This window comes from Amphiura filiformis, chromosome 12 (assembly GCF_039555335.1).
Source record: "Amphiura filiformis chromosome 12, Afil_fr2py, whole genome shotgun sequence".
NCBI classification, from domain to species: domain Eukaryota; kingdom Metazoa; phylum Echinodermata; class Ophiuroidea; order Amphilepidida; family Amphiuridae; genus Amphiura; species Amphiura filiformis.
Genome location: NC_092639.1, coordinates 54,341,885 through 54,486,063, shown reverse-complemented (window position 1 = coordinate 54,486,063; position 144,179 = coordinate 54,341,885). Strand labels below are relative to the sequence as shown.

The 144,179-nt window shown below is 37.4% G+C and overlaps 3 protein-coding genes and 1 long non-coding RNA gene across 4 annotated transcripts; 1 reads left to right on the top strand and 3 right to left on the bottom strand.

Moving 5' to 3' along the window:
- Window positions 1-1,978: 1,978 nt before the first annotated feature.
- Window positions 1,979-2,947, bottom strand: LOC140166920 (ATP-dependent DNA helicase PIF1-like). Its single transcript, XM_072190405.1, has one exon. The coding sequence runs from the start codon at window positions 2,945-2,947 to the stop codon at window positions 1,979-1,981; it is 969 nt and encodes a 322-aa protein (XP_072046506.1).
- Window positions 2,948-19,190: 16,243 nt separating this feature from the next.
- Window positions 19,191-29,390, bottom strand: LOC140165429 (uncharacterized). Its single transcript, XR_011860715.1, has 3 exons — window positions 29,296-29,390; window positions 21,657-21,954; window positions 19,191-20,325 (listed from the first exon to the last, which is right to left on the bottom strand). It is a non-coding gene; the product is annotated as an uncharacterized lncRNA (long non-coding RNA).
- A 9,973-nt stretch (window positions 29,391-39,363) lies between these two features.
- Window positions 39,364-100,696, top strand: LOC140166919 (uncharacterized). Its single transcript, XM_072190404.1, is given in 14 exon segments — window positions 39,364-39,563; window positions 61,138-61,271; window positions 61,789-61,874; window positions 63,623-63,701; window positions 65,144-65,161; window positions 69,604-69,692; window positions 76,706-76,780; window positions 76,862-76,935; window positions 77,685-77,812; window positions 77,814-77,910; window positions 78,154-78,452; window positions 79,847-80,206; window positions 93,286-93,396; window positions 97,458-100,696. Coding segments are annotated over 14 exon segments (1,899 nt in total). The 5' UTR covers window positions 39,364-39,445; the 3' UTR covers window positions 97,689-100,696.
- A 10,186-nt stretch (window positions 100,697-110,882) lies between these two features.
- LOC140166422 (replication termination factor 2-like) lies at window positions 110,883-143,153 on the bottom strand. The gene is made up of 7 exons (XM_072189880.1): window positions 142,934-143,153; window positions 129,222-129,316; window positions 128,057-128,138; window positions 126,930-127,066; window positions 114,051-114,129; window positions 113,368-113,478; window positions 110,883-112,574 (listed from the first exon to the last, which is right to left on the bottom strand). The coding sequence occupies exons 1-7, from the start codon at window positions 143,000-143,002 to the stop codon at window positions 112,209-112,211; spliced, it is 939 nt and encodes a 312-aa protein (XP_072045981.1). The 5' UTR covers window positions 143,003-143,153; the 3' UTR covers window positions 110,883-112,208.
- Between the last annotated feature and the right edge of the window lie 1,026 nt (window positions 143,154-144,179).

Genomic DNA, 144,179 nt, shown 5'->3' with positions numbered 1-144,179 from the left:
TCCAGAACAGTGTACTTTGTCTGCAGAGAAGACAAAGGTGCCCCATTTCTAACTTACGCACAAATTGCCCTAACCTGGGCATACGAGTCTTAACTAAGACTCAATTATAATTATTGGTTAGCATATAGTATATACAATAATTGCAAATAATTTATTATGATTCATGACAAATTATTTTAAGTAGGCTATACAGAGTGACATTAATACATTATTAAAAAATACACAGAATATTTTATTGATATTGCACAAAGTTAAGGTATATATATAATTGACAAAAAAGTGAATAAAAAGCGACTATTCAATATTATTTGATATAATGATGTCATGTATAATAGGCTGGACAATGTGAAAGCATAAATAGAATTACAACATAATTATCGAGGTTTATATGTCACAGAAATACGCAGGCTTATAATCTTTATTGTACGTTGCATTTTCTAAAAAGTAATACTAAGATAGAGGCATCTACGTGTACCAATTCTCTGAACTATGAAAATGCATTTTTTACACTTTGAATATGAACATGTTGAAAAATAGTTCAATGGAATGACGATGTTCGTTATATTATATAAGTTATAGTATGATGAAAATCGGTAATTGATTGACATGATTAATGTATGTTATTTTGATAAATGAGGTATTGAAACTGTTGAAGACGAGTATAAAATATGCAGGAAAAACACAATATTTAAATAATCCGATTCATGAAACATTCACAGATCATTGTACAATTAAACAATGTTATATAGATATTAATTAACATCTGCTATGTCACAATTATTGCGTATAACAAAATACTTGGATTAACACAAAGATGTTTCACTGAGCTCAATTATTTTAAAAAAGATATAAATTTAGATTCTCATGCAAGACATTACTAAGTGCATGGTTTATATTAATTTTGACATAAGTTAACAGTTATCCTGCTCTTAAACTTGCTTTTGCCTATAATCAAACATTATTTTTACCTTTATTGTTTTGTTTCAGTACAAGGGAATCGTCTTTGTTTGTAAATCTAAATGGTTTAACTGAAAAGAATTGCTAATACGTTATGGCAATAAATGTTGGCTGATGGTAGCTGTATGTTGTCATTACAGATGCTTGGTATTGCGTGGGCTTGGGCTTGACATAAATGTGATCTAGCAGAGTTCCTTTAGCGGTGGTAGAATTGGAGATGACCTGATGGTATTGTCTGAAAGCGGGTAAAATGGTTTCTTTGAACAAGTTGCGATTGAAATCTCCGACGAGTACTTTGTAATCTGTATCTAGTACTTCCATTTGGGCTGTGATATTGTTCATTTCTGTGCTAAACGTGCTTGTACTTGTTGCCATAGGCTTGTATATTGTCGCAACCAGCAAGTTTGTTTTTCCACTTGTTCTTATGGCAAGTATATCACATTCATTACTGAAAAGTGGTACTACTGTACTGTATAACGGATGCCGTTCTGAATATACATAGCGACACCTCTACCATTTCCAGAGTTAACTACTTCCAATGTGTATCCTTCAATTGAAACAGAGTCGAGGTTACTGTCGTCGGTAAGCCATGTTTCAGACAAACAGATCACATGGGCCTTTCTTATTTCTGGGTTCTTTTTGAGATCATCTATGTGTCGATGTAAACTCTGTATGTTGTGATGAGCGATTACAAAATTTGTGTTGTGGTCGATTTCTGTCAAAGGGTTTGCTTTGGAAAGATCACATGTAGGCATTTTGGCGACGTTTGCTTCGATATCTTCATTACAAAAGATGCGGGATTCATCATAATCCATCAAATACATTCCTTCAAGATGAGTGACTCGACTGAGTGCCACGTAAGCCATCGATTTTCTTAGACCTTTCATAGAAATCACTGCCTGATCTGTCGTTTGGCCCTGCACTTTATGAACAGTAACAGCCCATGCAAGTTTCAATGGCATCTGTTCTCTTGTCGTAGTGAATGTTCTACCTTTGACCTGGAACGATTCTTTACGTGGCTTTATTGGTATACATCCTGCATAGTGTGGTGGAATAAACTGGGTAGTTCGTGTTTTGCTCCAACTCGATCACTGTCAAATTTGACATATACAACAATTGGCATATTTTGAGAATTGCAGAACTCGATTCCTTTCACTATGCCAGGAACTCCGTTACATAGTCCATCTGAAACATCTACATTTGCTATGAGCATAACTCGAGCATCTACTGCTAATTTCAGGTAAGATGCTAAAGAAGTATCATCTGCACGTGTTGTTCTATGTGGCGTTTCATGCACTTGGATAATTCGTCCACCTCTTTGGTCAACGTCATTAGCTTTAATGGTGAACATTTCACTGTTCAGTGACGCAAGTTTTCTTTCATTGTGGCTATCGACATCTTTGTTAAGGTAAAACAAATGCAATGCATCAGGAGGCGTTGTTAGATTATTTTCCTCAACTCTTCGTGATTCGAGCAATTCTTTGTCTGTCTTTTGCAGTGGTTGTTTCTTTTTCCGTTCACGTAGCCGATTAAGCATTTGAGCAAAGATAGCATCATCTTTTTGGCGCATGATTTCTTTGAGCTCAACTATTTGAAAGAGTGGGTTCCATATATCTTTCAAAATTTCGTCGTGCGGAAAGCATAATGGTGTAGGTGGGCTAATTGGTGGCAATTGATAGAAATCTCCCACTGCTAGGATTGACACATTGCCAAAGTCAGTATATGTTCCTTTAATCTGCTGCAACCGTCCGAATATATATGTCAGCTGAGTTGTACTAACCATTGAAATTTCGTCTATAATTACTAATTGCAAATGCCGATATTTGACTCGTAAAGTGTTTAGTGATTCTTCACCAAGTGGTTTGTATTCTTTTTGAGATTTAGGATTAATTTTTAATCCGGAGCAGATTGTTTGACCACAAATATTGAATGCAGCTGTTCCAAGGTGAGCAAGTGACAAGACTGTCATATCTTCGGCGGATTCTGTCATGCGTGCAAATACTTTTTTGCATAGTACTGAATGCATTTGATAACATGCGACTTTCCGGTTCCTGCACCTCCAGTAACAAACATTTGAAATGGGTCGACACTCTGATCTCTTACTTTATCGTCACACCATTTTGAAACATGATTAAATACCTGACGTTGCTTTTCGTTCAGTTGGCGCATCATGTGTTGTGCTTGTTCTTCGGTTATTTCAGGATCGCATGTTTCAATCGCACATCTAGGTTGATCTGCCTGATGTATATTTTGTCGTGACTGCAGTTCAGGAACTTCAATTTCGGCAAATTCATCATCTGAATCTTGAACTAAATTGCGGTCTAATTGGTCATCCAGACGTTGTTGTTCACCTTGTGGATTGATTGCTGCCCATGCATCTTGAAGGTCTGCAACATGTTGAATCGCATCCCATGCTTCATCTAGTTGGTCAGTTGCTGGTTCAAACTCTTGCATATTTTCTTTAACTATATCTTTGACTTGTGCTCTTTTGCCATTGATATTCACATTACCCTTCATATGATAATCTTCATATTTGGTAAAGGCATTTGGCTTGATTTGTTCATTTCTGTGTGGCAAATATAAGCGTAGCATGTTCATATGATAACGCTCACTATCTTTCTTAACTGATACTCTTGGGTAACGAATAACAGCTGGCTTTCCTCTTGTACGTTCTTTCATCTTGATGGAGCAATTTTGCAGTTCGATTGGTTTATTTCGTTGGCAAGATTTTGCTTGTTTCTCATTACTTGCTTCATCACCTACATCTTGTTCATTCTCTGATTCAGTTTGCTCAACATCTGTTTCGTTATCTGCTTCATTGTTTGTTTCGTCATTACGTACATCTTGTTTATTCTCGGGTTCAGTTTGCTCAATATCTCCAGCATCTGTTTCGTTATCTTCTTCATTGTCTGTTTCGTCATCAATTAATTCATCTGGACTGGCATTGATATTATCTGATTTGCCTGATACTTGATAATGACTGGAGAAAAATTTAGCCATGCACATGTTATTATACTTTGAGGTTCTTGGTCTACCTATATACTTCTCAATTTGGGATGTTTTCCAAACTTGTTCAGATTTCCCTGCGTTTGCTTGTACCTCTTTCAATGGCAATGATATTTTGTGTCCGTCCAAATCAGTTTGAACAAAGATGACCTTTCTGGTACTATTTCGTAGAGGCATGCTACAGATTAGGTAGATGGCGCCCATGACACTGATTTCTCTATGTTGCAAATAAACACTTCCAAGTTTTCTCAATTGCGAAACAGCATCATCATTTCCCAATTCCCTTGCTTCTCTCTGTGCATTTCTTAACAAATCACCCATTTCTCTTTCAGATTTGGTAATGTAGGAAAGCATGTACATGGCGGCACCAAATGGATCTAACACGAACTGTATGTCCATATTTCCATTCCAGCATCGAATCAAGTGTGGGTTGTAATTGTTGATCCATTGATCTTGGATACGTCGTTTCAGGTTTATTGTGTTTTTTCTTGTAACCAATGCTAAGTACTCTTCAAATTCAGATTGTGTAACTTGTGCGGTACGGAGTATTTGTTCAAAATCTGCGTCAGTGTTACCTTCGACAAGTTCCCAAATCTTCTTTAAAGTTTCCTTTGCCTTTGTCTCATCTTCTTTTCTATGTTCAAGAGCTTCTTGATATTCGAGATCTTCTTCATTTCCTTCTATCCCTTCAACTGGTCTGGAGATAAATGTTCTGTTGGATGGTGGTTTTGGAAAATTAAACCGACATACTTTTCCAGTTTTCCGACATGATTTCGAATGACTTTTACTGTGTAGTTGCACATTGGTCACTAGTTCATGTAATTCTTCATCAGTCTCTCACAAGATATATACTTGTCAACAAACTCTGTAATATCTTCATCAGAATCTTCATCAAACTTCGGTGCATCTTTAACCCATACCATCATGTGAATGTGTGGCCAACCTCTTTGTTGGAACTCTGTCCTGTAGTAATAGTCCTCAACTTTACCAATTGGGTTAGCTGATGAGCACATTACATCTTTAATTAAAGTGTGCACTCTTCTTTCAAACATTCTGGCTGCTGCTGCAGGATTAGACATGATGATAGTACAGTGATCTTCCCATGTCATGTTCTTATGTTGCTCTTCAGTCATTGGTGGTTTGCCTTGTGATATTAGGATACCATTGGTTATTTCGATCCAGCGTCTGTCTGCAGCACTAAATGACATGAAAAATGTTGGGATTCCTAATTGACGTATCATTGCAAACAGATCTCGCTTTGATCTTTCCCAATAAGCAGGTGTTCCTCTTATTTGTGTCAGGAATCTATATCCTTCGTCCCTTTTGATTAGGTTTTTTACTTGTTCCTTGTCTCGCAACATAGATGCAGTTATCTTTCTACCTCCTGCTGTCTTAGTATTACCTACTCTAATTGCGATAGAAATACCGGAGTGAATTTGGTGAACCTCTGTTGCATACAAAGCAAAAATATATATTCCGGATTCCTGACAAATCTGTTGTCCATTGAAAATAAGCGAGCATTAAAGTATCGTGAAGGTGATATCTTTTTCTCTCTTTTCCATGTAGGTATTTTTGCCATCAGGAAATTCAGTTGGAAAACTCTTGATTCCATTTCCAAAACCTTTTCAGGTATATTTCCTTCGCCAGGAGCAAGACACATTATTGATTCATCATGTTTGTCTGCAACATATTGAGCAAAATCTACTGGATGTAGAAACGAAAAAAGTGGTGCTGAGGTATTTGTAACATAGTCAGTTTCCGCATTATTTTCTGATGCATCTGGAGGGTTATATTCGGAAGGCTCATCTATCATAGGATCTATATCAGAATTGTCTTTAGTAGCTTGGCTATCTTTATTTGCAATATCATCTTTGTGTTGATCTTCAACATTACTCATATTGTCACTGGCCAGATGACTGGAACATTCTGATTCATTTTGGTTGACATCGGTAGACCTAATGTTTGTTTCACTCACAGATATATATGTATCGACTTCTATGGCTAGTGGTTGAATGACAAACGTTTTGTATCTTAGATGCAATTCCTCAGATAAGAGAAGCAGATAGTCGTGAAGGTTTTCAAAGTTTTCAAAATACAATGCAACTGCAGTTCCTTCTGAAGTTGGAAAACCGAATTCATCTCGTGAATGAGAATCAAAAAATACATATTGTCCTGATGTAATGTCCTTATAAATCGCCATCATGTAAGGTTCAAATATCAAAATGTTAAAATTTGATACATGGAATGCGTCCTGTAATTCAACATCAAGTGGTCTTAACGCACTATCTGGAGTAGCGTCTAATCTTCCACATCTTTGAATCAGATATCGAATCGGGAAAGATGAATTGCCAAAGGTACAAGTCGTCGGCAATTGTTCACTATCTAGATACTTGCTACGATCGAGTTGGCCATTTGCATTTAGTTCCTGAGATGTTGTCTTGTACAATTCATCGCCATATATCAAAATTTGGTCTAAATCATCGGATGTCAATTTGTGGGAAATACTCGGTATATAGCATAACATTACCAATGCATTACACGAACATTGTACAGCTCTTGATTCTTCGCTGAATTGGACATCTCCTTGATGAAAATTTGCCAAAATTCTGTTTGCATAGGTTAATCTAATGGCCAGATCATCATCATCATGGAAGTCATGATCACTGTTCTCATTAATAACGTGGTCATCGTAACATTCACTAGAACTTCCGTCATTGTCGGTACTTTGTATGAATGACACATCATCGTTCTTCGAGGTTTCATGGAAAAGTTCATCAGAAGCATTAGTGTGGAGACTTGATTCCGACATTGTTTCTTCCAACGCATCGTTTTGTGCCTGATGTTTTTCATTACGAAGTAACTGATCGTCTAACATAGTGTCAAACTCGTCGAAATTTATATCAATACTTTCATACTCTGGATTGTTTTGTTTTAACCAGACAAGAGCTTGCCTTACTTTGGTTGGATTTACGTCCTGACACATGTGATGTCCTTTATATTCTAATTTCTTTTTCAGTTTCACTCTGATTAGACTTTGTTCTGTTGGCAGTCTTGGTAAACATCGAGCAGTGTTATCGACATTAGCTTTGACGCATACAACTTGTCCATTGATTCCTTTTTGAGCACCCTTTATAAGTGAAATCATCTTCATGAATAGTATGGCAGGCGAAATGAGATGTCTTTCCAGCATATTTAACTGAGACAGTTCAGGTGGCTGCTCATGTAAGCTAAGCTTATTTACTGTTGCTAATCTAGGAACAGAATTTGATAACATATTTCTATGACAGGCTTCACAAATCCATTTGTTTTGCTTATCATTATCTGTTGTAAGAGGTAATTCTGCAAATGCAACACTTGCTGGTATACTCTTGAGTAGGATGCGTTCATTATATTTGTCTCGATATAATGTTCTAACCTGTTGCTTGAAAAGGACTCGCTGGCATATTTGACATATGTATATCAGTTGTTGGTCTTCTTTGCACGATCTTTTGAAATTTGCAATAACAGTATCGATATCTGATGACTTCTTTAATCTATTAGACTGAACACGTTGTCGCTTTATGTTGGCCTTTTCAGGGTCTTCATACTGAAGTCGTGCTTGTTGTCGCTTTATATTGGCCTTTTCAGGGTCTTCATACTGAAGTCGAGAGTGAAGTCGTGCTTGTTGTCGTTTTATGTCAGCCTTTTCAGGGTCTTCATACTGAAGTCGAGACTGAAGTCGTGCTTGTTGTCGTTTTATGTCAGCCTTTTCAGGGTCTTCATACTGAAGTCGTGCTTGTTGTCGTTTTATGTTGGCCTTTTCAGGGTCTTCATACTGAAGTCGAGACTGAAGTCGTGCTTGTTGTCGTTTTATGTCAGCCTTTTCAGGGTCTTCATACTGAAGTCGTGCTTGTTGTCGTTTTATGTTGGCCTTTTCAGGGTCTTCATACTGAAGTCGAGACTGAAGTCGTGCTTGTTGTCGTTTTATGTCAGCCTTTTCAGGGTCTTCATACTGAAGTCGAGATTGGAGTCGTGCTTTTTGTCGTTTTCTTTCGGCGTATTCAGGTGAAGAGTACTGCTCCTTTGATCTTTTCCTTTTTTTTGCACGAATTTCATTTTGCACTTCTATTGGTTGATTTTGTAACCATTTTTGATGTTTCGTTAGTTTTTTTCTTGGTTTTGGCAAACTGGAACTATCGTGGCTACTTGTACATGGTTTCATATTTTGTTCAGTCCATGTCGAACATCCTGGTTCATTTTCAACGCCACCTTTAACAGTCTTGGTAGTCCTAATGTCGGTTTCAGTCACAGAAATATCGATTTCTATGGATAGTGGTTGAATGACAAACGTTTTGTATCTTAGATTCAATTTCTCAGCCAATAAATCCAGGAATTGGTGAAGGTTTTCAAAGTTTTCAAAATACAATGCCACAGCAGTTCCTTCTGATGTTGGAAAACCGAATTCATCTCGAGAATGAGAATCAAAAAATACATATTGTCCTGATGTAATGTCCTTATAAATCGCCATCATGTAAGGTTCAAATATCAAAATGTTAAAATTTGATACACGGAATGCGTCTTGTAATTCAACATCAAGTGGTCCTAACGCACTGTCTGGAGTAGCGTCTAATCTTCCACATCTTTGAATCAGATATCGAATCGGAAAAGATGAATTGCCAAAGTTACAAATCGTCGGCAATTGTTCACTATCTAGATACTTGTTACGATCGAGGTGGCCATTTGCATTTAGTTCCCGAGATGTTATCTTGTACAATTCATCACCATATATCAAAATTTGGTCTAAATCATCGGATGTCAATTTGTGGGAAATAATCGGCATGTAGCATAACATTACTAATGCATTACATGAACATTGTACAGCTCTTGACTCTTCACTGAATTGGACATCTCCTTGATGAAAATTTGCCAAAACTCTGTTTGTATAGGTTAATCTAATGCCACCAGTAGGCTTCGTTACATCCGGCTTTTTGTCAATTGAGCTCACAGATTTGCTGCATTTGATTTTACTTTCTGGATTATCATGATTATTATCATCCTGTAATTTCTTGTGAAATGCCAATTTGGCACGTGTTAATCTAATGTCACTAGTAGGCTTCGTTACATCCGGCTTTTTGTCAATTGAGCTCACAGATTTGATGCATTTGATTTTACTTTCTGGATTATCATGATTATTATCATCCTGTAATTTCTTGTGAAATGCCAATTTGGCACGTGTTAATCTAATGTCACCAGTAGGCTTCATTACATCCGGCTTTTTGTCAATTGAGCTCACAGATTTGATGCATTTGATTGTACTTTTTGGATTATCATGATTATTATCATCCTGTAATTTCTTGTGAAATGCCAATTTGGCACGTGCTTTATTAGAGCGCTTAGGCATTTTCAAAGAAGTAATGTAATTGAATAAAAAGTGATAAATGGCGTTTAGGCTAATTGGTATAAGTTTAATAAACACAAACAATGAAACTTTTAATAGTATATAACGGCAAAAATATTGACGATATCTATAATACGTGAAAAGTAGAAAATTATAACTACAAGAATACAACAATTGTAACAATAAATGTAACTTTTAAACAAATTTACGTATATAATAAATAGAACACTATAAAAACTAGGAATTGTTTATAACGCTTAACTGTTTAATATAATAACTGATGTACAGTAGGAAATTCCGAAATATCGGACTACTTTATGATGAAGCAATTTAAATTGTCCAACATATACTTTGAGCTACTGGTTTTTGAAGTAATTTGGCTCTACAAAAGAGATTCGTATTTGTGTCGTTAACTATACGTTTACGATTCTGTAAAATTCTTACTTTAACGGGACTGCACGAAGAGTCAAGACTCAAGAAAAGGTCTAACCGTTAATTGTCACTTTTATCTTTCAACAGAACACTAGTTTTAGACAGAACGCTAGTTAACGTTTTGTATTAGATATTCAATTTTGTTGTCAAGTACGAATGTAGATTTTAGCATTACCCAGGGTCGGTTGTACGCTTATTAAACATTGTTTTATATCATACGGAACCAATCTACAGACCCCATAGACAATAAATAGAACCGTGTTGTTCACATTATTGTTGTACTTGCATTTGTTTTAAAATAATTTCATAATTAGGCCTGAGTTTTGATTTATTCTCAAAGTCACATTTCAAATTCGGTTTTAACTCCCAATACAGAACGTAAATTCTATAATAATTATGTTCATTGATCTTTTTTTTTTTGAAGAAAAAGTTTTAACATTGTTATTCCAGTCGAAGATACTGTGTGTCTGAACACCAGTGCTTGAGGCTGATGTTGGCAAATGTAAAATTTACTGTACTTCCATGAATCGTCATTAAGGTGTTCAAAAATTCATTTTTTTGGCCGAAAATACCTTGATATCTCTTTCAAATCATATTTTATCTTCTGAAATCCACGTTAACATGTTCAAAACAGAGAATGTCTTTTTGTTTTCTACATATGCTGCAACTTTAAAGGCTTGTTTCTCTGTATTTTGTATTCAAGTTCCATGACCTTTGACTGATAATAACTTTGTAACTACATATCCCAAAGGTATCATTTTAATCCACACTTACTGCTTTATAATTATGAAACTGTAAATATCTCAATTAACTAATTTATGCAATGTGCCTTATTTACATGCGTTCGGTAAATTAGTAAGCAATTCTTGAAATATGAACGGCGATAATGTCTTTTACCTTTCTGCAGATGTGAAATATTGTTGCATAAGCTCTGAATCAATGATAATTGAGTAAAATCGAATTTGGTGCACTGTAAAAGAACTCGGCCGATATTTTCAATCTAGGGTCAACTTTGTCAAGCGAAACACATGTATAATACACAGTAGCAGATAGTACGTTACGAATCCTAATGTTATTCGTGTTGCTAATCAAATCTACTTCCAGGGTGCTTGAATTCCCGGCTTGAATTCTTCAATAACGCCATTTGTATTTATCAAAGTCCCGATTGACTTGTTACAAAAAGCTACAAAACGAGGTCGAGCATGTGCATGGATTGTTTTCTATCATGCCGTATACATTGATTTGAAACAACGGATTCTTCCCCCGTAACTTTAATAAACTTAGTGCCGTTGTTTTCCCTGTATCACGATGTACTCACACTTAAGATAATCTCACAAGAGGCAAAAGAGACGTTCTGGATGAGAATTTATTTTTTTAATTGCTGGTACAACAAATTAGATCAAATACATGAGATACAATTAATATTTGAAAACACATCATGATGTACATCTGATAATAAACAATAAATTTGTACAGAAAATATAACTACGCATTTTAGTTAATTAAATCTGGTATTACATATCCATTGGTGTAAAGCATGAAAGAATCACAAGATGCATTAGAATTATAATAATGTATATTAACGGGGTTATTGTGTATTGCTTGGTACGCCTATACTTAATCATCTTCGACTATGATTTACTATCCTAAAAAACTAGTTTACGTTTAATTATCTATATTCATGAATAGGTTTTTGGTAACTATCCCATGTAAGAATTACGAGAGGCAAATGACCAATGTTACTCATAACGGGGCTTCACTTGCGTATTTTTAGCTATGTATGGATAGTCCTATGAGTGACTGTGCTTTGCTATATAGGCCTATTTTCCTTTCCTTGAATTTGTTTAGGCCAACCTGATTCTTTGGCGACGCTTTGGTATATCATTGTTATTAATATTTACATGTACTTATATTGTTTCATTGTCCATGTTGATTATTAGGTTTTTGGTTAATGTTTCATGAATGTAAGAATTACGAGATTGCTTGGGTAGGCCTATGCTTAATCATCTTTAGCTATTTTACTATCCTTGACTTGGCTATATCGTGATACTGTAATTAAAATCTACTTAAATATTATTGTTATGCAATCAAAAAGCTAGTTTACGTTTAATTTTTCATATTCATTATGTGTTTGGTAACTGTCCCATGTAAAAATTACGAAATTCAAATTATCAATATGTTAATAATAAATATTTACGAGGCCTTACTTGGGTATTTTTGGCTATACATGGTAGACCTATGATTGACTGTGCTTTGCTAATTATTTGTCTATTTGTTTGCCTACCTGAGATGATGCTTTGGTACATCATTGTAATTTAAAATTACATGTACTTACATTGTAATAGAATAAATTGGGTAGTTCCATTCGCCATGTTCATTATCAATTCAGTTCAACTCATGTTTCATTTCAATTCAATGCGCTTCGATTTCGTTTCACTTCACTTCAATTCGTGTCAATTAGTTTAAATTCGTCTCATTTAGTCTCAATTCGTCTCATTTAGTCTCAATTCGTGTATATCTATGTTGGGTGCAAGGTCCAGTTCCAGCTCTAGTCCGACGGACCCCAGAACTCCCTTGTCGAAGAGATTACCTACAATTCAAGAACAATAGGTAACTCTGTGGTTCGTCTGCAATCGTGACATATAACGAGGACAAAAACAACACAATGGCCTGCAGATAACCATGTCACATATAACAATAACAAACACAAACATAACATGAATGAAATTGTAGCTGATCTAGGACAGCGTTCAAGCTTTTGACTTACGTTTGGTGGTCAGAATGGTGGGAACTTGAAGTGAAAGATATCCTTCTTAAAGGAACATTTTAAAGGGTGAAATTTTGTGTAGAAACTGAATCTGACATTAAAAAAATGCATAATTATCAACTTGAAAATTTTCCCCATAGCACTGTACAGGCATATTTCTGCCCGAAGTCCTCAAATTTGAGCGAAAAAAGACAAAAAAATAATAAGTCCTTCAAAACTGGGACTCTCAGGGCTAAACAAATATAAACTTGCTCTAGAGGAGGTCTTGGCTATAGCAAGTTTATATTTGTTTAGCTTTAAACCTCACAGTTTTGAAGGGCTTATTTTTTTTTTTAATTCCTTTATTTTGTTACACCTGCCGAAATGTTAGGGGTAGTAACTTATTATGAATTTATTTTTGTCAGTACATTTAACCGAGTCAAGTTTTATACCACTATTTAACTATTGAAATACTGAACAAAAAGACACAAAAAGCATTTCAATAGCTCATACCATTGAGTTATGGCTTTTTCAAGCTCAAAATTAGGTGAAAATTGCATTTTTCTCAAATCAATGGTCACCCTGACCCCCAACTTTCTAACCCTGTTACAAAAATAAAGAAATTGATTTATTCCATTTAATGATTTGAATATCACAAATGTGCCCTTGTCACATAATTAGCATAAACAATTAGGCACTCAGTAGTTTTCATGTTCATACACTCACAGGAAATTAGCATGTGAACATTTTTCTCACCCTAAATCGGCCATTTTCGCCAAAATTGGACCAAAAAATGATTTTTTTTCTCAAAATCAGTGAAAATAAGGGGATCTAAGTGCCAAAATCTGAAAATATGTGACATTTTACCCCTAGAAACATTTAAGTACCAGGTAATCAATAATTTTGACTGTTTTCACCCCGAAATATTTTTTTCACACAAGTAAGTCAAAGTTTGAATGCTGTCCCAGCAACTATTTCAAATTTTGATGAATTTTTGAAAATTTTGTATATAATTTTATATACATGAATCATGTCCCAAAGTTTATCCTAGTCTCACTGATTAACCTCCTGTTTTGGTCATATTTATCACAAATTTCCAGTCTCATGGAAAGACTCCCATTTTTGGGACCTTCCCAATGAAAGACCCCACCCACTTTTTCGGTGTCTAGGCTCTCACCGAAAGACCCTTTTTTTTCTAAAACCTATCCGGACATCACCGTCACTTCTAAAGTTGAGTGCCCCCCCCCCTCCGACGGAACTCCCTTGTCAAAGAGATTATCTACAATTCAGGAACAATAGGCAACTCCCAAGATAGCAAGACAACGTTAACAATGTTCAGCATGGTCACGGTCGGTAAGCTGACAGCAAGACAATGTTAGACCATTGTTAAATTATGGTTGCAATGGGAACGTCAGCCTAACATTGGGTCAACGTTGTTATTCCAACCTTACATTATGGTCGGTATGTTAACGTCAAGCAGCTATCCTTAAAATGACGGTCAGCAGTGATGTAGCGTCATAGGGGCAAGTGCCCCCCCCCGCATCGATTGCAAAATTTAGAAAATCCCATAGGAAAATTGCCAAGACACAGCTTGTGCCCGTACACTACGCCACTGACGGTCAGCATCAATTCAAGTTTGATATCAAGACAACATTGGCCCAACGTTGACAATGGTCGGTATGGTCACAGTCGGTAAGCCGATGCCAAGCCTATGTTAAACCAACGTTGACATGCCAACCTTAAATAATGACTAGATTGGGAACATCTGGCGAACGTTGGGTCAATGTTGTTATGCTAACCTTATAATATGGTCGGTATGCCAACATAGTCAGCCAATCTTAACATGACAGTTGGCATGCCAACGTTGTTATGCCAACCAATAGATGATGGTCAGTATGCCTATTACATCGAGCCAATGTAGCCAGCCAATCTTAAAATGACAGTCGGCATACTAACGTTGTTGTGCCAACCTTAAAATGAGAATTCTATTTTATATTACTTTTTAAGAAAACAAATCAACATTTATAGTAAATGTTACCAATATTTACAGAAACTTTGATCAATATCCCTAAAAAGATGGACTTGGGTGGTTAATAGTCATTAAAATATATCTTAAAAACACTTCTTCAACTATAAACACCCCATTAGCTCAATGACTTGTGTAAAATTAAGGTACGGTAATCAATTTGTCTTATGAGACTAAGGGCATGTTCACATATGAATTATTTACCCGGGACCCGAGTTAATCCGGGTTGTACCCGGTCCCGGGTCAAAAAATCTCTGTTCACACTATAGCCACTCTCGTGAAGAAAATTGACCCGGTTGATTATTTTACCTAAGCCTACTGATGATGCAGGCGTATAGTATAGGCCTACATATTCTGTCATTGACTATTACCGGTATATATAACAGGCTCCCGGCCTAACTATGCTAATTTTTTAAATTTTATTTTCTAATTCCACCTTATGTAATTTATGCTTCTGTTTTGGGTTAAAAACTCACAAAAATAATTGTTACTTCTTGATTCGATAATGCTAGTAATTTGTTTGCATGAAAATAACTTTCTTATCTCAGGAATAGATGTTTATTGATTTTATTGCCAAAGAACTGAATCATTCTTTTCCCAGTGCAGACAGACACAATAGAAATGGGGTGATAATGGTTGCAAGCTATTTCTAGTATGCGGGTCAAACAGTGAATTTCTGTTCACACTACAATTGACCGGGTCATACCCGGTTTGACCCGGTTTTAACCTACTCTTTCCTAGGTTGAAAAAAATTGACCCGGGTCGATTTTTTTGAGGTTTTTTCCTGTTCACACTTATAACCAACCCGGGTCTAACCCGGGTTGTACCCGGGACCCAGGGCAAAACAGGCATAGTGTGAACACGACCTAAATGTAAGCATAGTATACACTAATAACTCATTTAAAAAAAAGATTTTTGTCTCATTGAGCTGCTTTGCTAATGGTTGGGTCAACGTTGGCTAACGGTTGGATCAACTCGGGTCAATGGATGGATTAATAATGTTGGCCCACACATTACATCTGTATTAGGCCAAAAAAAGTTTGTCTTGACCTTTTGGCTAAAAGGCTATCCTTTGTAATTTTTTTTTTTTTTTTGCAATCCTGTTTTAGGGCTTTTTGTTTAGCAAGAAGCAGAACACATGCCTTTCTACAAAAATGTAGTTTGCCTATTCTAAGGGTGCGTTCTCACTATGCCTGTTTGATACCACGACGTGGACTCGATCCTACATCGAGTCCACTTCCAAGCATAGTGAGAATAAAATAAGTGGTTTCGATCCTACATCCAGGATGTAGCATCGAGGCCACCTCATTGAGGTAGTCTCGTACCTAGGACGTGGTATCAAACAGCATAGTGAGAACGCGTTTACAAGTGGACTCGATCCACTTATACCGGAAATGGTGTATGCACAACCTTGATGGCCGTCGTTGTACTATAGGCCTATACAATATACCCGGCAATACATGTCTACATTATATAATTTTCCATGATAAAATTTAAACATGCATTTTCAACTTAAAAATTCGTAGTTGGTAACTGTCACTCCTAAACCCCAAACCTATGCTCACTAAACCCTAACCCTGACCTAAAACTACACATCTGCTAAATAATTCAAACATTTAATAATTCAAACCCTTAAGAACTTGCAAAGTTCACACAATGTGACAATGTAATGTCAATGGTGCAAAATTAAGCACCCCAAATGTTGATGTGCGACACTAATTTACTGTTATTTTATTCTATATTAAAACATTACCGAAGTAGGAGTACAAAAAGTTGACTTTTATGTGTTGAGGAAACCCTAATATTTACTCGGCAGTCGGCATGACATAAAAATGAGTGAAAAGGTGATCTTTCCTCTACCAATATCAATCGAGCAGTAAAAAATTGATGGTGTTATACAAGGCGGAGATCTATTATAAGTAGAGTTGATTCTCCCGCTATTTCGATCACAGAGCCAAGACTTGTATGCTCTTTCAATAGATCGATATTCAGAGCGATATTCTGATACAGTTTTTGGAGTATTTATTTTTGACATTTTGTCTGAAATGATTGGAAATTGTTTTGTGCCCAAAATGTTATTTTTCTTGGAAACTTCAATGATTTTATCATTTAAAAAAATGCACTGGCGCATTGTGCTAAATCTCATTTTAAAAGCTATGCGTGTGTGGTCCGGAGACAAAATTTTTTTTTTTGGACTAAGAGTTCGGTCAATGTTGGATTGACATTGATTTTAGTGATTTCCAGTGAATCTACATCAATGGGAAAATTTCCAAATGTAATTTTCTCAAAATGCTGTTTTTTGTGATATGCAGGTATAAATTTACATGTACATGCAGAAATTGTTACAGATATTCTCCATTCATTTGACATAGTAAGGATATGACCAATTATAATTTTAATATAAAACACCCCAAGACAAATTTGATGTCAAAAACTTACATGAATTTGACATCTAATAATATGAAATTGCAAATGATGAATGCAGTTGTCTTATGGCCTTGTTCATATTAATAATAAATAAGCATTACAAAGTCATTCAAACCAGATCAATTATACACAAAACATACAATCATATCAATGATCATAACAGAGTGGTGATCATTGATCCAAACAAAGGGCTGGGACACGACAGTATACAACCGCGCATACGTACCCCCAAACACCATACCATGAGTTCTACAGTGTAGATGCACAGATATGGCTCCTGTGAGCTACAGCCATGCATCCCACACAACATGTGTACAAATAATAACAATCAATAGATAAGTGCAACAACAATTACAAAATGTGAGAAACAAATAAAAACATAACTTCAGCACAGAGCAGAAACAATTCTGAGTTCACACAACCATTTCCCAACATAGCTGCTAGGAAGTAATTGTGTGAGTCCAACAATCATGAAATGAGAGGCCCACTATCACCGGGCACTATCACAACTCCAAGAAAGCAGGAACAGTGCACCTCGCATAGCCCCCATTCATCAAACAATAATTTCAAAATTAATAAATGGTCATGTGTCATAAGTTGGGACCCCTTTCGGTAACACATGGGAAATTTTGAACATTACAATGACTTAACATCTTACTTGATGAGGCTTGTTTTCCTAAGCATTTATTTATTGCGATGGAAAGAGTATAGATTACTCTTTAAAATGACACAAACTTTATTATTGTATAACTAGTATTATGGAAAATATGACATAATCATCACTGGAAAAGTGTTATTCCAACGTCAAATTAGGTATCCCAACTCATGGCGCAGGACCAAATCGAGTAAATTAATACACAATATAGCAATTAAGACATTTATAAGGAAATATTTCTTATAAATGGCAGTAAAAAATATGATCATGTATGAAAAGCCCACCGACTGAGCACTGATGATGGGACAGTCGGTGTATCTCACATACAAAGTAACACATAATACATTCTTTAAATATTAAAACATTGCACAAAGTGAGACCTCTCTCAAGCACACACAATCAGTAGCATCAGGGGAAGCTTAGGACCCACTAACATGATTCCAGGGAGCCAGTCAGTGGGCCTCGCATAACATTCCGGTACATGAGTAATAAAAAGCATAACATGAAAAGGTCCCAATTAGTGATACAACAACTCAGCAAGTAAAACAATCATATAAAACAGCACAGTTCAATAGGCAATACATACATGTAGCAGGTAAAAACACTGAAACACATTTATAATTAAAATGAAAACAAGTATGTTTTTAATTTAAAGATGCTTTAAAACTAGTCACTGACATAGAACATTTGATTTGTAAAGGCAGTTCATTCCATAGCATTAGTGCTGTTGCAGCGAAATACCAGCTTCCATACAATTTAAATGTCTTCACTGGAGTAAGTATTTGGCACCGGACCTGAGCGTGCGAGTGGGCTTGTATTCCACAATCAACTAAGAGATATAGTCCGTGCAAACCCATAGTGATTTGTAAGTTATTAGCAAGATCTTATGTATAATAATACGCTTCCGTACTGGTAACCAAAGAAGCTGTTGCAGAACCAGTGTTATATGTTCATACTTTCTCACACGAGGTACCATCCTAGCTGCAGTGTTCAGCACTTCCTGTCGTTACCGATTTCATAATGCGGTAGTCCATAAAGAATTATGCTATTGCAGCAGCTGTCTAAGAGTGAACTCACGAAGGCATGTAAGAGTTTCTCAGTGCATGCATGATCGAGGTACTTTCGAACTTGACCAATTTAGCGTAGAGCGAAGTTAGATGCTTTGCAGATATTATGCACATGAGCGGATATATACTAAGGTGTTTATCAATGGTCACACTAATCACTAAGGTTCTGTGCTGAAGAAACTGCATGAACAGATTCCGAGGGAATATGAAGACGTGGAATGGTATTACTTTTACGTAAGAACTTGGAAATAATATGCAGGAATTCGGTCTTGCTTCTATTCAGTTTCATCTAATTGTCTGCACACATCCAGTTTTTCACATCATGGATGCAGTGTTCCAGATTGGAGATGGCAGTTGAAGTCTCTGACTGATTGAAGATCATGTAACAGTTGTGTATCATCAGCGTAGAACATCAGCTCTATACCATCATGGGCGTTATTAAACTTATTATGTGCAAGTTCTAACAGAGCGGTGTACATGGTAAATTGTGCTGATAATCTATATTGAAAGTACTATTGGAGTAAGCAGCAGCAACTGCTTTGTTTGAAATGTAGTACTAGTTACTACTGGTTTTGAATGCATCACATGATGAATAGGCTAGCAGATACTTAAGGGGGTACTATATCCGTGCCAAATTTTGTGCCTATTTTTACATTTTTCTCAAAAATTATAGCGCATTGGTGACAAGTAAGATATGTATATTATAGGGGCAAGGACTACAACTACTGCACTGAAAAATCAGCAACTCAAGTCAAGTAGTTATTGATTTATTGATCAAATATTGGTTTCCCTCATTTTTGACTGTAACTCCACAACTGTTTTCTGTGCTGACTGCTGAAATAAAATATCCAGTGCAGTAGTTGTAATTGGCCACAGGGCCTCAGATTCGACGAGAATCACCGAATCGATTCTCGTAATGATTCTCCTAACATTTGTTGCGAGAATCAATTTCTTTCATTGAATCATGCAGTAAGTGAAGCGACTCTGATGGCTTTTGATTCTCGCAAACAGGAGCGAAATCTAGGCCCTGGGCCAGGGGTGTAGTACCCCCTTAATGAACTAAGTTCTTAATTTGTTTTGTTGATGTAATTCATTCATGTTAGCAAGCCTTCATAGGCATAGTTTGAGGGTGCAGGCATGTGCTGCAACGGCCTGCTATACTATAGCATCTCTATCTAGATATTCTGTGCTATTTTACATGATCCATTGCCTGGCAAAGGTGGTGCAATCTCTGCACATGCTATTGAGTGAATAAATCTAAAATCCAAACAGTTCAGTTTCACAAAGAGATGACATCCTTGAGAATCCTGTTGCTTCTTTAATAATGCGATCACAAATATCAATCTCTATTCTCTATAGATGCTGCTTACTGAGAGAATAAATCTAAAATCCGAACAGTTCAGTTTCACTAAAAGGTGAACACAACACAGCAGCTGTGATCCTTTGTTATCCTGCTGCCTCTTTGATCAACAATATTGGCAAATGCTATTACCAAATCCATGCACAGAACATAATCTGCTTCATATGGAATGTTGGATGCTAGAAAGTATTTTTCTGAACGTCAGAATGGTTCCTGAGTAACATAATATAATAGAGACTAGTGTCCTGGTTTGTCTGGTCAACTTGGGCAGTCTGTGTAAAAACAAAAGATAATAATAATACATTATGAACAAAACACAAACATATTCAGAAGTGGGAAGTCGGGGTCAGAATTTTTGGCGAGAATCAATTCTTGGATATTGCATGGATCAAATAAGTAAATTCTCACAAACTTTTGTAGTTGACACAGAAGTTGATTTGCAAGAATCAAATGATTCCTGCAAATTTATTTTGCAAGAATCAAGATTGATTCTCCCACTGTGAAACAAAATTCTGACCCTGGATGTGAAAGATTACAAAGGTTCAAAGTGACTTGTGCAATATGAAAGTTGTTGTTTTCCTTTTTAGTAATGTGTTGGTCCACCTTCATTCTCAACAAATTCATTGCAACGACTCTGCATTCTGTTGACCAGGTTTCGAATGCATTGCTGGTCCAGGTGATTCCATGCACGTTGCAGTATTCTCAGCAACCCTTGCAGTGTTGTGTTGTCATTGACTTTATTGTTTCCAGCTTGCTTCAGATGGTCTTAGAGATGTCCAATGGGGTTACAATCTGGGGATTGGCAGTGCACTCCAATTAATTGTTCAATTCTTTCATGGAATCACCTGGACCAGCAGTGCATTTGAAACCTGGTCAATCACATTCAATTGACAATAATCACTCAGCCATGATCAAAAATTTTGTTGGATAATTTTAAACCATTATGATAGCAATTTCATCAAATTTGTTTGTTTTCAACATTTTTTTTTCACAATTGTTTAAGAGAAATGCATAGATGTGAGTGGGCCTACTTGAAATCCCTACATGATGTATGTTAAAAAATGCAGCTTCTTTTTGGACTCAAATTTCATAAATGGCTGTATTTTCTGATGAAGGACAAAATGTTGGACAAAACAGTAACTAATGTAACTAATCAGGCTACATTTCACACTTTAAATCAACTTAAGGGACCTAACAGTTTTTTAGTTATGCCCAAATATGTCAGGGGGACTTTTTTGGAACCATTTACTACATCATACATGCTTGTGCATATTGCTAAACCAGATATCCATTATGGGCGCCCAGTTTTAGATTTTTTCTTTCGTCCACCAGTTGCGCCTGCAGTATGACATTTACATGGCAGACACTCACCTTACTTGAGATCTCCAGCTTCTAAATTGCACACAATAATTCAGACTAAAGTCCAAAGCTAAGTTTTTTTTGGTAGATCAGCGTTGAGATTTTTTGTAACACATTACATATGTTATAAATATCCTGTTCATGTTTCAATTTGGATTTGAATGATTTTGTTATCTTGGGCCTTAGCCTCGAATGTGAAGCTGTCTGTAAGCAAATTTGAAGCTAGGCTTATCAAGCAACTCACCATTAGCCTGATGATGTGCGACTTGATATCCACGTCTCTCTACATGCTTCGTTCTTTTCACAGGTTCTCATAAATCGATGGCAGTTATGACAAAACCGTGCTGGGTGAATGTTGTTATGTGTAATGTCAACATTGCAGTTGCAACACTTTTGTATTCCAAGTGATGTTTGGTAACTTATCCACACCCTTACTGTCAAAACTTATTCCAACTGATCCAGGCCTACGAAAATCTCTGCCACACATCCTACACACCTTTTACAATTTTGCTGATGCTGAAGGAGCCCAGACATATTTTAGCCTGTGAATGAAGGGAAAATAAAATAAAACTACAAATTAAACCCGATTGTTCCAACCACTCACATAAATAATCCACTTATGCGTCCCGTTTCTTAACACGCAAACAAGCACACGTAATCACCACGTAAGTTCACATACAATGTACTAAGTTTTTAAATAGCCAATCTTCCTTATTATGTACGGATCTGTGATACAAAAAAAAATAGAATTTTCTCTAAAAAATTATTTTGGTAAATATTAACACCAACTCACATACATTATACCGTATGAGCGTGCACAGCGCCCTCGTTCAGCTTACTTACAAATTAAAGGATAAACTTTGGAAGTGCATAACGCATAACATTGTGAGTCACCCCAACCTGCATTTTGCATTTTTTATAAGTACCAACTGATTACATCACAAAAACCAAGGGAAAAAATTGGATCTTTGATTAGCGCAAAAAACCCAGCAAATCCAATGTTTTGATAAAAAGCGCCCTCAAGCAAACTTCAAAGCAGAGGTCTTTAATTTCAAACTTGTTCAGACATGGGATAAGTTTAATTTTCCAGCAAAAAGTTTTTGGGATTTTGATGGCACACATAGATACTGTTAACCGAGGTCAAATTGTCATATTTTCGCAACTTTTTACATGTCTAAAGGAAGTTCGTGAACCACGAGTATCGCCTGTTTTCGCGAGTGCCTGCTTTCACAATTACTTTTAGTAGAAATGAACCTGCAACAACCCATGAAGACCCTGAAATGACCTTCCAAAAATCTGGCTCTAAATGTTGACTGAATCCACAAACTTTCATGTCCATACAATAGTTTTTAGTAATTTGACCTCATCTGACCCCTGGATGACCTTGGATGACCCCAAAATGACCTTCCAAACATTTGGCTCTAAATGTTGAATGCAAGGAGTTTATATAGGAAGAAGAAGAAATAGATTATGTAACGCTTATTGTTCCTTTGTGCCAATTGGAGTTCCCGACACGCTATTCATCGAGAGGTACCTTTTGTTCGAGATAAAGGGCTTCCGCCATTAAATCGGTAACTGACCTGACCAGCGTATGAACGCTATAATAGGCAGGCTACTGTCAATAAGTGATGAAACGAAGTCACATAAAAGCGCCTATACGTACTAGAGGTACCTTTTGTACTAGTCCATCCCAAGGGTGTGCGTGAGTTGTCGCATGCACACAAAACAGAGGTTCACCTACAATAAAACCTATTGCAGCGCCCAAATTGGTTTGGGCGCTCATTTGATTATACTCAGTGAACACGCTTTGCTCTACCATTTCGCTACGGACAGTTCAGCAGCATAGGCAAAGTGTGCGCTCTGTATGGCGGATATATAAGAATCTACACAAGTAAGTTGTCTACATTGCTTGCCAATAGGTCTACATATGAGGATTTGAAGTAATTATGATATCACTCCTACTGTAGTATTTTTAAAGACATTGGCCGCGGTCCACATCGTGTTTTATTATGTATACATGTAGGCCTACTACAATGTATAGTATTTTACATGAGCATCGCGTATATAGGAGTCTACCCTGGACCTCAAATGTGATATATTTGCTGAAGCATATAGCCATACTATTTCTCAATCAATCAATAAAGCAAAGCAAATCATACTTGTACGCCTATAATACATGATACTATATTAAATATAATTGCGGATCAACCGATGCAGCTCGATACGCCCAATGTATGAATAAAAGCACCTGACAATAAAGTCGCCCAATTGAACAGCTGTAGGTGTTGATCACACGACTTCATGAATATTGATTGGCAACATTTTTCAATATGTCAGCGCTCAAATCGGAAACAATAGAACAATAGACCCTTCAGTGCGTTGGTTGAATGTATTTCCACTTAGTTTCATGCCCATGACAGTTTTTAGTAATTTGACCCCAAATTACCCCTGGGTGACCTTGCATGACCCAAAAATGACCTTCCAAAAATTTGACTCTAAATGTTGACTGTACCCACCAAGTTTCATGCCCATACAACAGTTATTAGTAATTTGACCTCAGATGACCCCTGGGTGACCCAGGATGACCCCAAAATGACCTGAAAATCTAAGGTAGAAGGCATGCTTGTTAAGTATTCATTCAATTATATGTACTCTCAAGCTTCAAATCAACAAAATGTGTGCACACTTTACAATTTTGGTGTAACACTGTATGACTCCAATGAGTAATAACTTCAAACGGTAATTTTTAGCTAATGAGTTAAGGTGGGACAGGTGTAATTAGATAGGCCAAAATCATCATTTCATCAAAAATGAGTTTTTGTCATTTTTAGACACATTACTGTATGTAGTTTTCATAACATAAAAAAAAAAAATCCGGAAAAATTATGCAAATTGTATAAAAAGCGTGCTAATTACAACAAGAATCTTATTATTTTCTTTGTTTACGAACCCGTTGCATGATGTTTTTCACACATTTCATTTTTTCACCCAAAGTCGACATTTGAAAAAATGCAGCTCCTAAAGTATACCCCCTATAGACCTGAAAGTTGGCAGTTATGTTCTTTACACCATTATCTAGTGCAAGAACCTACTTTGAAATGTTTCTTGGATATTGATCAAATCAGATGACCAAATATGCCAAAATTGGTACACCCAAGATATCATTTTGCCCCAAAATCATAGGTGTTACACCTCCTACCCTGCCTGATGTTACTGGAAATAGGCTCATGCACTAGATCTTTTTAAGAGCTTTATTTTGACACCTCAAGTGTCTCAATAGGACATTGTATAGTGGAGCTACATTTTTTTGAAAAACGGCTAATATTCGCTAATTAAATATGCAAATTAGCTAATTAATATGCATAAAATTTGAATTGAACCTGTTTTTCTACATTTAATTCTATACCTGTTACAATGAATCATGTGAAGAGTTTCTATGATCTTTCCACACAAAAAAGTGTCAATTACACCTGTCCCACCTTAATGACCATAGGCATAGTTCCTGGGGGTGAGGGTTTATTTTCCATCCAATATTTTGAAAGAGGGGGGGGGTGGTCCATACCATCATCCCCCCAATGTTGACGCCTGTTAGGCCTATATGGGTTTCTGATCAAAATAACCCCATATTTGGGCAATTTGGCCATTTTAACCTAAAAAGTGCCAATTTTTTTGTACTTCGCACAAATTCATTCCAGTTTTGTACCATACATGTATCGCCAATCTAGCTTCAGTATGGCAACATTTTTCACGCGCTTCGCGCATTTGTACCATGAACTTATTTTGGAAATTGCAACCAAAAGGTGCAATAGACTTCAAGAAATTTTCTCCAACTCCATACCCCCATGTCAAAAAGAAATCTATGCCACTCTTAATGACGTATATTTTTGGTTCCTTTTTTGGGACATGTAGGGGGATCAAAAAATTTTTAGACCATACATTATGTAAAAAGGGGATAAAAAAAGGGGGATAAAAATCCACCATTTTAGGGGGATCAAAAATTTGGATGTCCGAGGTTCCAACTTTTCCAACCACCCCAAGTCCCCCACCAAAGTATTTATGAACACTCCCTTAGGTTACTGAAAACAATTATATCTGAAAATAGCTGAAATAAGAACAAAATCCATAATTTTAATGTCATTATTTTAGGAAAAAATAAAACTAATGCTTGGAATAATGTTATGCATAAAACGTAATCACGCACACCTCACGGAGCTTCACCTAATTTTGTGCAACAAAAACCGGTGGACCATCATATCACCTACATTAGTACATGCATAGATAGACCCTATCCAGTTTAACTGGAATGGTATAACAATTGAAATGGCAGGACAGATTGGTGGACAGAATTTGTTTGCTGAATTCGATAGGGTCTATGCCCTAAGTTGAGAATGGACCGTCCCACATGATTTGGGAAAAGGACGCGAACCCTTTTGGTGGACCCAAGTAACTGCATAAAATGAGGCAAAATTGAAAAGAAATGGGGTTTTAAATAATTGAACTTTGGAATTTGAAAAGTGTAAATCACGTACTAATATTAGTGTAACATGTCTAAGGCTGTGCTAACACTTTTCTTTGAGTTTGACCACAATTTTTTATTTTTTCAAATATCTTTTAAATACAAGAATAGAAGATACATGGTTGTAATTGTCTAAATTGAATAGACAGTACTAGCAAATGTGTTAACTAAGGTACGTATGCAGGCATGGAACTTAACTTTTTTTGCCACTCCCCAATCGGGCGAGTAGGTCAAAAAAATTACCTGTCCGAACAAAAATTTGTACGGCCGCCAAATTGCGATCAGTGCTGTTTTTCGTGGGTCCATTTCCTCAGCATGAAAGAGGCGTGACAGCCGCCGTGTGTTTTAAAATCCACGACTATATGATGACTTAGTGTGCATGAAGCCAAAAATTTTTCATTACCGGTAATTGATGATAAAAATAAGAAATTTCCATTCTTTTATATTTTTAAAATAATAAAAGCCCACAATTTTGACCAACCTGCTATGAATTGAAGTAATTTGTAAATGCAAGTATGCAACGTCAGGAAATCTTGCACTTTGTGTATGCTTTCCGTATACGACATGAACGATGCATGGTTTGATGAGGGAAATTCAGACTGATGAGTGACGATGTGCGGTTAAATGTTTATTTAATTATTTATAATCACAACCTGAAAATATTCAGTTTTTATATTAAGTTAATTTTTTCCTAAATAATCTATGTTTCCTTTATTATTGTGACGATAAATAAAAGCAAATTCTTTTTTGTTTGTATTATTGTGGCACCATGTGCTTAGTGTTTTAGCATGACAACAAAACGTTAATTTAAGAAGTGCGGAAGTACCAAAATTATGTGAAAATTGGTCGAGTTTGCGCATGTTTTTGCAATTGTTTCTGACCAAAACTGACATATGTAAATGAAAAGAAGAAAATATCATAGCGACTAGGAATGGAATATGATAAAATATCACGGAGAAAATGCAGTTTATTTTATTCGAACAATCGACATTTGATGAGGTCAAATAATTGTACTCTTAGCCTGGGTAAGGGTTAGGCCGGCTGTGAAATGTTAATACTTTTGTTTATTTTGGGTGTCTGAGTATAGGCATTTTACATTGAAAATACATGTCAGTGTCACCCATGTACCACGCAATTGAATAGCAGAGTGATACTGCACAGGCAGGTTCGCTGCACTGCTGGCTACCAGCTGAGTTGCTCTCGTCTATGTAATCGGCAATCGCAGAGCATAAAAAATGTGGCGCATATATCATGACATCGAGAATTGACGTAAATTTTACGGTAAAAGCAGTCAAACCTAGAAAGGATTTAATATTCAAATTGAGAAAATATTCTAGGTATGACTTGTTGTACTTTATCATGTCCAGCTATCAAAATTACTTCACTTCAATATATAAAAAGGTTCCATGCATTGCATGCATGAATAACACTAAAGCCATTTTATAACATTTTCATACAAAATATAGATTAGCAGTATTAGGGCGTAGTTCAGTGAACTCACCAGATTGCTATTCCAAGTACTTTGATAATACAGATAATATGTATTAATGGGTCGAGGCGATTGCATTGAAAAACCTAATAAATTATTCATAACAGGGGTTACGTAATCGATCGATAGTGTGGACACTTCATTTGCAAACCACCAAAATTCGTGATCTTTTAGCGTTGGAAAAGAAACCACGTGAATAGAGTGCCCTCTCAAGAATAGGTTCTCTGTGGTATTATGAAAGCTTGATGTTTTGTTGAATTTATAACATCTTTAAAATAATATGTGAACTATATTGACGATGTTTCAAGGTAAATAAATAATCTAGCAATGAAAATTAAGCTCCGTAGTCACAAAAATAATTTTGAGGTGATTTTGCAAATGAAGTTGCATGATTTGGGTTGCCAAATTCGGAACCAGGTGCACAAAGTCGGGAATAAAAAAAAATAAATAACAAATCGCATTTCGCATTTGTTTTTAAATTTCTCGTCAGCTTTGAGACAAACCTTTTTTTTTTGGCCTAATAAAACGCCGGTTCCGTCGTTTTATTCAAAATCTCGGAAAATGACAAAACTACAGCTAGAGTCTTTATTTTTGCAGGGTATATTGGTTTTAAAATATACCCTTTTAAAGTACAATATAACAGGGCTGTGAACTCTCACGCATTGGCCGTGAGTCTCACGCGATTGGGTCACTTTCTCACGCCAAGGTAGTATAATCTCACGCCTAGGTAGTAAATCTCACGGAAAAAGCTGGAAAATGAGTAAAATCTCACGCATCATCATGAATAATTTGTTACTCCTCCCCCCACACTTTTCATATTCTCGAAAGTGCCATGGCTCAAATAATCATGGAACAAAATGAACATTGCCATTGGAGTCGGGAAATCCCGGTACGCCTCTGTCTCAAACCAAGCAATTCCAAAAACTTGACAGCCCTGAATATAATACACATGTCACTTGTATGACCCACCCTAGGACCCCCGGGGGATGTGCGTCATGGTTGGGTCATTTACCAACCAATTAGTGACGCAGGGTACGGTCATTTACTCAATATGTGCGCCACAACATACCCCGAGGGGTGCGCCAGTGTCAGTCACTTTACCTAGGTGCGCCCATGGTTAGGCGCATCAGTGTCAGTCAAAATACCTAATGGCGAGCCAAATTTGCGTCATGAGGACAGTCATAATCCTTAACATGTGCGTCACAATTTTGACCAGGGGCTCAGTCATTGTCGGCAAATGTCAGTCATTGTTTAGACGCACATGTGGGTCATGGTATAGTTAAATCCGACGCACCTATGTAAAGTGACTCACCACTCCCCGGGGTCATAGGGTGGGTCATACAAGTGACATGTGTATAATCGTGTAAAAAAATGAATTTTAAAAAAATCACTGAGGGTGTCCTCCTCAGCAAATGTTATAATATGGCTTTAATCGCAATTTGGTCCAAACATGCAAATAACACAATCGCTATCTGGACAGATAGTATCAGTTTGTGAATTGATGACATCGTTTAACATGTTTAAGTTCCTTGACATGTATTAAATCTGGTCCAAAAACAAACAATCGCAATCTGGACAGATAGTATCAGTTTGTGAATTGATGACATCGTTTAACATGTTTAAGTTCCTTGACATGTATTAAATCTGGTCCAAAAACAAACCTTGGCCATGGCCATACCGGGTATGCACAATAATTGCACATACGTACATGTATCAGTGATGTACCGTATGTTTATTGTTGCGTGATCATGATGGTGATTCGATTCACATGCTAACCTTTTTACGCGTCTATAAACCTCTACAATTAGCAATCGGTTCTCAATATTATACATGTATGTGACCTTAGAATATTACTAATGTGATTTAGTCAACACTCACCACCTGCTTGGGTCCTTTTCAATGTTTAATACCTTCCAAAAGTGCCCATTTCTGTGGACACGTCGATCGCGATACCGATGAGTGTAGGCTGCCATTGTACAGTATCATGTGCTTGATGGAAAGCCCGTTTTCAAGAGGAGCACCCCTGTGGCAGGTGAAATGGCGTTACATGTCACTCATCGAGATCTATGATCATTTTATACCGGAAGTGACTCCTAAATTACCTTTGACCCTAAATAAAAATATACCAAATAATACATTGGGAATACCAATTCATGTTTGAACATACCATCACTCTCCTATGTTTTTCTTAAAATTTTTGAAGGAATTTTGATTTATACCGGAAATGACCCCTTAATGACCTTTGACCCCAAATCTGTGTACACCACATTGACACTATGTAATAACAATGTATATGTGCAAGTGGTGTCATTGTCCTACGTAATTTGTGGGAGAAGATGCATTTTAAATGTATTTCGTTTTATACCGGAAGTGACCCCTTAATGACCTTTGACCCCAAATGAAAAAATACCACATATACACTGGGTAATTGCAACTCATATATGAACATACCGTTACTGTCCTATGTTTTCCTTAGCTAATAAAAAAAATTGAAGGTATTTCGTTTTATACCAAAAGTGACCCCTTAATGACCTTTGACCCCAAATCTGTGTACACCCTATAGACACTGAATAATTACAATTCACGTGTGCAAGTGGCATCACTGTCCTACGTAATTTGTAGGAGAATATGCATTTTGAGTTAAATTCACGTTTTTGACCCCTATGACCCCTGTGTGACCTTTGACCCCACAAGTTTCATGTGACATGTAGGGGCACGATCAATGATCATTGTGACCAAGTTAGGTCAAAATCGATGTAAGCATGTGAGTGCTAGAGCAAATGTAATGGTTGACAGAAAGAAAGAAGAAAGAAGAAAGAAAGAAGAACCTGTAAGAAAAAAGACACAGCCGTGACGTTACGTTAGTCACGGCTGTGTAATTGGCTGTGGTCTAAGACCACGAACACAGCCGTGTTGTGACCCCTTAATGACCTTTGACCTCAAAATATATGAAAGCCCCATAGACATTGGCTAATGTCAATGCATGGGTGCATGTGGCATCACTTTGCTACGTTATTTGTGCAGAAGAGGCATTTTGAAGGTTTTTCGGAAGTGACCCCTTAACGACCTATGACTAGAAATTAAAAAATACCACATATACATTGGAAAAACACAATTCATGTGTGACCATAACATCACTCTCCTATGTTTTTCTTTTTTTTTTAAATTTTTTGAAGATATTTCGATTTATACCGGAAGTGACCCCTTAATGACCTTTGACCCCAAATCTGTGTACACCACATTGACACTGGGTAATAACAATGCATGTGTGCAAGTGGCGTCAATGTCCTACGTAATTTGTGGGAGAAGATGCATTTTAAAGGTACTTCGTTTTATACCGGAAGTGACCCCTAAATGACCTTTGACCCCAAATAAAAAAATACCACATATACACTGGGTAACTGCAACTCATATGTGAACATACCGTTACTGTCCTATGTTTTCCTTAGCTTGTAAAATTTTTTGAAGATATTTCGATTTATACTGGAAGTGACCCCTTAATGACCTTTGACCCCAAATCTGTGTACACCCCATATACACTGGGTAATAACAATGCATGTGTGCAAGTGGCATCACTGTCCTACGTAATTTGTGGGAGAAGATGCATTTTTAGTTGAAATCACGTTTTTGACCCCTATGACCCCTGCGTGACCTTTGACCCCACAAGTTTCATGTGACATGTAGGGGCATGGTCAGTGATCATTGTGACCAAGTTAGGTCAAAATCAATGTAAGTTTGTGAGTGCTAGAGCAAATGTAATGGTTGACAGAAAGAAGAAGAACTAGACTTAGCTGTGGTCTAAGACCACGAACACAGCCGTGGTGTGACCCCTTAATGACCTTTGACTCCAAAATCTCAGAACACTCCATAGACATCGGCTAATCTCAATGCACGTTTGCACGTGGCATCACTCTGCTATGTTATTTGTGCCAGAAGAGGCATTTAGAAGGAATTTCGTTTTAGACCGGAAGTGACCCCTAAATGACCTTTGATCCCAAATAAAAAATACCAGAGATACACTGGATAACCACAATTCATGTGTGAACATACCGTTACTGTCCTGTTTTGTTTAGCTAATAAATTTTTTGAAATTATTTCGTTTTATACCGGAAGTGACCCTTTAATGACCTTTGACCCCAAATCTGTGTACACCCGTAGACACTGGGTAATGACAATGGATGTGTGCAAGTGGCGTCACTGTCCTACATAATCTGTGGAAGAAGATGCATTTTAAAGGTATTTCTTTTAATACCGGAAGTGACCCCTTATTGAGCTTTGACCCCAAATAAAAAAAAATACCACATATACATTGGATGACTACATATCATATGTGAACATACCGTTACTGTGCTATGTTTTACTTAGCTAATAAAAATTTTTGAAGGTTTTTGTTTTTACCGGAAGTGACCCTTAATGACCTTTGACCCCAAATCTGTGTACACCAAATAGACACTGGGTAATCACAATGCACGTGTGCAAGTGTCATCACTGTCCTACGTTATATGTGGGAGAAGATGCATTTTAAGCTGAAATTACGTTTTTGACCTTCAGACCCCTGCGTGACCTTTGACCCCACAAGTTTCATGTGACATGTAGGGGCACGGTCAATGATCATTGTGACCAAGTTAGGTCAAAATCGATGTAAGCATGCTACTGCTAGAGCAAACGTAATGGTTGACAGAAAGAAAGAAAGAAGAAAGAACTTGTAAGAAAAAAGACACAGCCGTGACTAACGTCACGGCTGTGTAACTAGACTTAGCTGTGGTCTAAGACCACGAACACAGCCGTGTTGTGACCCCTTAATTACCTTTGACCCCAAAATATATGAAAACCCGATAGACATTGGCTAATCGTCAATGCACGTGTCCACGTGGCATGCCTTTGATATGCTTTTTGTGCCAAAAGTGATATTTTGAATGTATATCGTTTTATACCGGAAGTAACCCCTTACTGACCTTTGACCAGAAATGTGTGTACACCATATAGACACTGTGTTATAACAATGCATGCGTGCAAGTGGCGTCACTGTCCTACGTAATTTGTGGAAGAAGAAGCATTTTAAAGGTATTTCGTTTTATTCCGGAAGTGACCCCTTAATGACCTGTGACCCCAAATAAAATAATACCACATATAAACTGGGTAACCACAATTCATGTGTGAATATACCGTTACTGTCCTATGTTTTTCTTAGCAAATACAAATTTTTGAAGGTTTTTCGTTTTATACCGGAAGTGACCCCTTAATGACCTTTGACCCCAAATCTGTGTACACCCCATAGACACTGGGTAATAACAATGCATGTGTGCAAGTGGCGTCTCTGTCCCACATAATCTGTAGAAGATGCATTTTAAAGGTATTTCGTTTTATAGCGGAAGTGACCCCTTAATGAGATTTGACCCCAAATACAACAAATACCACATGTGCAGTGGGTGACTGCAGATCATGTGTGAGCATACCGTTACTGTCCCATGTTTTACTTAGCTAATAAAAATTTTTGAAGGTATTTCGTTTTATACCGGAAGTGACCCCTTAATGACCTTTGACCCCGAATCTGTGTACACCCCATAGACACTGGGTAATAACAATGCATGTGTGCAAGTGGCGTCTCTGTCCCACATAATTTGTGGAAGAAGATGCATTTTAAATGTATTTATTTTCATACCGGAAGTGACCCCTTAATGAGCTTTGACCCCAAATAAAAAAAACAAAACACATATACATTGGGGGACTGCGGATCATATATGAACATACCGTTACTGTGCTATGTTTTACTTAGCTAATAAAATTTTTTGAAGGTTTTTCATTTTATACCGGAAGTGACCCCTTAATGACCTTTGACCCCAAATCTGCGTACACCACATAGACACTGGGTAATGACAATGCATGTGTGCAAGTGGGGTCGCTGTCCTACGTTAATTGTGGGAGAAGATGCATTTTTAGTTGAAATCACGTTTTTGACCCCTATGACCCCTGCGTGACCTTTGACCCCACAAGTTTCATGTGACATGTAGGGGCACGGTCAATGATCTTTGTGACCAAGTTAGGTCAAAATCAATGTAAGCATGTGAGTGCTAGAGCAAATGTAATGGTTGACAGAAAGAAGAAAGAAGAACTAGACTTAGCTGTGGTCTAAGACCACGAACACAGCCGTGTTGTGACCCCTTACTGACCTTTGACCCCAAAATATATGAAAACCCCATAGACATTGGCTAATGTCAATGTATGTGTGCACGTGGCATCACTTTGCCATGTTATTTGTGGCAGAAGGGCATTTTGAAGGTTTTTCGTTTTATACCGGAAGTGACCCTTAATGACCTTTGACCCCAAATATGTGTACACCCCATAGACACTGGGTAATAACAATGCATGTGTGCAAGTGGCGTCTCTGTCCTACAGAATCTGTGGAAGAAGATGCATTTTAAAGGTATTTCGTTTTATACCGGAAGTGACCCCTTAATGAGATTTGACCCCAAATAAAAAATACCACATATACATTGGGTGACTGCAGATCATGTGTGAACATACCGTTACTGTCCCATGTTTTACTTAGCTAATAAAATTTTTTGAAGGTATTTCGTTTTATACCGGAAGTGACCCCTTAATGACATTTGACCCCAAATCTGTGTACACCCCATAGACACTGGGTTATAAAATGCATGTGTGCAAGTGGCGTCTCTGTCCCACATAATTTGTGGAAGAAGATGCATTTTAAAGGTATTTCTTTTTATACCGGAAGTGACCCCTTAATGAGCTTTGACCCCAAATAAAAAAATACCACATATACATTGGGTGACTGCAGATCATATGTGAACATACCGTTACTGTGCTATGTTTTATTTAGCTAATAAAAATTTTTGAATGTTTTTCGTTTTATACCGGAAGTGACCCCTTAATGACCTTTGACCCCAAATCTGTGTACACCACATAGACACTGGGTAATAGCAATACATGTGTGCAAGTGGGGTTGCTGTCCGACGTAAGTTGTAGGAGAAGATGCATTTTTAGTTGAAATCACGTTTTTGACCCCTGTGACCCCTGCGTGACCTTTGACCCCGCAAGTTTCATATGACATGTAGGGGCACGGTCAATGATTATTGTGACCAAGTTAGGTCAAAATCGATGTAAGCGTGTGAGTGCTAGAGCAAATGTAATGGTTGACAGAAAGAAAGAAAGAACACTAGACTTAGCTGTGGTCCAAGACCACGAACACAGCCGTGTTGTTACCCCCTTAATGACCTTTGACCCCAAAATATATGAAAACCCCATAGACATTGGCTAATGTCAATGTATGTGTGCACGTGGCATCACTTTGCCATGTTATTTGTGGCAGAAGGGGCATTTTGAAGGTTTTCGTCTCAGACCGGAAGTGACCCCTTAATGACATTTGACCCCAAATAAAAAAAATACCACATATGAATTGGGTAACCACAATTCATGTGTGAACATACCGTTACTGTCCTATGTTTTTCTTAGCAAATAACAATTTTTGAAGGTTTTTCGTTTTATACCGGAAGTAAACCCTAAATGAACTTTGACCCCAAATATGTGTACACCCCATAGACACTGGGTAATAGCAATGCATGTGTGCAAGTGGCGTCACTGTCCTACATAATCTGTGGAAGAAGATGCATTTTAAAGGTATTTCATTTTATACCGGAAGTGACCCCTTAATGAGATTTGACCCAAAACAAAAAAATACCACACATACATTGGGTGACTGCAGATCATGTGTCAACATACCGTTACTGTCCCATGTTTTACTTAGCTAATAAAATTTTTTGAAGGTATTTCGTTTTATACCGGAAGTGACCCCTTAATGACCTTTGACCCCAAATCTGTGTACACCCCATATACTCTGGGTGACAACAATGCATGTGTGCAAGTGGTGTCTCTGTCCCACATAATTTGTGGAAGAAGATGCATTTTAAAGGTATTTCTTTTTATACCGGAAGTGACCCTTAATGAGCTTTGACCCCAAATAAAAAAAAATACCACATATACATTGGGTGACTGCAGATCATATGTGAACATACCGTTACTGTGCTATGTTTTACTTAGCTAATAAAAATGTGTGAAGGTTTTTCGTTTTATACCGGAAGTGACCCCTTAATGACCTTTGACCCCAAATCTGTGTACACCACATAGACACTGGGTAATAACAATGCATGTGTGCAAGTGGGGTCACTGTCCAACGTAAGTTGTGGGAGAAGATGCATTTTTATTTGAAATCACGTTTTTGACCCCTGTGACCCCTGCATGACCTTTGACCCCACAAGTTTCATGTGACATGTAGGGGCACGGTCAATGATCATTGTGACCAAGTTAGGTCAAAATCGATGTAAGCGTTTGAGTGCTAGAGCAAATGTAATGGTTGACAGAAAGAAAGAAGAAAGAAGAAGAAGAACCTGTAAGAAAAAAGACACAGCCGTGACTAACGTCACGGCTGTGTAAAGAAAGAAGAAAGAAAGAAAGAAGAACCTGTAAGAAAAAAGACACAGCCGTGACTAACGTCACGGCTGTGTAAAGAAGAAAGACTAGACTTAGCTGTGGTCTAAGACCACGAACACAGCCGTGTTGTTACCCCTTAATGACCTTTGACCACAAAATATATGAAAACCCTATAGACATTGGCTAATGTCAATGTATGTGTGTACGTGGCATCACTTTGCCATGTTATTTGTGGCAGAAGGGGCATTTTGAAAGTTTTTTGTGTCAAACCGGAAATGACCCCTTAATGACCTATGACCCCAAATAAAAAAATACCATATATACATTGGGAAAGCACAATTCATGTGTGAACATACCATCACTCTCCTATGTTTTTCTTAGCTAATAAAATTTTTTGAAAATATTTCGATTTATACCGGAAGTGACCCCTTAATGACCTTTGACCCCAAATCTGTGTACACCATATTGACACTGGGTAATAACAATGCATGTGTGCAAGTGGTGTCACTGTCCTACGTAATTTGTGGGAGAAGATGCATTTTAAAGGTATTTCGTTTTATACCAGAAGTGACCCCTTAATGACCTTTGACCCCAAATAAAAAAATACCACATATACATTGGATAACTGTAACTCATATGTGAACATACCGTTATTGTCCTATGTTTTCCTTAGATAATAAAAAAAATTGAAGGTATTCCGTTTTATACCGGAAGTGACCCCTTAATGACCTTTGACCCCAAATCTGTGTACACCTTATAGACACTGGGTAATTACAATGCATGTGTGCAAGTGGCGTCACTGTTCTACGTAATTTGTAGGAGAAGATGCATTTTGAGTCGAAATCACGTTTTGACCCCTATGACCCCTGCGTGACCTTTGACCCCACAAGTTTCATGTGACATGTAGGGGCACGGTCAATGATCATTGTGACCAAGTTAGGTCAAAATCGATGTAAGCATGTGAGTGCTAGAGCAAATGTAATGGTTGACAGAAAGAAGAAAGAAGAAAGAAAGAAGAACCTGTAAGAAAAAAGACACAGCCGTGACTAACGTCACGGCTGTGTAAAGAAAGAAGAACCTAACGTCACGGCTGTGTAAGAACCTGTAAGAAAAAAGACACAGCCGTGACTAACGTCACGGCTGTGTAAGAACCTGTAAGAAAAAGACACAGCCGTGACTAACGTCACGGCTGTGTAAGAAAAAAGACACAGCCGTGACTAACGTCACGGCTGTGTAATGAGTGTGGCAAGAAAATCAAAATAATCATGAAACCTGGGGAAAATGAGGCAAACCCCTTCTGTCAACGTGTTTATGAAGCAAATCCCTATTCAGGTGGGAAGAGGTACGTTTTTAGGTGCTTCTTAAACACGTTGACACGAAGTAAGGGCTAAAATTGTACAATTGTGTTTGGGTGCATGGCCTTCTCTTCTTTCTCCTTTTCCTTGCTATTTTCTCAAGTTCCATTTCTTGCTTTGTTTATCAAAGTTATCTAAGCCAGCATGCATTTCATTAGCCTACACTGGCTATCCAGGCTTTCGGCTTTTAGCTAGGCCTATAGGCCTAGGCCTATATATAGCCTAATGAGCTTGGAACGGTCCATTTCCCATAGGCCTATGTGTCCCACGGACCAACTTGTAAACAAATAAACAAGAAAACGCATGGAGCGCATTACAATTTTGATCGCAAGTGTAAAAGAAGGGCGCAATCTCCCCCATCATTTTTGGTCTAAAAATTCTGTGACCCCCTCCCCAGTAGGCCTAGGCCTAAAAAATTTGTTTGCTTGGCGTAACATTAAAAATATAGGGTAGGGTAACTTGGGGCAAATTGGGACACAGGGTAATTTGGGACAGTGATTTCGGAAATACTTTTATACTTTAAAATAGTCACATTTTGCCCATTTTTGCAACAACATAACTTTGATATAATGTCTATTTATATTTCAAACCGTTTAAAAGTACCATTCTTCATTAAACAGGAACTTCTGAGGGCCGTAAGCTTAACACATCAAAATAAGTATTCCATTTTTGTGTCATGTCTAAGCAGAGGTCACGACTTGTGGCTCAATATCTGAATCAATGGTCCGGATTAGTGTTTCTCAAATTAAAAAATAACTTCTAAGCTACCCTTTCAATTAAATAAGACAACAATTGTAACTTTTTTCTTCGAAAATTATAAGAAAAGCTTTCTTTTAGAAATATGCCAAATTGGGGTAAAATGGGACGCCATTGATTTACTGTGTGCTAACTCAAACTGTCCCATTTTGCCCCAACAAAAAAAGTCCCATAGTAAATCAATAGCGTCCCATTTTACCCCAGCTGTCTCATTTTACCCCAGCCTCTGTTACAGAAAAATCTTGCAGTGGGGTAAAATGGGACGCCTTAAAGACACCTTAATAAAATAATGAAGCCGGAGGCCGACCGGCACCAATTTTTGTGAAACGTAAGTCTACTAGACACTTGGTGGTGTACCTTTTGTTTTGTAGTGGTCACTTGTCGCAAGTTGTCGGGTATTAGTATTATAGCCGAGTAAAATCTGGTGGGGCAAAATGGGACATTAGGTGGACCAATTTGCCCCACTTCCCCCTAGGCCTAGGTCATAGGTCGGGATTCTTATTTTAGATTTATTTATTTATTTATTTATTTTTTTTTTGTGTGTGAAAAAAATAGACTAAAAAAGTTAGGCTCGGCCCTAATTTTAGGGTAAGTCCGGTTACGGCAATCAAACAATTTTATTTTAGGCCAAAACTTTTTATTCTGGCAACTTTAATAATTTGGGCCCGATATTTCGGGGCCCGATTTTGGGGAATAGCTTTCTTGTTTTTAATCCTTCACTATTTTCTGATGACATTGGCAAACAAATTTCTACTTCTTTTTTTATTTTTAAACTTCAGATTTTAATGTGAGTTTCTGTCTGTCCCTTTTCTTTTCAATTTTCAGCTGATGAAGGATGAAATTAGCCAGATGGTTCACCTTTTTGACGCATTCAATGACGTCAGTAAAAGTTATTGTTTCCTTCGCCGAGCCTGAGTGATCAGGCATTTGTGACCTGAGTTGAAAGGTCATTATTGTCAAAATTAACACAATAATTTCGTCTAATTAATACCTCTCAGCCTAAAATTAAATGATTAACTTCTCAAAAAGGGCAATCTCATTCAACATTTTGTTTTCAGGTTTAGAGAACGGTCAAAAGCAAACCAAGTTTGGTTCTTCAAAAGGAGTACTTGAAAATATTTTGGTAGTGAGACGTCCAACATCCGGTGACCTAAGTAAGCCGGTGTGTTTCTAAAATTAAATCAGTTTTTAATTGTGTCACTGTAGATTGTAAAGTCGATATAAAGCAATTGTTTGGAACCTAAATAAGGATTTAATTAATATATGTTTTCTAAAACTATTTACTTGATGTAAAAATAATTTTAAATGGTCAGAATAAGCATAATTTTGAATTGATTATTCTAGTTTAGAGAATTATATTGTTTCTAGAAATTAGTCACTGATTGATTGTATTGAAAGTGGGTGGACTGTTTCCGTGAATCGTGGACAATTTTTTTATGTCATTTTCAGCATTTTGTTCCTGACCAAAAATGTCATCCATAAAGCAGAAGGAGAAAGATAAGAAGATGCAAGAAAAGTACCAATCGGTTCTTGCGAGATTACTTCGAGAAGAAGATAATAAATACTGCATCGATTGCGACGCGAAAGGTACGGTCTGTCATCTCAGCACACAACAGTGCAGTATTAATAACACATCAGTCGGTGTCTGACTTGCTGTGTGTAATGTGTAGACCATACATTTCTCTGACTGCATTATTAGATGATTAGTCATTGATTTAGAATAGTATAAAATATGGTATAGGTACAAAAAATGGGCAGGCGTAAATTTACACAGAATTATTATAGAATAAAGTAACAATCAATTCATCAATGTCAATTCAAAATTTCAATTGATAGGAAGTTTTGTTTTTATGCTGATTGCAGATTGCTGTACCTGTATAATTAAAGACAAAGATAAAGACAATTTATCGCGTCTGACGTCACCTGTCAATCAAACTCGAGCACGGTTTGTTTACAAAGTGTCGTGATGATGACTTGCTGAACGCGGATTTATAACCGGCCCGCCTTATTGTTAATTTTGCACCTTTCGACATGCAAACCATCTCAAAAGTTAGGTCTTTATAGTAGGAAACTTTCTTTGGTGAATGCACCATGTCCACAATGCCTAGAAAAGCTGCTTTTTGCCTTGTAAAAGTACGAAATTTTTCGCCATTTGCTGCTATTCCTTTTCTCCGATCAGCACCAGATAGATCGGCCTTCCTTTTACGCGCTGATTAACCTGTGTAAACCAATCAAGGATCGTAATTGACAGTGACATCAGACGCGATAAATTGCATTTATCTCTGTCTTTAATTATAGTACATTTGATCGAGAAATCTAGATAGATCCACACAGTAACTATCGCGTCGTCGTGGATAGTTCTAAAGTAGATATTTTAGTATACCTGGTCTCATGTACCCATACCTAGTGTATGGGTACATGGTATAACCAGGCATTCAAACAGGCACGGAGAGAGCTGTCAAAGAGTGTATATTTCAAAACATGATAACTGCACCAGTTATAAAAATTCCCACACACATACCACTTATAAAATGCACTCAAAGTCCTTATTCCATATCTGAAAATATGATCCCCAATTTGTACTTACTTTATTGATAAAAGTTTAAATATCCACATGACAAATTCAGCTGTACATGTCCATTGTATATGTTCACAACATGACCCAAAATCAGACCTTAGACACATGCACAAGGCCTTGATACCACTGCCATGTAGTCAATAGCCCAATTCATGCTGAACAAGAGACTGGTTGAGAGTCCACATGTTCATTCACCCATGCACCTGCACATGTTATAGCACATGCTTCAACTGCTGATGTGTCATCAACCTCATAGTCACAGTCTCTGTTCTGTGGGGTATTGGTAGAATAACACATGTCTTTATGAAAGGTCAAAAGTTAGGGATTGTTTTGTCAGACATTTTGAGAGCTAGATTTGATCAACACCATTTGAAGCATGGTGTAGCTTACAAGCAGGACACATAATTTCAGGATATTGACTACAAATTTGGACCAATAAATTTCCAGAGACATAATACAACCAAGGAAGCTTATTTCAATGATGTTTAGGGCAACAGTGACATGGTAAGTGAAATAGTTAGGGAAGAATACCTTGGTGTACATTTGAAATGTAATTCTGGTCTTTGTACATGGACTTCATGTCTCCCTATTCCACACATATAATATTTTAGGTATGCTAGGTGAATTCAAATTTGCCATCAAATTGCATCGTTTTATATCAAATTAAAGCCCTTGAGTAAACTAAGCCAAAACTGAAAACCTTTTTTTCATAGCACTTTCCGTAGCAAAGTTACATCTTGTCAAAGATTGACTTTCATCAAAAAGATTCAGCTAGCAAAATTCCCCAAAACGGCATTTCGGGGTGTTTCTAGATCTTAGTCTCATGGCGATGGCAGCTTTTTTTAATGGAACTGCTATCAAAATCCTCTAAAATTCCATGTGCGACTTGATTATCACCATAAAAAATCATATATTTGGGTCAAGTGAAGTATAGAAAACATATTTATGTAGGTTTCCTTCACCCACCTATTCTCGAAAAAAATTCAAATTTCTATGTAAATATGCATTGTGTTGGGGCCCCGGTCTCGGCGAATTCGCTGACTAGTAAATGTGTTAACTAAGGTTTGCCTAGGTTACCTAGATATTTACTCATACATAAATTCTAGACAGTTCATTGCCATTGGTTGATTACCATTTGACTCAGTACACCGGTCGATCTTACCGTTTCCGATGTTGATTAAGATACTTCTTGCATCGATCCCGAGATGCGGAAAAAACCAATAGTCATTTTGTCCCACATAAATGAATAAATAACAAAAACCCCGATCCCCAGTGGACTCACCCATTCGGTGACGTCACACACGATAATCACCCCTTATCCTCCTTGGTTTCTAGATGAGATAGACGTGTGGATTTTTCTTTACCAACGCTAAGTATCATTACGAACCAAAGGGCGAGATATACAGTTTGTTTGTTACACTGAGGTAAAAACCAACCAGTATAGTCGCTAGGGAGATAGTTTTGACGACATTTTTCGGCTAGAAAAGTGACAAAAACGATCCAAAAACTTAGCTTGTATGTGGCCCATTTCACGGTTAGGCGCCACTTTTAGTGAAAAAAACTCGAAATTTTCAAAATGGATTAAATTTAATTTAATAGGGTTTTCTTTTCCAAATAAGACCAGATTTTCATAAAAATATCATTTCCCAGCTTAAATCTCGCTACTTCTTGAAGAAAATTATGATTTATTATCTCATGTTATGTAATTTTTAACAAATTTGATCAATATTGAGTAGTGTATATTTATACTTTGACTGTCCAATACATATATCATAGATATTTAAAATAAACAAGTATGTCATAGGCTCCCTTCTGACCAAATTTGGGCAAATTTTGTTGTGTAATGACAAATTTATGGCCACTTTAATGTAATTTTGTGGTAAAAAGGAAATTGACATGAAAAGGTTTACTCAACAATTTTAATAATCAATGAATGACTCTGATATTGCACAGCTTTGAAGGTCATAATATGGGTAATGTTCACAAATAATATCAGCCAGTTTGAAAACACAGGTCAAATTCAAGATTCTGATGTTTGTGCAATTTTGGATGTGACTGATGTCAATGTGAACGGAAACCACACACTGTAAAGCAGAGTATGTTTCCGAAAATAATGATTCAACAAGTTTTCACACACTCAGTGAATTAAATGGGATATATTGAAACATATCAACCTGTGTTAGTGTTCATTTTAAAACATTGTTTACAATTTATAGAAGTGGATGTGACATTTTCAATTGTGAACGGAATGTTTCATTATGATAAACAGTTTGCTTGTCAAAAATATAAGCTTTGGGCACTTCTAACACATATATTTTGTGAGATTCTATTGAATTGAGCAATGCTAAAACGCTTTTTTCCTGACCCTTTATATTTTTGACAAGCAAAATGTTTATAATTTACTGAAATGTTCCGTTCACAATTGAAAATGTCACATCCGCTTCTGTAAATTGTATACAAAACTGTCCTCTAAAGACAAAGACAAAGCTATGAAATAATCATATATGACATGTACAAAATAATAAACCTATTTTAGAAAGTCAAATATCATGTTGTTTAAGTATTTTGCCCTAAAAACTACTAATTTTGAGGATGTGACATGTGAACGGAAATTGAAGCTTTTTAAATCTCCTGTCACAATTAAAGAAGGCATACTGAATTAAAGATTTGTTGTGCCTTTTGATCCCCCACAAACCTGTAATGAAATAACTTCAAACTGGCATCCTAGTCCCATTCCTGTCTTAGTTCTTTGAAGAAACTATTTTGGATGTGACAGGTACCATAGATGTGACACATGTGAACGGAAACTTTGAAATGACATCTGCAAGCTAAGTTGATGAAGGAGTTTTCATTAAATGGTGTCATTAGATAGCTCATAGCAGGAGATTTTTAAAAATCAAGGAGAAAAATTCTGCCACATTTTGTTAATAAATTATACTATTTGGAAAATTAATCGGATGTGACAAAATTGTGAACGGAATTTGTTGGCAAAAATTCAAAATATCGCTGTATCTACATATTAAGAGCAACAAGTGTAATTTGTTCAACAAATAGTAACAAGACTCTGAACTTTACTAAAACACACTAGTTTGCCATTCATGTAAAGTATTAGTCGATCTATTCCACATTGAATAAGGTACATAGATGTGAACGGAAAATGTCACATCCAAATTCAGAAATTTAAATGGTTCTCATGCTAGTTTAACTGACAACTAATACTTTGTTCATGTATGGCTGTATAGTGCAACTTGTTCACTACATAAAAACAACAAAAGCAGCTGGTAGGCTCAACATAGTTAAAAGTGGCAGCATTGGAAAATAAATGTCTGTTTCCAGGTTGCTAGTGAAATGTGGTTTTTGACCACTTCTGACCCCCTGCGCCCTGAAAGATAAACTAGAAAGGCCGATTAAGCTAATGGAGGTAGGCCATACAGAGACAATGAAAAATCACCAACAGTAAATTCTGTAACCCCATTATTTTTTACACACCAGGCCAGATATGTTGAAAATCAAAAAGTGGCGCCTAACCGTGAAATGGGCCATGTGTGTTTCCGTTCATATACGGGACACACGTTTTCAAAATGGCCGCCCTTAGGACGCCATTTTATTTTTGTTCTCACGTAAAACAACTATAACAGACTAGTAAGTTACAATAGATGTTTGTACAGTACTGTGTATACATGTATGGTGAGTGATTATCGCTATGTTTATGGTGTGCTCTATCGTTATATCTTTCAGTACGCGTCTGATGACGAGTTACTGCTAAGAGTTCGTGGGTTTCGAAGGACCAGCCTGACAAATCTTCCCCAAAAGGTTTTCAGTTTTTCATCCCTTTGTATATGGTCATTTTCACGGTAAAGGGTGTAACTTTGGATTTTTAACATTTTGATCCGTAGTTTTCTAATAAAGCCACAGAATTCCATGATTTTTGGCCACATAAGTCATCTAGTTAGCAGCTACCTTGGGTAGCATAATCATCTTCGGAGTTACTGCGTTCAGTTTTAGCAGGCTTAAATGTACCTAATATTGCCATTTTGAAAAACTGTAAAAAACAGTAACATTTTGTAAAACCCTGTGTTTTCTTCAGTTAGTTCATGGATAATTTTTCTTATCCTGAAAGTGCACGGTCATATGTTCAGTAAACACTGCCACATTAGATTTAATTGTGAACAGCCCTGTATTTTTGAGAACCAGACTTGATATTTGTCGTTTCGAGGCTTCATTTTCCGTTAACAATTGTTAACAAACTTTGTGGGTATAGCTTTGGTTCATAATTCTTGGTTATTTCTTCACTTCTTCTTGATTCATAACAGTTGATATCTTAACTTGAAATGGGTAACAAAAATTAGTTGATTTGCAAGCTTTTAAAATTTTTATAAAATCTTGACTTCAAAGAGCCGATTTTCCGTTAACTTTTTGGAAGCCTCCGAAACAAACTGTTCAGCAAGCTTGGGCAAATATAAATAAAAGAGCTCATCCAATCTATTTATCAAAATGTAGCAAAGTAGATCCTCAAGTCACTTGTTTTTAAATCATGGAGATATATATCACCGTTTGAAAATGGGACCCAATACAAACTTTCCGTTAACAATTGAAGCCTCCGAAACAAATGAAGCCTCCAAACAACAGTAAACTTAATTATCATCTATGCATATCTAAATTGGTATGTTCCATATTGATATCTGCATTGTAATTGTTGCATGATATGTGCAGAATGTCATACATTTAAAAAAAAATTGATATTATGGTTAATGCTTGAAAAATATACTGATATCCAAGAAAGCCCGTTCGGAGGCTTCACATGCAAATAACACCATACTTAACAAATGGGTGAAAAAATTATCATGTTATAAATCTGCAATATCTGCCGATAGAATCATTGATTCAATACACACAAGAAAATAACAGCTTAGATGATCCCAACAGTGTTGTTTTCAAAAAAAACTACTTCTGCCATGTTTAACCATTGTAAACATGAAGCCTCCGAAACAAAAAAAATGACTTGCTGTGATAATTTAATTTTGTCACAACTGAAATTCAATACTTAGAAGCAAAGCATGAAAATTGGTAATTGTGATATTTTTTACCTATTTTTCATGTCAACTTGACTTAGTTAGCCAAATATTTTACTTTTATGATCACCTGTGTTGTTAACTGAAGCCTCCGAAACACAAATCGCTTGAATTGCCAATTCTAAAAAATAACTCCAATTTCTGTGAAACTTGGCTGGGAGGTTCCTTTCATCAAGTAGTATTTGTACATGAAGTTAGACATTTAAATTATTTTAGGAACCCAATTAAAACTTAAAAAATATGTTTAAGGTTGGGAAATTTCCATTGCAAATGACCCTTGATGTTAAAAATTTTCAAAATTGCAATTACAAACATAGCAAAACATGGTATAAAATTTAACTTATATCTGTTGACTTACTTTGGAATGGGATTTCACATGTATTCCAGCTTTCATGTCATAATTTTCTGAGCTTATGTAAAATACATTTTTTCTTAGATTTTAACCAAAATGTTATGGAAATGTCAAATTTTTATCAGAAATCAAAAGGTTTAAGCCTTGAAACACTATTTTACTGGAATTTAAGTTGCTTCTATGCATGATTACAGTAAACAGAAACATATTTAAGTGGTTTGAAATTTTGACCCTAAAAATCAAAAGTTACACCCTTTACCGTGAAAATGACCATATATATTTTTATATCATACCACTACATCAGCGTCAGCCACTGTGCGTGTGGGTCTGTTTATTGGGCTTGAGCTTGTGTTCGGGGGGGGTAGTGCTGTACGCTCCCCGATTACTACAATGTCTAGGCCTTGTCAATCATGCCCTTCCCTTGTGCCAGAGTGGGACCCGCATCCACTCTGCTACTCCCACAGGGATTGCTCTAAATCAAATAAGTGTGCTTCCTTTTGCATAGGCTTATCGGACATCCACTTCGAGGATTTAGAAAGTAGCGCTCGTTTAGGTCTTGACACAGACAGAAGCGAAGACTAAGAAACAGAAGCCTACAGGTAAGATTGATATGGTAGGTACTAGCGAGGCCGGCAAGGGCCACGCTAAGGTAACCTCTGGGGCTCCGGTCCCGGGCAAGCAGGCGGACCCTCCGGGGACTGCTAGCGAGCACGAAGGCCTAGCAGCCAGCGAAAGCACTGACTTTACGTCTAAGCTAGTAGCAGGCAGCAGGGCGGTACTTGCCCTAACAGGCGAGTACCAGTCTACCAGTGAGATCTCTAGCGAGCTTCTTGCAGGTGGACACCCGTCTATTGCTGGCGAACGAGCGGGTCTAGCACCAGCGAAGTAGCCGGCGACGGACAGTATGCCAAGGGTACCCGGGCTTGCCTGGGTTGAATCCTAGCATACAGCGTGCAGCGGACTTGCCTCGGCCGGTCTATAGCACGCAGCGTGCCAGTGGAACCCGGGCTTGCCTGGGTTGATCCACGCACGCAGCACGCCTTTCGTTCCCGCAAGGGTCGAATGAAAACGCGTGCATGGGTTTAGCAGAGACGATACCGGGGGCTAACGCTTCAGGTGTAGTCTTAGCAGAACCAACTGGGGTTGTCACACGGCAGCGTTCCATGGTGGGACCGCCGAGTGATTCCCTGGGCCTTGGAATGGCTGCCGGCTGTCCTCCGGGACTGGCTAGCGGCGATACCGGGGTTGGGCTCGCAGTCTCTCACGGGACAGCGACCCAAGTGCAAACAGTGGCAGCTACCGAGACGAGCTACGGCTTGACTTCAGTGGTAGCCACTATGCACGCGCCCATAGCTGCCGTGAGTGGTCCGCCACACACAGCGACCTTGGGCGAGGCTCAAGAGGTTAGGGTAGGTAGTTTGAACAGCCTGGCTGATCAACAACCCACTTATGTCCTCGAGAGCCAGCAGAGCGTGGGTGATCCATTACAGTCAATGGGTCAATTACCCTCTTATGATCGATCACTATCTATTCAGCGGAGCATGGCTCCATTGATTGATACTGCCTATTCAGGTAGCGAGGTGACTGATCGAGGGTATACACGCTCAGCTACCCGTGATACTAGGCAAGCTCCTTTTAGCCAAGGGACAGCCAGTATAGCGGGGGACCCATACACACGGCTTGATCCTCTAGCGGGGAACGCTGTGAGGCATGGGTACAGTGGTACGCAGCCGGAGCCCTACCGGGCACCTACGCTACAACCACGCAGGTACCGCAGTACTCGTCCTGGTTACCACAGTCTCTGTGGCAACAGGGGGAGGCGGTACTGGTACTGCCGTTCCATGGGGTTTCCCTGGTGGCGGATCCTTTCAGGGTCAGCTACCAACAGGGTATGCCCGTGGTATCCGCCGCAGGGTGGTTTCTTCCACGGTCTTCCACCGTGGCAAGTGCCGCCTAGCGTTGGGCAAGCAGTACCACCAGTTGTTACCCAACCCGGCGGCGAGTGGCTAACCCTGATACAGCTCAGGGTAGGCCGCACACTGCTATGGCTAGGCGACAGCAGCGAGAGCGTCGGCGGATCCGGGTGCTATAGCTAGCATCTCGGGGTCTAGCGGGAGTACTCCCTCTTCTGCTGGTGTTCAGTTGGCTAGCCACACGGTGGCGACACCTCCCTGTCCACCTTCAGATGCCCGTCGTCAGATCTCTTCCTCATCAGAGAGTGAGTCAGAGTCTGAAGGCGAGGAAAGGAGTCGGAAGATGAAACCAGTAGCGACTCACAGTCTGATGAGACTGTGCAGCTAGCTTCAGGTATCCTTCCCCCGCTTCCCCGTGAGGAACTCGCTAGCAATGGTCTGCCTGCGGACACCGCTGAGGTGATGAGCCGTGTGGCCCAAGGTTTGGGCCTGGCTTTCTCTCAGGAGGAGTCCGTTCAGGAGGACCAGGGCATCTTTTTCAGTAGGATGCCCAGCTAGCGGCGTCCACACAAGGGTCGCCTCGCACTTGCATTCCCGGGCGGACCTCAAGGGTAGGTTTAAAGTAGGGCTGTCAGGCTCGCTGGAGCTTCGACGCCGGCGTGCTTGCGCTTCCACTGCGTGTTTCGCAGGAGGACTCACGAAACCTACCTCAGGGTCCCTGACATGGATCCAGGCGTTGCAAGCGCCTGCCGCTAGCGGCCAAGGCGACGGGTCGTTCTCCCCCAGTGGGAGGAGGAGCTAAAGCTCATCGATAAGCGAGCACGCCGCTTATCAGAGTCTCTAGCGTCGCTACCACGCTTGCCGAGCACCTCGGTAGGAAGGTAGCGAACGACCACGGGCAACGTCGGAACTCTTCCGCATGAGGTTAATCTGTTAGCGGTGCTAACAGCTAACCTCAACGAGAGTTCTATGGGCCTAGCCCATAGGATGTCATCTCGCCGCCCGGAGAATGCCTGTCTGTCCCTCCAGTCAACTTACGGCTCCGACTTTGCTGATGCAATGAAGAAGTCAGACTCGGTGGGACAGGGGCTACTCTTTGGACAGGCCTTTTGCGCTACGGTTGAGGACCGGGCAAAGAAGGCCACCAATGAGAGCACTCTGAAGAAGTCGGAGGCTGCCCTGACCAAGGGAAGGGCAGTAAGGCGAAAGAAGAAGCACAAGAAGAAGAAGTCTTCTAAGCGTTCTTCAGCGCCAGCTCCGGCTTCAGCAGGACGCGCACCACAGACTACACCCGAGCCGAGGCTACTCCAGCACCTCCCAAAAAACTGGGAAGCGCAAGAGTAGTGCTGGATCAGATGGCAAGCCCCCTAAGAAGAGCCGTTCTTCTAAGGGTGGCAAACCAGATCGGTCCTGAGGGCACGGCGGTCGACAGTCCATGCCGGCAGGTTTGGACTTCCACAGGGATTCCCCTGTGGGCGGCCGCTGTGCATTACGCCATGCCCAGAGATGGCATGCCATCTCACCGGCGCCTGGGTATTGTCAGTGGTCAGTGGGGGTTACAGGCTGGAATTTACCAGCCACCCTCGTGCGCCTGCACGATTCAGAGGTCCACGGTAGTGCCGCCAGACGGCCCCCAGCGTCGGGCACTACTGTCAGAGGTCACTCAGCTTCTCACGAAGCAAGCGATTGTCGGTCCCCCCCTTTCACCAAGGGGTTTTGGAGCACATTTTTCTGGCTCCAAAGAAGACCGGCGACTGAGGTTCATTCTGAACCTCAAGCCGTTGAGCGAGTTCATCAGGCCCAAGAGGTTCAGAATGGAGACTCTCGCTCGGTGCTAGCCTGCCCCATCAAGGGTATGTGGGCGGCATCGCTAGATCTCTCGGACGATATCTGCATGTTCGATCGCACCTCAAGATCAGAGGTTTCTACGCTTCAAGGTACAGGGTCAAACTTACCAGTTTCGATGCCTGCCATTCGGCTTGTCCACCTCCCCAGAGAGTTTACACTCCTGGTCAGGGCGGTGGCAGCGTACCTGAAGCGCAGGGGAGTCAACATGTGTTGCTACCTGGACGATTGGTTCATTTACGGACGCACCCGCTGGAGACACAGTGTCTCGTGGAGTTAGTAGTCCGTGCGGTGCGGGACCTGGGATTTCTGATCAACGTCAAGAAATCCAATTTGGTCCCGACTCAGACACAACTATTCTTAGGGGCCCAGATCAACCTCAAGGAGGGGATCGCGGTGCCCTCACCCGAGAGGGTGACGAACATGGCGAGGTGTGCCCGACTCTTGGCCGAGTCAGAGGGAGCACCCGCTGTGGCATGGATGAAGGTTTTGGGCCTTATGGCCAGTATGGTAGACCTCGTGCCGTGCTGCCGCTTTCACATGAGGCCTATACAACTACACCTTCTAGCCTTTTACAGGCCCAGTCGTCACCCAATATCCCTCGCGGTTCCGATGTCGGAGATCAGCGAGAGGAACTCTGGTGGTGGACCCATCAGCCCAATTTGACTCAAGGTGTCAGGTTTCCTGCACCAGCGGTGCGCCACGTAGTGACGACCGACGCGTCAAAGCTGGGCTGGGGGGCCACATCCACGAGGACTCAGTCTCGGGCCTATGGTCGGCCACGGAGCGGAGTTCCATATCAACCTTCTCGAACTTTGGGCAGTGGAGAACTCTCCAGCATTTCGAGAAGGTGATCGTGGATCTCATATCGTTGTCCAAACAGACAACACAACCGTGGTGGCCTACCTCAACAGACAAGGGGCACCAGGTCACCACGGTTATGCCTGCACGCACTACGCCTGATAGGGTGGTGCAAGGCCAGGCAGATTACGTTGAGAGCGATGCACATAGCGGAGTCACCAACATCCTCGCGGACGATCTGTCACGAGGAAAGGTGTCGGGACCTACAGAATGGTCCCTTGCTCCGCAGGTCGCCCAGACGATCTTCGAGGTGATGTACCACCCCTCGATAGATTTGTTCGCATCTCATCGAAATCATCAGCTGCCGGTGTATTGCTCAAGGGTCGCAGACCCACAGGCATTCGCCGTGGGACGCTCTGTCCGTGAGACTGGGGAGGAATGACTGCTTACGCTTTCCCCGATCTCACTGCTCGCAAGGGTGGTGACCAAGATCGGGAGGAGGATTGCAACGTCATTCTGATAGCACCGTTCTGGCGAAACACCTGTGGTTTCGACCGATGGTGGATCTACTAGCGGCTCAGCCGCGAGTACTCCCGAGTTACTAAATCTACTCCGGATGCCGGGAGGAGAGGTACCAAGTCTACCACTAGAGCACCTGCAGTTAGCTGCATGGCCCTTATCAGGGAACGTGCGGCGGAGGGAGGCTTTTCATCAGAAGCTGCTTCTCTCATCGCCGGGGTAGGCGAGAGTCTACCCTCCGCACGTATAGGCAGCGGTTGGCTCCCTACTACGCATGGTGCGATGAGAGAAATACATCTCCCATTAGAGCCCCTGTGCCTCTAGTGGCAGATTTTCTGACAGAAAAGTTCAGGTCAGGACTTCAGCAGGCAACGATAGCCAACTATAAGTCAGCCATTCTCTCGATTCATCGAGGATTTGAAGGCGGGTCGACTATCAATTCAGATGGGTCCCTAAGTCTTCTTCTCGACGGTATGTTCAACAGCGCCCGCCCGAAAGGAAGGTGGTCCTCCATGGGACCTCAACACAGTCTTGGAGTATATTAAGGGTCCCCTTTTGAGCCCCTGTCAAAAGCGACCCTTAAATACGTCACTCTTAAGCGGCCTTTCTTCTGGCGTTGGCTTCGGGACGGCGCTGCTCAGAGTTGCACGCAGTCTCGAAGTCAGCCTCCAGATTTACTAACAACGGAGCGACGCTGTTTCTTCGCCGGATTTCCTTGCAAAAAATGGCGAAGTACATTCCGACACTCGCCCTCTTCCTCCCCAATATTGGGCAGGGTTCGTCAATAGCCGAAGACAGGTTGTGGTGCCCGGTGAGGCGCTACAGCACTACCTTGGCCGAACACAAACCTTAAGAGGGCTCATGACCGCTTATTTATCACTCACACCCAGAACCGCACGGTCCAGCCGCTAAACAGACTCTGGCACGGTGGCTGGTCCAGGTGTTGAGTGGACTCGGGGCGGCAAAAGACGCCGCCCCAAGGCCCACTCAACCAGATCTATCTCATCTTCGTGGGCCTACCATAGGGGGGTCCCCATAGAAGAGATTTGTCAGGCTGTGTCTTGGAAGAACCCGTCGTCCTTTTCCACGGTTTACTACAAAAGCGTAAACCAACGACCAGGCGATAAGTTCTCCAGGGCTATTCTGCGGAGATAATATGGTGGTTGGGTATCAGGTGTTTTGCGGACAATCAGAATTCCAACATGGTAAGAACCAGTGTTTCTATTCTTAACCACTGAACTTTCAGTTCAGGGTTTTAATCTGTTCACGTAGTCTTTCTGTTTCCGGCCGTGAGGGGGGGAAATAGTTTGACCTCGCGATTACCATGCTACCCACTCTCCCGATCCTTATCAGATGCTGGCCAATCTTGTACCTCCATCCGTCGGTTACTTGCTAGATCGATCTTTCAGATGTTGATGCAAGAAGTATCTTAATCAACATCGAAGCGGTAAGATCGACCGGTGTACTGAGTCTAGTCCCAAACAAAAATGTTTGGTAGACTCATAACCGTGCGATCTTACCTTTCCGATGTTGATTATCCAGACCCGGCCGCCCCTACAAGTTTGGCGAGTAGGGGCTGCCCAAGTCGGATAAGGGGTGATTATCGTGTGACGTCACCGAATGGGTGAGTCCACTCGGGGATCGGGGTTTTTGTTATTTATTCATTTATGTGGGACAAAATGACTATTGGTTTTTTCCGCATCTCGGGATCGATGCAAGAAGTATCTTAATCAACATCGGAAAGGTAAGATCGCACCGGTTATGAGTCTACCAAACATTTTGTTTGGGACTAATCGTTTTACCATCACCCTCTCCGTGTGATAGTCTTTACTACTATCATACTTCATAGAATAGTACTCTGCCGTAGTACGCCTGCGCCAAGCCGTGCGCTGACTCTTGGACTCGCCGATTTAGTAGTACAAAATGTGAAGTATATCACGGCAAAACATGGTGTTATATATACCGTAATTCGTCAAATAAACGCCCCCGGGGGCGTTACATTTTCCCAAGAGGGGGCGTTTATTAGAGGTCATTTTTAGCACGACAATTCCCGTTAAAATCATTAGGTAAGCTTAAAAGTCACGATAAAATGACGAACTATGAACTTTTGACACTGACTTTTGGTTCACTTCCGGGTTTCTGATGCAGATTTTCGCCATTTATTGCTGCTATTACCGACCATGTGAGCAACTTGGTAAGCTTTAAGAAATATTTTGAAAAAATGGGTAAAAATAGCATGTTTTGGGGTCTCTGTGCAGGGCATAGGAAAAATATTTCCTGTCTGGGAACTTAAACTATGTTGCTTTAAATTTTCTGTGAAATTTGTGAGCGCCTTGTCGCTCGCCCTTTTAACAGTTGGGGTCCAGGGACTCAAAAAGCCAAAAAACTCATGGATTTTTGACTTTTTAAAGTAAGAAATCACCATTCTGAGGCTCTAATTCAGGCATGAGAGTGGGCTTTGATAAAAAAACTGTGAAATATTATCCACGTGTGTTGAGGAGGCAGAGCCCCTGCGGGGGTCGAGGGGGCAGAGCCCCCCGCAGGGGTCGAAGCCCAGGCGATTTTAGCAGATTTAGCCCCCCAAAAGAGGCCATTTGTGACCTAAAAAATGCATATATATCTATGTTAAAGTAATTCTTGACCGATTTCAGATGTTTTTGAAAAAAATGCTTCCTTCATCCTAAAAAAGTGGTTTTAAATGTTCAGTTTCTTATACTTTTGTACATAAGAGGCATTTTTCAAAGTTTTTTCTTTGCCTAATAACATGGCCTACATGGCTGAAATTGATATAATTAATGCACAATATAAAAACGATGATTCATAAATTTTTGACACCCCCCCTCTTCGGGTATGTGGGATGGGGGCCCCCATGCAGGGGGGTACTAATGTGCATGAAGAATGCATTGTATAATAAGACTTTTTCTTTTAAGACTAATGTGTAAAATACGCTCCATTTTATGCTCTACAATACAACAATAAACAAGAGTTGAGTGTTGGACTTCCTCATCTTCAGAATTATCTTGTGGGATTCATTTCCGACATGGTCAAGTAATTATAGCATAAATTTTAATAACATGTTTTTCCTGGCCTTACACAAACTCTAACCCATCTTACAAACCTCACTAGTAAAATATACAAACCCAACCAAGCCTAACACCCTTGCCCAACCCCTAAAAGAGCATTAGGGGTGAAATTGATTTCACCCCAAAATTGGACCTACATGTATAGCATGTTTAGTATTATTAAACGCATGAATATATAAAGTTTCAATTACTTTATTTAGCCTCATCTCATCAAAATAGCTATTTTTATGGCTTGGCTTATTAAAAGCTTTCACATAATTTTGGAAATTTAAAAAGAAATCTAAAATTCTGAAAATACAAAAACAATACATTGAAGTGCATAAGCTTTTTTCTTCTGGGTAAGAATTATTTTCTTGCATGCAACAGCCTTTTTCTTGCAGGTTAGAAATTTGATAAATAGGTCCATGCATGCATTTTGTATGACCTATTTATCAAATTTCTACCCTGCAACAAAAAAGCTGTTGCATGTAAGAAAAAAGTTCTTACCCAGAAGAAAAAAGCTTTTGCACTTTTCCAGAATTTTAGAAATTTTTTCAAATTTCGAAAATTATGTCATGTGAAAGGTTTCTCTTTTATTTTGTTAGGCTGTTAGCAATACAAATAACAATTTCCATAAAAATTGAAATGAGGCCAATTTAAAGTAATTACAACATTATATATTTAACACATTCATGCAATGCATTTAAAAACATTAAATATAGCTCCGATTTTCTGTCATTTTCAGGTGAAACCAATTTCTACCCTAATTCCCTTTTGGGGGTGAGGGCAAGGGTTTTGGGTTATGTTAAAGGTTAGTTGGGCTTGGGTGGTTTGAATACATGCAGTAAGGTTTGTGGGTGTGTAGGAAAACATTAACAAAAAAAACTTAGAACAAATTAAAAAAAAAATCGATTTTTTTTTTTCCCCAATTTTTTTTCTGTGACCTCCAATTTTTTTCTGGGAACGGCGCGGCCGTGTTACCGCGGATTTCGAGGGCCTGTCTCTGTGTCTAAGTTTTTCACAGAAGGGGGTCTTATTATATATGGCGCGAAGCGTATGAATCGATCAAGGCGAATAAACACAATACAAAAACGAATGCCAATTGATTAATACTTTTTAAGTTATGGCCCTGAACATGCCGTGTACACTTTTCGTTGGATTCGACCAAATATGCATTGACATTGTCGGCGAATTTGGCTGAGTAGCAAATGTGTTAACTAAGGTTTGCCTGGGATACCTACCGTATTTCGTCAAATAGTCGCCCCCCTCACATAAACGCCCCCCACCACTTTTTTCAACCGAGATGTTTCAAAAATTCCGATATTTCCATGCTATCTTGTGTAGTATTAAAGTATTTTTAAAAACATCTAAATCAGTTATGAAAAGAAGGCATTGGATTAAATCTAAATTGATTTCCTGAAAGGTGTGTATTCAAAGATTGCCTGATCAATTTTTCACATATTTGTACATAATTATGAATTTTTTGTGATAATTTTTTGAGTGGTATTTTTTTACATTACCTACGAATACAATTTTTCATAGTACTAGATATATCTTTAATAAATGGAAATCACTAATAAATGCGCAATTGATACTTGAGCTTTGATATGTCCAATACTGAAATGCATTGCATTCGGACATCTTTATTATTGTGTTTAGCTGCCAGAAATTCTAAATGGCACAAAGGTAGGTTTGGTAAAAAATATGCATTACCTCCGAATACATGTTAAAAGCTGTGCCATTTCCACAAAGTGAGAGAATAGTAAACAATAGTTAAGCAATAGGTGCAGGGTAATACACTCTTTATTTCTACCAAGTTTCGATAACCTGCGTTTAAATATTTCTGAGATGTCAACAATAAAAGCAAGTATTCGTAGGTAATTTCGGTAACCGAATGTTACCTACGAATACACTTTGACATCATGACAGTATTGTGAAACACCGCCATTCATGCCAATGCCCATATTGGTACATAACGAAGGCCTGTATGTTTGCTATTAAATCATATGTCAATGAAAGTTGCGAATTCACATACATGCCCACCATGCAAAACTGAATACGGCTTAATTGGTGAAAAATATGTACTGAAATAGACGACGGTCTGCTCATTTGAAAGAAAAATCAGATTCAAAGAAGATTAGAAGGGGATAAATACTTGGATTTATCAACTGTCATGTGTGCTTCATTTTAAATGTTTACCGACCTTCTGGTTTCTTAGTAATTTGTGTCCAAATTGATTTATTCGAAGGTAACTTTTGACGTTTTCGCTAAGGTTACCTACGAATACCATGGAAAAAAACGACTGTTCTCATTGTCTCATGATCTAGACAACACATTGATGGACCCTGGTATAAAGTTAATTGTAGTTGCCCTCAAACGAAAGGCCACAAGACGTAACCTACTCCAAGATGGACTTCACAAGTCTGCAATAACGGTTTTAAGCGATTTGTGTGCAATTAAGCAAATTAAAGTCACTTTAGTGCCTTTGTTTCTTACTTCAATCCTCTTTCAACCGCTGTGAACCGACATTATTATTAAATACATGATAGGGTCTAAAGTATCAATAAACGCACATAAAGAAATAATACATTCAAAGTGCTTTATAATAAAAACCAAAAGTCTAATTCTAATTTGCATAAGACTTGAACAGGGGCCACATTTACCCCAAGCCGGGTATTACATAATATATGCAAATTTAGCTCATTAAATAAACAATTTTTTTATAAAATTGTTATATCAATGGGAACTGTTATGATTACCTTTCATGTCAAACACATACGAAATCAGTGATACAACCAATAAGTACCACCCGGCCACCCCTATGAATAAAAAGTGGACTTGCCACTTTTTTAGAGCCAATTGCGATGTCGCTCCACTAATTAGACCCCCCTCATAAAAATTTTAATGCTATTTGAATAATTTCTTCACCAAATAGTAACATAAAGACCACTCTTTCAAATAAAGTTAAGTCACCTAGACCAATGCTTAGTATAAAGACACCCTGATAAAGACAAAGGGGCCACATTTACCCCGGGGCCACAATTACCCCAATCTCCCCTATATGTTGATGAAAAAATGTATTTACTACCTTAAATAGTATTTTAGTAATAGAATTTATGTATGAGTGATATACAATGTAAAACAAATATTAACTGTCTTAAATTTGTGTAATGGTCGAAATATAATCACTCAGTGAAAGATGTATTGTTCCATTCCACTCGCCGTTCCGGCTCGTGGAATGGAACAATCCATCATTCACCTTGTGATTATATTTCGACAATCACACTCATAGACAGTTAATATTTGTATACAGGGTGTATCAAAATGATTGGTACCGAAGACTTCTCATTTTTGCCGAATTGTTTCACTAGTTTTTGTGTCAGTTTGGGATTAATTGTTTAACTATTAGTAATTATAGTAGTTTTATCTTCTCTAAGAATTTTCGATCATAACGATAGCACATTCTGTTCAGAAGTTACATGATTCTAAAGGATAGTAGGTGTTTGTACACGTTTTATCGTAACGCTGGATCAGTAGCGCACCATTTTCAAAGCTCTATTTTACTGCAAATACCTTGTGAGAATGATATGTTGAAAATCATGGCAATGTTTAATATTTTCCTTGCCTATTTATTCATTCATAATATATATAAATGTTATAATCAATATTTATTGGTTAAGAGTAATATTATTGACTTGAATAATTTAGGTGGGGTGAAAGAAATTTTGTATCAACACCTTCCAGGGCGGTAATTTAAATTGTAGTATTGAGATTACTAAGTAGATGGTGTGGCAGAATGGCTATAGACTGTAGACAGTGTATTTTAGTTTACACCTGGTAAAGGTTATTGGAACATGGAATGGCCCACAGTATTCCACACTTCAGTGTGCATTCATAGTTGAGAATGACTGGTTGACACGAAGCTATGGAGAAGTGCAGAGAAGATTTAGAAGACAGTTGCCAAGCGCAAGGAGTATCCCATGCAAACATGCTATAACTTGCAATGTTTCAAAATTTGATATGGGCTTGCAGTTACAGAATGGATCCATCCCAGGTGTTAAGTTCTTTCAAGATAGGGCTTCACCTCACACTGCCAGAGTCGTAAGGCAGGGACTTCAGGAACTATCGTTCTAAAAGCATGTGTAAAGCAATTTTATGTTATGCAGACTGAGGTGAGATATTGAAGAGCATGTATGCAATAAATGGTTCAAGCAGTTAACCTATTCATCTTGTGTTGTGTAAGTAAAACCATGATTACGTCGATCTTCGTTTAAATGACAATAGCTCCCAGATGCATCAACCTATCAACTTCAGATTATTAGATCAATAAGTTAACATATGCCCCTTTCTATTTATAGTACAAAAACTATATTAATTAGCAATTTTATATTTTTGATTAATTTTTTAAAATGACACATAGCCCGGTACCAATCATTTTGATACACCCTGTACTATCCACAACGACAAGATAGTTACTGTGCAAGCTGCGTGGATAGAAGATAGAGGTAGCCCGAAACATGGCCCATGTTGCTCCTTCCTCACAGTAAGGCCATGAATGCCGTACGTACGTAGAAACGGGGCACCGTGAACTCACATCGCGGTGATGACGTCACACTGATGGCATCTATTTATAGGAAGAATTCAAAACACAGCGATGATAACAGTCACAAGTCTGGTCTTTTACATCCTCAAATGTGCTCAAGCCTCAACATTTACGAACATGCACCAAATATGTTTTGTTTAACTTAAGTCTCATCTTCACGTGAGGAATGGTAGGAAGTGGTATTTATGAGAAAAAGTGGTATTTTATGTGTACCCTGGACCAGATAGGCTCAGGAATCTCAGCCCTTCGTACGGAGAAGGACAGTGGAAATCGTAGTGACGGAGGTGCAAGTACCTCGGGCTAAGATAGAGGGTGCTAGTATAACACGTTCAGTCATTATAGCGTCGTCAGTTTTAAAACGCATTGTAAAACAATTTTTTAATTGTCCAATTTGCCTACAATTTAGCTTTGGCTATGTATCTTAGCTGAAATGTTTGTTTACTTTTAACCGGAAACACAGGCGCTGAACAGGGGGTTGTTTTCCTGTGTTTTTCACTCCCGAGCTTGCAGAAAATCCAAATACATGGGTTGAAAATTAAATCTCGGGGGTGAAAAATATTCTGCAGTGTAGTCGGGGGTAGGAGTAAGGTCCAAAAGTAGAGGGTCAGAGTTCACCCTGAGCTTGCACATTCCCAATATTAGGGATGTTCATAAAATTTTGAAGTTTAATATTTTTAGCTGAAAGTTCTTTCATGAAAGAGAATCAAATTACCTAAACAATAAGGGGTCAATCATGTTTCTAGTGCATACTTTTGAAGTTACAGACAAAAATAGTGTCACCAAATTGCCCAAAATTTTGTGTGTGAAATTGTGACAAAACAATGTAGGCACATGTACAATGTACACTACTGTATGTGACCCCAGATGACTTCCTATTCTTTACTGTAAGAAAGCTGTTTTGGATGGTCTTGATTTACACACAAATTGGTGTCGAGTTGGTGGATCATAGATTGCACTATGTGATAGTGTATGAATCCAGTATTATGCCAGTACCAACTTAAGTCAAAGTCATTTAGGTTTTGGTTGTCAAAATTAATTTTTTCCATTGAGCCCCACAGTAAAGCCATTTATAGACCGTACATGCACATTCCACTACCCTATGGACTAATAGCGCCACCTATAGTGTGTGAAGTGAGCCTGCCTACCATCTATATTGAGGGTGAAAAATTAATATTTTTTAAAATTTAGGGTCATTCACCCCAGATCGGGGAGTTAACGCTACCCCTGGCGCTGAAGTACAAATTCCGACCATATAAATGAGTCCGTTTAACTGCAACCTTGCTTGATCAAAGTTGTTTTGACGACCGACCATCGCCGCTCATTATATATCAATGGGAAAATCCAGGCAAATCAATCGATCTCCCGATTGGCAAACATTGACTTGTCATTGCAAACTGATGGTAACACCCTTCTGGTGTTGTTTTTTCTTGAACATGTGAGCCCAGCACTACATTTGTTGATCACCTATTACAGTGGCGACTGTGTGATGTCTAACGATCACTCGAGAAAAATGGACACAAAATGACGTTTTTCATGTGTACAATCATGGTGAATTGATGAAGGAATATAGCACATGTGTCACTAATATGTCAAGAACAATATCCTCATATTACACCAATTGTAGGCGAGTGATAAAAAGCTCTCCTCAACTTCATTTTAGGCGAGTGATCACTCTCACTGCGCCTCAAAAGACAAGGCCTGTGAATTCCCGCAAACGGATTCTCGTTGTACAATCTTGCGGGAGTCCAAAAGGTATTAGGCCTATAACTGTAAAATGCATTCAAACAAAACAAACAAGTCAATTTCAAATTTAGTTGTACCCGCATGCCTCAAATGCTCCTGAGGAGTGTAAATTATTGCACGCCTAAACATAGATCAGGCATGTTGCTTCATGATCATGATTGAGGTGTAAGCTTTCAGCTATACAGCTTACACTATTTTTAGCTATACAGATGACAACTGAAACTTCACAATTAAGGCTTTAATGGTAGGCCTCAATCTAAGATAGAAAACAGAACAGAAATAATCGGACCCCGCCTCTAGTAAGAACAGGTTTTTCACATTTTCTTTGAAAAAAAAATGATTGAAGCAAGGCTTTTATAATGAAACCTTTATTGTGTAAGTTAGAAATAGAGAGAGAAGAGAGAGAGCTCAGCACAAAGTACATGTACCCCATAATAGATTTAATTTCACTATTACTTCATTTCGCTAATTGCCAATGGCCATCATTTTCATGAGTACTTTATTTCGCTAATCCAGCAATTCATGTTTATAATTCAATGTAAAACTGTCAAATTTGTGTGTACTTTATTGATCAAATTGAGGCTTCTAGCAAAATTAGCGAAATTAAGTGGTTTTACAGTATCATTAGCTCTTTTTTGAACTTTAAAAACATTTTCTTTGTCTCTAATTTCAGGACCAAGATGGGCATCATGGAATCTAGGAATTTTTTTATGCATTAGATGTGCTGGTATACATCGTAATCTTGGTGTACATATATCAAGGGTCAAATCAGTCAACCTCGATTCATGGACAGAAGAACAGATCCATGTAAGTACAGTATATGAAAATCAGCCAAGATATGTGATATGGATGCACAGTTAGCACACTCTTGCAGGGATATAAGTTTTCTAAGTTGTTGATGTTTTCTTTTTGCAGATTCCAGATTAATTTTGTTAAAATAAAACATTTCTGAAATTGGATGATGGATTGATGGTATTTCATTATAAAGAACAATTGTTTTTTTTGGGGTAAGGGGGTAATACGGTACCGCATAGTCCAGGAGTGACACTAACCTGAGCTTGGGGCCAGGACTCCCAAATATTCACCAGTCAGACCCCCAAAATGTAACTTCTCAGAAAGTTTTCATGTAGTAAAGGACCTATGGACCACTCGCTGGGTCTTCCAGAGGCTAGCACAAACCCTGCCATAGTTTATTCTCTAATCCCTCATGTTCGCTAAAAAGATTGTGCCCTGAGCAAGTGCTTGGCTGGTTCGCGCCCCAATACATGGACCCCATAATGTATCCCAATGTTAATGCGTTGTGTTGTGAATTTGTTTGTGACAGAGTATGGAAGACACCGGTAACACCGTAGGACGTAGGCTGTATGAAGGCAACTTGCCAGAAGGTTACAGGAGACCACAGACAGACTCGTATCCTTTGATCCTATCATAAGTTCATTACAGTCCAACCTCTTTTATCCAGGCATAATGGGACCGGAAAGTATCGGCCAGATAAGTGAACAATATAGTAATTGAATTAAGTGTAATTCAGCATTGAGTGTCCAAGGTGCTAAAGTTGGGACAACAAACAATACTCATGGTGCAATATAACACTGAAAGATGATATTTGAGTGTCGCATGTAAATGCTTCTGTGCATGAAATTATGGCGTCAAAGCATTTTATAAGATGTTTTCCATATAAAATCACACAGTCGGATAACACTTATTAACAGAGATTCTTTAAAGAGGTCCAGATAAGAGTGGTTGGACTGTATTTCACAATATTGTGGTGATATGAAGGGGAAAATTCAGTCTTATATATATATAGCGTTCAATTTTATTTTTCAAGTTAAGTATGCTGCAGTGAGTGTAACTTTGAAAAAGTCCTAAAAAATAGTGAGAAAAAGACCTGAGAGCATATTACAATTTTAATTAGCCAAACTAAACAGAAATTACTGGTACAAATGTATTAATGTACCAAGAAGAGACTCTACAAAGAAACAAATAAATCCTCAGCTACTGGCTTTGTTTTGAAGAACTTAATTTTGACCAGTATCAAAGCTTATAAAACACAGGATTAATTTTGGGGGATTAATAATACCCTGTTTTGCACAGATAAAACAGCCCAATCATAATCCTTGGACCCAATTGGCAATACCAGTGACAATTTGTTAAAATTTGCATTTAAAAAAAATTGTGTGAAAAAGGGCAACAACCTGGAATATTGCATATTTTCATACAATCACATACAATTGCAGCCACAAATAAACACACAAAAACATGTCCATAACTCGACCAAATGATATCGTAGAGCAACAAAAGAGGTATCAAAATGTGCAGAAGAAAGCTGAGCTTTATATACATTTTAATAAGTTTTTGCTATATATTTCAGTTCCCGATATATCTGACCATCTAAACAAATCAAAAGAAATAAGTCCCCCTCTGAAAATTTTGTCATAACATTGTAAAGTAAAACTTTGTACCAATAAAACTTACTTAGAAATAATTATATGATTGTTTACTAAGTGTTTTGTGAAAATGAAAGATGTCCATGACTTCATGGCTGAATGAACCCAAATTGAAGACAAAAACTGCCCTTCCCAAAAGTCACAAAGTAGGCCTATGCTTGTTAACTGCAAGGCGTATTGGGACAAGGAATGGAACTGGCCATCTTATAGACCCTGTGCTGAACTCTGCACCAAGGGGATTTGCATGGCTGAATGATCAAGAATCGATACACATTACAGTAAATGTTCACTTGGTGAGGATTATAAACTGCACTCAAACACATGGGGTTTTCCATTAGTAACAAGCCATGAATCAACTTTTGTGACAAGCATAGGCCTACTTTGTGACTTTTGAAAAGGGCAGTTTTTGCCTTCAATTTAGGCTCATTCAGCCCTGAAGTCATGGAAATCTCTCATTTTCACACAGCACTTAGTAAACAGTCATATAATTATTTCAAAGTTAAGTTTTATTGGTACAAAACGAAACCTTACAATGTTATGACGACATGTTCAGAGGGGGACTTACTTCTTTTGATGTGTTTATACTTTGTAATCGTTTCGATACTTTTATTTTGAAAAGAAGTACTGTATTTCCTGTGAGTAGATATTACAAAATAGGCTTAATGTATTCACGTTTTGAAGTGTTGTAAACTTAACCAATTCTCTTAGTAGCGCGCTAGAGCATTTTATCAGGGCCAAATACGAGCACAAGAAATATATCAACAAAAACTATGTCAAGCCACCTGTTAGGGTAAGTATATTATTCATTGTCTCTGGTAGGGTAGCTCATGTTGTAATGTACCTGTACATATAGGTTTAACATTGTCTCTGCAATTTTGAAAGATGCTCCAAATATGATTCTTTGTAATATTTTTGCTGACTGGGACAACCTGGATGTAAGTACTGTGATCATGTGACAATGATGACAATGAAACTGAAATATACATTGCAGGCACCATTAAATTATTATTAGAGTGTGAAATAGCAGACTTGGTTACTGGACAAGTATGATAATGACTTGATTTTCAAAATTTAAGTTCCTCCTTTGATAGGTTATTCCAGTTGAAATCCATTATACTCCCTGAGAAAACATGACGTTAATAATCTCCCACACATGGGGGTGTCGATTTTAAATGGGATTCACCATTCAGGTAACCCCGTTTGAAATTCACACTCCCTGTGTGGAAGATTAAGGTCATGACTTCCGCAGGGGGTATATGGAATTTAACAGGAAAGTTAGGAAATAGGAGTTCCTTAGATCATCTGGTATAGTAATCAAGGCTTGTCACCCTTTGAAGCAGGTCACCAATTTTCCTGGATAGATTTCAAGCTTTTAAGCTTATTTATACACTCAAAACTTGGCAACATGAACATTGTCAGCATTTTTATGTTGTACATATACATCAATCACCCAGTATGCATGGTTGACAACAGGTTGCTCAATCAAAATTTTGAAAAGTGAATATCTGCAAAGAAGTTTTTAAAAACCAATGTTAGTGATATTTTCATGGTGTAGATTTAATTTCAAAAAGTATAAAAGTTGTACATATACTAACCCTATTAATATTTTATGATAATTTATTAAATTCAAACTCTTATAGATTGGATCCGAAATCAACATGATTTCATGATTAATATAACAAGCTTTTTAATCTTTTAATGTCACAACATGTGGACAGCATCAAATTTATTTGACTCACAAGATGTATCAAAATGATTGGTACCCATCAATGTCTAGTGAGTATGGTCAAGCCTGCCACATCAAAATGCAGTATAATATCCACCTTATTTGTACATTTATGTTATAAAAGGTCATACAACTATAAATTATCATTTCAAGAGGATCCAATATTTTGGATTTGGAAGAAGCAGTCATTTCATTCATTGTACAACAACACTGATGGGTACCAAACATTCTGATATAACCTGTTATTTATAGCTTGGCCCCTGTCATCTTGAGCACAATAAGGCCATTCCAGTTGAAATTCATACACCCTGAAGACATGACCTTAATCTCCCACATAGGGAGTTTGGGTTACCTGAATGGATTATAACATTTGTCATCTGCACTCCTGTGTTGTATATTAAGGTGATTTCTTCTATTTGTTTGTATGGATTTCATGGAATAGCCCAATATTTCAAATCCTGTACTAATACCTAGTTATGTAACATTCTTTCCCAACCGTATTTAAGGAATACTCCCGTTCTAAGGTAATCACTCATTTCTATTTTTATGTGTTCAATTAACTTGTTTTTAATTGTTTTAAATTGAAAACTGATTTGTTCTAAATGTTATGAAAAAGAAATGATTATTATCCTTTTTCCCCATTTTCTACAGTTTAGCAACACATTTCTTAGCGTTATTTATTCAAATCTGCCCTATTTTGTTTCAAAACGAGTGTTCAGTAAAAACAAATGACCCATTTTAAAACCACAACAACTGGTGGAAACATTGTGAAACTTATTTTGAAAATTGACCAAAATTCCAATTTTGATTTTGATAGCCATTGATGGTATATCTCATCCTCAAAGCACCTAAAATAGATCAGTGATGTGAACAGACATTTCTTTCATGATATCTAAAAAACAAAAGCATGTTTTTGAATAACTAATTAATTGAGCACATAATTATTTAATATTATTAAAAATGCATTAGGGATCAAGAATAAAGATTGCTTCAACATACTGCAAATTTGCAATTGGGGAAAATATTTTATGAAACAAATGATTCCTTTGTGTGAATCTACAAGAGATACTGGCAGTGGTGGCTGCACTAATTATTGTCATAGGCTTCACTATTTATTTCTATTTTTAAATAAAATTTACTGAACAAAAATATTATATCAAGGGGAATTGAATGAATAATGATACATTCTGTGACATTTTCCGTACATCGTCGTTGGACAGGAACAACCTCCTATGTGTCATTGGTCCCTGAACATGTTTAAAGCAAAACCTCCTATGTAACCTCTTGGCAGTTTTGTTTTAAACATGTTCAGGGGCCACAAGCACATATATGAGGTTTTTCCTGCTCAACGATGACATGATATTACATAGAAGTAGGGATGATGTGTGGCGAACACTACCAGAATGCTGCTATAATCAGAGGTACACTGCTGCCCAGGTACTTCATTGGTACTCTAGAGTATCTATGTGGGTCTAGAGTACACACATTGCAATCACACGTACAGTACACACACTGGTACTGGTTATTGTTATTTCACTCCAGAAAATTGATTTAAATTCAATTCTTTCTACACCTGGAGTCTTGCTATTCAATTCCAATTCAATGCACCTTGCTTTAGAATTAATTCAATTCGATTCCAATTCAATTTTTCAATTTCAAAATCATTTCATTTCGATTCCAATCCAAATGCAGCGAAATTAACAGCTAATCAATTTCAATTCAATTCTGAGCATTCATTTCAATTCCAATTCAATTCCAATTCCAATACAGTTGCAGTTTGTGTTAATTGACCACAGGCACACTGCAAAAAACGTGTCTAGAGATTGAACACTTTTTAGTCCTCGATTTGTAAACACATGTGTAAAATCTAAACACAAACTTCAAAATATCAAGTGTTTAATATCTAAACACAAGGCATCAAATTACTAAACATGTTTAGCATTTACAGTACTACTGGTTTGGTACTGCACTGTTACTCTAGAGTAACTACAAAGTAGCTTGGCAGCAGTGTACCTCTGGTGTCGGCAGCAATAGGAATCTGCTAGTTAAATTTGACCATCCTCTTGTTCAAGACATGAAAGCATTTTGAATTTATGAATGTCGTAGAATAGACCACTGATAGGATAAACTTAGTTACTTTTTAGATGATGTTTGTTTGTGTACTTGTATTTTATGTTAGGGCTCTAACTGAAATGCCTGAAACCACTTTGATGCAGACAGAATACAGCCAGGAATCCACTTTCTTCATGCCTGCCTGAGTAAAATCTCCATATTGATGTTGAAGTGGACCGATTCCACACAATTTACTTTAGACCACTTGCCATGTGATGTCATTGCCCAGCAGTATGCGCGCAAATTATGGCAATTTCCATTGTTCTTTGCCCTGCAGTGTGCACACGCATCATAGTTTGCTCAGGGCATGTGCATTTTAAATAGCCCACCACATTTCATATCTAGTACAAGAAAGCCATTGAACAGTGTAGCACTTCATTCAAGCATACATTGTATAGCGACAGACCAGTCCCTGCCTTTGTTGATAAACAATGATGTCAAGTGGTCTATTGATGAGGTGACAGCAATGTTTAGAAACACATACAAGGGACAGTCTATATGTTTGAGAGACCAGCATATGACCCCCACCTCCCCCTGACACTGTTCAATTTAGCCTTATTGCCCTTTATCATTCTAATACGGCGGTGTACAGGTCCTTAAAAAAACCAGGATGTGTGCGCATACTTACAGGCAAAGAACTATGACAACGGCTGACTGTACATAACGTCGCATGTCACCATTTATTGGCATTTCAGAAGGAGCTCTACACTACGGTAGCAGATTCCCATTGCTGCTGCCACAGCGGTACAGTACAGCGCTGCCTAGCTACCAGTGCAGTACCAATCCAGTACACGTACCAGTGTGTGTACCAGTACATTACATGTGATTCTGGGGTGTGTACTTAGAGTACCCCACACAGGTCTTTAGAGTACCAGTGAAGTAGCTGGACAGCAGTGTACTTCTATCTGCAGGTGGCTGCAATAGGAATCCGGTAGTGTAGTTGTAGAACTGTTAATGTAATTTAGAGTAGCTAGCTGTTAGTTCTTGGAAGTTATACATTGTATGTTGGACAACTTCAAATGGTACACTATTTTGCACAGAAGCAAAAAAGGAAAATGTAACTTTTGTTACAATAATAGTAGTGAGTGATTGTTGAATCATTCATTGAAGTAAGTTAGGAAACTGAAGCAGCAACTTTTTTCTTTGCTTTGAGATTCTGATGTTTGGGACTTCCCAAAAAGGGGTGTATTGCCAGTTTAATATTGACATTAAGTATTTTCCCAATATGATCAGTACTGGATTCTCAAATATAGTTCAATGTCATAACTTAAGCTGTTATAGCGGTATGGGGTTTAGCTTAGGTGTCAATCATAGATGAAGAAATATACAGCTTTTCACCAACAGGTAAAGGCCATGTGTTTTGTATGTTGAGAATTCTTGCATATTCATGAATGCTGATCATTCTAATAAAGCACACCATTGCATCGCCCATACCATTTGCGACTATCATGGAGCTGTAGGGTTTAGTATCAGCTCTAAATGTGTTTACGCGAAAGATGTCAAGACTGTGCTTTGAAAAATATGTGGTAACGGGCACAGAATGGGCAGGCGTAGCGTTTTTTGTGCATATGCTTCATCTAATGATTGGCCCTCACAAACAGATGATGCTGGACTTTGCCTGTTGGTGATTGATCTGTATATCTTTAGTTTATTGTGTTAATGCTTCAAAACAAGCAAGCAAATATAATTATGCAAAAGCAATTTTGTGTTGACAATAATTGTGAAAAATTGCATGTGTGTGTAATGTATGTATTGTAGTTTTGTGACCCTATTGTAACCCTTTACCTGCCTTTGCATGATGAAGATTCTGACACAACAACCCATGAAAAGATTTCACTAACACTTTACAATACACCATAACTCCAAACACATTGTTAAGTTCCAGATCCATTGTTGACTTTTCTGTAAAGTTAATTTTTTTATTACTTCCGTGGTCCGGGTACTACGCGCCCAGCCGACGACCAATGGGTCAACTGGCTTGTTGTCAAGTCCGTTGATCAGCCAATCAGCGTGATTGTTTATTTCTTCTCTGTGTACGCCCATCTACGCTTGGCGCACAGCTCGGAACACGGAAGTAATAAAGAATTAACTTTAGGATTTACAGTATTGTTACAATGGGCAAGGACTTGCGATGCATCACAACTGTTAGTGATGAAATTGACCCCAGGATGATAGTTTATGTGTACATCCATATCAAAATGATGCACTTGTCGCCTGCTACATGTTTCATTTCACATAATAGCTAGGAATAAATACCAGACTCATCTCAAGTGGAGGTCGCTTGAAATCAGCCCCAAGTCACCTGGTTAAGGAATGTTCTCTGTATTTCTAAACCATGTGACATGGGGATGATTTGAAGTGACCTCCACTTGAGATGAGTTTGGGATTTATTCCTAGCTATTATGTGAAATGAAACATGTAGCAGCCGACAAGTGCATCGTTTTGATATGGATGTACACATATGGCATAGATACAGAATATCCTCCATACACTGTGCTTTAGGTTTAGGGTAAAGGATTGGGATATTTGTGTTGGGTATAGATTAGGGTTTAGGGTTAGTTTTAGGGTGTAGAGGATATTTAGTTATTTTGTTGTCACTTATATTTGTCCTTCAGGCAATGCTTGATAGTTCTCTGAATAGGTGAATAGGCCCTAAAGCCAGTTGTCAAGGCTCTTTTGGTTCAGAGCATATTGCGATTATTAATCATCTATTTCTAAGACTTTCACTTTACATTTGCACTGTTTTCTTTCTACTCATGCATGCAACATATCTGCACGTTTCGTTTTCCTTTATTCAGTTTCTTTCTTGTATTTTCCTATTTTTTTATGTGTGTTCATCAATTCATCTTTGCAGCATACAGAGTTTGAGGAACCTGAAAAGAGAGGAGAAGAAAGCCTAAAGCCGGCAAGTCTAGCACAGTTTCTTTACAAAAACCTAAAGAGGTAAATAAATTGTGCAGAAACTAAGGCTAGAAGCTATAAGGGGTTGTATTTGACCATTGCACGGTTCTGCCATATGTGACCTGCTACAACGAAATCAGTATAATTTCGTAAGTTGGTAGTTTCAAGGCACCCTGACTGACTTGAGTTGATGTTCTTTGCCGCACACCTGTACAGCATGCACGTATTTTGGGGGGCTTTAGGCCAGCCCCGGGTCAAAGTAGAGGCGGCAAAAAGCGAAGAAGGCGGCGGAAGGAGAAGGCGGCAAAAACAGGGCGGCAAAAAGCGAAGGGGCTTTTAGAGGCGCTAGCGCCTAAAATTTTTTTTTTTTTTTCTTTTTTTTGCTCTTCACTTTTTCAAACGACAGTGAAAAAAATTGGGTCAACCTTTTCGGGCTGTTAAGGAAGGGGCGGCAAAATTGTTTCTTCTTCAGCCCCCCGGGATTGGGGCGGCCATGGTACACCACTGTACAGCCAGTAGTATGGCTTTCATGAATGGCTTGAACAGGTGCATGTGAAACAAAGAACACCAACGTCTACAGCCGCTACAGTGTAGAACATCTTGAATCTACCAACTTGTGATTTTACGCTTATTTCATGGTAGCAGGTTACATATGCGAGGAGAGTCCTGATCTGGCAGCATACATGAATGGGAATTGAACCAGTCATTTTGCGTTGTGTAAAGTAACATATTTCTTCCTTTCATGTTTATTATCAGTTCAAGGTTCTCCTTGCATATGGCGAAACTGTGCAATGGGCAAAAACAGCTGTTTTCGCCAAACATTTGACAAACATTTAGTGATGGGAAACATTTTTGAATTGTGAATTGTTTGTATTTGCTTAAATGCAAATGTTTGGTAAGACTTGAACTTAGCTAAATATTTGTCAAACTTTTGGTGAAGCAGTTGTGTATTAATGGTGTTGCCTGGTTCAGCTTTAATAAAAGGACATTTGATCAACTTGGAGCTTGTTATCCATTTGATAGCATTCTGTTAGTATAATAAACATTGTATCATAATGTACATAGTAAATAAGTTACAAAATGATACAAAAGTTTATATTTTTGATCAAAATAAGGCAAAGATCTTCCAAATTTGGCATTATATGCCGACCTTTTGTTTTGAAAGATCGAAGGTCACAAAATATGTCAGAACTTTCACTTCATACAGTGATTTCCTTATCAAGAATCCAAAAATGTCAGAAAACTGCAATTGAAAAAGTATCTTTTTATGAGGAACAAAATTGGTCCAAAATTACTGAAAAATACATTTGCCTCAAAACTTTGTCAAGATTTTGTGATGCAATTTGAATAGCAAATAGCAATGTTATACTCTATTAGAGATAAAGTTACATTTATGTTATCTTTGGTTCAAAATTATGAAACTAATAGTGGAAATTTTGAAACTTGATATAAAGAACCAGTCAGCATCATCATACAAGGGCACTTGAACTCAGGTCATTTTCACAAAGACTTCCAGCATATACCATAAGTGTTGAAATTACGCTAACCTTAGATTGGAATTGGTAACAGACATAAGGTTTGAACAACACTTAGTTAATTGTTTTATATGATGAATAAAAATAATTGCATAAATTTGTGACTGAATTTCACAAGGCTTCTCCTGTGAATGTTATACCTCAGATCTCCATTGATTTGGCACTAAATTAATATAAACTTTTTATAAACAATCGTATGGTTAAGCTTCCCCTGTAACATTGATTTGGTGCTTAATTAATATAAACTTTCTAGAAACACTCATATGGTTTGTTCCACCCTTAAGGGATCTAAAATTAGCGTTTATTTGCGTTTCGACAGTATTTTTTGTGGGACATGAGAGCACCTCAGACCTATCGAATTGCATTCTGAATACGAAGCATGTCTTTCTGATATCAGATAATTTTAATTTTTTGAAAATCACAATATAATACAAATTTTATGACAAATTATAAAAATTTGATATTTTTCACATTTTTGATATATAACAGTCCTCGAAGTAAATTATATAAATCTAATGACATATTCTTAAAGTGTATGTAGCAGGGAGGAAAAGCCGACGGTCGATTGAAAATGTTGACCTTTCATATTGAAGATATGGATTTTTTCCCGAAAAGACCTAATTTTTTTTGGTGTTTTGGGGAAAAAAATCCATAACTTCAATACGAAAGGTCAAAATTTTCAATTGATCGTCGACTTTTCATCCCACCTACATACACTTTAAGTATAAATCATCAGATTTATAAAGTTTACTTCAAGTACTGTTAAATATCAAAATTATCAATTTTAATGATTTGCCATAAAATGTGTATTAAATTGCTAATTTCAAAAAATCAAAATTATTTGATATCAGAATGACATTCTTCGTATTCAGAATGCAATCGATATGTCTGATGTGCTCTAATGTCCCACAATAAATACTGTCCAAACGCTCATACCACAGCCCTTAAGGGATCTAGAATGAGCGTTTATGGCGTTTCGACAGTATTTTTTGTGGGACAGGAGAGCACCTCAGACGTATCGAATTGCATTCTGAATACGAAGCATGTCTTTCTGATATCAAATAATTTTCATTTTTTGAAATTCACGATTTAATACAAATTTTATGACAAATTATTAAAATTTGATATTTTTCAAATTTTTGATATATAACAGTCCTCGAAATAAATTTTTATAAATCTAATGATATATTCTTAAAGTGTATGTAGCTGGGAGGAAAAGCCGACGATCAATTGAAAATTTTGACCTTTCATATTGAAGATATGGATTTTTTCCCCAAAAGACCTATTTTTTGTTGGTGTTTTGGGAAAAAATCCATATCTTCAATATCTGAAAAGGTCAAAATTGTCAATTGATCGTCGGCTTTTCATCCCACCTACATACACTTTAAGTATAAATCATCAGATTTATAAAGTTTACTTCAAGTACTGTTAAATATCAAAATATCAATTTTGAATGATTTGCCATAAAATGTGTATTACATTGCGGATTTCAAAAAATCAAAATTATTTGATATCAGAAGGACATTCTTCAGTATTCAGAATGCAATTCGATATGTCTGATGTGCTCTAATGTCCCACAATAAATACTGTCCAAACGCTCATACCCCTTCCTTAATGAAAACTTAATTAATGTGCGAGAGAGCATTGATTTAAATTTAACATTTTTTAAGTTGATGGTAGGGTTTTTGGTAATTTCTGATACCCTTTACAAAAAGAAAATATGTCAAGCTTGCACAGCGATATTGGGAAGGAATTTGACTTATATTTGTTAGACCAACTGTTTAAAGAGAAGCCACTTTATCAAACATGAGTGTCCTATATGTCCAGGTACTTGGGATATGTTGCAAGTCTTTGTGAATTCATTTTTACACCACACCTATATAATGAGTTAAGGGGAGATGGGCTTAAATGGAAGAATTTCAGTGTGTTAATTATTTTGGTGTACCACATTTTTATCACACAAAAAGAATTGCATAAATTCTGCAGGACACATTTGATCACATCATAAATTCTGGGAGCACAAACAAGTCATTTTTGTCAAAAAAATAAATAAAGTCATAACAGTCATAACACTTTAGCACTTCTTTTTCACCTCATTTTTGTTTTATTTTAAATTGGTGAAGGGTTTCTCATCTTCCTGGTCTTGGTGATATAATATTCATATTCACTGTTATGTCAGTATAGCCCATCTGTTTTCCCAGTCAATACATACACATATCAATTGCTCTTCATGTGAAGGTTAATATCACATTGGACTATTCCAGTTGAACTCCATACACCCCCTATAGAACACACAGCCTTAATCTTTCACACAGGGAGTGTGAATTTCAAATATGGTTACCTGGATGGGTGACTCCATTTGAAATCTACACCCCCTGTGTAGGAGATTAATAAGGTCATATCTTTCATAGGGGGTGTATGTATTTTAAATGGAATAGTCCATTTTCAGATATTTTGTAGCACTCATAATTTCATATATTGAGTTCCATCATCAAGTATTCCATAATGTGAGTGGGGGTGTGTGTGTGTGGGGGGGGGGGAGGTGTGATGTGTTGAGAATGTAAATATATCTGTGTTGGTGTGCTGATTTGGAATGTCAAGATTTTCCATTTTCTAAATTTCTAGTTACTCCAGCCAAGCAAGTTTAGATAGTTTGCCAATGCTTCGGCTAAGCAAGCATAGTCAGTTCACTGCTGAATCTGCAAACAGCAAAATGTGTATGGCAATATTATATGGCTTAAAAGTTCGCAATTTTATATGCATGCATTTGACATTTCAGTAGCAGATATTGTGACTTTGACATTCAATATGATTGGCCGATGAAAATGTTTTGCTTGGATGCAAATTTGCATATTTTGAGTATAATTGTTAAATATTCCAAAATTTTGTGGTTTTAATGGAGACCAAATCAAAAGGGAAAGGTGAAATGAATACTGCTCAGCACCTGTTCTCTTGAGATCCTATCTTGTAAGGTGAAAACAGCATTGACGAAATATTAACCCTTACTGAAGAACAAATATCAATTTGTAAAGATCTGTTGAAAACTGGTCCTGCATAGTGTGTTAAATAAAATATGCTTCAATTCCACCAGTGTATAATCAAAATGGGCTATTCCAGTTGAATCCATACACCCCATGTGGAAGACTTGACCTTGATCTCTAACACAGGGGGTGTAGATTTCAAATGGAGTTGCCCATTCAAGTAAACTATTTGAAATTCACACTTCCTCTGTGGAAAATTAAGGTCATATCTTCCATAAGGGGTGTATGGATTTCAACTGGAATAGCCAAGTTGAACTTCCCAGATGGAAGTGTTTTATAGCTTCACCATTTTCCTCACAGGAAGCAATTGGGTTTAAAACCAACAACCTGTTTTAAGATTTGCGAGTGATAATGTGTGGTGTCTATAGTAATTGGTTAGTCCTTCAGCAGTCTGCCTATTTGGTACTGTTTGCAACATTTGTAAACACAGAAGTGGATTTCTGATTGGCTAATTGAATCCTGTCATCACATCAGTTCCTCGTTCGCAGACTAAGTCGTGTAGCATCGGGAAGAGCCGTAGAGCAGTGCTGAAGGACCTTGCTGAATACTATATACAGTCTGTCCAAACCAAATCTGTGACACGCACTGTGTGTTAAAAAACGCGATGCATAAAGAGCGTGGTGCGCTCGGCAAGTACAAATCGCACAGCAGTTGGCGCACCAAAGAAGCATACACACGCATTGCACTAAAATAATTACTCTCAGACCTCTAGTATCCAAGGTCTATTTACTTTGTATTTCTATGTGGACAGACTGTAGCTGAGTTATGTGTGTTGTGAATATAAAGGCTACTTTATGAAGTATAAGAATGAGATCTTCTGTTTTGATGTCAAGAGTGTAACACATGTACTACTAATAGTAATAATATTATAAGTGGGAAGGTGTTATGCAAGTGTAACAAGAAAAAGTGGAGTGTATTCTTGGTGTAAGAAGTTCATGAGTTGGACTAGTGCAAAGCTTCCCATTAAGGAGCAGCTTGCAGAATAAAGCTGTGCATATAATCCTTCAATAGAAGATTTCTGTGCCAGGCTAATTCTGTGCTCTTTACACAAAGGATAAACCAAAAATGATTGCTTAAATGACTGCAAGCAAAATTTCAGTTACCTAAAACCGATCTTGTTGTGTGTACACTGAAAGAGTTGAGGGTATATTGAAAAAGTTTGATAACAAAAAATAATATAAATAATACTTTGTACCATTTCACAGATTATATTATACATTATATTCTTTGTAACAGGTTGTTAAGTATATTTTTAGGATGTCAGGTTGTTGCAAAAACCTGGAGGTTCACTTGCTATTGTTGAGACTACACCAGGCACAAAAAGAAACTCGTCAGTTATATTCATCCTTGCTGTTCAATAACTTGATAGTTTTGGATTATTCTGAAATATACATTTTGTTAATTGGACTTTGCTTTCTCATTTGACACCCTGTTTATGAAAAACGAACAAGAATTGACCAAGATATGCGCCTCCAAAGCCTCAAACCCCAAAATCAGAAGTTGCATTTTCAACGATTTTCAATGGGAACGCATCGTTGTATTGCACACAAGCACCACGGGCAAATCAATAAAGCACACAGTGTAGCAGGCACAATTGAATCGTTAAAATTGCAACTTTTCATTTTGGGGTTTGAGAGTTTGAGGCGATATCTTGGTCAATTCTTGCTCAATGTTCACGAACAGGGTGTCAAATGAGAAAGAAAAGTCCAATTAACAAAATGTATATTTCAGAATAATCCAAAATTATCAAGTTATTGAAAAGCAAGGATGAATATAACTGACGAGTTTCTTTTTGTGCCTGGTGTATATGTTTGATAAGAGTGGTAGAGAGTTGCATTGTGACAGTGACTGTGGAATTATATTGAAGTCAACTTGATATCAGAGAGAAGTATAAAGCACAATATCTGTTTTGCAATTGCTCCCTCAAACAGTGTCGTCCTACACACATACCAATGTGCTGCCTTGTGCAGTTATGCATACACATGAAATATATCTCGGTCAGAAAACATTACCTTCACTGTTACAAGGGGAAAATGTAAATTCTGTCGTAAAAAATGTTTAGTAATATTTTGATGAGTGTACAAATACGAAGAGATGATATCAATTGGACTATTCCAGTTTAAGTCCAAAGACCCTAATGACCATCATCCACACAGTGAATTTCAAATGGCATTACCTGAATGGATGATCCCATTTGAAATCTACACCCCCTGTTTGGAAGATTAAGGTCGTGTCTTTCATTATTAAAACTTCGTTGGGCAGGATAAACCTCATGTGATTGTGGTCCCTGAACATGAAAAAGCAAAACTGCCAAAAGGTTATGTAGGAAGTTTTGCTTTAAACATGTTCAAGGGCCAATGACACATAGGAGGTTTTCCTGCCCAACGATTGTGCATGGATTTCAACAGGAATAACCCTTTTTTTTATATAATAAAATAAGCTAATATGCCATTCTTTTTCTCCCTCTTCTCTTGTTCAGTCATCATCAAATAGTTCATCAGCCAAAGCGACAAGCTCCACTACATCGTCAAGTACAGCAGCAGCAGCATCTCTAGTCAGTACACCTGTTACTACTGCTGCAGTGGCAAGACCAGAGGCAGCCAAGGCTACGCTTAACTGTTCAGCAATCGCCGCATACACAAAAATCGGTGTCATTACCAACAACGCCTGTGAGCAGACGAAAAGCAGTAGATGATCTTCTTGGGCTTGGTAAATATTGTGGCCAATTAAGAAGTTCCATTATTTTATATATTTTTTGGGACTTTGCATATTTTGTTCTTGTGCTGAATAGTTTTGGACACTTTGTCTTGGTATTTACAAACCTTTGTTGTGAAGGCTACCTTAAAAATGAATTGCGTAATTGTTGTCTTACGATACAAAATTTCAAAGTGCAATAGTTTTAGCGTGTGTTACAAACCACAGTGATATAATTATCATTAGAAAGAGACTACTATTTGTCACAAAACAGAAACAAACCCTTGCTCTTGAATGCAGTGCAGTATTCTCCAGCGTAACATGAAAATGATCTGTGCATTATTACAATACATCCTTGTTGAATATACGATTATTATAAGTGATTAGTAGCTTATTAAGACCACATGTTCATGATCCATTATTAGTGAAGTTTGGTGATAGTATACAGTCAAATATTATGTGTTGTAGTTTTGAGAAAATGTTCATACATAGTTAAATAGCTATTAAAGAGGAACCATTTCTTCTGGGGTGAACCAAACCTGCCTTGTTATCAAATTAATCACTGACAAGGTTACTTCTGAATTTTACAGGTGCTAATTGATGTTTTAATGTTATTCAGAGATAAACTTGTCACTGATTAATTTGATAACCAGGCAGGGTTGTGTCACCCCAGAAGAACTGCTCTGGCAAGACTTCCTCTTTAATTCTAAACAGTCATTCAACACAAATTTAGCAATACATTACACATTTTATTGTGTCTGTAGATACCCCACCTTCGAACCAAGACCTCCTGGGCATGAACACGCCCCAACATCCAGCAGGCCAATCATCAAGTAGTAATAACATAGCAACCAATAGTGCAATGGAAATGTCCTTATTTGGGGATGAGGCTGAACCAACAGCCAGACCAATCTTCAAAGAAGAATAAAGACTCTATCATGGCACTGTATGGATCTGGGAGCCAAAAACAGCCCGCATATGGAGTACCAGGTAAGAAGTGATATTTTTTCTAGCTTCATTTTTGTCTTGCCTGAAAGGAGGAGACAAGATAACCACTTTTCCAGCTGGCTGGCTGTATGTATGGATGTATGTATGTACGATGCGCACATCGTTACTGTGCGCTTCATAGCTTTCAAATGTGTGACATCAAATGTCGACATCTCTGATCTAACCGCAGAGAATTATGCGATTTACTGAAAAGGTCAATTATGTTTGTGATTTGTTTATTTTCAGGAGGCATGTACATCCCAGCACAAGGTCAACAACCACAACAACAAGCCCCACAACAGCAGTACAATGTAGCCAACGGTTACCCCAATGGTGGCATGCCAGGCATGCAACATGCAGCAACAGTGCCAGGCATGCAACCAGCAGTATCGGCCCCAGGCATGCAACAACAAGGAGGCATGATGGGTAACCAGGGCATTAGGGGTAATCAAGCAGGTATGATGGGAAGACAACAGGGTATGATGGGGATGCCGGGCATGTACAATACACAGGCACAGCAGCAGCAACAGGCATACTTGAGTCAGGTGAGGTTTGGTCTGATTAATAATAAAGTAGATTACATCTTAGTGGTAGTACCATTGCACACAGTTCATATTGACTCTTGCACATAGAACACCAATGTGCTAGGATAGTTATTCTCTAAAGTTAGCCAGCAATTCTGACTAAGGTAGTACTTTTTCACATCCCATGCCATTGTGCAGTTTGCACACAAAACCATGTGAACAATTTTGCATGAAAACTACTAAACCCAATTCAGAATTTCTGACAAATGATAATGAAGTCTCTCCTTCATGTAAGCCTACATGAAATTAGCCTATTGTCAAGCTTAAGACTTCATTGAAGGATTAGACAGCTTTATTCCGTAAGCTGTATACTCAGTCTTGATACAAGGCCAGTTCTAAGTAAACTTACATGAAGGTGATACCGTAATTGGTCATTAGATATGCTAGGATGTTTCACATTGATCTCCCATGTGTCTCAGTTACAGTATAGAAGATGTGTCATTTGTTACAGGTGTGTAGTACCGTATTTATGAGCTGATAAGCACTGAGTCTCTCATGTTTAAAGCATTAGCCATAGATGCAAAGAATCGTTTAATTTGGGGGCATATTTGATCAATACTTGTCTTGTATTGTCAAAGTACCAAAGTTTTAAGATCAATACACAAAAAGAAAAACCAATGTATACTTTGATCAGGTCGTAATCGGCAGGAATTACTAGGCTTTTACCACTACGCCGAAAAGTAGACACACGTTAATTATCTAACTTGTCAATGTTTTGCGTGTTAAAGAAAGTAAACAAAGTATAGGACTTCAAATAATAATTTGTAATACTTCTGGCGAGATGTCACAAGACAATTCTCCAAATAAAATATATTGATATTAATCTGCGATGTTATAAGGCCAGCCGAGTACAAGCTGATCAAACTATAGTCTAGATTGATAGTATAATTTTATGATATTTGTGTTTGTCCAATCATCAAATACAGCTTTAGTATGAAGATATTTAAAATGATGGGCCATGTAGATCACATTACGACTTGTTATGAAGTTGTGCAGGTGCTGACCTTGTACGAATACTTCTGGCAAAGTTTTGCCTTTCAACACTTAAGATACCCTGCCATATTACACTCAGAAATTCAATTGAATTAACACAATTCACCATTTTAGACATGCACATAATTGTAAGCCTCTGCTGCATCCCATAACCTCTCTGTTGAGGTGAGGCATCACATCCAGTCAATTCTTCAGTCAATTGAATTTCTGAGTTTAGTACTTGAACTTTATTTGTCAGTTTGGACAAACATAATTGCTTGCTCACTAACATGTGCCACTAACATACTACTCACATATTGCTGTGCTTTGCCTTGCCGCACTTGCGTGCTTTCACGCTTCCTCCCGCATTCACACATGTGTAGCCAACCAATCAGCAACAGCACCAATCAGCAGGTGGACAGCAACAGCAGACCCAGCCTCAGATGGGTCTTCAGGGTCAACAGACCCAGCCTCAGATGGGCCTTCAGGGTCAGCAGACCCAGCCTCAGATGGGTCTTCAGGGTCAACAGACCCAGCCTCAAATGGGTCTTCAGGGTCAGCAGACCCAGCCTCAGATGGGTCTTCAGGGTCAGCAGGCCCAGCTTCAGATGGGTATTCAGGGTCAGCAGACCCAGCCTCAAATGGGTCTTCAAGGTCAGCAGCAGCAGACCCTCCCCCAGATGGGTATTCAGGGTCAACAGCAGCAGCCTCAGAGCTTCCACATGATGCAAATGCAGCAGCAGGTAGACATCACATTTTATTTCTGTGGCTTTTGTGGTGGTGGTGGTTTCTGTGATGCTCACTATCTGTATTCTTTGGTCCACCTCAAGTTCGGTAGTGACATTAATGTCTTTTTTGCAGTTGTGTTGCAAGGGTGCTGACACACCGCCGCCCTTGTAGAGGTGTGTGTGCATTCCAATTGGGGAGATTCACAAACCCACATTCAAACTGGGGACTGCAACCACTGTACTGTGGAGGTTGATCAAATCAGAAAATGGCAGGTGGTATACTCCTCTCTATGGCTCAAAAAATTTTTTCTAGGTTATCTCCAACTGTGGAGCTCCAGTTTGAATGTGGCAAAACACACACACACCTCCACAATTTGAATGCGGTTACAAAGGCACCTCCACACGTGGCAGCATTTACAAGAGGTGTACGCTCTACACGATTAACATTACGCGTTCAATTCGAAACTGCAACCAGCAAAATAAGTACATCTGTGTTTACCGAACTTGAGAACAGAAAAATCCTTTGATCTATGTCTGATTTGAAGCAAAAATCTATTTTAATCTTCTACGATGTGAAGTGTGTAATATTATTGCTTGTCTAATTTATGTACATGTGTTTGCATGTAAATATGTGTTAATGTCTCTGTGCACATGTGCATAATAATATTTGTGTATGTATGTGGGGGTGTAAGTAAGTATGTTGTGTGTTTCATGTTTTATATAAATAACAAAAAGTTTAACTGCTAAGGCTTCTTGGTTTAAAAAAAAACAGACCCTCTGCTAAGGTTAGACAAAGGCGGTTAGCATTTTTGTGCTCTAAGCAGCTTTGGCAGTAAACCTTTTTGTACGTCAAATGGTCAATTTGATCTAAACACACCACAAGCACATGCAAGCTACTTAACAATTTCTTGGTTTTTTATTGACTTAATTATACATTTGACTTCTCAGTTTAACATATCTGAAATATGTTATCATTTATTTCTTCCACACCTCCATTTTAAGATTAGTAAGATTTAAGAATTGAATCAACTTTGACCCACCATTTTCGACACACACAAATTTGAAGTTCCTTTTCTCGTTACCAATACTCAGTGTAGTTAATAAGCTGAAAGGCTAAAGGGAGACTCTTTTTTTGGCCAATATATTACATAAAACAATGCATAAATGGTCACATTAGTTTTGGAGGATTAATTGTAAATAGAAAGAAACACAGCATTTCTAATGTACACTAGAAGTCACTTAAAGTTATTGTCAAGACTATAGTATTAGTAGTTAACTTTGGTTTTAATTTTTGACATCAATATTTTTCCCCAAATCCTCATCAGAACTATCAATTAGGCCACTACAGTGGATAAATTAAGAAGAGTGATTAAGAAGGATTCCCATGCTCTAGACTAGTGCGGCCCTGATTTGGTAAAATGATCTAACTTGAAATTAAAATCGCTGTTTCGAGAAAAAGAGCTTTTAAGTTTGAACACTTGACGTTTTTCTTTTTGAATAAAATAAATTATTAAACAGATCTAATGTCTTAGAAAATATAAAAATCTCATTATTTAGTGGCATGGTGGTGATTTGAGGATGTCACCAATGGAATGAGCGCCCTCACATTACCCAAGATATGGATTTATCTCAAAATGTCCAAATTTCAAGTTAGATCGTTTTACCAAATCAGGGCCGAAACTGTGAGGGAAGTCAACCCAATCAAGATCAGGAAACATTCACTGGTCAATCATGAAGTTAATATTCCATCATCACAGCACCACTACAGTTCTCACTTGAATATTAAAGTATGACCCATGCTCGTTAATATACTCTCACAACATACCCTAAATAGGATAGACCTACTTGATGACAGCAAATATGATACCCTAAATGATGTAACTGTAAACATTTTTAAAATACTTATAAAATGGCTATGTTTCAGTTTGGGTGCTTCAGGTTTTTTTTTAAAACTGATACCAAGACAAACATAGTTCCTTAATCAGCAAGAAAATGTGTTAAAATAAGTGAGTAATAGTTGGTTTTGTATCAGATTTATAACGCTAACCAGTTTGCTAAAAATAAATAACATATTGGTATGACTTGCTTCGCTAATTTTGTTAGCAAAGGCTCTTTGCATAGCATCAATTGCATTCATACCAATTTAAGTTACTTATGACAAAGTGTAATGCTGAATAAATGCTTTTATGAAAATGTTACAGAATAAAGTGAGACATTGAAATATCCCAATTCTAAAAAAATGCAGAGCATAATATCAATTGAAACACATGTACTTGCCAACTTCTGAAATGTTCACAAATTTATGTTCATTGGAATCGGTTCATTAATTAACAGAGAGCATTTTTACCACATTCATGTCACAAGTGTTTAAAGGCAAACTTGAATGGAACAATTAGGATTCAATCATGTTTCACCGTTGTTCATCACCGTTTAACAACGATGCGTTGCGTCGTCTGCGTGGTTTATTTCGCGAGGGCAGCTTTAGCTGCCCGAGTAAGTAAACACGCAGACGCCGCGAGGACGCGAAGTTGTTAAACGGTGATGAACAACGGTGAAACATGATTGAATCCTTTCAACAACGAAAAGAAGCTGAAGATCGTATAATTCACGATTATTTCACGAGGAAATGTCAGTCACTGTCACTAAGCCTTACAAAAACTTCGATGATTTCTCTGTTAATATCAGCAATGACTACAGAATAAAACGGCAAAGTTTAGCCGCTACCTGAAAAAATACTGAATTCAACTTGTAAGCTTGCATACGCACAAAGGTTCCAGGCATGACGAATTTTATGCGCTTACGCGTAACACGTACTCTCGCTCGCGTTCGCGTATACGCTACAGTAAAAGTGTGGATTCATCACGGATTAACAACGGTTGGCTCCTGTACAAAAGGTATAGGAGGAGTTGTTGAATCATGGAAGAAAGAGATAAGAAGGAACCACAACGAACGCATTCACTTTGTCCACTCCCTTTACCGACATTTAATTGACATTGTTATTCATGAGGATTTACTTTGATCAATACCCGCGTTAAATAGGTGATTGGTATTGTACTCCATGTATTTGCATGTCTTCTGGAGCGTGTCTGAAGGATGATTTGAACTAATGACCTTCCGTGCAAGCACTCTATAGGATTTTCTCTGGTGACGTGATCATCGGTCATTGATGGCCTACATCTTTTTCTTCCATTTCACCCAATTTTCCCTAACTTTGATGACTTTTTTCTCAGAGTTGGCAGTCTTTGTCACTGAAACGAGTTAGCTAGTTACGATTATACACATATAAACTATTAGATTAAACAGGTTTCATGTACCGGACTCAACCGGAACATTGTGCATTATTTAAGAACATTTTGCATCTATTTTTCATCGAAAAAGTCACCAAAATCTTACCTTATTTGCTAAAGATGAAACTCAGCCAAAAAACGGCCGATTTTGATGACCTTTTCGATGTGTTAAAGGACATTTTCTACACAACACGATCAAGAAAACAGTTTGACTGTAGATCCCAAAACAAAGCTACTATACATGTTCAGAGCATCAGTGAAATTCCATAATTTTACTTCTGGGTAGCGTTTGTTTGTTCTTGGATGGGTTTGTTATAGTTTTTTTCCAGTAATGATTTCGCCAAGCATCGATCGCGGTAAATGGATCATACATGAAAGTAAGTACATTTGATAGCTTTTCTTTTCATGCGTCAATAGATAAGCGGATTAAAACTTGGCCGATCGAAGTCGTTGTGGTTCCTTCTCATCTCTTTCTTCCATGGTTGAATTAAATAGCACTACTGGAATACATGGGCTTTGTTTTCAAAACCAGTGAAGTGAATCCAATAAGAATTTCAAGGTAGAACAGTAAACAGACTCAACAGTAAAGCAAATTTCATATTTTCTTAATATTGTGAAAATTGTGGTACAAACCCTCAAAAGGACATTTTTATTGCAACATGCTATATAATAGGTTCTAAAGCAACATTGTCAGGAGAACCAGAAGGGGGATCCCTATGAAAGCATCAACTAAAATAACAGCTAGTACTCCGCTGGGAGAGACTAATGCTAGAACTGCATGAACATTTCGAAAGTATCGAATCCAAGTGGTGTGCACGTTATCAGACTTAGTTATTAAATATATTTCAATGATTGATTCATCATCCAAACGTGTCAATCCTACAAAGCGATCTGACCTAGTAGTTAAATCAATTTGTTCAATTAGTTGGTATCCAAGTGGAATCCAAGTGGTGTTAATGTTATCAGACTTAGCCATCAAATATATTTTCGGGATTGATTCATCATCCATGCGTATCAGTCCTACTAAGCAATTTGACCTAGTAGTGGAATCAATTTTTATAAGCAGTTGGTATTCTATAGGTAGTAATGTCAGTAATATTATAAAGAAAAATGGAGAGTAAAATAGATACACATATGATATAAATACTACAGCATGCATTATCACTTTAGTCACCAAAATTTTGATAGTTAAATATCCTGATTTAAAATACATTTCCATAATCAAGGCGACAACTACATACAACTGTCCTATGTATGTTCCTACTGAGTAGGAATCTAGGAAATTCAAAAGAAACACGAAAACGTCAAATTCCTCTGGTAGCTTATCTTTGAAAACTCGAGCACAATAATACAAAACCAGTGAAAAAGATTGAAACTTTACTGATGCCTTCAGTCCTAACATCGTCATTTCATTATAGTGTTCTAAATGATAATCAATTTTTGAAGTGTCCAGGTCTGTTAGATAACTGTCAATAATCTGCAAACAGTTGTGATAGTCTCCCATTTTGATATATGCAGAAGCTAGCCATTCAGTCGCCTTTCTATAGTAGGTGCATATAGAATCATCAGGAAGAGATTCTGCTAGGATTTTGGTTGCTATGGTGAGAGGTCTGATACTTTCATTGTATCTTCCTTGGTAATACAATGACCCGCCAAGGTTATATGCTGCTGGGCATGGACTAGTGTGTGATGTTTCTTTAAGACAATGGATAATAGAATTATTGAAAGCAATATAAGCTTTCTCAAGCTGATGAAGATCTTCATATATCCTACCAAGTACATTATTAAGATTTTTTTTATGGTCTCTATTTTCAGGTAATTTGTTGTAACTTGCAAGAGATATTTTGTAGTAATGAACTGTTAATGTTAAATTATGATCTCTGAAGAGATTTCCTGCTAAAGTTGCCCAAAAGGCGATACCCTCATGTTCCTGTGTCAGTTTCTCACCTGTTGCCGATCCTTCAATTGTTCTTAAGTGCTTTAATCTTCTTGCTATGGTCTCTACCAATATATTTCTTGCTTGATCTGTCTTGCCATTGTCCTTAAGCATTATTACAATATTAGTTGTAAATAACAAAACATTTGGGCAGTATTGCACAATCACTTTTTGGGCAATGAAGAGTAGTTCAAAGAATGCTTGATTTGCTGTGCTAGATGTGTAGGCCTGTTGATAAACAGGTTCTATCACCTCACAGTCAACACTGTTTTGACTCTGTTGCATCATAATGGCTAGTTTTGAGTATTCTATATATCTCTCCATATCTTTTGTGAACTTGAAACTGTCTGCTGTTGCCTGAAGAACCCTGCTAGCATTTATGCTCTCACCTAGAAACTTCTTATGGATCATTAAGGCATCATTTAAAGGAACAAAACTCTCCTTGGAATGACCATTGTATTGCATCAATAATCCTATGTTCCAAGCAAAGTGGGCAGTCCTAAGCATTTCATCATGGCTATGTGATCCAATTGTTTTGTGATGCCATATTCCACTTCCCAAGTCTTTTTGTATGCTCGCAACAGCTTTAGTGAAAGTTTGTATAAAAGTGTCATATTTTGAATTGAACTTTAAGTGTAAAATGGTTTCATGGATTTGGTGAAGGTGATTCAGTTTTTCACGAATGATATAGAGGATTTGATATTCATGGTTGTTTTCATATCCACAGGATACACCTGGATTTTGTAAGTTTAGGCAGGTAGCTATAACTTCTTCCTCATTTCTGAACATAACATTCTTGTTCCTATAGTATTTTATGAAAATAGTATACTGATATAGCAGTGACTCGCAGTTTTCAATGTATATAGCACTTCTACTAATTTCATAGGCTTCTTGCAATAACTTCAGTCCGTCATAATGGAAACCAAGTGTGATAGCAACAGTTGCCATTTTATATGTTTGTCTCGCTTCAAGCTTAATCACTTCATTAGCAGATAAAAAGAACTTAAAATATGAGGATAATTTCCAGAATTGACAATGTGTCCTCTTTGCTTGTGAAAACAATCTTTGAGCTTCAGAAATATCATTCTCTAAGAACTTAGCTTCAGCCATTTTAATCAGTATCTGACTGATTTCGAGAGTGTTTCCTAGTACTACATGATGCTTTAATACAACTTGTAGGAATTTAGACGGAACATAGTACAGGCGTGGATGTGTGACATGAAACAGGATACTGCTTCGTATGAATTCTTTCAAATTTTCTGCACCATGAGTTTTACTTTTTGTCAAGTCAACTACTATGTAAGTCTGAGTGAATGTGTGAAACGCTTCTATGTACAAATCCAAAGAAGGCCAGTAGTTGTTTTCTTCCATATACAAGTGTCCGAGCATGAACTTCATGATCCCTAGTGTCTTACGGTCTCCAGCAGAATCTTGAAGAGTTGAAATGCTTTCAGAAATTTCTTTCCAATATTTTCCAAAAGCAAAGTCAGTTTCATTTATTACTTCATATGTAACTGTACATATATTATCATGAACTTGATCATCCTCTTTTCTCAAAGGCTTCTTGATGAAGTCAAAGTTTTCATGAGAAAGATAAAATCTGTCTGTTTTGTTGACATCACTCTGACAGATAAAAATATTTTCCCCTATTGTATACATGTTGTTAGCTGTTTCCTTTGGTGCATGCAATGTTACATCAAACCAAGTTGGAGTTTCTGCAGAGCTGAGAAGGAGGTCAAACTCATCGGGCCATACTTTGTTGTTTGTACTGCCATCTAATATTGTTCTTTGGATTCTGTACGACAGTTGAGGAGAAGTTTTGAAGATTGGACCATGCTGTCGACTTAAGCTATTTGCTCTTGGAGAAAGGCCTCCGTTTCCACACAGAGTTTGCTGCATATCTTTTATATTGCTTGGTAAATGCTTTCCTTGTACTTTCAAATGGAAAAAGTCAACAGTACTAGGTTCCTCCCTGATTATACGGGACCGGTATGCAAGCGCTTTTTTAGGGTTACCAATCATATTGTGAATCCTTGATATATGAGACAAGATGATGTTTGTTTTTACATGATTGCCTAAAAGAAACTGGTCGATGTTATATGCTATTTCTAGCATTTGAATGCTTTTATCGTATAAACCCAAATCTTCAAGAAGCATGGCTCCAAAAATGGCTGCATTTGAAGTCAGCATATAGTCGAAAGTATCATCAGCAAAAGCAGTATCAACCAAATTTCCAATTCCCCTAGAGCGATCAACAATAGGTTTTAAGGTTCCAGGATGCATGAGTGTATGAACAGCTTCATAAAGACTATTGGCTGCATCTTGCACAGATTGCATTTTGTACTGGGCTAGACCAATAAATATCATGATTTGACCCGACTGGTATGGATCATTGTGGATAGAGTTAAGTGCTTTTCTGAGGGCATAAATACTCTCTTGATAATGACTATGCTCATATAGAGTCAATCCCAACGTAGCTATTTGGACTTCACTCTTTTCAGTTTCTGGAAGAATAAGGTTATCTGTCAAGTAACTTGCGATATTGAAAGGCAAGTACCACTTGTTGTTACTGAAAAGCATTTCAGGCTCTGTAAGCAAAATAGTTTTACCTTTATAACCATATGCCTGATGAGAGATTTCTAGGGCCATTATGTTTTGAATGTTAGGATGAGCATTAGGGGGGAAACTGTGCATAGAATTTGAATGTAATTTGTCTGAAGTCTTTGATGGGTAAAGTTCAGCTGTAGTTTGCAACCTAATCAGTCCCCGACCTGTATATCCCATTGTCCAAAAAATATGATGGTCATTGCCTTTACTTTGCATATATATTTCCATACGACTCTTAGCATTTTTAGCTTTGTCATACGCTTTTGCATTGTGGTAACAAACACCTATGTAGCTATAGATCGTTGCGATTAACTCTTCACTGTCTCTGTGAAATTTGAAAGAGCTCAGTGTTTTTTCGAAATGATTAGAAAAATTATCAATATCCTTGATAATTTGTAGTGAATGAATGTTAGTACTCACTAGTCGTACCAGAAATGAATTTAACACATGATTGTGAAAGTTTTGATGGTCAAGGAAAATGAAAGCACTGGTATACTGCCTTAAGGACCACCATGTATCCTGTCGAGCTGTTATCAGGCAAAACTCACGGATGACGGGGTGCATTTCAAATCTAATCTCTCCGGTTGCAGACTTGAATCTCTTCAAAAGGTTGAAATTAACAAGAGGGGATAAATTGACTGTTTGATTTTGACTAAGTGTGGCCACTACATTGGCAGTGTCTTGGTTAAAAGACTTTGGTATAACCCCTAGTGCTATATAGGAATCTTTTAAGTCTAAATCTAGGTTATTAAAAAGTGTTTCTAAAACTGAAAAATACTTTGTCAGTATCACTTCAGAAGTATCATTGACAATCTTTAAGACTGGCATATCATGTAGGTGCCTTAATAGTTCATCTTCATCATACCTGCCTTCTCTTAATTGACTCCCCCAATTATCTCCAGTAACAAAGGCACTCCGCCCGTTGACTCTGAGATTTGCAAGATAGTACCAATTTGCAGGTCTGGAGCAAGTTTCTGCAACAACTTAGAGGACTGGTCCGGTTAATGGATGTAACTGAATGTTTTCATGTACATCTGTGCCGATTATGTCAAAATACTGTTGAGATGTAGTTAGTATTTGAATTTGGTTGAACTCCAAGCAAATGTTTACCAAATCGAGATAGTCGGCCTTTCCAGGGGAGCGTAATATGGTCTCAATGTTGTCCAAAATTAGGAGTGTATTACGGATTGTTAGTCTTTGAACCTGAGTGCGGAAGTCTCTCTGAGTTATTCTATCTTTTGGGACTCCTCCAAGGGACCCAATTATTTCATTTAATATATCTTGGATACCTTGCGCGCTTGATGCAGATGACAAATTCAATTCTGTAAGACTAACAAATGCAACACGAAAGTTATGTTCTTTTTTGAGTCTCTGTCCAATCCCGATTGCCACGGCTGTTTTACCGATACCTGGAGGCCCAAGTATACTAACCATACGATGGGATCTTATGGATAGTACATTGGTTGCATAGGATATTTCAGCCTCTCGTCCGACAAAATATGTTGGTTTTCTTGATACGGGAAGATAGGTTCGATCCAAATTTAAAGAGTGCAGTGCATCTCGAAGTGTTGGGAAAACCACAGCTACTAAAGGAATAAGGATTACAAGGATAGTAATGCCAAATATTACAAGGATAATATTGACAATCATTTTGTATTTTTCTCTTTTGATTTCCTTCCAAATCTCATACATTTCTTGCATCATTGCAGGCGTGGAGTTCAACCCAAGCAAGCATTTTTTAACATCCTGATAAATCTGATCAAACTTGGCTTCACTCAGTTCGGCAGCTGATGGATGCGCAAAGAAAGCATTCCGAATTTGGCGAAGTTTATCGATGTGGGTGTATTGTGCTGAATTTGGGGGCAAACTTAAAGCATGGGAGTAGAGTAGCATAAAGAATGCTTTGGTAAGGTCCCATTGATTGCGATCACCTGATGTGGGGACTAAAGATTTATTTCTCTTCCATCTTGGACCTTGCTGTTCAATATTGATGAAGTTCTGTAAACTAGCTTGGGCTTGGTTGTCCAGCCATGGTGTAGTTGGATAACGTTTATTCCATTCGTATTTGAAGATATCACGAAGGTGCTGGAGTACAATGTTATGAAGTATGTAGCCAAGCTTGTTGAACAGGGTGTGTTTGCGGCTGAACATTGTGGTGAAATGTTCTGTGGCTCACTGGGTCTGTAATATAGAATAAGATAAGCAGGTGCAAAAGAATATTGTGACAGGACATATACTGAATGCTAATGCTTGACTGATGCTTCGGATCGGATATCAGCACGGTCAATATTGGCATCATCTGCAAAACGTTAGTGTTGCCAATCTTGTAAAAAGTCATGCATATGCATTGGATCGGTTGCTATAGGTCATTTTACAGGCTAATCCAAAAATTGTTGATGGGGCTATTTCAAACATGTTGGGGGGAAATTGCTCTTTGCCCTCCCCCATGTTTTTAAGCCCTTACAAATCACACTAAAGTCAATTATTTGGTACTTGATGAAATCGTAGTATTATGAACACAACTTGCTGTTGTGCAATAACAAAACTAATCGTACTAAGATTCTTACTGTTTTAATCGATGGATTATTAACATCACACCAATCAAATCAGGCCAAGCCAAGATATTTTGCCCATTTTGATAACGACACTGTACTAAAAAAAGCTATTACTACTGAGAAAATAGACAAATTACTTTTGTACCGACCGTCCATCCATACACCTGATGCTGTCAAAGAATTATAAGCCATATTTACTTTCTAAACATAAGTCAAGCCACTACATACTATATATTTTAAAACTAATCTCTTTACAAGATAATTGCTCTTACCTAAGAAGTCAATGAATCCAAAAAATCCTATATGTAATATCTTGTTATTTGACACTATAGATATGATGTGCAACCAATATTTTTCCTCTATTACTAGTATACTATAGCTGCCGCTGGCCTTTTGAATTTTTCCAAGACGGTGAGGCTTTTGGTAGACGCTTGTAAGATGGTCCGTGGTAACAGATTAATGAGGAACTCTCTGAGCCACTGTCAAGTAGAATCGGGATATGTTTGCATTATACGAATTACAATACAACATTAATCTGCAATTGCTGTAATGACTTTTTGCACTCCGAATCTCGCATGATAATTATATTTAGACTGGGAAATTTTGTCTGTATTTTGTTGACTTAAAATTTGCATTGAACTTGGATGTTAACGATCAAAGGTCTTCTTGGATTTTGATTAAATCATATTCGATTGGTATATGAATCAATATTGATCTTGTTGGATAAGAGCTAAAACTATTTAACACATCCATTATTGTTATTATTATTGCTAGTTATTATTGCAGGGTTCCCCCTCATCATCAAAGTCCAGAAAAGTTATGGAATTGACAAATATTGTGAAAAAAGTCAAAGAATTTTAGTTTTGCGTGATCGTGGAATTCTTAAAGACAGGTCGTGAAAAAGTTGTGGAATTTGTCATCAAAGAAAAAGTGAGAATGTAAACTTACTAAGATGAGTAAGTGAGTGTGACAGTGAAAAATAGTGTTTGTATATTCAGTTGGAAGCAAAGGTGGCTTTAGGAGAGGTGGTCGGAGGGCAATTTTATGTTTCAATCATCATCTGAATTTGACCTGGAATTTTGAGCTTAGGTAGTTGAAAATTGAATAAATTCATTTAAATTGAAAGTCCTTTGGAACTTTGAAGTAGTAAGTGTTAACAATGTCGGGGATGAAACCTGTAATAATTTGATTTTATCTTGTCTTTTATGTATTTGTTTTGTGTATTTCTGTTGTATTGATTTGTAAAGGGAATACGTCATTTCTCAGGCTCTTACCAAATTGATGCATCACCTCCATCATGTAGTTTGCTTAGTTTGATGTTATTTGATGGGAATGAAGTAAATATGTCTTACTTTAGCAGTATTAGCACAGTGTCTATTGCCATCTGAATTGTAATGGGTGTTGGGGTGGTGTCTGTGTATGGGGTTGGTGTGTATGTGTCTTGGTTTTGTGCTACAGTTTGTTTTCATGTCATCTTGTTCACAGCTTAATTGTTGTTATACAGGTTTGTGTTAGATGGCATGCACAACTTCCATTGTTCTAGACACCAACTGTATAATTTGTGATTTGAAGCAACATGATATGTAAATGTGGTGAAACTGTTTCATTATATTGGGCTACAGTGTCCGTTTTAAGGAAAAAAATCTGGTCATCCGCCGGATGACCATGCCATGAAATCTGGTCATCCGCCAAAATTTTTGGTCATCCGTGATATTATCCGCCATTTTTTTCTCAACGACGCGATGTAGGCGACGTTGAAACAACGTTTTTGCTGTCAAACTGTCACGACCTCAAAGGCACAGTTCCAAACAAGCATAATTGCGTGAAAGCGATGTTCAGTGTAGTGTATCATTTACAGATTCCTTCTAACAGGCCAAAGGTCAACGAAATAATAACACAATCACAAAGACACAGTACGGAGTAAAAGAAATCTGCACAGTGCACACTAATTATAATCGAGCCCAAACTAGGTATGTGGGGATGCGGCGGTGTGAAAGCGAAATACGAAGACTTCCGGGATGGATGTTATCATGTTCCATACACGACCGTCATGTAAGCTTAATGATTTTAAATTGACTTTATCGAACAATTACTATTTCAATTAGTTGGCGATTTTAGCTTTAAAATCATGGAAAACTGATTGGGAAAACTGAGATATAATTACGTTTTAAATTAATTTTGATGAGGAATCGAGGACATCGTTTCAGACACTGTAATGGTGAAAAATATGTGGACGTCCGCCGGATAACCGGCAGTGAATTTCTGGTAATCCGACGGCAATTTTGGCCGTCAGGACGCCCGGATTACCACTTAAAACGAACACTGTTGGGCTATTCCAGTTGAAGTCTATACTCCCCTATTGAAGACCTGACCTTAATCTCCCACACAGGGTGTAGCTTTAAATAGAGCCACCATTTAGGTAACATATTTGAAATCACACTCTGTGTAGAAGAGTAAGGTCATGTGACTCATGTCTTCCATAGGGGTATATGGATTTCAACTGTAATAATAAGAAAAGTAAATCTTTTGCCTGCATCACTAACATTCCTAATTATCTCAGTACTAAAATTGCTTCTAAATATATAACCCCAGATGAAACAACTAATATGTTTTTATCCAATTTCCTCTTTTGTATCGCTTTGTTTGTTTGTGGTGCATACTCCCCGTTACCTCCACTGATTGTGTTGTATTTGCAACTGGGCATGTTAGTATCAGCAACAGCAGCAGCAGCAAATGCAGCAATGGCAACAGATGCAATATATGCAGCAACAGCAGCAGCAATACCAGCAACAGCAGCACCAGGTTATCACTAATATGGCTGTAAATTAATCATATTCATATTCTGGCATTCCATTATAATTACATAAAATTGCACACTATACTGGTGATGTTATATTTGGTCTTGACACACTTTTCCACATTTTTGTATTTCACACGATACACATTTTAGTGTTTCTAGTGGTGTTGCTGGTTTTGGGTTTCCCTCTGTTTAGGTTTTGCTTTAATCTTTTTTTGGTTGATCTGTCTGAAGACATTTAACCATTATTTGTTTGTGGTTTATTTGGGATCTTTTTGGTCCATCATGGTATGTCAACAAAGCACAATGACTTATTATAATAAATAATAAAGCGCCCTCGGAGGACTGGTACACTTGACATTGACAAGGGGGAATCATCCGTGAACATGGACTTTCAAAATGCACCCTAAAACTTGTATAGCATTGTTCTGAAAACACCCCTGAACAAGTATGGCCAAGTGTCATTTCAATACCCTAGAATCGAAAATTGTACATTTTCTCTTCACTGTAAATCAGTTATTTGAGACATAAATCCCTAATTATGTAACTGGAAAGATGCTTAAACTCACTCACAAGGTCAGAAAGTTTGCATAATTTCATACAACATTTTTCTCAAAGGACTCTTAACAGGTATGATTTACTGCAAGAAATAGGCCTACCCTTTTTCTCAATGTTGCTTGTTTTAGAAACCTGTGTATATACAGTGCAATGATGACCCATTTTACATTACTTTTTTTTTGGTTCACAAATGATACCCACCCATGGGTGCCCTCAGTACATGTATGTGACCCAACCTCTCTGTCAATGGTGTGCTGCCAAACAGTACGCTGCCAAACCCATAGGATACACTACTAGTCATAGTAGACCAAATCAGGGGTGTGATTTGTCTGGATTTTTTGTGGCCAAAATTTACGTAATTTTATTTATTTTTAGCCCATTTTAGGGTACTTTTGCACACTGTTTTTCTGGATTTTTTACAATTTTCTGGATATTTCACACGCTTTGAATCACACCCATGCCAAATCATTTCATAAAACCATTCCAAAAGATAGCACATAGTCAAATAGTGCATAGTCAGATATCACCTGTACTGTTTGTTTGTTATGGTTAGTCAAATACCATATCAGTGGTATATGTAATTCACTGATGCAATAAGTTATTATTGCCGATTTTCCTTTTCGTTTTTTTAGGGCATCCATGTCAGCTGAAACGGCAAATTCATTTTTATTTTCCTTTTTTTTTTAGTTTTTGGATGTAAAATCATGAAATTCTTAGACAAAAATGTACTTGACGAAAATGTACTTGACGAAAATGTACTTGATTCGATACTTGCATTGTTTAGGTATAAAACAATTGATATTTGTAATTTAATTGTGTAAATTAACTACAGTTTTATTTTGAACACTCAAATGACTTCTTAATTTAACATTTAAAAAAAAAGCATTCCGCATTCATTTTGGAAATTGCCATGGGCATTTTTAGCCTAAAATTCTATAATAATGTATTGTACCTTCTTGCTTATTTGGCTTTTTTGTTTTTATACATGTGTTGGTGGTAAACAGATGACAGTAAATGCATAGATTTGCAAACTAATGAACATGCTTTAAATACAAAAATGTTGTTTGATCAGCTGATTTCAGAAGGAGCAAATTAATATTCAACTGTTGCAAGAAATTTGGAGGCTTTATAGTTTTGTTTTTGTTTACTGACAATTGTGACTTGGTCTGATCTAATCAGTGTAATGTTGCCAGAATGAAATTTACATAATATGCTAAAATAATGTGGCAAGACAAACAGAAAAAACATTTTCAAAAAATAGTTATAAAAATGTTATACCTTTGTTCTGAATATATTAAACTCATTAATTATTTTTTAGGACTGACATTATCTAAAAACAAACCCGTGTTTTGAGATGTTTAGCATTATATTGGGCTGTTCAAGTTGAAATCCATACACCCCCTATAGAGGATATGACCTTACCTCCACACAGGGAGTGTAGATTTCAAATGGAGTCACACATTCAGGTAACCCTGTTTGAAATTCACACTCCCTGTGTAGGAGTTAAAGGTCATATCTTTTATAGGGGTTGTATGGATTTCAACTGTATATTGGAGTGGATGAATCAGACCAGATCAGAATGAATATTTTTTTCTCGGTTCTATTTCATTTCTTTTTTTCCTCTTATGTGAACTCATTATAATTTTCTTCCCTTGCATGATTTAACATAAACATGTTCAACTATCATCATTATGACTTGCATGTACTTGACAGATCAAGTTTTCACCTTTTTACCCAGAAACTTTGTACAAAAGTTCGATTTAACATAATTGCAATGGAAATTATTCTTTTTTCTTATTTGGCATGATTATATGTGACTTATTCTTGCTGCTATAAGAGACATTAACTCAAGCGTTTACATACATCTTTGTGATTTACACTGTTGGAGGCTATGATCAATAAGTCATAACATTCCTAACTGTGTGGATCCTGGGTTTCTATTCTGACAGTCAGCTTGACTGAAATTACTTTCACAGTTCAATATGCGCGGATTGCGCGGTGCTAACAATGCATCCGTTAGAACCACATGCTTATGTAGAGTATATAGTACCCGTTCCGATGCGACAATTATGCTACAAGTTGTTCTAGGATATGTAATGACAGGGTAATTTTAGTCAAACTGACTTCTGGTACAGAAACTTGTTAATCAAAACTCCCCTCTTGGTCAAAACGTAACCAAGGTAGTCTAAATGTATACTTTGGTCCAAAGAATGACCAAAACCATTGCATGTTTATGTTAAAAGATCTCCACTGCATGTTGGATACTTATAAATTTGTTTGAGCATAGGGCGTGTATTTTACAGTGGCTATAGGAAATCTAAATAAACTATTTGTATGTATGGGATAATTGTTTAAATATTTGATAACGGTGTGCATTTTTTACAAGCTCTATATCCATTGTAAATGAAGCTGAAGGTATGCCATATTAAACCATATTAGCATCCCTTCCCTAATAGTCTATTCCAAAAAGTCCACAATTGTGTTGTGGAAATATCTTCCACAGTGGGAGTATGTTTTCAATTGGAATTAGCTAGAGTTTTAAGTATTTTCAAACCCATACTGCCCTTGTATGTGGCTTTACTTAAATATCTTTCACAACTGGAGTATTTCAAATGGAAGTTAACCAATTTAGTTGTGTTACCTTGTATACACCCATTGACAACCACCTCATTTATGTCCACAACACACTCATTGTCAGTGGATCAATGTATTGGGCTATTCCAGTTGAAGTTCTCATACACTGTATGAAAGATGCAACCTTAATCATCCACACAGGAAGTGTGAATTTCAAATGAGGTTACCTGACTGAATGGGCAACTCCATTTGAAATCTACATCCCCAATGTGGGATATTAAGGGCATGCCTTCCATTGGGGGTGTATGGATATCAACTGGAATGGCACATTTTCAAGGTTACTTTAACTTGCAAGTCAAAAGTTTACAAGACATTTCGATTGCTTTGATGTACCCACTGTAAAGCAGTCAATCCGGTGAATAATTTCTTTATTCCTACCCATGCCTGTAAAGTTCTGATCGACATCTGGCTGTTTTGTTCAATGTTTTAATCTCAAAGTCCAATCATGACATCTTTTGGGTTGATCAAGTCTGTACTTTTAGATATCAAATGTCTTGAATTCAATGACTTGCTGAGTGAGGTGGTACATGTTTCATTTTCAACTTGATGTAAACTTGGAATGTTTTTTATCTTTTACTCAATAAAAAATCATGTTCTACATTGAGTTTTATAACTCTTTCAATACCTGTACTACACATACTTCATGTCACTATGAGAATGTTAGTGATGTCAATGTTTTAGGTTGTGCACTTTTCTCGGAATCGCAGATTATTGCGCTTGCTGGTATAGGTGATACAATTGTAACACTCTCTCATGTACACTGACACATTTTTACATCACTACCAATCTGAAGGTAACAAGCAGTATAGTGTTCATGTTATATTGTGATAACACAGAATGAATTTCACTAACAGAAAAACTCTTTTTTCCCATGTATTGTTATATCTTGTAGATTCAGCAACAGATGAAAAGTCTTCAAGTGGGTCACACAGGCATTACCCAACCAATGTCACGCATCAGTAGTTGCCCTGGCAATCTCATGCAGATGCCCATGCAGCAGCAGGCTGCAGCAGCCGGGTGTTCCAGTTGCTGGGGCAACAGTGCAGGAGGAGGCGGTGGTGGTATGGGTTGGGGAATGAGCGGAGGATCAGGACAGACACTCAGTACAAACCTGTGGAAATGACAAGACAGCCAATAGCTGAGTGATTGGTAATTGTGGACAGGATTGTGTGTCTGTAGTGTGATAAATAGGTAAACAAATGGACCAGCTGTACCAACAATGCTACTTATTGTTGGGTGGAATGCAAGAAAGATGTAATATATGCAGTATAGCCACTATTTGTTACACACATAAACTCATATGTTGTTAATCCATTATAAACTCTGGAGTACCTCCATAGGTACCCACTGTGAAACTCTGGAGTACCTTCATTATTTTCCATCACTGCGTAACTGTATGCTATACCAGAATGAGCTTTGTCATAGTTATGGGTACATCTGTGTTTAAGGCACAGTCATCATCAGTGGCTAGATGGTAGTCCAAAGGGAAGAGAACACGAAGTGTGACTTCAAGCTCAAAGGTTACTATGGAGACAGCTAGGAGTGAAGCTGTGTAACTTTCTATTTTTAAAGTACCACCATAGAGGAGTGTGTAAGTGTTGGATATGCTACACTTTTTAAATTGAACTTGAATTGAGCTACAGTGGATGATGTGGCATCCCGATCGCCCTTAATTCCGTACTGAAAAGCTTTATCCAATGACTATGCATTCTCCAAAGGTTGCACTGTCAAAGAGGCCCATTAGCAGTCACAATGAGCAATTCCAGTTGAAATCCATACACCCCCTATGGAAGACATGACCTTAATCCCCCACACATGGAGTGGAGGTTTCAAATGGGGTTACCTGAATAGGTGACTACATAAAAAATCTACATCCCTGTGTGGAAGATTAAGGTCATGTCTCTCGTGGGGGTGTATGGATTTCACTTGGAATAGCCCAATGCAGAGGGTGGTAACTCTTGAAAGAATACATTGTGGTATATTTGTACATTTGTCGCCTCTGAACAAAAGACAAAACCTAGCAGCTATTATAGCCATAATGTACGATCTTATAATATGAAATTGGTTCCTTTTTTTTCAAACCTGATTTTATACCTAAATGGAATCAGGCAAATTTGTCAGGTTAACAGAGCAAGTTGACATGTCGAATTCAGAAATTAAGTCCCCCATAGAACACCATGTTAAACAGTAAAAATAGCCAGCAGTGTTTCTTTCACTTTACCATGTTATTTAGGCTTAACATGGACATAAATCTGTCCTGACAGTTATCATCATACTAATTATAGAGAGTTTGTTTGTTTGTTCGGTGCCATGTGTGTAATGCACATTACGTCAGCGCGCACGTAAATGGTGCAGGGCCACGCACTTACGTACTAGAGACCTTAGCAGAAGAAAAAGATGAAAAGAGGAACAAGTGGCAAAACTGTATGATTTAAATTGCCATAGTATTAGGTCTCCTCTCCTGTTCAGTTGTTCTTCCCGTTTTAGTGATCACTCCTGTTTACTCAGCTAGCGGTGGCCCGCGCAGAGCGTGGGTATCCCGCTAGTTGTAACTAATATTTTTCAGCATTTTAAGTAAAGAACAAAATTTTAATTTGATTGAAATCGTACATTCTGGCTTTAATACATTATGCTTTTTGCAGTCGGCCAACAAAAAAAGTGCCCACCCACCCTTATCAGATATTAGCATTAAAACATACCCAACATATGTTCATATGTATATAGACATACATCTCGGTTTATGTGTCATAAATGATGAGACGCTGAGCAATACCCATGATAATTGCATGTAATAATTGCATAAAACGCTGCAAATCCCAAGCCATTTGTGTATTATATACATGTACATGCCCGTTTATATGGTTCTTGTACTCAGTGTTATAAACTGGTCCTTTTCAAACTGTTGTTGGGTACTTTTTAGTGTATCATTCATATGATATTAATAGGTGTGCTTGATACATGTATGCCTGTTAAGAACCTGTTTTGGGTTCATTTTGCATAATTATGAAAAACAAAATACCAAATTCTGTACTATAAGATGTGAGCAAGAGGTATAAAATGTGTGATTTTGTTGGTTTCCTTATTTGTGTGATTCAAGAGTCGGCGTGCCAAAGTTTGACACACAGCAACTTATTCAGTTGTTATATATGTGTTATTATTTTTTTCAAACTTGCTCTTGTGCCTCAAAATATATATGGATTTCAAATAACACATGCTATTCTTATGAACTGTAATGATGGTGGTGTTACCTTCAGGCTGTATCATGAGCACCCCATACAGAGACATACTGTCTGGAGGGACAAGTTGCCCCACTGACTTGAAATATCGGGACAAAATTGTAATGTGCATCTTCCTTTTTTCTGGTTTTAGGAAACAATTGTCCTCATCTTGGTCCATTTTAGCATTAAATGTGCAAATGTTCCCTTGCATTTGTCCCAGTAAAGTCAATTTAGTAGCAGGTCAGTTGGACAATTTGAATTTTTCCCTCGCCTCAGTGGCCTCTGTTCGTCACTATCCCCTACAGAGTACACCAGGGGTGGCCAATCTATGGGCTACATGTGGTTCTCAATGATGACCAATGTGGCCCATGATGCTAAATTGTTGCCTACCCTGTAGTACACTAAGCTCACAGGAAACCAATGAAAATGTAAATACATTAGGTGACTTATTCCACTGTTGTATACGTTCCCAACTTCCTTTGAAGTTACAGATATTAATATATACACTGTATGTAGACTATGTTTGACATACCAACATTTTGGTGACTTTTTTTATAATAGAATTCTGGTGATGACTGTATGTACTAGAGGGTAGCTATGCATGTATTGTCAAGAGCAAGCAACTAAAAATGCACATGTGATTTATTTGAGTCATGTGATTTCTTAATATTTGACTGTGTTCTAAAATGTACATGTTAATGTCTATGCTTTGATCGGTATCAAATAGACGGGAATTGCTAGGCTTTTAGTACTATGTTGAAAAGTAGATCCACTTTAACAGTGATGATATGACATAATGTGTTCTGTATTTTGTGTGTAACAAAGGCAGACGACGCATAGGGCATTAATTCATACATCTGGTATCTTACTATGAAAATTCCCCAAATGCATGAAAATTCTCCAAATCAAAAATATAAATCTGTGATGTTATAAAAAAGGCCCGCCTATTAAGAACTGATCAAAGTATATGTCAATTGCTTGTCTACGCTTAATATGTGGTAAACTCTATTACAATTTTTAGTTAACAGGGGAAGATTACGGTTGATGTATTCAGCCATGTAAGAATGCAAATCCGAAGTCCACTCTATGGATAGCGGGACAATATCCATGACATCATCCGCACAACATAAATGTTGTAATTGATAGAAAATAAGATTTAGTTTTAATTTTAGAGTTTATTTGTGATTGTAACTATTATAACATTTTGTTTTGAAAAATGTATATTACTGGATCTCCAACCATTCCATTGAGTGTACTTGCATTGTATAGTTTTAACTTAACGTGGTGGGGTTTCTGGGGAGTGAATTGAATATAGGGATCTTCCATTTAATTCCACACCCCCTGTGGAAGATTTTGGAATTTTAACCAATTTCAACAGTTTAAATAATTCCAGATCCAACCATTTTCATTCATAAAAAGTGGAAATGGTGTGGAAGATTTTGAAAGTTCAAACAAAATGATCTTAATTTTGGCAAGATTATGCAAAATTCAACTAAATTGTTTTTTAAATTGAATTTTAACAATTTTCAACTGGAATTTTAAATTAACAAAAGGTTCCAGCTGGATTAAACATAAGGGGCTAAAATCTTCCACAGTGGGTGTGTGGATTTTAAACGGAATAACCCTTTGATGACAAGTTGTGACAGTAATAGAGAGTGAAATGGGTGGAATCAGATGTGTGTTCATTGGTAGGTGGATGTGTCAGGGGTTGTGTCTGGTGGGTAGGTGGGGTGGGGTAGAAAGGTGTGTCAGGCATTAAGGTGGACATTGAACAGAGTTGGTTAAGCATATCAATGCAATATGATTTCATTCTCCCAAAGTGTTTTGTATGATATAAATTGCTACACAGATTATGTGTCGAAGATTTAGTATTGTGCTATAACCAGCATTTTATAACATAAGGTAGCATGTGCTTGCATTCCTTTTGCTATAAAAGTGCCATTATGAGGCACACTTGCTTGTATTGTGGTTTCTTAAAGTTCCTCTCCAATGTTACATGTCCAGTCTGATGCATGCCTTATTGTTCCTAAAGTATACCCTGGTGCAGTATTGTGCGACTGGTATACAATTTTTACTTTTGGTAGTCTCTGCGTATCATAAATGACGTTAAGTGACATAGGACAGTACAGAAGTATTCAGCATTGAAGTGGTTACGCATTTCTCTTGGTTACCAGATCACGCTATTTTGGTATGCCTTTGAGTGCCATATATTTTATGTGGCGGTTGTTTCGATTGTGGTTCATTACTCAAGCGTGTGATCCTGTTGACATAGTAACATTACCTAACTTCAATACTGAATTGCTAAACAACATTTACAGTCAAGGCATATAAATAATATATGAAACGATATGGGGTATTTCAGTTAAAACCCCCTATTGAAGACAAGGCCTTAATCTCCCACACAGGGGTGTAAATTGTAAATGGAGTCACCCATTCAGGTAACCCTATTTGAAATTCACACTCCCTGTGTGGAAGATTAAGGTCATGTCTTCCATAGGGGGTGTATGGATTTCAACTAGAATAGCCCTGTATGTGGCAGGATTTGATCTGATGCTGAATATGAAATGAAGATCTTGCCTAATGGACAGACATATTTTAGATTTGAAACAATAGAATGGCGCGGTACTTTGTATTTAAACATTCAATACAGATGCTATGGAACTAATGTTTGCTAGTCAGTGACATTGTGGGGAAAACAATAGCAAATAACTTATAATCCAAAAGGGAAAAGAGGTGTATTGTACTAGTTTTGTTATTTCACATCTTGGTCTGAAAGCTTAGCTTAGAAGCTGTTTCACTTCAAATTTGGTAGTAACATCATCAGTGTTTTTACTCGGTTGCACTGTACACATACTGACATACTGTCAGTGTACATCAAAAATTGGTGCATGCAATTTGTTACAGCAAGCAGAGAAATATGCACCTATCACTACCAAACTAAGTACAATTCATTCAATATGCCACATGCAGTAACAGTTTCATGGGAGACACAAAAATGATAACAATGCCTCTTGCAAATAGCAGGTGACCTACACACAGGTGGTGGCCGCATCGCATTCTCTAAATTCAGTAAATTTTCATCGTCAACCGTGTAATTGAATGAGATTATTTTGAAATTTTAAAACGCTTGAAATATCACAAACAAATAGGCCTATGTTGATAAATAATATAAATACAAGCTAAAACCGTTGGGGTCCGATAATGAACCCCACAAAACTAACCGACTATATGAGAAAATGCCATAAGGCCGGGCGGTTTCACAAGTTGCCGGCTCGATCATGTCATCCGCCGCCTGCCTACACATAACTTCTGAGGATATTTAGGAGAGTTGCCAGGGTATGATTGTATTTGAACATCAAACTTTGGATAGTTTGGAAGTCTTTTTGAAATGGCCCAAGGTTTTGCTTCTGTACTGTATGGGACTGTGCACAAATTAACTTTGTTCATGCCCGTGTGAAAAGTTGGTAGATCAGGTCAATGTGTTTTGAGATAATTATGTCATTTTATTGTAAATTCTGTTGAGATTATGTTCAAATTATCTTTTTATTGCACACCTTAAAAATGTATTTTTGTATTGTCATATTTTGTTTATCCTTGCTTTTCTTTTAAGGGTGTTTGATTAAAAATAATTTTATTGCTTTTCTAAGCAGTTATGTCAAAAATACAAACTTTCTTTACAAATAACTTTCTGTTTTAATTAAAAATGGTTATAGTGACTTGATGAAAATTGAAGATGTTGGAAAAATAAGGTTTATATTACAGCCCTATTATGTATGTTCAACATTCACATTTGAGAATATATTATAGTCATGGCTTTTTATATCAAAAAATTGTAATATAATGTAATCCTATAATTATGTAGCTAATACTATGAAAAATTGTTTTTGTACATTGAAGGTAAAAACAAGCTCAATGTCTTAAATTGTGACCTGCCATAAATGGGGATGTAATATCAGCATTTTCACTTTTGGAGATATTTCTGATATTAAGCAGGCAAATTCTCAAAATAAGCTTGACAATGACATATTAAGTCATGTCAGTAAGGTAGTATAAAATTATTTTTTATTTTCTATTGTGTTTTGAGCAGTTCAGTGGACCACATCTCAAAATAAGCTCTGCTGATATTGGGCTATTCCATTTAAAATCCACACTACCCCTGTGGAAGATTTTGGAAATATATTCCACAGGGGGAGTATGTTTTTCAAATGTAAAAATTGGTCAGGGTTAATCATTTTGAAACCCATACTCCCTCTGTATTATGGCTTTACCTACATATTCCACAACTGGAGTCAGTATTTCAAATGGAAGATACCCAATTGTCTATTCAATTTGAAACTCATACTCCCTCTGTGGAACATATTTCCAAAATCTTCCACAGGGGTAGTGTGGATTTTAAATGGAATGGCACATTACAGCCCATTTGTGGTGGATGGTTACAATTACCAAATTAGATAATTGATATTTTAATATCAATTAAAATCATTTTAAATAAGTGCATTTTTAGTTTTGTTTAATCATAAGATTTATAATGCACTTGAACATGCAAATTACATTATTTTTTCTGTTCAATTTCAAAAATAAATTTATCAAAAGAATCTTGAGAATTTTTTTCGCACAAAATGACAACATTATTGTGTATCTAGGTGTTTATATATGTATGTACATACAAAGATGTTTATAATTTTAAACCATGTTTTTTGTGCTTTTCAAAGCATAGCAGAACCTGATGTATATACATGCTTAATTTTTCCCAATATTTCCCATATTTTGGTGTTGATGTAACTAATAAACATGAGTGATGTGATCAAGCAATGGATAAAACTTGTAGTGAAGAGCAAAGTTAAGTTTGCTATTTCTGTTAAATTAATGTCTAGTATAGAAGATTATGTAGTGGTGCTAAACATCAATAAAAATACTAGTTTGTAGATTGAAGAGATACTGTACAACACTAAAATTTTTGCAGTACCATTCGACCTTTGCTTGGTCACATCACATGATATTATTACCAAGAAGGCTTGAACCAAATATATTATACATGTGTATATATAAATCTAATGTTTATTAGAGTACATATCAGTATATATACACCCTTCAGGTGATATTATATGTAAACTTGTTTACAGGTGATATAGTGTTTGTAAACTTCTGCCTTACTTGTGTATGTGTGTAATGTAAACAAATCTAAACACAATGGGACATTAAGGATATTAGTTTTAACATAAATTTATCAAAGTTAATTGCATAGTGTAACCTCTTTAACATAAAATCTATGGGGCCACAGGTTTCAGCCTATGTTATTGTGTACTTTTATCATACAAAAGCAATGCCAGGGACTTCAAAATCACTTTTTGTTATCAGGTTTTTTTGTGTTAACAGATTTTGTGTTAGAGAGGTTGGAATATCTCAAAGCATAATCCTGTTGGAGTTGCATGTAAGCAGCCAGGTCATAGGTGGCATTTGGAGAAACAGGGAGCAAAACATACTAACAAAATTGGCATTATGAAAGGTCCTTTGCTTGCAACCAAGTATGACGTTTGAGCAATAGGACAACTGATTAATGTGTAAGATAATGATGATAACAACTGAATGTTAAAAACTGCCTGCTTTGGTCTGATTGGAGCAGATGGGGAATTCTAGTTGAAATCCATACACCCTATGGAATACATGGCCTTAATCAATCTTCTGACACAGGGAATGTGAATTTCAAATGAGGTTACCTGAATGTGTGACTCCGTTTGAAATCTACACCCCTTGTGTGTAAGGTTGTATCTTCCATGTATGTGGGTGTATGGATGTCAACTAGAATAGCCCAATTAGCACCTGGGACTGCTGCACCCTGCAACAAGTATTAATAGTTTGCTGTACTATAAGTAGTGATAGGCTGTATAAGGGTGTAGTTGCAAACAGCTTAGGGTACCAGCTTATTTGATGCAGCTTGGTGTTCTGAGTAATTTGACACCAATTTTACTGAAATTGGCCAAAAATTGAGACAGTGCCGGCCAAATAACGACATACAAGGGGGGGGGGCAGATTTGTCCCTTATTTTCTAGTTTTAAGGGAATTTTATCACATTAAGGATTATGTAATGCATTTTTGGTATCTACTTACATAGTTTTAGGTCCAGGAAGGTCATTTATGCACTTTGTGTCAAATGAAACTTTTTAGTGTCCTTAAAATTAACGTTTTTGGGTAAAATTAGGCCGTGAGGGCGCTTTACCTTTTAGCGACCCATTTCGCAACCATTTTTGATTTTTAAGTTAATCATACTAGAGATAATCATCAATCATCCATATTCTGAAATTTTCAGCCATTTATCACATTTGGTGTGGCCGTGGCACTAATTTTTAATACAGGGGTAACCTACCCATAGCAATATACAGGGGTCAACGAACTTTGTATCACATGTAAGTCAATGGAAGCGTCTCTACACATATTCAAATGGGTACCACGCACAAGCGAAATAAGCTTGAGAGTTCAAATTTGGACAGAAGCTGTTATTTATCAGTAACTTTGATTTGATAATAAGAAATGATAAAATTTTAGTAGGGGGGATACGTAACAGCTGTTAGGCTGAACAGTGCCCTCACATCCTAAATTGGCTCTTAAACTTGCATCAAAACATACGATTTGTGTAAAAATTGCATAAATATATCCAGGGGACCCAAAATCATGTAAATAATCATTAGAATCCAACAAACAGCAAAGAAAATGCCCATAATTGTCAAAATAGTGAAAAATAGGGGGTCCCAAGAAATCCCCCTTATGCGTGATTTTTGGCGGCACTGTCTCATTTTTCAACCGATTATTTTTTTAAAGGTGTCAAAATGCTCAGGAGGATTAACTGCTTCAATTCAGCTGGTACCCTAAGCTTTTTGAAACATCACCCTTATTTTTGGGCTGTACAGCCTATCACTACTATAAGCGAATATTAATGATAAATTGATGAAACCAAATTCACTCCAGGTTGGACATACTGGTACAGAAAAACAAGTTTCATTTGATAGAATAAGAGAAGAAATTGACTATTGTGTTTGCAAATAGAAACAACAAATTTCAAAAACATGCAAAAGGCGGCTGATTTTCCTTGAACATGCATGTCACAAAAATATAAGGAATCAGGAGTTTGCCTGTAAGGCAAAGCTGTCATATACATGATGCAATCAGTCATGTTTAATTTTCAGTTTAACATGATTTTGGTCATGTTGGTTGTTATTGTGTCCACATTTCGTCATAGAATTTACTTCCATAATCTGTTCCAATTTGCAAACAATCTGGTACCTATATCTATTTTGTGGACTGTATTTTGGCTATCATTTTCACAAAAGTTGAATATCACCAAGTTCCATCATGTATTAATTGTAATCTTGTAACACAAGTATTAGGTTTTGGTTGAAAGAAGTTATAATTATTTTAAATTCTGCTTTACATAAAATGGCTTTAGTTACTTTTGTGGGAAAAACATTATAGATGTGTGTAAAAAAATGTGCATAAATAACAATGTGATATTGGTCTTGGTATAAATATGTATACTATTATAATAAATAATCAAATCTGTGTAAATGAAGGAGTGCTTTTCATTATTTCAGGACGTGAGTTTGTGTATTATATATAAGCCGCATATATAGTAAGGGTATTCAAGACATCCCCAGCTATGCCCGGGTACCGTATTTGACCTACACCACTCCTTTGTGTTAGTTTGCATATGTTGGGTCCAAATAAATCACAGATTCAAAACTTTTTTACAGCGCTTAGCAAGTTTTTTAATTTGATGTATTATGTAACCAATTGCAGAATATTTTATTTATCAATGTACCTTTAAGGGGGTACTACACCCCTGTCCAATTTTGTGCCTATTTTTGCATTTTTCTCAAAAATCATAGCGCATTGGTGACAAGTAAGATATGTATAATAAGGGGCAAGGACTACAACTACTGCACTGAAAATTTGATTTCAGCACAGACAACAGTTGTGGAGTTAGAGTCAAAAATGAGGGAAAACCAGTATTTGATCAATAAATCAATAACTACTTGCCTTGAGTTGCTGAATTTTCAATGCAGTAGTTGTAGTCCTTGCCCCTATAATATACATATCTTACTTGTTACCAATGCGCTATAATTTGTGAGAAAAATGCAAAAATATGCATAAAATTGGCCAGGGGTGTAGTACCCCCTTAAGTATACCTCATAATTTTACGGGGCCCATAAGCAGGCCCCAGAGATGTGCTGTTAATTATGCCCCTTATTCCATAGGCGGCGGAAGCGGGGCATGTTTTCCTCTAATAGAAGACATAATAAAGCAATAATTGCCACGGCTGTGCATGTTCCTTTTTAGCCCGAAAAACACTGTTTTGGGCTGAAATCGCGCACTGGCCTATCAAGTAGCAAAATTCTTCTTCACTGGGGTCTAAAATAATCTGCCTGCAAATGTCCCAGTAACATCAAAACAAAATATGCTTGCCCACCCCCTAAATTTTAATGCTTTTGCTGCCGGTTTCATTGTTCTGCATGATTCGCTCCCGGGGGGGCATATCAAAAATTTTTGGTGGGTATGCTCCCCCGGAATTTTGAGGTGGTGGGTCTTTGGGAGCTGTTATCAAAATCAAGGGTGTTTCAGAGCTCAAAAAGGGGGGTCTTTCCGGGGGAGCATTACCGTATGGTCATTTGTGTTGAGTGCCCCCCCCCCCCCGGGATTCGCTCATGCATATTCAACAGGAAGTTTTGCAAGCAAAATGCACAAAGACCCCACGCCATGAAGCATTGAACTATATTCAAGTGTAAAATACACATCTACAATAGACCTTTTCTGATCAGGTCAATCAGCTTCCTGAACACTTTGGTACCTCTACAGCATCTTGTACAGTGTGCAGTTTTGGTACATTAACATATTACATTAAGGACTTGGCCTTTGCTGTGTCAATTGTGGAATAGAGAGGAACCGGTCTTGGCATGTATTGATGTGTGTTGCTATTAATACTTGCATACACTCATGTATTGCTGATTATACTCACATGTGATATAGCACACGCAAACATTTCCAGTCTTTATAAAAATGTCTATTGTTTAGTGATACCGACATGTCATTGTAATGACTGAAAAGTATTAATTTTTAGCTAAAGATGATAAAATTATGTTGGTTTCTTTTTTAGGACGTGAAGGGGGATCAAAAACATTTCAGACCATAAAAAGGGAATTAAAAAATCCACCTTTTTAGCCTGGGGGGGGTTTCAAAAATGTTGATGCCTGAATTTCCTTAGGTTCAACTGCTTTTCAGCAAGTTTATCACTTTTACGAAATATTTCGGTGAATGTTCTATGCTCATTACAATGCAAGTCTTCTGGTGAGATAAATCGAGAGAAGTCCTTAGATTTTTACATTGGCAAACACCAAATTTTACCTCTCAGTAAAAATCACAAATACAATGCATGTTTTCATTTAATATAAATATTTTATTTACAAGACAAGATAGTGAAGATAAGAATATTTTACCACTTTTAAAGACCCCACCCCAGGTCTCATATAAAAGCTAACAAGCTGAGATGTAAAAGTACATTACAACTGCAACTTGTTCCCATTATGCCGTGCTGCACAAAAACTGATTGAGGAGCCAATGGCTCCTAACTTTATTAATTTAGGCGCCCACATTTTGCTCCCAAGTAAAAAAACAACTCATCGTATTCCAACCGCTTTCTGCCACAATGGTTTAAATCTACATTCAATTTTAAGATTTTTAGGCTTACTTCCATTTCCAGTTCCATGACCTTACACCACTAGTAATTAGGCCTATAGCTTCATTAAGAGTTTCAATAGCTGTTGGATTCCCCAATTTATTTTTTCATCCTCCTTTTCCTTTTCCCAAAAAGTTCATCCAATTCAAAGTTGTTTTTGACTTAGAAGCCATCTTGAGTACTTAAAAACAATTAAAACTTTTGACCTATCATATTTTCTGGCGATTAAAAGCTTCAACAGTTGTTCGTCATTGGCAGATAGATTTAGTCGCATCAGAAAAAATCTAGTCGCCAATGGGACTAAAATGATTGCAACCATACAGCACTGCCATTACGGCTAGTATATATTTTGACATTTTCAGTGCATTTTACCACGGGTGTGTCGTGTATGAATACATCACAGTCCAGCAGAATATAATGCATTTTGATGCACTGGCTGGAAAAATACAAACTGACCTTCAGTCTAAACAAAACCCAAATAGGCCTGGATTCATAATAAATGGTGCATTTTTTCATGGAATAATCATTGTTTACCCAAAAGACCTCTTTTTTGACCGTTTGCAGCTCCGAAAGGTCCCCCTTTTCTTGTCCGAATGTCTGGTGAAGTTGATAAGATTTTGTTGCAGGAGGGTAAACAATGATTATAGTTATACCATGACAATTTTCAACCCAAACCCAAGAAACGCCTTTGATTTTTACAGTTTTCAGCTCCGAAAGATCCCCTTTTTCTGGTACGCCGTCAGCTCCCAAAGACGCACCACTTAAAAATTCAGGGGGAGCATATCCGCCAAAACTGATTTCTTTCATTTATTGGGGTTTCTTTTAGTGCATGAACTGGAGTGTAACCAAATGAGTGGCATACAGGGGTGGAAACTTCCCATTTGGGGATCAGGATGGAAAATTTGAACATCTAAAATGAAAGTATTCTGCCTAGAATTCAATCAAAAAAATTCATTTCAGATTTGGTGTTTTTTCTTGTCTTTGGGAGCTGATGGCGTACCAGAAAAGGGGGATCTTTCGAAGCTGCAAACGGTCAAAATCAAAGGTCTTTCTTGGGTTTGGGTTGAAAATTGTCATGGTATAATCATTCTTTACCCTCCTGCAACAAAATCTTATCAACTTCACCAGACATTGGGACAAGAAAAGGGGGATCTTTGCATGGAAAAACCAGAAATGTGAGGAATGAGCAATTTAGGGGTCCCTTGTCTCATGAAGCTGAAATGATCATAATCAAGGGTCTTTCATTGCTCTATTTTGATCAAATTCAGGGGTCTTTGGGAGCTGCGCTGTCCAAAAACAGGGGTCTTTCCAGGGAGCATACCAGTATGGTCATTTTTGTTAAGTGCCCCCCCCCTCCCAAAAAAAAAAAAAAAAAAAAAGAAGTCCCAAGCAAATACTTGATATTGTTAACCTAGTAATAGACAAGACTCGTATTCACCATTATGCTTTTGTGTATTTAGTACCTTTTACACTTGTCTTTGTCTTTGTTCCCCACACCAAGTTGGTATACCTGGCTCAAATCTTTCTAACTTTTACAAGGTCAATGTGTGTATTAGAACTAAATAATTTTCATCTATTACAAGTTGACTAACGTACATCTTCATGATTTCAATGTGGTATGCAATCAGGCTTTGAGTTTTGAGGAGTGCGATCACACTCCTCTGCACTCCTTAAATGATCATAAGGAGTGCGATTTATCACACTCCTTAATCTTCAAGCTTACATCACATTTAAGCATAATCACACTCCTCATTCACAAAATAGCACTCCTCAGTGTTTGAAGAATGCTATTTATCACACTCCTCAATTTCTTAAAACTCAAAGCCTGGTCAACATATCCAAAATTAAGAGCCATTCCATACAGTACATACATTCATACTACACTTTGGTAATTACAAAGGTGTACACCATGAGGTGGCTTCAAAACCCAGTCCCCAATCCAAAGCTGGCGCCATGGCAGAAACAGAAATGGGTTTGCTTTCTACTATTCGGAACAATAGAACACCTGTCAGGCACTGACAGTCGACCAGTGGCGGTTGGGTGTTTGAAGATATCCTTAACCATACTGTCATGTTCATGCCTTGTTGCTATTTCAAAGAAGCAACAAGACTTACTTTACCCACCAAATCAAAAGTAGAGGTACCACTACCCAAGTTGCGGGGACATGTCAAAAATATACCTTGGTTCAGCTACTTCTAAAGTTCTACGTGAAACCAAAAATAAGTTATATTGGATGGTATCAAGAAGACGACGACTAACATTAATACTTACTGAAATAGGACTATTGTTTCTGAAAATATTCTATTGTCATATGAGGCCAAGTAGCAGTAATCAAATCATCATTTGACATAAAGAAATTAGAAAATATTTGGATCTACTCCATTTGACCATGTACCTATTCTAGTCCAAACAATGTTAGCCACCTTTGTTGAAAAGCAACAGATAATTACTTCATAGGATTTCACTAGTGAGAGCACAATGGCTGTAATTCCACCTACTGAAACCCCAAGTGACAGCGCCATGGCTGTAAATCCACCAACTGATACCCCAATGAACCCAAAATGGATGCTATTCCACCAAACAGGCAGACAAAACTAGGAGGTCATGGCCCCCTGCCCTCACTCAATGGTAAACCCTTTGCACACACCATTGAAAACAAGCCAATGTTGAAACCACCATTAAAATATGTCTTTCTCTCAGTTTATTTTGACATTGCATAATAAGGGTTATATGTAACCCAATGGGCTCCTTGTTTGTCCTTATCCTCTTTTGATAAAAACAAAGATTTATACACTTTGCTCTTCTTAGGATCAAATTCTTTATTAGTATATCCATTAGCTGCTTTCCCATTGGTCGGTTTGCCTGAGGTAGAGGTACTGCCATTGGCTAATGTCTTGGAACTTGTGGATGATGATGATGAAGATGCACTCCCATTAGTCGACTTAGATCCAGTTGTCTTGCCATTGGTCAGTCCATTCTTGTCATTTTGTGAGGAAGTCTCGCCATTTGTAGCTGTAGATGATGTGCTCGGCTCTTCAAGCTTTCTTTTCTGAGCTTTCTTGGATTTCTGCAAACACAAATGTAACAATTTCATGTAATGAATACAAAGTACTTTAAAGCACAATAATATTTTTTTTTTTGCAAATTTTTGAAAAAAAACACATCATTTTTGCAGCATTGTGTGAACTTTCTTAAAAGGAATGTAGGAAACAAAAAACTATTTGTGAGCATAAAACTTTTGCATGTCCATGTTACTCATGAACATTTCATGCATTACAGTATCTGGAAATTCTGCAACTACAGTCATGTTTCTGATTTAACAATTTCAAAACTAATAATTATTTGTTTGCTTGCTTATTTTTCTGTTTGGTGCACTGCTTGTTTGATTCCTTTGCTTCTTTAATAACTCTTCATTTTGTACACAATTTTATTTGCAACATTTTCAATTTTTGTGACAAACACAGTCAAATAATATATTGAAAATGATATCTTGTAAGTGAATTTTTATATTAAATACATTCAAGCCATTTTCACAATATACTCCAACATACCTGCACCACCCGGCACTTCCTAACGCCGCCCACCACTGAACAATGAATAAAGTGTTGCCACCCACCACTCATATTCCCAAAATATGTACATCACTAAGTATTCAGAGTTCCATGCCATAAAAAGTTTTTATAAGCAATAAATGATTACAAACCTAGGATGATTTCCCAAATGTTCAATATTAAACCCTGTAATGGTCAATGAACTCTCATTAATAAATGCAAATTGATGAAATAGAGGACAAACCAGACAAGGATGCACTTCTGTAAACTACACAGCCAAAACTATTACAGGCTTTACTTTCATCTCACCTTCTCAGCCTTGGCTCTTGCTCTTCTCTCATCCATTTTGGTTCTGAGCTGCTCAACATCTTCATCACTCCCATTCAGGATGATTTCATCACTGTTGTATGGTACACCACACTATAAAAAGTGAAGATATAAAAATGAAAACACACATACAAAAATTGGGATAATAAAAAGGATGCCATCTTTGGAGGATGAGTTGCTGTAATGGTCATAGCACTCGCTTCATACCACTGCTGCCCATCCATGCCCATCCTCAGGTGTTTTTTCTGTTCTCGCAGGTTTTTGGTGCTCCAGTTTCCGTCCTGCATTCTAAAATTGGACCTCTTCCCATATCCCTATCCTGCATTTCCCGACTCACCATGTTATGTTATAGTTGGGTTGTGTAATGGTCATAGCACCTCTCCCCCCAATTTGCAAGTACTTATAAAAAAAGTTCCAAAATGTCATAATTTGCTAGCAAAGCAAGCAAGAAAAATCAGGGTTTTTTTTTCATTTTTTTTGGTCAAAGAAGGTCACAAAATTGCCCTCCCCCCCCATGAAAAAAAAAGTCCAGTTTTTCAAAATCAGCACCCCAAAAAAAATCCTGTTTACAGGCCTGCCCCTTGGGATCCTTTTAGTGGATATAATCACACATATAAGTCCCTGTATTCATTTATACATCTTGCCATCGTTTAATACTTTCTTACCTTATGACACACTGCTGACTTGACTTCTTTGAGAGCCTTCTCTGACATAGCACAGCCACAGGTCCACAAATAGCAAAACCTGCAATTTGAAACACCAGCTGATAAATATATGAGCAATAAAAAGTGCACATGCTTATGACAACTTGGAATATTGCTTGTTTGTTTGTTTAGTTTTCTTATTACAGATTCTCAACATTTTCAACTTTCACTACAAAGTACATGTAAGTATAAAACTTCTGTCTTGCTTTATTATTTGTTTTGTTATGGATTATTTGTGAACAAAATAATGTTAAAAAAAGAAACACTCATTCTATAGGCGTTACAAAGGGTCAACAAATATACCAGTTTCTCCTTATCTCTCCAATTCGAAATACTGATTTATACCAGTGATAATTTCATTGTTCTATTCAACTACCAGTATTTAAAATATTATGTACCATGATAAGTAAGTAGCTGTAGGTGTACAGGATAATTTGAGCACTGTTACTTGTTGACTACCATGATAAGTAAATAGCTGTAGGTGTACAGGATAATTTGAGCACTGTTACTTGTTGACTACCATGATAAGTAAGTAGCTGTAGGTGTACAGGATAATTTGAGCACTGTTACTTGTTGACTACCATGATAAGTAAGTAGCTGTAGGTGTACAGGATAATTTGAGCACTGTTACTTGTTGACTACCATGATAAGTAAGTAGCTGTAGGTGTACAGGATAATTTGAGCACTGTTACTTGTTGACTACCATGATAAGTAAATAGCTGTAGGTGTACAGGATAATTTGAGCACTGTTACTTGTTGACTACCATGATAAGTAAGTAGCTGTAGGTGTACAGGATAATTTGAGCACTGTTACTTGTTGACTACCATGATAAGTAAGTAGCTGTAGGTGTACAGGATAATTTGAGCACTGTTACTTGTTGACTACCATGATAAGTAAGTAGCTGTAGGTGTACAGGATAATTTGAGCACTGTTACTTGTTGACTACCATGATAAGTAAGTAGCTGTAGGTGTACAGGATAATTTGAGCACTGTTACTTGTTGACTACCATGATAAGTAAGTAGCTGTAGGTGTACAGGATAATTTGAGCACTGTTACTTGTTGACTACCATGATAAGTAAATAGCTGTAGGTGTACAGGATAATTTGAGCACTGTTACTTGTTGACTACCATGATAAGTAAGTAGCTGTAGGTGTACAGGATAATTTGAGCACTGTTACTTGTTGACTACCATGATAAGTAAGTAGCTGTAGGTGTACAGGATAATTTGAGCACTGTTACTTGTTGACTACCATGATAAGTGAATAGCTGTAGGTGTACAGGATAATTTGAGCACTGTTACTTGTTGACTACCATGATAAGTGAATAGCTGTAGGTGTACAGGATAATTTGAGCACTGTTACTTGTTGACTACCATGATAAGTGAATAGCTGTAGGTGTACAGGATAATTTGAGCACTGTTACTTGTTGACTACCATGATAAGTAAGTAGCTGTAGGTGTACAGGATAATTTGAGCACTGTTACTTGTTGACTACCATGATAAGTGAATAGCTGTAGGTGTACAGGATAATTTGAGCACTGTTACTTGTTGACTACCATGATAAGTAAGTAGCTGTAGGTGTACAGGATAATTTGAGCACTGTTACTTGTTGACTACCATGATAAGTGAATAGCTGTAGGTGTACAGGATAATTTGAGCACTGTTACTTGTTGACTACCATGATAAGTAAATAGCTGTAGGTGTACAGGATAATTTGAGCACTGTTACTTGTTGACTACCATGATAAGTAAATAGCTGTAGGTGTACAGGATAATTTGAGCACTGTTACTTGTTGACTACCATGATAAGTGAATAGCTGTAGGTGTACAGGATAATTTGAGCACTGTTACTTGTTGACTACCATGATAAGTAAATAGCTGTAGGTGTACAGGATAATTTGAGCACTGTTACTTGTTGACTACCATGATAAGTAAATAGCTGTAGGTGTACAGGATAATTTGAGCACTGTTACTTGTTGACTACCATGATAAGTGAATAGCTGTAGGTGTACAGGATAATTTGAGCACTGTTACTTGTTGACTACCATGATAAGTGAATAGCTGTAGGTGTACAGGATAATTTGAGCACTGTTACTTGTTGACTACCATGATAAGTAAATAGCTGTAGGTGTACAGGATAATTTGAGCACTGTTACTTGTTGACTACCATGATAAGTAGATAGCTGTAGGTGTACAGGATAATTTGAGCACTGTTACTTGTTGACTACCATGATAAGTAAGTAGCTGTAGGTGTACAGGATAATTTGAGCACTGTTACTTGTTGACTACCATGATAAGTAAATAGCTGTAGGTGTACAGGATAATTTGAGCACTGTTACTTGTTGACTACCATGATAAGTAAGTAGCTGTAGGTGTACAGGATAATTTGAGCACTGTTACTTGTTGACTACCATGATAAGTGAATAGCTGTAGGTGTACAGGATAATTTGAGCACTGTTACTTGTTGACTACCATGATAAGTAAGTAGCTGTAGGTGTACAGGATAATTTGAGCACTGTTACTTGTTGACTACCATGATAAGTGAATAGCTGTAGGTGTACAGGATAATTTGAGCACTGTTACTTGTTGACTACCATGATAAGTAAGTAGCTGTAGGTGTACAGGATAATTTGAGCACTGTTACTTGTTGACTACCATGATAAGTGAATAGCTGTAGGTGTACAGGATAATTTGAGCACTGTTACTTGTTGACTACCATGATAAGTAAGTAGCTGTAGGTGTACAGGATAATTTGAGCACTGTTACTTGTTGACTACCATGATAAGTAAATAGCTGTAGGTGTACAGGATAATTTGAGCACTGTTACTTGTTGACTACCATGATAAGTAAGTAGCTGTAGGTGTACAGGATAATTTGAGCACTGTTACTTGTTGACTACCATGATAAGTAAATAGCTGTAGGTGTACAGGATAATTTGAGCACTGTTACTTGTTGACTACCATGATAAGTAAGTAGCTGTAGGTGTACAGGATAATTTGAGCACTGTTACTTGTTGACTACCATGATAAGTAGCTGTAGGTGTACAGGATAATTTAGCACTGTAGGTGTACAGGATAATTTGAGCACTGTTACTTGTTGACTACCATGATAAGTAAGTAGCTGTAGGTGTACAGGATAATTTGAGCACTGTTACTTGTTGACTACCATGATAAGTAAGTAGCTGTAGGTGTACAGGATAATTTGAGCACTGTTACTTGTTGACTACCATGATAAGTAAGTAGCTGTAGGTGTACAGGATAATTTGAGCACTGTTACTTGTTGACTACCATGATAAGTAAGTAGCTGTAGGTGTACAGGATAATTTGAGCACTGTTACTTGTTGACTACCATGATAAGTAAGTAGCTGTAGGTGTACAGGATAATTTGAGCACTGTTACTTGTTGACTACCATGATAAGTAAGTAGCTGTAGGTGTACAGGATAATTTGAGCACTGTTACTTGTTGACTACCATGATAAGTAAGTAGCTGTAGGTGTACAGGATAATTTGAGCACTGTTACTTGTTGACTACCATGATAAGTAAGTAGCTGTAGGTGTACAGGATAATTTGAGCACTGTTACTTGTTGACTACCATGATAAGTAAGTAGCTGTAGGTGTACAGGATAATTTGAGCACTGTTACTTGTTGACTACCATGATAAGTGAATAGCTGTAGGTGTACAGGATAATTTGAGCACTGTTACTTGTTGACTACCATGATAAGTAAGTAGCTGTAGGTGTACAGGATAATTTGAGCACTGTTACTTGTTGACTACCATGATAAGTAAGTAGCTGTAGGTGTACAGGATAATTTGAGCACTGTTACTTGTTGACTACCATGATAAGTAAGTAGCTGTAGGTGTACAGGATAATTTGAGCACTGTTACTTGTTGACTACCATGATAAGTGAGTAGCTGTAGGTGTACAGGATAATTTGAGCACTGTTACTTGTTGACTACCATGATAAGTAAGTAGCTGTAGGTGTACAGGATAATTTGAGCACTGTTACTTGTTGACTACCATGATAAGTGAATAGCTGTAGGTGTACAGGATAATTTGAGCACTGTTACTTGTTGACTACCATGATAAGTAAGTAGCTGTAGGTGTACAGGATAATTTGAGCACTGTTACTTGTTGACTACCATGATAAGTGAATAGCTGTAGGTGTACAGGATAATTTGAGCACTGTTACTTGTTGACTACCATGATAAGTAAATAGCTGTAGGTGTACAGGATAATTTGAGCACTGTTACTTGTTGACTACCATGATAAGTAAATAGCTGTAGGTGTACAGGATAATTTGAGCACTGTTACTTGTTGACTACCATGATAAGTAAATAGCTGTAGGTGTACAGGATAATTTGAGCACTGTTACTTGTTGACTACCATGATAAGTGAATAGCTGTAGGTGTACAGGATAATTTGAGCACTGTTACTTGTTGACTACCATGATAAGTAAGTAGCTGTAGGTGTACAGGATAATTTGAGCACTGTTACTTGTTGACTACCATGATAAGTGAATAGCTGTAGGTGTACAGGATAATTTGAGCACTGTTACTTGTTGACTACCATGATAAGTGAATAGCTGTAGGTGTACAGGATAATTTGAGCACTGTTACTTGTTGACTACCATGATAAGTAAGTAGCTGTAGGTGTACAGGATAATTTGAGCACTGTTACTTGTTGACTACCATGATAAGTGAATAGCTGTAGGTGTACAGGATAATTTGAGCACTGTTACTTGTTGACTACCATGATAAGTAAGTAGCTGTAGGTGTACAGGATAATTTGAGCACTGTTACTTGTTGACTACCATGATAAGTGAATAGCTGTAGGTGTACAGGATAATTTGAGCACTGTTACTTGTTGACTACCATGATAAGTAAGTAGCTGTAGGTGTACAGGATAATTTGAGCACTGTTACTTGTTGACTACCATGATAAGTGAATAGCTGTAGGTGTACAGGATAATTTGAGCACTGTTACTTGTTGACTACCATGATAAGTGAATAGCTGTAGGTGTACAGGATAATTTGAGCACTGTTACTTGTTGACTACCATGATAAGTAAGTAGCTGTAGGTGTACAGGATAATTTGAGCACTGTTACTTGTTGACTACCATGATAAGTGAATAGCTGTAGGTGTACAGGATAATTTGAGCACTGTTACTTGTTGACTACCATGATAAGTAAATAGCTGTAGGTGTACAGGATAATTTGAGCACTGTTACTTGTTGACTACCATGATAAGTGAATAGCTGTAGGTGTACAGGATAATTTGAGCACTGTTACTTGTTGACTACCATGATAAGTAAGTAGCTGTAGGTGTACAGGATAATTTGAGCACTGTTACTTGTTGACTACCATGATAAGTAAATAGCTGTAGGTGTACAGGATAATTTGAGCACTGTTACTTGTTGACTACCATGATAAGTAATTTGAACTGTTACTTGTTGCTGTAGGTGTACAGGATAATTTGAGCACTGTTACTTGTTGACTACCATGATAAGTAAATAGCTGTAGGTGTACAGGATAATTTGAGCACTGTTACTTGTTGACTACCATGATAAGTGAATAGCTGTAGGTGTACAGGATAATTTGAGCACTGTTACTTGTTGACTACCATGATAAGTAAATAGCTGTAGGTGTACAGGATAATTTGAGCACTGTTACTTGTTGACTACCATGATAAGTGAATAGCTGTAGGTGTACAGGATAATTTGAGCACTGTTACTTGTTGACTACCATGATAAGTGAATAGCTGTAGGTGTACAGGATAATTTGAGCACTGTTACTTGTTGACTACCATGATAAGTGAATAGCTGTAGGTGTACAGGATAATTTGAGCACTGTTACTTGTTGACTACCATGATAAGTAAGTAGCTGTAGGTGTACAGGATAATTTGAGCACTGTTACTTGTTGACTACCATGATAAGTAAGTAGCTGTAGGTGTACAGGATAATTTGAGCACTGTTACTTGTTGACTACCATGATAAGTAAATAGCTGTAGGTGTACAGGATAATTTGAGCACTGTTACTTGTTGACTACCATGATAAGTAAATAGCTGTAGGTGTACAGGATAATTTGAGCACTGTTACTTGTTGACTACCATGATAAGTGAATAGCTGTAGGTGTACAGGATAATTTGAGCACTGTTACTTGTTGACTACCATGATAAGTAAATAGCTGTAGGTGTACAGGATAATTTGAGCACTGTTACTTGTTGACTACCATGATAAGTAAATAGCTGTAGGTGTACAGGATAATTTGAGCACTGTTACTTGTTGACTACCATGATAAGTGAATAGCTGTAGGTGTACAGGATAATTTGAGCACTGTTACTTGTTGACTACCATGATAAGTAAATAGCTGTAGGTGTACAGGATAATTTGAGCACTGTTACTTGTTGACTACCATGATAAGTAAGTAGCTGTAGGTGTACAGGATAATTTGAGCACTGTTACTTGTTGACTACCATGATAAGTGAATAGCTGTAGGTGTACAGGATAATTTGAGCACTGTTACTTGTTGACTACCATGATAAGTAAGTAGCTGTAGGTGTACAGGATAATTTGAGCACTGTTACTTGTTGACTACCATGATAAGTGAATAGCTGTAGGTGTACAGGATAATTTGAGCACTGTTACTTGTTGACTACCATGATAAGTAAGTAGCTGTAGGTGTACAGGATAATTTGAGCACTGTTACTTGTTGACTACCATGATAAGTGAATAGCTGTAGGTGTACAGGATAATTTGAGCACTGTTACTTGTTGACTACCATGATAAGTAAATAGCTGTAGGTGTACAGGATAATTTGAGCACTGTTACTTGTTGACTACCATGATAAGTAAATAGCTGTAGGTGTACAGGATAATTTGAGCACTGTTACTTGTTGACTACCATGATAAGTGAATAGCTGTAGGTGTACAGGATAATTTGAGCACTGTTACTTGTTGACTACCATGATAAGTAAGTAGCTGTAGGTGTACAGGATAATTTGAGCACTGTTACTTGTTGACTACCATGATAAGTAAGTAGCTGTAGGTGTACAGGATAATTTGAGCACTGTTACTTGTTGACTACCATGATAAGTGAATAGCTGTAGGTGTACAGGATAATTTGAGCACTGTTACTTGTTGACTACCATGATAAGTAAGTAGCTGTAGGTGTACAGGATAATTTGAGCACTGTTACTTGTTGACTACCATGATAAGTGAATAGCTGTAGGTGTACAGGATAATTTGAGCACTGTTACTTGTTGACTACCATGATAAGTAAGTAGCTGTAGGTGTACAGGATAATTTGAGCACTGTTACTTGTTGACTACCATGATAAGTAAATAGCTGTAGGTGTACAGGATAATTTGAGCACTGTTACTTGTTGACTACCATGATAAGTAAATAGCTGTAGGTGTACAGGATAATTTGAGCACTGTTACTTGTTGACTACCATGATAAGTAAATAGCTGTAGGTGTACAGGATAATTTGAGCACTGTTACTTGTTGACTACCATGATAAGTGAATAGCTGTAGGTGTACAGGATAATTTGAGCACTGTTACTTGTTGACTACCATGATAAGTAAATAGCTGTAGGTGTACAGGATAATTTGAGCACTGTTACTTGTTGACTACCATGATAAGTAAATAGCTGTAGGTGTACAGGATAATTTGAGCACTGTTACTTGTTGACTACCATGATAAGTAAATAGCTGTAGGTGTACAGGATAATTTGAGCACTGTTACTTGTTGACTACCATGATAAGTGAATAGCTGTAGGTGTACAGGATAATTTGAGCACTGTTACTTGTTGACTACCATGATAAGTAAATAGCTGTAGGTGTACAGGATAATTTGAGCACTGTTACTTGTTGACTACCATGATAAGTAAGTAGCTGTAGGTGTACAGGATAATTTGAGCACTGTTACTTGTTGACTACCATGATAAGTGAATAGCTGTAGGTGTACAGGATAATTTGAGCACTGTTACTTGTTGACTACCATGATAAGTAAGTAGCTGTAGGTGTACAGGATAATTTGAGCACTGTTACTTGTTGACTACCATGATAAGTGAATAGCTGTAGGTGTACAGGATAATTTGAGCACTGTTACTTGTTGACTACCATGATAAGTAAGTAGCTGTAGGTGTACAGGATAATTTGAGCACTGTTACTTGTTGACTACCATGATAAGTAAATAGCTGTAGGTGTACAGGATAATTTGAGCACTGTTACTTGTTGACTACCATGATAAGTAAATAGCTGTAGGTGTACAGGATAATTTGAGCACTGTTACTTGTTGACTACCATGATAAGTAAATAGCTGTAGGTGTACAGGATAATTTGAGCACTGTTACTTGTTGACTACCATGATAAGTAAATAGCTGTAGGTGTACAGGATAATTTGAGCACTGTTACTTGTTGACTACCATGATAAGTAAATAGCTGTAGGTGTACAGGATAATTTGAGCACTGTTACTTGTTGACTACCATGATAAGTAAATAGCTGTAGGTGTACAGGATAATTTGAGCACTGTTACTTGTTGACTACCATGATAAGTAAATAGCTGTAGGTGTACAGGATAATTTGAGCACTGTTACTTGTTGACTACCATGATAAGTAAATAGCTGTAGGTGTACAGGATAATTTGAGCACTGTTACTTGCTGCCTACCTTGATAAGTAAGTAGGTGTAGGTGTACAGGATAATTTGAGCACTGTTACTTGTTGACTAAAGTTGTTTTCTTTAAACTTCCGTGGTCCGGGTACGTGCTGGTGAATTGCGATCGCGTAGAAGTGACAAGGTCACCTACTACGCGCTGCGCCGAAGACCAATGGGTCAGCCGGCTTGTTGTCAAGTCCACTGATCAGCCAATCAGCGTGATTGTTTATTGCTTTTGTGTTTACGCTCGTGTACGCGATACGCACAGGTACGACCACGGAAGTTTAAAAAAAAACACTTTACATTAAAAAACATATATTTTGCCTTTCAAATCAAAATTAACTCATTGATCGACATAAAGGAGAGAGGTCATGCTCTTTTAAGCACAACAGACACATCATGTGTGAAAACCCACGTGAAAACCAGGCATCAGTGATAAGTATTTCTATACTTTGGGCACCAAAAATATCCAGTCACTCATTTCTAACTCTTGCAATCTAATATTTGATTTTGTGTGTCTGCCAAGAAATGGACTATTCCTGCTGTTTAAATTCTTGTATGCTGTCAACCTACAACCTTGGCGAAAAAGGTTGCCACACCTGAGCGTTAATTGGCCAACATCCTTCGCCGCTCCCCTATTGCAATGTTGATTTGGACAAAATCGTCATCATTTCTACATTACAGTCTCCCAACATTGGAAAATGGGGGGTGGGGAAGGGCAAGTGTAATCTGAATGTGCATTTGCAACTATTATACAAAATAATACGGAACTATCACATATTAAGCTTCGATTGCGTGCTTTTAACACCAGAACGTGCTGGTGTGGCAACGAATTTCCGCCAGAGTTGTAGGTGGATTATTTTGTGTGATTTATGTTAAAAATCCAACTGAAAACACTGAAATATGTTGCCGTTTAGGGGAATATTGTTTAGAATTCCAAATAAAAATCTTCCGCACCTTTTTCAAAGTTTTAGAATGAATTCTTATATGGAATGGCTATTATTATCTGTTTAAATTCCAGTGACACCTCATGCATATTGTCCTGGGTAGGATTAGGCATATGTTCACTGGAGGGGCATGAAAACTAGCACTACAGCCTTGTTATATTGATTTTTCAAAATAAAATGCTAATACCTATTTCAATGAATCCAAAGGTCCAGGGCCATTACTGAGGTGTCACTGGAGCTGGAATAGGTAACTGTTTAAATTTGGTTGAAATGTCCTCAAGGGGAGGTGTTCAAAAGGAAGCCCAGTGCATTCTGGAACTAATACTTTATTATTTTTAGAATTCTATTCCGATTAAATTAGGGATTCAATCATGTTTCACCGTTGTTCATCACTGATTAACAATGATGCGTCCGCATCGTCTGAGTGGTTTACGTCGCGAGGGCAGCTTTAGCTGCCCGAGCGAAGTAAACCACTCAGACGATGCGGACGCATCATTGTTAATCAGTGATGAACAACGGTGAAACATGATTGAATCCCTATCAACAACGAAACAAGCAAAAGATGTCTAATTCACATAATTCTTTCATTCGGAATGTCCGTTTGTCATTGCCATTCAACCTTACAAAAAGATTGCGGTATTTCTCTGTTGATATCAGCAATAAAACTAAAGAATAAAGCGGTAATATTTAGCTGCTACCCCCAATAGGGTGGTTCTTATTTTACAAAAGTCTGAAATACCATGCTCCTAACCCCTAGAATGGTTCAGTTGGATGAAAAACTTATCCTGTAAAATTTTCAGAAATATTGAACAATATTTACTGGTAGCTCAAGAGCCTCCAATATGGTCGTGACTATCCGGAACATTGGTCGTCGGACATTTTGGAGCATTTTTAGGGGGGTATATTTTCAAAATAGAGTGTCTCTTGATACTCAATCTTTGTAATTACATTAACAGTAACTAGTTAAATATATATATAACAAAAAGTTTCATGTATTTACTTCCATTGTTGTTTTAAGCTCAACCAGATATGGCACTTTGTGCCGTGAATACTCCAGATACTGGTCGTCAGCCATTTTTGAGCAATTGTAAATTGTTCTAATTTCAAAATAGAGTGTCTCTTAATACTCAATCTTTGTAATTGCATTAACAGTACCTAGTTTAACAGATATATAACAAAAGATGTCTTGTATTCACTTCCATTGTTGTTTTAAATTCAACCAAATATGGTAGTTTGTGCCGTGAGTAGTTCTAAATACCGGTCGTCAGCCATTATGAGCATGCACTTATAAGGGGGTCTATTTTCAAAATAGAGTGTCTTTTGATACTTAATCTTCGTAATTGCATTAACAACAACTGGTTTAACATTTATATAACAAAAGATGTATTGTATTCACTTCCAATGTTGTTTTATTCTCAATAAGATATATGGTAGTTTGCGGCGGCGAATATGCCTAAATATCCATTGGCCAGTTGTCAGCCATTTTGGAGCAATTATAAAGGGGTCTATTTTCAAAACAGAGTGTCTCTTGATACTCAATCTCTGTAGTTGCATGAACAGCAACTAGTTTAACATACATTATAAAGATATCTTGTTTTCACTTGCATTGTTGTCTTCAACTCATCCAAATATGGTACTAGTATGTGCTATGCTGTGAGTACTCCTAAATACGGTCGTCAGCAATTTTTGAGCAATTTTAGGGCGGTATATTTTCAAAATAGAGTGTCTCTTGATACTCAATCGTTGTATTTGCATTAACAGTAACTAGTTTAACACATACATAACTAAAGATGTCCTGTATTCACTTCCATTGTTGTTTTTTAAAATCTCAACCAGAGATACAAAGACATTTTGTATATTTTCTGTGGCTGTAGGCCTTTATTCATTGCACTGCTAACGCCAGCCTGTGCTCCACGTAATGACCTCAGTTGCTTAAAGGACCTGGTCTTATCAAGACAGCCATGCAATTGTCTAGAAGGCAACATCCCCCCATCTGCCAAGTTTTAACTTGAGCATGTTGAGTATCAGTAGACCCTCTTAATTATAATTGCTTGAAAATGGTCGGCGACCGGTATTTATGAGTACTCATTGCGCAAACTACCATATTTGGTTGAGTTCAAAACAACAATAGAAGTGAATACAAGACATCTTTTGTTATATATCTGTTAAACTAGTTACTGAAATGCAATTACAAAGATTGAATGTCAATTAGAGATTCTCTATTTTGAAATTAGACCACCTTACAATTGCTCGAAAATGGCTGATGATGACCGGTATTGTGCCATATCAGAGCTTATCAGGTTCAGTTAAAACATCAATGGAAGTAAATACAACTTACAAGACACCTTTTGTTATATTATATGTTAAACTAGTTACTGTTAATGTAATTGCAAAGATATGAGTGTCAAGAGACACTCTATTTTGAAAACAGACCCCTTTCCTCGAAAATGGCTGACGACCGATATTTAGGGGTACTTCGGCACAAACTAGTAAAACTACCATATTTGGTTAAGTTCAAAACAGCAATGGAAGTAAATGCAAGACATCTTTTGTTATATATCTGTTAAACTAGTTACTGTTAATGCAATTACAAAGATTGAGTATCAGGAGGTACTCTATTTTGAAATTAGACCCCTTACAATTGCTCAAAAATGGCTGACGACCAGTATTTAGAGTATTCACGGCACGAAATGCCATATCTGGTTGAGCTTAAAACAACAATGGAAGTAAATACATGAAACTTTTTGTTATATATATATTAAACTAGTTACTGTTAATGTAATTACAAAGATTGAGTATCAAGAGACACTCCATTTTGAAAATATACCTCCCTAAAAATGCTCCAAAATGTCCGACGACCAATGTTCCGGATAGTCGGGACCATATTGGAGGCTCTAGAGCTACCAGTAAATATTGTTCAATATTTCTGAAAATTTTACAGGATAAGTTTTTCATCCAACTGAACCATTCTAGGGGTTAGGAGCATGGTATTTCAGACTTTTGTAAAATAAGAACCACCCTAACCCCCAATATAAGAGAGTTCATGTTTATGCATATGTTCCAGGCATGACGAATTTTACGCGCTCATGCGTAACGCGTACGCGTAACCTTGTGTTCGCGTATAGGCTACTAAACTGTGGATTCATCACAGATTAACAACGGTTGGCTCCTGTACAAAGGTATAGGAAGAGTTGTTGAATAAATCTTTAATGACTTTTCATGATTTGTAACTTACTTGTACAGGCCATTCATTTCAATCCCTGTCACCGGGCAGATAAACGGGGCTTCATGTGTGTCAACGTACGCATCACCTTTATCAACCTTACGCTTTCCATATGCTGGGTTCTCTGTCAGTGTTAAGACTCGCACATCCTGTCCAAAACAAGGATATTATATTACTGTTAGCTCTCTTCTCTCATTCAAATTTAAAGACAAACACACTCACCCAGGGTCAGAAATTCGCAACCAAGTGCGAGAATCCTTTTGGATTCTCCCAGTGGGATTTTGCAAGAATCCATGGATTCTCGCCATATAACTTTGTATGATTAATTGAAATATTTACGAGAATCCATTTAGATTCTTGCGATTTTGTTGACGAGAATCTTTGCGAGAATGGATTCTCGGATTCTTGCCGAATTTCTGACCCTGCTCACCCCACATGTTTGCTGTCAATAAGAATATGCACACAGTTATCCAAGTGCAGAATGTGTGTCTGGGTCTTCCATCACCATGCCGGGGAAATTTTTCAACATTTTTAATTTTTCATGCTTCATTTTCTTAAATGCTATAAGTACAGGGCAACCTAAAATAGGGGTGTTTTTTAGCCTTATATTGCATAAGTTTGGAACAAATGACCATCCACGGTTCTGTGTGCATCCATGTTTGGAAAATTTACGTTTTCATACTTGAAACGTCCGCAATAATTGATGGCAAACACATATACATCCTCATATACACCTACCTACGCCTGCCGGCAACCACAGACATTGTGTTTTGCCATCAAGGAGGTCTGAATCAAAGAGGTCTGAATCAATGTATAAACAGCAAACAAAACACCAAACCAAGATGGTAGATGTTTGGTGTGCATAGCTGGTATGATGTTTGGTGTGGAGTTGGGTATGATACATAGTAGTAGTACAAAACCAACTGCAGTTTGTATTTTAATGCACATTAACAAAAGTATCTCTTTGCATTTGGTATGCAGTTGCAATTGTGACCTACTGCAGATCTCCTCCAACTGAGGATGTGCTCGTTTGCAAATAGGTCCACGGTTTAAATGTGAAAAGTCTTGTGGGTGTACTGTCCTCGTTTGCAGGCAAACACTGATGCACCCACCCTTACACATATGTATGTATGTAATACCTTGAGGCTTCTAATGTGGTCAGCTGAATCACTGGTTGATTTATCCAGCAAATATTCCAAGATAGATTCTTTGTTGTACAACCTGTTGACATAAAGTAATAATAATAAATGAGTGTTTCAAAAATTGATTATTTTTTTAGGGACAAGCCAAAAAAATATAGTCCTCCGGTATATAAAATAACAAAAAAAAGTGCAGTGATTTATAGTGCGCTACGCACAGGCACAATACCTAGACGTTGATCTACAAGCTACAGCACACTTTACAGGTTGTTCAGTGAAAATATGGTGTCCACATTTCAAATTTTGTGTCCACTTTTATTGAATAATTTCATGTTTTAAGCTGATTGTTTAAAACCATTGTTGACTTGCTTTGAAACTTCAATCATTTTTGTTTAAATGCTTAATATCGACAGCCAAAACAAATGCACAGTTTAAGGGGGTACTACACCCCTGCCCAATTTTGTGCCTATTTTTATATTTTTCTAAAAAATGATAGAGCACTGATGACAAGTAAGATATGTATATTATAGGGCAAGGACTACAACTACGGCACTGGAAATGTTATTTCAGCACAGACAGTTGTGGAGTTACAGTCAAAAATGAGGGAAACCCAATATTTGATCAATAAATCAATAACTACTTGCCTTTAGTTGCTGAATTTTCAGTGCAGTAGGTGTAGTGCTTGCCCCTATAAGATACATAGATCTTACTTGTCACCAATGTGCTATAATTTTTGAGAAAAATGCAAAAATAGGATAAAATTGGCCAGGGTGTAGTACCCCTTAAGGTTATAGCAACTATTTTAAACTGTTGCCATTTGGTAGTTCACAGCATCTTGAGAATGGTAGTGCCCTTTGGCAAAAATTGCATTGATCATTTCATAGCGAGTGTGTAGAAGAATTCAAATATCACAGATATACTTTTGTGTAGATCCTGTGGTTCTTGAATTATGTTGTAAATAGGGCTGAAACTCAGAAGTGAATGAGCTATATCGATGAAATTTTGTCAGTGTAATTACTGGTCCTTATGTACATTATAGTCCAAAAATGGTCTCATACTTGTATGTTTACTTTGGTTGCTTCGACCAACAAAAGATCGCATCGCCTTAAATATCTATGTGATACACATTATGTATATATCAAAATACTTCTTTATCCACACTAACCTTCCTAATTCACATGCCACAATGGGTTCCCTCAAAGGCTCTTGTGTTATAGCACAGTGCAACCATTTGGCCATCCTTTCCATATGTTTGTCTTTCTGTTTGTTAAATTGAAAATGTAAGTAAATAAGTAAAATAAGAATAAACAACATTAAAAAAGGGGGGTTTGACTCGAATAATTATCCCTACAAGGGGACAATGGTGTAAGTGGTGGGTGTGGTATGACGTCACTTGCGATGATCACTTCATCGCATTGGATGTTTTTGCCGGGATGTTTTTAGCGCCTCTGACATGAAGGGGATTACACATGCACTCAATGGGGTAAATCACAAATAAATACCGGTGCCTCTTGGTGAAACAATTAATTCAAAAAGTTTGATTTCTTATCAGGGGAACAGGGTTCCCACACCTTGAAGCCTTTAAAATTCAAGGACTTTTCACCATTTTGTTCACTACACAATGAAGCTTTAAATGTACTAACGGCATTTCTGATTGGCCAATAGTACGCTGCAGGTATTTATCTGACCAATCAAAATCATGAAGTCAGATTTCTAGCAACCAAATGATGTATAAAAGCTGATGTGATTGGCTGAAACCGCACTATGTAGGGTAATTCCCCGGGGGGGCCACTCGAATGGTAAAGGGGGGTATCAGGCGCGTCCGTAAATTCACGTAAAAAGGGTATTTTTTGAGACTAGGGCACGTTACGTGCGTAACGCGAATAGGGTATCAAATCCATGTAAAATTGGTGTAAAAGGGTATGTTTTTGGAGCTCTTACGTACTTAGGGTAGTTTTGCCCGGGTTTTGCCAACGGACTCAATTCTTTCGAGACACTTAACCCATACCAAACTGGAAAAAATATACATCATTTTTCTCCCGACTTTCGTTGATGCATGCACATTAAAAATTATTTAATAGGCCTATGGAAACCATCTTGTTGTAGCCTACAATAAGATGGTTTCCGAAATAATTTTCTCCTGCACATTAATATTTTAATAACCATCTACATGTAATACTATGTCTTCTGAAGGTATTCAGTTGACAATTTAGCTCTAGTTGTGCAAAAGAATAAGCCTACAAGATGGTTTCCGACTGCGTTATTCTCCCGACTTTCGCATGATGCATGCACTAAATTATATGGCTAGGACTACAAGATGGGCTCCGAAATAATGTTCTTCCGACTTGCTGATTTTTCATGCACATTAATATTTTACTCAACCATCTAATACTATGTCTTCTGAAGGTATTCAGTTAACAATTTAACTCTAGTGGTGCAAAAGAATAAGCCTACAAGATGGTTTCCGACTGCGTTATTCTCCCGACTTTCGCATGATATGATGCATGCACTAAATTATATGGCTATGAATACAAGATGGTTTCCGAAATAATGTTCTTCCGACTTGCTGATTTTTCATGCACATTAATATTTTACTCAACCATCTAATACTATGTCTTCTGAAGGTATTCATCCGGTTAACTATTTAGCTCTATTGGTGCAATAGAATAAGCCTACAAGATGGTTTCCGACTGCGTTATTCTCCCGACTTTCGCATGATGCATGCACATTAAAAATTATATGGCTAGGCCTACAAGATGGTTTCCGAAATAATGTTCTTCCGACTTGCTGATTTTTCATGCACATTAATATTTTACTCAACCATCTAATGCTATGTCTTCTGAAAGTATTTAGTTAACTATTTAGCTCTATCATTGCAAAAAAAAAAAAAAAAGCCTACAAGATGGTTTCGGACTTTGTTTTTCTCCCGACTTTCGCATGATGCATGCACATTAAAAAACTATCTAGATTTTGTAGGCCTACAAGATGGTTTCCAAATGATTTTCTTCCAACTTGCCGATTTTTCATGCACATTAATATTTTTATTAACTATCTAACTGCTACACATGCTTTGTCTTCTGAAGGTATTTAATTAACTATTTAGGTCTATTTGTGCAAAAGAATAAGCCTACAAGATGGTTTTCGACTTTGTTTTGTCGTGACTTTCTCATGGTGCAGCACGGGCACATTAATATATTTTCTTTATCCATGCATAGACAACTGCTTATCATAGTATTCTAATTGACATTGACACTTGACTGTTTTAATGATGTACCGGTATTGATCAATGATTTTCTGAAATTAGTGGGTTGCTAGTCCTATTCATTTAAATTAATAATTGATAAATACCAAAAAATGATGTTTGACCATTTTACTGATGTCCTATTAACTCCAAATTCAAAACCGGGTTGTTTGTTTTTTTTCAATTTAGCCAGTTGCCAAATTGAATAAATTAATAAATTTAGGACTTACTTTTTAGGGATTTTGCCAACTCAAATTTTGAGAAAACATAGTTGGCATCCTTAAACTATTGTTTTAATGGAGGCTACTACTAGTACTATAGGTAAGCTCTGTGAATAAGTGACTTGTGATTAAAAAGCAAGCTCTTGGAAACCTTAAATTTCTCTGTCAGACGGCGGAGCTCTGTCCAATTTTTTCAGAAAAGCTTTATTTTAAAGAGCTCTATCTCTTGATACAGTTCATATGTACGTAAGGGGCTCAGTTTTCAAGTTATGAACCTTTGAAGTTGACACTTTTACATTCAACATGTTCAAGCTTTTCATAACATGCATTTATTTAATAAAGGAAGCAAAAACACGTTTGTGGTCAAGTTATTTCCAAAATTGACCAAGGCAACAGCTTCTTACTTATTTTATGGTTAAAAGCACCTGTTTCTTAGTGTTGTTTAGGGGTAATAATTGCATCAATTGTATAGGGGTAGAGAAAAGACAACTACTTGTTTAGGGTAGCAAATCACGCTACTTATACTTGTTTAGTGGTGCAAATTTCAGTCTCAGCAATACTTGTTTAGGGTGCTTTTTGTGAGTCCACGGACGCGCCTGATACCCCCCTTCACCATTACAGTGGCACCCCCGGGGGTAATTCTCTCCTGCAACAAACTATTGTGTATACTGTGATTGATAGCTGGATTACGATGCTCAAAATAGAGATTGTGTTCAAGATTTTCGGTTTAATTTTCCACAATTTTTCGGGTTTTAATCAGGTAGGAGTTGTAATTACTTGGAATTTTAAAGAGCATTACCGATGGATCAATACAGGAAGTGGCAGGCTGTGCAAGCACTCTATTGAAAGTGAAAGGCCCTGTAGTACATGTACAACCCAACCGAGAGAATGGCAGTGGAATTAAAAATGTGTAAGATGTGTAAAGCACACATACACATTTGCTAGTCAGCCAAATTGGCCTAAACCGGGGCCCAAACACAATACATTGTATAAAACATAGAAATTTAAAAGAAAAGATTTGTCAAGGAAATAAATATGTTGTAGATACTTCACTTGACCCAAATACATGATTTATTTTGTGATGAGACAATCGCACATGGAATTTAAGAGGGATTGTGATAGCAGTTCCAAATAGAAAAGCTGCACTATCATGCATTAGACTATGCTGGGTTTTTTTAACTGATGCATTAAATGTTGGCTGAATATTTTTGATGAAAGTCAATCTTGAACAAGGTGTAACTTTGCTACGGAAAGTGCTATGACATTGACAAAACGGTTTTCAGTTTTGGCTTTCTTTACTCAAGGGCTTTAATTTGATATGATGTGGTTTGAATGCAAATTTGAATTCACCTTTCATATCTACATGTACATACTGAAACGGATGTGCCTTGGCCTACAAATATAAATATGGACTATTGGTAGCGTGAAAGTCCCAAAGGATCGATGTGAAATATGGGCCTAAATGTCAGGATCATGAATAGCATAAATACCTGGTCGTTAATTATGAAAATGGTTGTAGAATTGATTGTGATTTGCCACGGATTGTGAATTAATTAATTTAAGTAACTTAGTTAAAGAAATCAGGTCAATGAAGGTGACTCATGACAACATATAAAATTAGCAATATTATATTGTACTGGTTTCCCAGCATAAACTGTAAGCTTCACAATGCACAACAATATATACAATATTCACGTATCAAGTTTACAATTCCAATCTCATTACTGAAATTATCAGCAAAATAACGACATTATTTAATCACTAAAATCAGTCACTTCATCCTGTAAAAGTCACAAGCGCATCGGCATAAAAGCTTCACTTATAAAATCATCGTGGGTTTGTTTACAAATGAACAGCTGATTGCTGTAATTTCCCACGCTCAAATTGATGACGAAAATTAGAGTATCGGACTCTATCGCCGATCTCTCAAATACATTTATTACATTATTAAAAGGCCTATGTGATGATTAGAAAATTGTGACAATTGATGAGATAAAGTGACTAAAGAAATTAATGATTTATGTTTTATCGATGATGCGTATTTTATTTATCTGACTGAAGTTAAAAATAGAAAAGCCAAAAACCTGATCACGCCATAAGCGAGAACTCACTCGGAATTAATCCGCGCTTACTGAGTCTCCGTGATCCAAAAGTATACAAAAATTATAAGTAAGTTAAAAGCACATTTCTAGTCAGATATTATATTAAATACGAATCATTACGAATTATTACAACACTCACGTAGCTGATCCTAAAAGGATCAGCGAATCTATCAGAATGTCCGAGTGCCGAAGTGTGAGTTGCAAGACATGAAAAACACGTCCACCCGGTACAAAGCCTGGGCCGCAACTCAGCCGCTCCAAAACAACACGATCGGCATTTCATTTCTATATCGCGCTAAGCAATTTGGGTCGCGCAATTTATGTACGCCAGCGCTGCCTGCAAAGCAAGCACGCGATACCTGAGCAAATGAAATAAAGATTTAAATAAATAGATTAGAAAATATGATAAGGATATGATTAGCGCTGCTGAAGTTTAAATGATGGTTTTCAATATTAGTAGGCCTACTGAGGTGCCTACTGGGGGTTCCGTTACAATACTACTTCCCATTCCAGAAAAATACAGAACTATTTTTTTTATTAAAAAATATTATCCTGTTTTGCCAAATGAAACATCTAACCTAATCCTTTAGTTATTCCTAACTGGCAATAGAAGTCAAATTTTAATATTTTTGCAATTTGAGGGAAAATGGTCCAAAAACATGCAATTTTGCATGTTTTCTTACAATTGTAGTCACAAAATTGTAAGACTTGGCACAAGTCTAAGTATTCAAAATCTTGAGTATAGGGTAAGAGTAAGGGTGTGAGTGAGTCCCGGGAATTCGAGTCCCGCCCGAGAATCCTGTTACCCGGGCAGGAAATTCCCGGCCCGGGTACCCGAAATTAAAAAAAAATTGTAGTGTCTCTGGACCTAAATGCTAGGATCATACATGGTTGAATTTTGCACGATGTTTGTGTTTTTAATAAGAAAATTGATATTTTGTGATAAATGGGGGACGTTTACTTCCTGGAACCCTAAACCAGGCGTCCTCTACCCATCAAAAAAAAAAATAATAAAATTTTTTTTTTTTTTTTTTTTGCAATTCTTTTTTTAGTTGCAATTTTGGGTACCCGGTTACCCGCCCGAAAAACGCGCCAGGTACCCGGGCACAAAATTACCCGAAAATCACACCCCTAGGTAAGAGTTAGCTCATAATTTTAATATTATTATATGTTACTAGATTTCGCGGTTCTCGGGTTGGGCGGTTCTCGTGATAGGCCTATTTCTAATTACTGATTATTTTATGTTAACCATTCTGGAGGACCCCGGAAATAGTCATGTTCTGCTGGAATAGGCCTATTATATGCATGTGTTCCGTATTGAAATATGTGTTGAAAATAGGCCTATTGGTCCAATGAGATGTCCCTATTAGTCACACTAATGCTTTCCGGTGCGCGCAATGTACTCCGCACACAATCTCGTTGATACTCCGCGATAGCGATAGCGCACCGCGAGCACGCGGTAGTGCACTGCGCGATTGCGAACCGCGCGGACGGACAGACACGCCAAGATTAGTATTATGATGTTTGCTAATTGGTTATGAGAAAGATTGGAAAATGTGTTTTCCAAAAATTAGAATGCATAAAGTTCTTGTAAAATTTTAGCCTTTGTTCAAGTCTTTGGGCTTGATTGTCACAGAATACGAAAAAGGTCGAAAAACACCCTACAATGCATGTTTTTGGCCCTAATTTCCAAAAATTGACCAAACATTAAAACTTTACTTCCAATGCCAGTAGTTACGACTAACTAAAGGATTAGGATTTAGCTATGTTTCATTTGGCAAAACAGGATAATATTTTTTTAATCCAAAAAAATTAGTTCTGTATTATTCTGGAATGGGGAGTACACTTCAGAGGCGCCTTGTCGACTTGTTTGCTGGTCGAAGCTGTGCATATCGCGTAAACAAACATAAACAGAAACACTCAGGCGATAAACAAATCAATAAATCGCTATGTGCATCATGCATACCTTTTTGGTTTTGCCATTTTGCTTTTTCCTATGTTGTACCTTAAATTAAGATTTATATTGTGTATTTGATATTTTGTCTTGTACCTTCAGATTTTTAATGTGTTTGATATAATGTTTTGCAACATTTGTATATATTTTGCTGCTTTTAACTTTTCTGTTACAAGCGCATTGAGTTTCCTTGTGGTATTATATATGCGCCCTAAAAACGTGTTTATTATTATTATATTATTATTAAAATCATGCAGATTGGCTGAGATCAACGGTCTTGACAATAAAACCGTTGACCCATTGGTTGTTGGCGCTTAAAAGGGGAGGAGACCTTGCCACTTCTACGCGATGACCGATGAACAGTGCATACCTGGATCACGGAAGAAATAAAAAATTTACTAAAAAATAAAAAATTAATTGCCATGTCCATGTCAATGTGCTGTATGAAAGGTGAAATCAAATTGGTCATCAAACCACATCATTTTAAATATCAAATTAAAGCCCTTAATTAAAGATAGCCCAAACTGAAAACCGTTTTGTCATAGCACTTTCCGTAACAAAGTTACATCTTGTCAAAGATTGACTTTCATCCAAAACATTCAGCCAACATTTGGTGAATCAATTGCAAAACAAAACGGTATAGTCTCATGATAGAGCAGCATAATACTGCTATCAAACTCACTCTAAAATTACATGTGCGATTATCTCATCACAAAAAGAAATTACATAATTGGGTCAAGTGAAGTAGTAGACAACATATTTATGCAGGTTTCCTTGAACAATCTTTTCTTAAATTTTCTATGTAAAATTTGTATTGACTTTTGGACCAATTTGGCTGACTAGCAAATGTGTTAACTAAGGTTTGCCTATCATACCTACATGTAGCCCGACACATCATGGACCTACATGTTCCTTCCTCACAGTCTCGACACGGAGAGAAGGCCAGTGGAAATCGTAGTGACGGAGGTGTGATAGTACAGTGATTTATTTTATTGGGTGGATCACCGTATATAGGCATTTTACATTGAAAATACATGTCACCCATGCACCACGCAATTGAATAGCAGCCCGGTACTGCACAGGTTCGCAGTTTACCAGTTGCTCTCGTCTATGTTATCGGCAATCGCGGAGCCAAAAAATGTGGCGTACATATCATGACATCGGGAATTGACGCAAATTTTACGGTAAAAGCAGTCACCTAGAAAGGATAAAATTCAAATTGAGAAAATATTCTAGGTATGACTTGTTGTTTACTAGAGGTGTGAGTACCTCTGGCTAACCTATCAAATTTTAAGTATTTCTTGGAGACTTTGCCAAACTGGAACACTGTAAACGCTAGTGTAGGTGTGATCATCAAATTTTCAAGTAGGATATTTCACATGGAAATTGTTTTATTTGGAAAGGTGATTATTTAACTTAAAAAATGAGGGGTCAACCATGTCTGTAGGACAAAAATTAGCAAAGTTATGGGCAAATGTCTTTTCTGTGACTATCATCGACTGTACCTTTACAATGAATTACTGTACAAAAAAGCAAGTAATGCAGCATTTTTCAGCACGGCGATCCATTTTGCACAAAAGCAATTTTATTTGAAACAATTTTACTATCACTGTATGATAACTTTTGTACATTCAAGGTATACCAATTGACAGTTTTTGACTTTCTACGTAAAGTTTCTGGTATCCAAATTTCAAATTTTTGTACTTTCCTATGGGAATTACACAGACAGTTAAGCCATTTCTGTGGTCACAAGTTGGGTGTTGAAGGAGCCCTCTATGATACAATGTAGGCAATGTGGGCATACCTAACTAGGGCTATACTAAAATGCAGAAAACCTTAGACGAGCGCGACTACCGTGATGTTGCAAATTCGGCGCTAACAACGCGTACGGCGCACAGTTCATTCATAAATTTCCACTCGGCAACAACAGATCGCCTCAGCAGCCAATCAGAGACAAGTGCGTGCAACGCAGTAAACATGCGATGTATCCTTACAATACGCGCTCGTCAAAGGTTTTCTGCATTTTAGTATAGTGGCTCCGCGATAAACACACACGAATATAGTGCGGTACAGAAGAAAGTATACATGGGTGTTTATATAAATATGGAGGCCAGTAGTAAAACATGGGCCTTGTTTTGCATTTCTCAAGATTGTAGAAAAAATGTAAAAGCCTGCTAATTTTTTTTTTTTTCATTGCATTTAACTAATATATATTTATAAAATAAATCAAGACTTTTTTTTTTTTTACTTCTGTTGACATAGTAGAATTTTACGGGCGAAAAGTAATGGAGTCATCATGTTTTTTGTGAAAACAGTGTGACATGAAAAGAGACATTTTAAATTCCACATTTCCCCATATAATAATTAAAACCTTACCTTGTTTGCTATGGAAACATGAACAGAGGTCCATTTTTATGATTGTCAACAAGATTTTATCAAATGTTGCGAAGTTTGTGTTTTTTGTTTTTGCCGATTTTCACACCACTCCGTAACATTTCGTGTCAGCAATGTTACGGGTGTGAAAGAGTTTTTCAATCGGTCACCAGTTTAAAACGTAAGCTTTCTGTATTGTGAAAGTTGAGTTTTGAAACAAATATGACAGTACCTTAACTTAAAAACCATATGGAATGTGCCTGTAATCCAAATCAAATAAATATTCAATGATAAATTGAGATTTTAATAACTTTGGTGTCACTCACTTTCGTTACGGAGTGAGATTTTCTTGCGATGTAGAAATGTAAACATTGTGTCTTTATGAATGAAAGTCACATGATACACAGGCCCGGATGATGACCTCTTACGACCGTGTGCAAAAATACCACGTGGAGACAATTTTTTTTCACGCGCTTATTGCCTTCGTGGTCGAAAAGCGTTACGGGTGTGTTTGTGTTACGGGGTGTACAACATTTAACGTGTGTTTATTGTTTTGTGACGTTTCTAGTGATAAATTTGAATTTAATTAGTTTCAAGACTTTAAACAAAAGCGTTGTAGTGCATTGAAGTAAGAATTACTCGAGAAAAATCGCAGAAAGATGTCACATTCCAACACACGGACTTGGTGTCAGTGTTACGGTGTGGCCATTCTGAATTTTTCTCGGCTATCCTTGACAAAAATCTTGGAAATTTCCTCCATAATTGTTTTTATAATGATCGAATAACTCATGAGATTCGACTTGCAGAATATTTCTGTGAAACACCATTTTAGTACGAAAGATCATCGGCGAATACGGACTAGTTGGTAACAGAAAACTTCATCCGTAACTGAAATTGGCATAACACAAATCTCATAGTTACGGCGTGTTCGATATGAGCTATTTTACAGTGGTTTTGTACATAAATATTTGTATGTGTATATCAATGCTTTCTTGTTCTATTTTTATTAATATTGAATGAAATGGGTAATGTATTTCTGTCTTACTGTTGGCCAAATGCCCAAGTTTCAACAAATACAGAGTTTATTTATCACGCCGTAACCTTGACCCCATATCGTTTTTGGACTCGACCATTTGATAGCAGAGGGGTGTTTGTTGTCAAAACATGGCGATAGGATGGGTAAATTGTTTTGCGTGCATAGAAACTGCACTTTTTTACAAAGCATTGATAATAATTGATATTATTTATTTATTATATTTATTACTTATCATGTTTATGTTCAAATAAGAATATTTGCTTTTCTTTTAATCCAATTTGAACTTCTAACATTTTGTCCCCCCCCCCCCCTTTAGCTTCATGACAATTCAACTTTCCAAATCCATTAGTTTTCTTTGCATACCTGTTCAGTGTTCACCATGGTGGAAAGTTGCACTTTTTGTAGTAAACAACTGCACAATATTGTGCTACATTGATAGCTATTTAATTAATTAGACAAATATGATATATAATGCGACGAAAAAAAAAACACCCTGTTTTACTTTTATGGGCGGGCGAACCTTTCAACTTCAAGTAGGGTCGGTTGGGCAAAATTTGGGGTTTTTTTTCCTTTGAAGCCAAAATTACAATACCTGCAGAAGGTATAAGTATAGTTTTAGGTGGATTTTATCTTTCCATGTTAATGATTATTTTGAAACAAGCAAGGCTTATATTAACCAGGCACCCAGGCTTTTTTTACCCCATGGTTGCCAAGTTTTGGCTCCTGGTGTGTCCAATATTTTACACTACAAACTATAGGACCAGGAGCCATCTTTGGGACCAGAAGCTCATTTTAGCTCCTGGTTCAGGCATACTTAATATAAGGCCTGGAAACAAGTGTTGAAATATTTCATACAAGTTATTATAGATAACCCAAATGTGGTGCAGGGATGCCAACTAGTACGATTTTGCCAGTATTTTGTACGATTTTTGATTAAAATACGATTTTACGTTTTCCCTCAAAAATACGATTTTCGTTTAGCCTATCAAAAAAAACTTTGTGGTCTTTTTCAATGTCAATTTCACTTACCAGAGTTAAAATAACTGATAATTTGAAGCCTGCCCTAGCGATGTATAAAAGTTGAAACAAAATCGCGCTTTGTTCCGACTCCACTGCCCGTTAATCACGCATTCTGCCGACTTTTGGACGATGCATGCACATTAAAAAATATTTAACATGTTTAGTAAGCCTCACGAGATGGTTTCGAAATAATTTTCTCTTGACTTTCAGATGGTTCATACACATTAATATTTTTTATTTTCTATCTAACTACTAGGCCTACCTATGTAATGTCTTCTGAAGGTACTTAGTCAACTATTTAGCTCTACTGGTGCAAAAGAATAGGCCTACAAGATGGATTCCTACAGCGCTTTTTTCTGCCGACTTTCGGATGATGCATGCACATTAAAAAATATTTAACATGTTTAATAGGCCTACAATATGGTTTCGAAATAAAATTTGACTTTCAAATGGTTCATGCACATTAATATCTTTTATTATCTAACTGCTACCTATGTAATGTCTTCTGAAGGTACTTAGTCAACTATTTAGCTCTACTGGTGCAAAAGAAAAGGCCTACAAGATGGATTCCTACAGCGTTTCTCTGCCGACTTTCGGTTGATGCATGCACGTATGCACATTAAAAATATTTAACATGTTTAATAGGCCTACAATATGGTTTCCGAAATAGTTTTTTCTTGACTTTCAGATGGTTCATGCACACTAATATTTTTTATTAACTATCTAACTGCTACATAATTATGCAATATGCAAGTATTTAGTCAACTATTTATTGGTGCAAAAGAATAGGCCTACAAAATGGTTTCCTAACTGCCGACTTTCAGATGATGCATGCACAAAAAAAAAAAAAAATGGTTGCAGGCAGTGGCACATTAATATTTTTTCAAATATGCTCTTCAGCGTTTCAAGCATGTATCTATGATGTGAGGTAGGCCACACCGGTGACCCCCAAGTGGGGGTGGGGGTGGTTCTGTTGGAATGATCCACTTGAATCAATGAATTATTAGTATAAAATTGTGCATCATATATAGGAAGGTCAGCCACGCTAATCATGAAATAAAGCCAGTGCAGCCGTTTCAAAAATGCCTTGTACATGGTTAAGTATAGGAAAGTGGACATTAAAAAGTGCTATAACTCCAAAATGGAGCCTCTTTGAAAATTGCATTAACTATCAAATTTGTCTTCTGTAAGGGGCTTAAAAGGGTTTTTACAGTGTAGAAACACTCTGACAAACATGAAAACAAGTTAGGTTTTAATGTTTATAGCTAGTTACAAGTGAAATTACACATGATCTTAATAAATACAGTTTTGTATGGCAAAATACAGTTTTTGGGGTCTGTGAGTACAGTTTCTTGAGTTGCAAGGTTGGCATCCCTGGTGGTGTTTTATTAGTATAATAAAGCAAACTGTTGTTTTTATTTAAGTTTCTACATCAACATTACAATGTTTAACAAGATATGTCACTTGCAGAAAACAGCAAAATTAAGTTTATTAACCACCTGAATGATTCAGTTCTACTTTGAATAATATCTTGAGTAACATGATGCTGTAACATTTTAACTTCTCTAAATGTCTTTCAACTTTGACGCATCAAGCCAACCCTCACTAAATTTAAGGCTTGGTGTCAGTGTTACATGCGAAATGATAAGTAACCATACAATAGTTAAAATTATGTATAATGTTGCTCAGTCAGAAAATAGTCTTGTGAAAATAATTACGCCCTGATGTGGTTACGCATTTCCTTGCATTCTGTGGTACTACATTGTACTTTAATGTCAGCGGTACTACTTTGGTGTCAGCGTTACAGGTGTGATTAAAGATAACACAAGATGTAATAGCTTGGCTTGCTGAGAGGAACCATAGTCAAACTGAGCAAAATAACTACATTTATCAATGAGGAAAATAAATCTTTGAAGTATTCAACTATTCTGAAATTTAATCAAAGTTAAATAGTGCAATATACATCGATCTGTAGAATAAATATTTGGAAACTAGAATAAATATTTGGAAACTTATATCATCCCCAGGTAGAAGTTCTGGCCACTTTGTTTGTATTTTACATTATTGAGCATGTTAACTAATATATAATATTGTTTAGTTACACATTTCTCACATAATATTACTTAGTTTTGGACTTGCTATTATAATAGGTAGTGTAGATAGATAGCTTATGTAGTTCATGATGTCACTCTGTAACAGTGACACCAGTGTCAGCGTTACAGGTGTTAATGTTTTTAACATTGAGCATTGGATATATTTATGACATTTTTGAATCTTGCCAATCACTAATGAATGCATCCTTGATTATTAAACTTCTTTTCAAAGCAAGGATAATACTTTGGTATACATTACAGTAATTTTGAAACATAATTGCCCGAATCGGTCGTAATTTGACAAAATATTGGGACATTAAGTTCTCATTTTTCACAAGTATTGTCAAAGGATTAAGGATCTTTTTTTTTTCCAAAGTAAAGATGTCGATAACATTTGTTAAAAACCAGCAAATCATTATCATACCTCAACTATACATTTGTTACAGCTCCAAGACAAATAAACAATTTGGTGTCATTGTTACAGGTGTTAATTTGTGTCTTATGTCTCACTTTATTGTGTTGCTGTCCAAATAGGGATTATGTTTCATTAAAGCGGATTATTTTTTTGTGAAATATGGGTCTCAGGGTGTAAAATAATGAAAACAAAATTCTCATTAACCCATTTTGAAAATTTGGTCCCAATGTCACACTCTGGCCTCCATATTTATATAAACACCCACATGCGCCTTACACTGCGTACACGCTTAGTACACTACATGGACGCAATGCGCATGTTCCAGTTTGGCCAAGAAAAACTTAATTTGATTATAAATGATGTCATTTTGTCATGTTTGTGCAGGTATTAGGAAATTAGGTAAGCTTAAAATTTGTACTCACTTGTTCTGGCTTTTTCTTCAAGCGCACGAGTTCATCCCGCCTAGGAATTGTACCACCGTCGCAACCCATTTCAAAGGTATGCCTCTATGTCTTAATCTTGACAATTTAAATTAAATAATGGGATACTTTTCGACCAGGAAAATGTACGCTGTTCCTCCGTTTCGTCACTCTTGTGTTGTTGTATTTTTCCCGTTTTTTCTTTCTTGCATTTAAATAGGGATGGGCGGTATCTTGTTATGTTATAGATCTCGAACGGTACATTTGATAGACTGGTGCCTTTAAGTCAAAAACCTGAAAGGAGGGCCGGGAAGGAGGCCCTAGGCCTACCAATGTTTTATTGAATTTTCCATAATATAATATATCCTGATATCTGAGACCTTTGTATATCCTGATCTCTGAGACCTTTGGGCATTTTGAAAGAAATGACCCCTAAAATCATAAACCCCTGTAGGGATAAGGCCTTGGGGATAGGGTTGTCACAGGGGTCAAAAATTGAAAGTGTTCAAATATATCAAATTATTTGTCTATGCCCACGGATTACAATGCATTTTTTTCTCAATACGACCTATGGTTCAGAAGTTATGTGCAGCAAATAAAAAATTCTCAAATTTGTCCAAAATGATGAACCTCAATCAAACATTTCCAGAAATGATTGACCCAAAAAATCCTAACTCTCCGCCCCAGGCCTAAACTAGGCCTAATTTCACCCATAGACTTTGGATATTTTTGGCTAATTATTTATATTAAAAGATACTAAAACAGTGCAGACGTGTCACGGTGAGAAATCATGAGAGTAAATGTTTATTAGGCCATCATAGCCCGCATCATAGGTTAAACACCCGGGCACAGTGACATCGCCCCGATATCTTCGTATCACTATATAGTAGAAATCGCCATGGTAGGTTGAATCCACAGCCACCCATGACCATTTTATTCGGACCTTATGAGATGCATATTATTAGCGAAGTGACCTGACTAAGGCTACTGACAGTCTGACATAGACGGGGTAATTGATTTCTCGCTCTGTGAGTACACCACATTTCGCCATAATACATTCTAGAAACGCTTGCTGTTAGAATAAGAAAAATTTTAATGCTAATTTATTGCACATTCTAGGGAAGCGTGGTTACCTTTTTAAAATAACCGAGTGAGAGGGTTTTCAAGAAAATATTTTTCCTGTCAAAACTGAAGCATCCTCTGTATAAAAGAAAATATGAATATTAACTGCACATCATATATAACGATT

Coding starts and splice junctions, on each gene's coding strand:
- LOC140166920 (XM_072190405.1), bottom strand. CDS start 2,947: ATGACAGAATCCGCCGAAGATATGACAGTCTTGTCACTTGCTCACCTT.
- LOC140166422 (XM_072189880.1), bottom strand. CDS start 143,002: ATGGGTTGCGACGGTGGTACAATTCCTAGGCGGGATGAACTCGTGCGC. Junction 129,317..142,933: donor TGAAGAAAAAGCCAGAACAA/GTGAGTACAAAT, acceptor TTTAACAAACAG/AAAGACAAACATATGGAAAG. Junction 114,130..126,929: donor GAAATGAATGGCCTGTACAA/GTAAGTTACAAA, acceptor TTCAAATTGCAG/GTTTTGCTATTTGTGGACCT.